Here is a 144,179-nt window from a genome sequence, read left to right as displayed (position 1 = left end):
ACAACAAGATTTTGTTTTTGAATTACTGAAGGCGTTTTTGAGGTTTATACTGATGAGTCTGTAAAGAGACATAAAGAGCTGTGATTGATGCATTTCAATGATATAACTGGAGTATAAAGAATTACGTCAGTCACAACCGTGTCCTTGAATAACCAGCATTGCTGGGATGTGCAGTAGCTTAGAGAATATTTTTATACGTTCCCTGGCTCATTCTTTTCCAAAATATTTTTCCTGATTCGCTTGGAGCGTTCTTTATGACTTCATGCTATAATGGCAGCCAGGAATACTGATTAAACAGTGGATAAACCTTCCAGACACAAGTGTCTTTATGCTTCAGTCACATGAGACACACTCAGTAAACTCAGATGATCTATTGTGAGACAACCTCTACCAATTAGCTGGTGTTGAAATATGTCAGTCACTTTAAAATCAGTGATGTTCAATATTTTGATAACGCTTTATTTGAAGGGCTGTGCATAATACTGATGTGACACTGTCATAAGCATGACATAACGCCTCTTATGAACATGAGGAAGTCTTTACGAATAGTTTTGACTGTGTGAAAGTGTCATTCGGTAAATTGTGACAGTTTTAAAATTAAACGTTGGACTAAAATTCTGTTCAAAGTGTCAACTTTGCATTCAAAGTGTCATTATTTACCAAATGACACTTCATGACAACAATCATAACCATTCATGAAGACTCCTTCATGTTTATGAGTTTTTATGTCATGTTTATGACTGTGTTATGTTGGACATCAAAGGGTTTTTTTTGTAAATGCTTTCTTAAAAAAAAAACAAAAAAACATTGTTTTTTCTTATCATGATTGATTCGTAAGAATAAAAGAGTAAAATGTTCAAAGATTGAATTTTTTTAATAGAAATTGCAATTACTTAGTTATGTTCTTTACATAAACTTTTTAAACATTTGTTATGTCAAGATGTTCACACAGAGAGTAACTATGTTGCAATTCAATATCATCCATAATCTCTGGAAATCCTGGAGGTGCATCATTTTTGTTTTACACTAAAAATTGATAAGAGAAAGAAAAAGACAATTTATACACTGAAACTTGGAGTAAGAAAGTATTATTTGTAGTAATGGATACTTTTTAAATTTTCCATTACATTTCAGGAACAGCAACAATGCTGGATAATTGATGTTATCGTCTGATCCTTGGATCCTTGGAGCACACTTGATAGACACTCGCCTCTCCAAAACTGGACAACTGCACAAGTGCTGCAGTTTTGGAGAAGTTTAAACCGTGTTATCTACCCATCAAAAATGTCATCTATCCATCAGTCTGAAAGGATGCAAATCCTTTCAGACTGCATATTTTTTTCTTTTAGCTTTTCACCAATCAACTGTGATCATCTGCTGCCTGATCTATCCTACTTGCTCTCAGGTATCTTGATGGAAACATAATCAGTGTTATTCACTTCACCTGGTAGTGATTATGTTATTCCTTACCAATGTCTGGCATTATTAGAATTTTATTTTTCTAAAGGCATTCAGGTGACAGAAATAGAAATATTTTTGGATAATCCCAGAAATTTCATTTTTTTTTCTCCTGCTCATTGTATCTTGTGTTTACTCGGAGAAGTAGTCCCCAGAGAGTGTGTGCCTGGCGTCAGCTGTAGCTCATTAGCAACCTCCATAAATACCTTTTTCCTGCCTCCACATGGCGCCAAATCATTGTGTTCGTCAAACCTACTTAGTCACGTTTAACCCACTTTAATTCTTCCTTTCTTTCCGTTCTCTTCTTTTTTTGATTGATGGGCACCTTGAAACCAAGATGCTAAAAAAAAAGCCCTTTAAGTTTTCAGAAAGTGTATTATGAATGCATTTATTGCTTTGTGTTTCAGACTGTCAAGATTTTTGCTCTTCTGTCTCTAAAATTTGATCACAAATCTAGTGTGTTACTCGTTGTCCTGCTGATGGCCTTTCACATCTCATCTCCTTGCCGACCTCGTTGCTGCATGTCGCAGCCCGGGAATGTTTCATCAGCCAAGGCTGAGACCCTACTCCAGTTAACAAAGTGACAAAACAGGTTGAACTTTGTCTCATTTTTTATTAAGACGCGCCTTCTCACCGAGCAGGAAACTTTGAAATTTGAATTGGTATTCTCAACTTTGTGCTTGATGAAAGACTACATTCAGCTGCTGTGCTCACAGGTTATCTACAATCGGAGGTCCTGGGTGGGTCGGTTAAGATACCGTATGTCATGCTCCGCACTCTGTAGAAAGGAGCAGCCCTTGCATTATTTATGGCACCGCAGATCTGAAAACCTGCTGGCACCTTAATCACACCACTGAATGACAATTTGTTTGGATAGTAATGACGACTGTAAAGAAACACTGTCAACCCACCATGAAGACATAAAGAGTATGCCTCTCAGTGCTTCTTACACATTTATATGTTGTGACTTTTTGGCCTTTGTAAACTAAGTCAGTTCAAATTTCTAAACCACTGCAACTCACTGCGCTATTTTGGTTTAAAAACTTTCATTCACAACGGTGAATGTTTCCGGTTTGGACAGCCGTATTGATTAGACGATATTTGCATTCAGTACATTTGCAATCGTAAAACTACAGCACAAGATTGATTTCCATTACATTAGCGATTCATTTTTTTATTTTTTATTTATTATTTTATTTCTTCCGTTTGGTCAGCTCTTTACATTGCCGTGCATTCTTGGAAACGTTTCATCTTCAAATACTGCTATTTCAGAATAAATGCACCTGTTTCGCACAGGACCGCTGACCATTTCTTCTTTGGTTGTTTTCATACCTTGCTTTTTCAGACTATTAAATCACCTTGTTGCGAACTGAAAATAATTGCCTGCCAGTTAAACAGACGTGCAATGTGTTTGACGGTGCAATCAAAATGAGCCACCTCATTTTCATATTTATCCGTTTTGAAAGCCATTTTCATCTCCGGTTAGTCAGAGCCCCGGAAAACCTGAGGTGTCTGTGCTTTTTGAAATGTTTCTGAGAATAAAGGCTTTTACCTCCATTCATCTATTCCCCGTGGCAAATTAAAGGTTTTCTGGCACGGAATAACTTTTTGAGTGTTAATACAAGAAGTTTGTTAAGCTTAAAGGATGTGCTGCTTACTGCGGATGTTGTGATGCATACTAACGAGGCACATCTCAGAAGAAAATACACATTTAAAACCCTGTCAGAAATATGCTAAAAGAGTCCTTGGTCCTCTGGAACGCTTTCAGTCTGAAACTGTTCATCGTGAGGGTGCAGCCTCTCGTTGTGCACGCCTTGTCATACTACTGCTCAGCTCATGCGCCAGATATACCGCTACAGGCAGAAAATGAGTCATTTACGCATGCACTCACCCAGGGCCCTCAACCAGGTCTCACTGAAGCAGTGGGAGTCCTGCAGGCTGCAAGCAATCTGCGGTCATAAATTCCATCAGAAACAGAAATTGTTTCTGCAGAAACAGAAACAATATAGATGCTGTAATCAATGTTGCAAAAGTGGTTTTACACCAAACATTCGGTTTATCTGTGATTCTTTCAATCGCAGCAATTTGTTGTCTCAGTAGTCTAAAAATTGTATCAAGGACTGAACACGAACTTTGACCTTTAGATAAAGAAGCATTCTTACTGTTCGTACATTGATTTTTGCAGAAAGCTGTCAAACAATTGGGATGACTGGATACAGTTATTACAGCCCTGTACACGTTAAATGTCACAGGGTGTTGAAGCTGATGTTAAATTATCTTTTCTCATAATGACGCCCATCCGATCTGTAATGTTTCAGCACAACATAATTTAAAATGTTGTTAAACATACACATGAAGTATAAGGACACCGTACACTCGTCAGACACTTCATTAGCTCCACTGATTGAACTACTTGTTAACACAAACAAATCACCCAATCACATGGTGACAATGCAATATATTTCTGCATCTAGTAGGGGTAAATATGGCTTGCTGGGGTTCAAACTGAACATCAGAAAGGGGAAGAAAGAGGATTTAAGCAATGTTGAGCTTGGCATGCTTTTTGATGAGAGACCGGCTGGTCTGAGTTTGTCAGAAAATCCTGTAATAAAACTGGGATTTTCTGACACAACCAATTTTATAGCTTTACAGAGAATTGTCTGAAAAAGGCAACCTAATATGACAAAAAAAGTCAACAGTAGCTCAAAATACCTGCCAATATAAGGTATGTGGCATACATAAATCATAATCCAAGTTCCAAAGCAGATGGTCTAGCAGTGGAAAACTACAAATATGGTTGCATTCACATCAGCCCTGTTTGGTCCACTTTAACTGAATTTTAGTTTGTTTGCATAGAGGCAATCTAACTCTGATGTTGACCAAAGAACCAAACGGTGGTCTGCCTTAAAGCCTAAGTCCTGGTTTGATTAAAGTGAGCTCAGTTCAAAAGCATTTATGGATGCAAGCAGACTGGAGACTGTTCCAAACGCAAGACACGGACCATGACGTAAGGCATTCTGGGCAAATACAACCAAAACAAACTCCATTTCTCTTGTGGGCGAAATGGCTCATGGTCTTTTACCAAAGACTGAAGAGAAATTCTCCAACCTCTAAAATTTCACACCACTCCAGATTTGTTTACGCATTGTGAAGAAGGAAGTTGTGTCAGCGTTTCCTCCAGAAGTTTTAGTGTTGTTTCCTTCAGTGGTTCTTTGTGCAGCTACACCACTGGTGAGACAGGTTTCTAATTGGTTTGGATCATTTGAAACAGTGCAGTGTGAAAACGTGCCACACCAGCTGAAACTGTAACAAATGATGCTATTTTGGGTCCACAGTCGAACCGAGTCGATCTGACTATTAGGTGAAAACACCATAAGAACTGGGAACAAGCTACGATTCACATTCTGACAAAAATGGGACAAAAACAACGGAAAATGTTACCTGGTCCGATTAGTCGGTGCAATGGTGTGAAGGACATTTTCTTCACATGCTTTTTATGTTAATTAAGCACAGTGTAAATGTTGCTGCATGTCTGAATTTTGCTGCTGATCACAGCTGTCATTTTATGACCACATCACACCCATCTTCTAATGGCTAGTTCTTTTGTGATGATGCACCATGTAACAAAGCTTAAAACTTTTAAAACTGGTTTCTTGTACATGGCAATAAATTCACTGACCTCCAGTCATCCTCACATCCACCAGTCCAATAGTCCACCTTTTGTAATTTGGTGGAACACAGAATTAAGGAATCATTGCAGACTAAAGGGAATCCAGTCTAGTAGTAGTGAAATGTACGTAATAAAGTAGCCAGTATACTAGTATTTGTTGTTTGTATTAATATGTCAACTCATTGTATATTTGTTCATGGGGAATACATTACAAGATAGCAGCGATTATATTTGCAAACATTATTCTTTCAAGCAGAATATTCTTATCTGAATTATGCCAAGGCTTCTCAGTGATGTACTGCATGCTGCTTCCAGCTCCTCTGTTGTCTGTGGAAGCATGCAAAAATAGGTCTGCATTGTCTGATGCAGTTGTGTTCATGCCACGTCTTCCACACAACAAACAAACAAACCACTGACAGCTGCACAGATTGCACTTAGCAAGCAGCCTCTCAGAGTAAGCGGACAGAATTTACAAGGAAATGAAGGGCACCCAAGGTAAGAGACAAAGTCCAAGACGTTTCCTCAACTAGATTGGTGAAGATTAGGGCAAACAAAGCTATTTCCCTTATGTCTACAAGCCTAGTTGTGACACTTGCATCCATTTATATAATTGTAAGTGGCAGCTACCATGTGCCAGCTGTACTTAGCAGTATGGAGAGTTTTTTTTTTTCAGCTTTAAATATTCAGATCATTGTTGGACAGAGTATTGCACCTCCCTCCCAGGCTTTTAAACAACATCTGATTTGATACATGGCACTCTCATCACTCTAGCTTAACACTTCAGGAGATATATTTTGAAAGTCAGAATGGCATGGAGCTCATAGCTTTCTGGGTAAGATGGTTATTAGGAGATGAAGTTGATGAAGCGCAAAATTTCAATAGTGCATTTTACATAATGAATATTTACATCACCATTAAAGTGATGATTGATGGGTGGATACATCCAGCTGTCCATCCATCCATCCATTTCTTTAAAATATATCTTTATGTGTACATAAGACCAGAACATTTGGAATTGGTGTCAAACACCAAACCTGAAAAGTCTTAAACGGCGCTTAATCTCAACATACGATTTAAGTAATTTATAATTCAATAACTTATCAATAACTCTATAAAAATGTAATACATGTAATAATTCAGGACCATAAACACAAATGTGTTGGTATGGAATGAGAGAAAGATGTGGTGAAAGCAGGAGTAAAAAGAGAAATAAAAACATTGGATAGCACTTTATTTCACTTGGCAGTTTCATATTTTAATAAGCCATGATGATAAATGATAACAAAACTGCTCCTTCCATCCACAAAATGTATTTTTTCTTTCATTATTTCTGAAGATATTAGACTATAAAGTTTCCAGAGATCTGTTTGGAGAAATCTTCTTTGAAAGATTAAATACTTGACATCTGATGAAACCAAATGAACTATGAGCAAGCTCTTGTCAGCAGACAATATTAGTCAAATAACCAGATTTCATTTCAGTTAATTAATACATTATGAAAAACTCCCTGTCAGTGAGGTAGAAATTGACCTGAAGGTGGAAATGATTTGATGTGTAGTTTGTGCAAAACAAAGCAAATTGTTTATTTTGATGCTCAAAGAAGTGGAATACAAAATTTCCAAATCAGATAGAAGACAAATTCATAATGGGGCAAAAAGCTAAACTTGTTTTTCTTGATTGGGATGTTTAGCCAAATGTTTTCCGATGTAATTATTTACAATCATTTTTTTTAGTCCCTTTGTGATTTAGATTTTGTATTGTATGCTTCAAGGCCTCCATGCTGTTTTGACTGACAGAAAGGTACGGGTAGGTCTCATAAGCCCTGCTTTCTAAAAGATTTTAGCTTTTGCCCGGTGTTCTGATTTTGTCCGCTGACTCTCATAATTTCAATCTCTCTGAAAATCCACTTGCCAGAGATGAGAGATCCATCTGAAAACATCATAAAGGCTTCTGTGATTGTCAGCACGATGACGCAGAGCACTTTCTTGCAATCCAGGTTGTATTATTAATTGCATTTGAATGGAGAGATGCCAAAATGACATTTTCTCCTCAATGCTTTAGCATACAATTCAAACAGACATACTCAAAATGAGAAGTGCATAATTTAGAATCATCACTGACAGCACAATCTTTTTTGTGGTTGTACAAAGGTTGTTTTAAAGGGACGAAGCTGATGGGGATAAAGTTGGAACAAAAGAACTAATTTGCAAGTTAATAGCGCTTAATCAGTTTGTCGCATTAGTGCCTGTTATAACAAAGGGATACGGGCAGAGGGATTTAAACAAAGAGGGTTTAGAGCTTCTAAAAAGGCCATAGCCCAAATGTGATAATGTTACAGTCAGTTTAACATTGTGCTGGTTGAAGGTGAACAAGTTTGGACTCGGAAGCCAATAATGTGAGTAATGGTGCTTGAATATGCACCAGTTCAACAATAAAATAACCAACTGGAGGCCAACTTACATGCAAATGCACATACTCACTCTTTACCTGAGCAAGCACGTTTAAAAAGCTAAATAAATTATAGCATCCCAAGCTACTTATCGGACAATTACCAGGTCTCAAAGGTTAACCAAGATTTCACTAACTCTGATGATACAAGTAGTATTTGATTTGACTAGGCTCTCCACGTTGTTTGTGCAACCCATGCAGCTTTTCATGAATTATGTTTGAGTTCCTGTCGTTCCACTGGAGCTGCAATCTTCCATGCAAACTAATGCACTCTCACAGACTAGATATGAATAAAAAACATACATAAATATATATTTAATGTGAGAGTGTTGTGGTGTTTGCTCAGATTATTGATATACAGAGAATGCATTAATTCAAATTCAATTCAAAAATACTTTATTGATCCCTAACGAGGGGAGATAAATGTTGTTGTAACTCATATTATCCAAAGTAAACAAACAGTAATATTGCCAAAATCATACCTGCCGTGCTCCCAATCGCACCGTGGGTTAAGCAGTTCTCTCATTGTGCTTTAATATAGCAAACATGCAGAGTGGCTAATTCAAAATTATATTCTTACCAGATATTTTCTTGACTCCTCATTTGTTGTTAACTAGTGGAAACTGAACAAATCCTGTTTCACTTTGGATGCATGTTCAACACACATTTCTTAATCGGATTGTGAGCTGAGAAGTGAACAGTGCAACATGTATAGATGCTTTGCAGGGAAATCTCATTAAATGTGTGATTATTGAAAAAGACAAAAATAATTCAAATAAAATAATTATTTTAATTATATAGCCAACCTATTTGGTTAGATATTTTATTGGAGCTCATGTTGATAATTTATGCTGGTAATGACAAAGTAACAACAAATTTATTAGGAATCAGGTTATTTTGCATTTAAATGATTACCTATATGTTAAATGATATAGGCCTATCTTTTACCATTAACCCTAAAAAAGGAAATAGCAGAAAGGCAGAATAGGAATTGGAAACTTGGAGGCCTCTAATATTTGTCTTGTTAAATTACAATAGCATTTTTCTCAGATGATAATATAATCTCTATTTGGCACTTTATCCAACAGTCTAACTCTTGTAAAATGAGGTGACTGAAGACCAAAACACACATAAGAATCAGTTATAAGCTTCTCTTTTACACCTATAAAATACAAAATGGTTACTATCGTGTTATGGTGTCATTTGAAGAATAAAGTTTTGCTTAATGTATCACCTCTATCACAGCGCTAATGGCAGCAGTCAGACTGTGTAATGGTTGTTCAAAGTAGAAGCATCACACAGATGGCATGCTGTAGAACTTGCAATGATTTCTCTTTATGACGTTCAGGAATCCATTTCCATCATCACCGCAACACAAACGAGAGTCGGTGGTGGTGTTATTGAGTGCTGACTTAAAAACAGGTGAGACTGCTTCAGATGATCAGGCCTTACTGTGGGTAGACTGACAAATATTTAGCCAATCAGTAAATTAGAGGTTGAGAAAAATCTAGTAAATGTTCAATTTCTTTTTGACCTGCTTGATTCCAACGTTAAATATCAAAGCCACTCATCCCTCCCGCCTTTTACACACACACATTTATGTCTCCTCTGGTAAAACAAAGCTGGCCTCTGGTGCCTTTCCGTTATTCTAAGAGCATGTATCATGGCTGCACATTTCAGCTGAGCTTATTAGGAATACAGAACGCAATGCCTTGCACTTTATCAAAGTCATACAAATGAATCCGGGATGATAAATATTCTATCAGGCACATCTGCATGTACTGCTGAGGATATGTAGTCAGCCGCTCATGAATTACAGTAGCAGGGACTTATATATTCAGACTGTGGGAGGACAACCTTCCAAGGGTTCAGGGATGTGGACTTGTGTAAACCCAAGATAACATTAAACATTGCACAAAGTAGCAGAATTGTGGTCAATGCGTTTTTATATACAATTCTGGAACACTGACACGATAATTGACATTACTAAAACATCTTCACCAACATTTGTAAGTCATGACGAAGCTCACCTCATTACAAGTTTCAGTTTTAAGATTTTCAATTTTCTGTCTGAGATAAATTGCCTCAAATTGCCTCGATAAATTTTGCCGAGTGACGATAAGATATTTTGATTGGCTATTAAGAAACATTGACTGTAACAAAGCACTCTAAGTAACATATTCTAACATATTCTTGTCTCTGATTTTTTTTAGTCGTTATTCATTGACTCATTAGTTTCGTTTTTACATTCACTTCCAGAAAATGCATTTCTGAGTACGTGGAGGCAATGACAGCCTTTCACTGAATGTTAAATTTCACAAGAGAGGAGCACAGCCCTGAGAACACCACACTTCTCAAACCACGCTATAATTTGCATCTGATTTCATTTTAAAGAGCATGTAAACAGAAAGATGTTCCCTTATATGATCTAGTATTTTTAGTTATCGTCTGTTTTCTTGCTGAAAATGAAGATGATTCTTCCCCCCACGGTCACCGCGACCACACATTTGAATGTTTGTCTAACATATTCTTATCTCTGACAGAGTTTGTTCGGTGCTCTTTCTGAACTCTCATGTTGTAAATTGGTCCTAGACCTACCAAATAACAGGCGTATCAAGAGATTTTTACACAACACTCTGACTCAGTGCGCATAGCATGCCATTCCAGGCACAGCATCACTTCAGATGTTTGAGTCTCCCGTTTGCCATGACAACAGTGCAGAGGATAGAACATGACACATCTTTGACAGACTGGGGAGGAAAATAGGCCTGTATGTGTTGTTTTCCTGTCACTCTCTGCCTTATGTAACAAACATCTATGAAAGCCATTGCGTTTTCGTCTTGCACAAACCAATCTGCTTCCCAGGGTTGATGTTTTTCTATATTGCACGTCTGCGAACATCCACAGGCCGTTAATGGGCGGTCCCAGACTGGGTGTAACATAATGTACCGAGGCAGCTGGTCAAGTTGCAAGCTCACAATTAAATCTTTAAGCATGTGAGAGGGAATAAATGCATTTCCCCTGTTCTACTCCGAAACAATTACATTGCTGGTGCGTCGCTGTGCCTATAACACACTCAGCTGGCCTAATTATGGGAGATAAACCCCGAGATCTCTGCTGTAAAACCCCGCAATTATTCATGAAAGACTCATCTAAAAATACTCTGGCTTAATTTAAATTACACTCTGAAATAATCATAAGGAGGCACTTCAGCAGCCTATTGTTCTGCTGTAATCATAAAAATATAATAAATATTACCTCTTATAACAACAAATATGTAAATTTGAACATTTAATAAATTGCTGAGCAAAAACTGGTCCATGTGCTATTTTTGATGTAGTAATAATTTTCTCTTTCACCACATAGTGGATGAATTTAGATTAAATAGCCGTCCACTGGTTGTAACCGACATGCAAATTTATGCAAACATGTGCTTCCCTCAAGTGACTGTGTGTCTCTGTGTGTATTATTAGACAGACACATAACACACATCATAAAATAGTGATCAAGATGCTACAGCAGCTGGAGAATAAAAGTCCTAGGAATATAAAGGCAGCGTTTCTGTTGTAAAGCAGGGCTTCCGGTCAAATGACCCGATGCCAGAGCGTGCAGCAGCAGTCGTGGCCGATGGCCATGCCTCAGGTTGGCCCTGGCTCACTATTTACACAGCTGTGGTGGGTCTGGTGTACATCAGTACAGGTCTGCCCATTCTTGCCTCATAGATCTCATCTCACCCTTGGTCCCAAACACAAGCCAGTTTCATCTGATGCAACTCTAGACTGTGCAGGCTCTTGTGACCTGGGCTATAAGCAATCACTCTTCTCATTTTTAAATGCCAAGTGTTTGTATAAACTGTTAACTTTTATTTACACATGGCATGTTTTGATTTTCTATCAGGATTATCATGCTGTGACAGTTTGGAAGCGGGACATGGCAATCCTGGAAGCTGCAATCCGTTATTGCTCACCAGGACGTCTTTTAAATTTGATTGTTGGCAGAGATAAGATTTTCAATTTGTTCCAGATACAAGTTTTGTGCAAAAGTGGTATTTTTAGATATACTCAAGTCAAATAAGTGCATGGTAAGTTGCAAATGTATTCACAAACGTCCTACTGCTTCAAATTTTGTGACAATACGATTGCAAAATTCAATGTATTTTAGTAAGGAAGATAGAGATGAAAGTTTTTGCCCATGCCTTACTGCAGAATACATCTACAACATCTACAAACAATTGCTTCAAGAAGTCCTGGGGGAAAAAAAATGGCATAGTATGAGTTACAACAACATTTAATTTTCCCCTGGGATTAAAAAATTATTTCAGAGTTTAATTTAAAATGAAACTGTCAAGCGATTAAATTTCTTAATCTGATTAATCACAGTGTTGTGAATTAATAATGATTAATTAGTTGTTAAAGCAATGAACAAAAGTAATGAGTTCTAACTGGTTTTATTAGGCGGTTGATTAAACTAGGATGTAATAGGCCAAATGTGGGATCATTTCTCATGTATTTGATGCTTTTGTATTTCTCATTGTTCTGTTTCTTTTTTTTTTTTTTTTTTTTTTTCTTTGTTGGTAGGGATGAGGGATATGCATGTGAAGTCGAATGATTATACTTTTGTCATAACAATAAAAGTAATAATAAGATCAATTCAATTTTAGGTTAACTGAAAAGCTGTGACTGCATGGCACAGCAAAAAATAAAAAATAAAAATAACAGTTTGTAATTTGCTTCTTTTGGACACCTGTAAGCTATTTAAGTTTTTCAGTAGACTGATAGTTTTTTATTTTTATTTTCCAGGATTGTCATATATTTACATCTACCCACCTTTCTGTTATTCCTGACCAGCTTTATTGTTCCTGCTGAAAACTATTCCACAACATTTTGCTGCCACCACCGATGTCCCCAGGCGGGACGTTGTGTTGAGGCTGAGGTGGCATCAGGTTTTAACGGTTGTAGGATTTCTCTCTTCTCTTCGGTGAAAGACCGTGAGCCATTTCTCTACAGAGTTTGATTTTTTCTTTAAAAGTCTATATCAGGATTCGATTTTGCATTCACACCCACCCAACAAGCTGAACTTTCTAGACAAACAAATTAAAGTTTGGTTAAACCAGAATAAACATACCTGGTGTGAATCCATCCTTAGAGGAATCTGAGTACGTGGGGATGAATGCAGATGGTCAGTAAGACCAGATTTTGATTATTGAAAATGTTTAAAACAGCATGTTTTAAACAAGAGGTATAGCTAGGCTTCAAAAACAGAGTTTCTGCTTTTATGCGCTGAACATAATTGTTTTCACTTGCTATTCTTTTTCCAAACGTGACTAATGATGAGTTTATTAGTACGTCTTTACATTCAAAACACAACTTGGATTTGGTGTCTACTGGCTTTAAATGTTGTTTTCTCCTGAATGCCATTCAGCCTCAAATTTTGAATCTAGTTAATAAAGTCCATGGAACAGCCATCCATGACTTTATGCGCACTTCTCATAAAGGTCAGGTTTATGAGGGAAACCGTGACGTCCCGTCCCCCTAAGACACTCTGCCGCTCCGCCTGGGGGATTCGGAGGTGTTGCTGGGCTACAAGAGATCCATTATCTCTCCAGTGAGTTCTGGGTCCACCTGCAGGTCTCCTCCCAGTAGACGGTACCTGATGAAAATCTCCAAAGGGAGAAGAGCAAGAGGCTTTCTAATCTGATGCTAAAAGCAACTGAGCTGACTGCTTGGACATGGAGTGTGTGTGGAGCGCCTCCCTAATGGCCGAGCCTCTCATCCCATCTGAGCTGAGCCCAGACACTCTGGAAAAAACTCCAGACAGCCATGATCCTAATCAGTAAATTCTCTTCTCCTTCTGACCACTGACTCTTTTTTTTGTTTGTTTGTTTTAAATAGAGTGTCTTGCATTAAAAAAATAGACATGGACAAGGCAACACAAACCCCAAGAGGATAAAAATGGTTATGTTATGTGGGTAATTACAGAAAATATCTCTTTGAATTGAAACATTTCAGAAAAAAATAAACTCCTTATTCCTTGATGCATCAATTTATGCAAAACCTGCAAAAGTGTATTTTTATCTTTTTATTCTCTCTCTATCTGTCACGTCTGGGTGTCCAGCCTCTCACCTTAGAGCCTTACCAGTGAAAGCTGAAAAGTGAGAGAATAGCATCCACCTGCTTTTCCATTTTATTGAAGATTGTTGTGCAACTGGAATGCAATGGCTCAAACAAAGTACAAAAAAAGAAGAAAATGGCTGCTTAAGATTTAAAAGGCATAAGGTTGGAAACCATAAATTTCTCTGATATTTATGAAAATACATTTTTTTAACTTCCCACTTTCACAATTTCTAAACAAGGAAAAAGCCAGCCTGAGAAAATAAAAATTGGCATGCTGCATGCTGAGTTAAGTTTAAGCCTCTTTTGTAAGTCAGGCAGACTGCGACTGTTTTTTTGTCTTTTATCTTTTTCTTTTATCTGTCTTTGTTGTAGTCTTGCAGAATCGTATACAGTATTTTAAACTTTTCTTTCTGTGGTTTTAATTCTAACTTTTTAATTTTCTCTCATGTTTAAGTTTGTGAACTTTGAGGATCACAACAAAGTTGCTGTCTTTGAGGTCAATACTTGATCTTCTGCTTTATTTTAAAATTTATCAGTGTATAAATTGCTTCATAAATCTGCCTCCAAAATGTTCCCAATGCACCAGAAGTCCACATAATCTATGATGAGGTGTTCTATTATTAAAACCAGCTCATTTTTCCCTCAATAAAAGTATCGATTCAGTGTGTTTGCATGGATTCTAATGGATGAATTTCACCTATTTGCTTACCATGTGTGATGAATTCAGACACTGATGCTATAAACAGACATCTGAAGTAGCGCCCAGCAGAAGCAGCAGTTGACCATTATTAGCTGTCAGCTCTGCAGCTTCATTATTAGCTGTCAGCTCTGCAGCTTCAAGAAATATTTCCTTTACCTGTACACTGCACTCACATCAAAATTTTTCTACCATCCTTGAGTCTGAAATCCTTCTGAAGTAGCTTTGAAGTCAAAAAAGATATTCAGGTTTGTGTTTCTAGCCGTTCCATGCGAAACTCTCATTGAAAGTTTTGTGGGCAGTCGGCACCTTAAATTGACCTCCATCAATCTTTTTTACTGCTGCTGTTTAATTCCCTCACTTGATGATGAAAGAGCTACTTGAAGACACTTCACTATCTTCTTCCAGCCTCCTTCTCCTCCTACGTAAGAATGCAATAATTTAATTTTCAATCTTCAGTAAGTTCAGTAATCTCCTTTCCAAAATGTAACTTCAACCCAGTCTGATGTTGATGATGATGATTTTTAGCACATGACAACTATTATGTTTTCGTCTTTATTGCTTTTTTTTTTTGAATCTGTATTTCCTAACATGCCAATTTCTAGTATCCAACTGAGTTTCCATAGAACTGGGTTAAACTGTAAAAACATACTGCTTTCGAAACCTTCAAAATAGGCATTTGGGTTCCTGTAGCACCCAAATTCCAGGCTATTCAGTATTTCTGTGCAGTAGTCACTGTGAAAAAGTCGTTCAGAGGAGAAAGAAACTGAAAACTGCCAGCTGACAATCAACTGCAAGGGAATTGCATTAATGGTATGTCAGTTTATTAGTATTTGAACTTTTTTCATAAAAAAAAACTAGTTAAAGTTTGATGTGTAGATTTTGTGCAAAAATTTTAGGTGATGAATTATAAACATGATCAAATAAATTTGAACTCAGATGAAATAAACATAGAAGTAGCTGCTGTTAAGGATGAACAGAGAAATAAAAACACTTTGAATGGGGCCTTCAGACCTTTACAAGTCATTCTTTTGTCATGCTTGTCCAGACATGCAACCAGTGTTGGACATGTCCTTTACTGCCCAAAGAGAGCCTCCCTAACCTAGACAATAGATCCCATAAATTTCCCCATCATTATCAGCTATTCATATGTTCTCCGCTTGATGTGCATACATTAAAGCCTAGAGGGGCCATCAAAGCCAAACATAAAATACAAATGAAATCTTTATGAAGCCGTATTCATTTATAGTCTGCTGGTGCGTTCTGTGTAATTTTGTCTGTCTCATCCTTTATCTCAATCATGCTCCACCAGTGTGATGAAAGTGTTACACCGAAGACGACGGAACAAACACAACGGCTTATCAGGTCACTAATCTGTGATTATGCATGCTATGCATGCGTACAATATGCATTCATTTCTCGCAACAACTAGATTCTTTAATTACCTCATTATAACGTTGACTCTGAGTCAGTCATAATTAATCTTTTGTTTACAGAAAACGATGGGAGGACAGACCTTTGGGTCCCAACAGCGACCCCTGGAAGGGGCCTCCAAGCAGGCAGCCTGAAAGCTGGATCAGGAGTTTTTTTGGCCGGTCACTGTTGCTATTTCTCCAGCCGTCTGATAAAGCTTCAGCTGCAGTCATAACTCTCACACCTCAAATCACCTGCCAAGAACAAGAGCCCAAGGACACATTAGGTTAACAGAGTGCTGTCCACCACCACAATGCACAAAGACTATTAGTCTGTGAAGGATTCAAAGTTAACTTTGACTGCCTTCACTTTCCGGAATTTTCAGGATTCAATGTTTTCTTGGTATGTTTTGCCACCAGGTTGTTTTTGTTGTTTGTTTTTTTTATCTTTTAGGATAGTGCTTCTATGGGGTTAAAAACAGGTAAATGTTCAAACTTTCCTTTTCTTTTATGGACTTTGAAAAAACGCGATTAATTGTGAATTCAGACAGCCATAATGACATGCTGCATCTGCTGTGATGAAATCAAAAATGTTAACTGCTTTCACTATGAACACACAACGTGCTTTTCTCCAGGAAATGTTTGTATTGAAACCGTTTTCTCTTCCCAACAGAGAGGAAAAATGTATTATTCTTGTTTCGTTGTCGCATTACCATGATACACACATGGCTAAGTAAACAGAGCTCAAAGCAAAAATACATAAAAACAAAGTCAATTCCCAGGGTGATAATTCCCCAAATGATGGAAAGATGGAATGATGTTTGACTTTTTTTCCTTTTAACATCTAATAATTGCTGCTGGTGGAGAGCAGAAAGGCGTTAGTGGGAACCAGTATTTCATTTCCAGAATACAAAGCAATGAAAATGTGTTATAATGAGAATGCGTAAAATGAAAAACATACAAGTAAAATGGACCTACATTTATTTGAAGAGACACCGTGTAGTGGGAATTTTTTAAAATGTTTTTTTTATCTCTTGCATCAAGTCATTGACCTGCATTAATTTGTGTTGCATGAAGACAGTGACTTTCTTGCGTCATTTTAGTGTCTTCATAAAAATGTATCAACGAGATGCACACACTGCATCTCGTTGTTTGCAGTGTGTGCAGATCTGAATCAAAGTGGTCTCGCTGGGTGAGCAACACACTGCTGGTGGGCAAATATGCCATGCAAGCTGGTTACACAATCATAACTTTCTATCCAAACAAATCTACTGTCAACATCTATGTTGACTGTGCCAGCCTTAGTGTGTTTGTGTGCTGTCAACACACGGGAAATTGTGTGCTTTAAAATGTAAACAAGCAACTTGTAGCCCTGCTGCAGAGAAGAGTTTAGTCTATCTTGTGTCTCGAAGGCACGCTGATGCTCTTAAATCCACTCTGACCTTGTTTGGTGTCAGAGGATGCGCACGGGTTTTGTCCGAAAACTGCGGGGGTTTATTGAGTGTGTGGCGGCCAAATATTGCAGGAAGAAACAATCTGGAGTGCTGGGAGGATGTTACAAGGTATGAAGGGGTTTAAAAAAAAAACAACAAAACTCTTCAGCAGAGACAGGACAAAAATTTGGAGTGAGAATTAGTCTGAAATTGACGTTATTCTCTAAGGTACTGTGTGGTGCACGGGATGTTGCAGGGTAAGGATGGAGGAGAGACACAATCGTAAGAAAAGCTGTTTATCTTTTATTTCCTTCAATCAGTAATCAGGCCTATTTTCGTCTGTTATTTTGCCTCGTCTGACAGGCTCGCAAGCCCATGAGATCTAACACAATACTGATCCTCATAAAGAAAGGCAAATCCAGACTTTATAGGATTACTGACTCCCTCATAAACTAGGAACTCAACAGCCTCCTGAGTGACTATTCTATTTATAGGATTTATTTCACAGAACCCAAAACGGAGTTCAGTGCTTTGCTGAACCTAAGAAGATCAAGTGGTGGAGCTCTCATGTCAACAGTGTGTTAAGCTTTTCTGGATGTATCCACCAGGCCAACTGTGAGAGGTGAATGTGTCTGTCATGAACATAGTCAGAGATAATTGAACACGGTGCAAAATGCATATGTTAGTAGATGAGTGAGCGACAACAGAGGCAGATGCTTACCTCATGGATGCTGTACAAATGTTAATGACTGAATCCAGAACAGGCAAGCCTCTGTCCCTGGACAATGTGAACTTTTAGATTTTTGGAAGAACATTTTTACTGGTATGAATGCTACAGGCATTCACACACTTGAGTTGCTCCTCTTTTTTCACCTCTATACTGCTTCTGCAGACTTTATGCTAGTTGAGCCATTCAACATTTCCTATACTCTGCTAAGTCAGGATGTCATGGCTTTGTCTTTTGCTATTGGCATCTTTTAGGATTTTTGAAATATTCAGCTTTTTGAGATCAGATTGGGCCCCTTTGTGATTAGTGGAACATCCCATAATTTCTGAAAAAACTTCCATGTACTTTCAGCCCGAAATGCCACTCGGTGCATGCTGTGGTGGCGCAGGGGTTAGGGCGCCCTACATTTCGACTCCCGGTCCCGGCGACCTTTGCCGCATGTCTTCCCCCCTCTCCTCGCCCTCCTTCCTGTCTGCCTACTGTCGAAAATACGAGCCACTAGCGCCGCAAAAACTCTTCAAAGAAAAAAATGACAAAAAAAGACATGCCACTCAAACTTTAACATGCAGCCATATCTTTCTGTTGTTTATTTTAGCTTTTGTTATATATTTTACAGATTCATATAATCCCTCTTCAAGTTTTTGCTTGCAATATGCTCAGTTGAAAAAAATCAAGTAAAAAAAAAGAAAAACTCTGACTCACTGCCTCTGAAGATTCCTAATTTAGCCATAACTCTAACCCTGCTTCTAAACCTAATTCCTATCTTTTACCATTGTAAATCTGGCTGCACACAAGTGTTTTTCTGAGACAGATTTTCTTGCACTTTCCTTTTCATATTAAAGGGAAATTTGAACCCAAATCACACAATTTCCTCTGGACTGAAGATCGAATTAACTATTTAGATTTAGGAAGCTGCGATGGACTGGCGACATGTCCAGGGTGAAATGTTTCGCTGGAGACAGACACCAGCACCACCAGGGTTGGTTGGTTGGTTGATTGGTTGGTTGGATGGATGGATGGATGGATGGATGGATGGATGGATGGATGGATGGATGGATGGATGGATGGATGGATGGATGGATGGATGGATGGATGGATGGATGGATGGATGGATGGATGGATGGATGGATGGATGGATGGATGGATGGATGGATTTAGGAAGCTGGCATAGAGATTCATTATCTCTTTTCAAAGATGTTGTAGAATCAAATGCAGTTGGTGGAAAAAAAACCCCGAAAAACAAAAACAATACCTGCAGTGAATTGGAATTGTACTCTTATCCCTGAAAACTTTTTGAATTTTGTCACCTTGCAACCATATACTTGGGATTTCGTGTCACTGAGTATCACAATGAACACCATGAGATAAATCAGATGGGTTCTAGATAAAGTTGTGGAGAAGTTCATGCACTTTAAAAAGTTATGTTGATTGTAATCACAAGCCAGGTGAGGGGCACAGCAAACTAATGTGAGAAAATGTTTTGGTGGAAGTAACGATCAAATTCAAATGTTTGGCAATGCAAGACACTGTGTGTGGTGGTAAAGTAATAGTGCAAATTACTCTGAGAACATAATACTTATTGGTGAAACAGACACAAATTTAAACATGGAGGTTGCACCATGTGTACTAGTTTTCTATCAGTGGAGTTCATTGAAGTGTGTGGTTGTAATGTGACAAATTGCAGAAAAAATGAAGGGGCTTGAATACATTTTGGTCCAATGTCTTATTCATTAATCCTTCCTGCAGATCAATAAAGTCCTTTTATTAGGTGTGAATGCAATGTGAAGTTATTTTCTACATTTCTGGTCTCAGAAAAAGATAAAAAGCAAAAAAAAAAAAAAAAAATGCTGGGTTACAACCTTTTGAGTCTAAACCTCACATGCACAATTTCTGCTTAATTTAACTGCTTTAATTTTGCTGAAAGAACTATACATTTTATTTTGCTGAAATGAAACACAAGATGTGATAAAGCAACGCTTTTCTGATTGAAATCCCTTCTGAGCCCAAAAATATTGACTTTTCTAAAATGTAATCTTTTAGAAGTTTAAATGACTACCAACTCAGAGCCATCCAATTTAATTGTACAGAAACAAAAGCAATGCATATCAGATCCATTCAAAGGCAAACTGGGTTGGACTGCATAAAAAGCTTAAGTGTGGAATGAAAGCCGAAGTCCTTGTCTCTACTAAATGTAATATAAAGAAGAAATTCCACCTAAAGAATCTTTATTTGAAAACATCAGTCTGACAACGCAGGAAGCTAAAATCAACAAAAACACAACTGGTTGAGAGTTTAAGGAAAAACCTAAATATTCCCCCATAAAGTGTGGAGTTTGCTGCATCTGTTATGTTCTTGAGGGCATTTTGCTGAAATCAATACAATCTAATGAAACAAATATTTCCTTTCTGATGATAATGATCTTTTCCAGGGTGATAATAACCTGTTCAATAGGGCATAGAAAGCCAGTGAATGGTTTTGCAACTATGCAAATTACGTGAATTTCATGCTATGGTCTTTGCAGTCATGTCCTGCAAAATGAAGTACTACTTGGGTTGGTAAGTGCTCGAAAGAACCTTCAACCACTATCATAAAATATGCATTTTTATTGTTTCTGATTAAAACAAAACATCAAATTGAGACATTTTCTGAAAAAAAAAGTTCTCAAGGTGAATTAATGCCATCTTTTATATTAAGACTTTTCAATTATATTCAGACACAAATATGTCCTGCTCTCTGGACTTTATTTCAAGGTTTCCATGATGAGACCCTGTGAAAGCCTTACATGTTTCTTTCCTCTCTACAAATGAATCTTTTAATTTTGAATTACATCACACGAGAAGTCCCACAGCAACAGAAAGACAGTGATAGGCTGTCTGAGCTCCTAATTATTTGAGTGCATGCTGTTGACATTCTATATTCTATCAATTTATAATATTAGACATTGCATAGAACATGATTGAGATTGCTCAGTCTAATGTGCAAACATTTTCCCTGAAGTAGATGTCGTTACCAGAACTGGGAGGGAACTGAGCTTTTTTATTATTTAATATATACATGTGTGGTTTTCGTCACAGCAGGAAATATGTACAATGAGTTGGAATAAAACACATTAGACTTCGGCTTCGATATGTGGAAGGTGCGCAAACGTAGGAGACTTCCAAGGTTATGAATAATTTTGTACTCAGAATGATGCCATCTAATTAAATGAGTCAGAGGGAAAATCAGCTCTTCTCATTTGTTGCGTTGCTTTTTTAATGTTTTGCCTCAGTCTAATATAATTCACTAGCAACCGTTTTCCTAAGTAATCGTGTTGTTTCAATCAATCAGCCTTAAAATTATAGCCACTTGCATATAATCAGTTCTATTTTTTAAGGTAAAATGCTTTCAGACATAACCATACCTTTGAAGTGTTTCCCATTTTGCCACATTTATCAGAACAATAAAAAATATATATTTTCCTGGGATTTTCTGACAAAACTACTCTGCAATGTGTGGCATGCGTTTTAGTCTAGCACCCCCAAATGAACCTAATGTGAAGACCTTAATGGTTTGTCAGATAATAAACAGCATGATGGAGAACAGGATCAGCACTGAGCTTGCTTCCCATTATCAAATTGATTGAGACTGGCAGTTTACAGACACTTAATGATTAGAGTTACTTACAGCAACGAATGCATTTGGGACTATGTATATTTTCGTCTTCACTCAATTTTTCTATTGTTTCTCATTACGTTTTGCAATATTTTTTCACAGCAAAAAGTAATCTCAATGCAACATCACATTTATTATGATGTCAACAAAAGGTAGAGTTAAACTCTGAAGTGGTAAGGACTAGTTATTGCTGTTAACTTTTACCATGCAATAAAAAGAAAGGATAGACAGCTAAATGTCAAACTTAGACTTCTGAAAAGTGGCTAAATAAAATCTTGGCTGATGACACAACACAACGCCTTCGACAGTCAGTTTCACCCAAAATGAAGATTTGTTTTAAAAAATTAAAAAAACATGAAAGAAAGTTTTTTTTTTTAAACTGCACTATCATTATCTCAGACACAGATAGAAAAGCTGTAGTTTTCAAACAGTAAAATATAGATGAGACATTTTTAACACCCTTGCCATCCTACTCACTGTGTGCCAGGTGGCAATTATAAATTAAGAATGTTTTCTACTCTTGTTTATCAAATGTTCCAGTTCTTTTAAACTTTTTAACCATTTTGATGACGGGGAAAGGTAGACGTTTAGGTGAGCAATTATTTCTAGCCATTTAATGACTTATGAAGATCAACAGACATTTACCCTGCTTTGAATAGCAGGATGAGAAACTGCTTATTGTATCACTGCATATTTCTTGCCAAGAGAAAAATGATGTCATTGATAACTGAATAAATCCTACAAGACACTGAAAAAATGCAAATTTCTAATAAATTTTAAGAAATTGCCGAAATAACTGTAGAGCAAGTGAATTAGTAAAAAACAAAGCAAAAGAACCAAATTAATATTTTTTTTTTCTGTGATATTATTGTGGTAGTATTGGCACATAAAAACTGTCAGTCAGTGTGGATAAAAAGGAAAGAAGGGATTGTTCAATTTCTGAAAAAACAACAAACAAAACTAATTGTGCAGCAGCCAAACCTCATCGTGCACTGCTGATGAGGTGAATGCATACTTTAAAAAATAAAAAGTCTACAATAAAGAGCACCCTTCAAAAATTCAAGCGTAGAAACTTCATACAAAACCCAGAGCAGAGGTAATCATTTTCTGCAGAGTTTCAAGATGGTTTGAAACAAAGACTGTTGAATGTAACTGATATTAACTCATACAATAATGATGGTAAGTGAAAAATTTCAGAAATGCCTCATGACCCAAAAGCTTCCACATCTCCTGTCAGACATGACTGAGGGAGAGTCAAAGCATGTGCACATACCATCTCCATCAGAGGAACTGGGTCATCGTTCTCTGTTGAAGACGTGACTGGCAGGACGGGTTCCGGAGTGCGTACAGCTCCATTTTATATTTAGTCATCCGCTGTGAAAGTAACAGAACGACGCTTCACGATGCAGATGGAAAACGTATCAAGGCTAAGAAATGAAAAGTTCTTAAATAGATGAGTCACTCACCCAATATAAGCCCAACTGAGCGATTGTGTCTTTTCAAACAGGAAACTGGCTCACAGTTTTCATAAGTTTCAGCTGAAGATTCTCACGGAGAACACGCTGCTGCTTATGATTCTAGAATTTAAGCAAATGTAATTTCAAAAGTAATAATATTGCTCTGTTGTTTTCTTTGTAGGACAGTCTGTCTAAGTAATGTAGACAGATTAACACAATGAAGAGGGTGATTGCGAAGTGAAAAAAAACTCTGTATAGTTTTCAAAGCTAAAAAGGGCATCATTTGTTCTCAGCTATCTGAGTAAATACTTTGTAGAACCAGCTTTTGTTTTTGTTGCATCTGCACCACTTTCTTTAGGCAACAGCGTCGACATTCTTTGATCAGATTCCTCCCCTGCCTCAAGTCTTTAATTTCCTCATACAGGTTTTCTTTAACAATTATACTATTTTAAGCTCCATCTATTTTCCCATCAACCTTGACCAGCTGCGCCATTCCTGCTGAATAATAGCAACTAGTTGCCATGTCTACTGTTTTGCATGTATGCTACCTGCAAGCATGATATCTCCTGGGTTCCTTTCAACAATTTGACCTTGCCACTATCCAAAGAAAGAAAGACAGAGTACATCATGATTAATAGCTTTCCTGTCAACAGACTCTAACACCTGAGCTCCTTTATAATGTCAGTAGCTACTTCTTCAAGATGCTGTTTCTTCATTGACATCCTCATAAAAACATTTAAGACCTTCACAGAACACTTGTATTTACATTGAGATTAAATTGCTGTTTGCTAATTGGGTGACTTAGAGTGACTTTTTGGAGATATCCTGTCATTTGTGTCATTTCACAACTATGCAATATTCTGTGTTTTGCTTACAAAAAAATCAAAATTAAATGCACTGAAAAATTGTTATTGTAATGTGATAAGATGCAAACAAGAGGCATCAGTACGTTTGCAGGCCAGAATGTCAAAGCGTGTATTGATACCAGCTGGTGGTTTCATTTAACAGGCAAACAAAAGCGTAGAGGAAAGAGCAATTTATTTCTTATCAGACGACATAGTTGTTGTGGAGCATCACTAAATGTTGAAGAAGGCAACAGCATCTTCTTCAGGAGTTATTCTTTTTTTTTTCTGAGTCAATAGCACTCTCACTGCATTGTGGAAAAATCAATGTGTACAAGCCATGATGGTATTGAGAATTAGACACGCTGATCTCCGATGCAGAAATGTCTCCTGATGAATAAGGTCGGTTGCTGCGTGAAAATTGCACATCATGGAGCCATCGAGAAGCGAGGAGGACAGAAAAGGGGAATGAGTCAAGGTGAAATCAAGCTTTTCTAACACCATCATGTGCGACAAAAATGTACCTCCTCTGCTCCTTGCTTAAGTTGCTCACACACCAAACATAAAAAAAAAATAATATTCTGTAGTTTCGCCACATTCGTGTCAATGTGAGGGCAAGTGAGTGCTCAATATTCTCCAGCACCCTCTGAAATGATGAGAGGGGAGTGATGTAAGAGTTACATCTGCTGCAGAGTGCCAGTGAAGGAGCTGGTGCCGACTCGAGGTGACAGAGGAGAGAAAGGAGGAATTGGGTACAAAGACAAATTGAGAGACAAAAAAAAGGAGGGAGAGGGGTATTTACTGGGAGCTATAAAGAAAAACACCAACTGTTGCACCGTCATTTGGTTCTTACACTCCCTCATCCACAGCCGAATCAATTATTTACACAATATTTCCCTTTCATGCTTAAGTCATGCTGAGTGGCAGAATGAAAAAAAATAATCCATCCATTAAATGCCGTTGGTCTAATTCGAGGTCTTCAGTTGACTGTGTGATGAATTCAGGCTTATGATCCACACACAACCCACACAGGCCATGTTGAGCAACAGATCATAATCCACAGTCAATGGCTCCTTTTGCAAAACTCCTCTGCACAGAGGGACCTCAGCCTGAAGATGCATGTTGTGTTGGATCGGTTGAGGTGACCGCTCTATAATGCGCCTCTCTTGACCAAACCTCATTAACAGAGCATGATGCATGATGTAGGAGGACATGCAGAGTCTAGTGAAAATGGTGAGTAGCATATTTGGACTGAAATGGAGTGCGTGAGCGGAAACAATGCAATATCCTTTTCTGTCTGACTTTCCAATTTTGTTTTGTTCAAATCCTTCAATTAGAACCTGGGTCACAATTGGATTTTTTTTGTGTGTGTAAAACAGAAGAGAACACACTGTGACATTAATTTAAAATGGATTATAAAATAACAGCTTTGACGCCTGTGGGGATCATCAGCCCTTGTATGTTGAGCCTGTTTTCTCGTTTGAGCTCTTTAAGTTGTCGGAGATATTTCAGAAATCACATCCCATGGGTTGTTTTCCTAAGCATAACAGTAATATTAAATTACAAGGAAAGTGAACGCCAGACAGTAAAGTCTCCTGAGGAAAAAAGAAACAGATAGAAAGAGAATAAATGAAAATGCCAACAATAAATGTTGAATGTTTGCTTGAAACTCAAAGAAGTGCAGCTTCCTGTCTTCCATGGGTCAGAATGCTACCTCTTCAGGGACCCATAAAGAGATTTGTCAAGTCTCTGAGTCTCAATGTCAAGTGGGCATTTAAACAGATCCTGTGCTCTCCCTGGCTTGGTCTTCCTGTCTTATCTGTCTGACTCAATAAATTTGAAACCTTCAGACTGAGCAAAGGAAGTTTCCCTGAGCTGAGAGCTTCTAGTTTTAACTCGCCAACTCACTGAGGAGAAACTGCCACCTCTGAACATTCAGCGACCCATCACTCTCACTTAGCTACTTATACACTTACTCTGTGTGTAGCTTCATCACAATTCTTATCAGGATTAGCCGAATGCAGAGATTAATTAAAAATTTTGACATTTCTGCAACGTGGCACAAAGATAAATGCTGCACTTTGTATTTGTTCAAATTGAGTCGCATAATGCGGCTGCACAAAGTATTTTCATCAGAATGGATAGAAATGACAAACATTTGTAGTACACATAATATGCAGGTGACAGAGGAGCTAATCAGACAAAAATCAGACAAATGATTTAAAAACCAAGACAGTACTAAGGCTGCTGCTTGTTCCTTTATTTTCATGTATGCTGGATTTTTGTTGCATATGTTTTATGGGTACAGATATGAGGAAATAAGGAATATTTTCTGCAACATCAACTCCTCTCCATCTTTGAAGTATGCTATTTCGCTTCCCAGGTATTTCCAATTTCGGATGTTTATTGATGCAAATGGTAAAGAGTACAATGACCAGATTTATCACTTTTCCATGATGTCACTGTCTCTGTTTAGGTTTTAAATTTCCAAGCATAAGCTGGCCATGTAATAATTATCTCAAAGTGGTCTGATAATTATTAGCTAAAATTATTTGCTAATAAATTATTAGCTAAAAATTAAACATCAAGTGAAGACTGCAGTTTCACTTTGGAATCCAGCATCTTGAGGTTAGTAGAGTATTTGGATGCAGTCTAGGGCCCTCATGGTATGTTCAGTGGTGTGTGTGAGATCAGAATCATGTGGCAAAATATTTCTGCATGTCCAAAATATCTTTGGCACTGTGGAAAAGGAATTGTTAGATTTGAAGAAAGGCAATATTTGAGCATTAATTCCTGCGGTCTTCCAGTGACACTGAAATTAAAATCACATGTCATCAAAACTCATGATGTGATACACTGAACACTCAAGCTGAAAACCAAAGTAAAAACAGATGAAAAAAAGCACAATAGCGACTTTCAGCAAAAACATCCTGAGGTGAAACCCTGGCCTGGCTCTGAACGCAGTTTGGATGTTCTCCCTGTGCCTGCATCTGTTCTCCCTGGGTGTCCCGGCTTCCTCCAACAGTAATGAATGTTATATTAATGAGTATGTCTAAATTTCTCACCTGATGCTGTCAGGTAAAGATGTGCATCAGCTTCTCAAGAAGTCTGCACAACCAAGATAATAGATAGACGGCAGTATTAACTCTATCAAACTGAGTTCTACGTCTCCTTTCCCACATTTCATTTCGTTTTGTGTTTTCAGCCCCAAATTTGTTGTAAATAAAATAAGCTGCATCATTCTATACATGCACACTATAATGTTCAAGGATTACATGCAGTATACACTGATGAACTCATGGTCTACTGCAAAAATAATTTTGTCACAGAGCCTCAATACACCACCAAATAAAAGTTATTATTACTTTGGATTATAATCAAAACAGTAATAGGAATATAAAAAGCAATAGTAAAGAGATTAATCTCCATACTTACCTTGTAATAGAAATACAAAAGAAAATGATTTGTTAGGGGGGTCAAAGGGAGGGAAGGATCCCATAGTTTTTTTGAGCAAATAAACAAACTAGAAATCCTCTAAGAGGCAAGGGTCAAAATGTAAAAAGTTTCAAAATTATGCTATGAACACTAGTATCAGAGCTGAACAGAAGGCCATGTTCTCTAGAGATATTACAGTAATAATAATAGTAAACAGAGAAAAGTCCAGGCAGATGAGCTGGTCTGATAGTGTGTGTATAATCCTGGACATATTAAACTGACTGTTGGATTTTTATGTTGATATTGTGTACCGTCATGTTGAAGGCAAATAGGTTGTGGATGCCCCTCTCGTTTAATGAGGTCATTTACTTTGCCAGCAGGAGAAAATCGTCCCTTACATAAGTCCAGCTCTGTGTGAAACATGCTTCTATCATGCATCACTCACATTCAATAGTTTGTTCCTTAGAACAATAGGAAAGATATTTTATCTTTATAATTTCTTCACAAAAAAAATAGAACAATTCAGTCCCATTATATTTTGAGGCAAACAGCAAACATGGAGCATTTTGAGTCTGCTTCTCAAATGACAAATGTTTATTTGATTATCATCAAACACTGCATGTTTCAGAGCAAAAGCTATACTTTTGGAGGATAATTTTTCCATTATGTTCCTTTACTCGTCCATAAGGACAGATGCCCAGAGCCACTTTGTGCGTCTTGGTTCACTGAGTCTTTTACTTCATCATAATCTTTGTCTCATCAAATCACATCATAATTATTTCCCCTATGATGTAGCAATTTGTCATTGGAGTTTCACTTGAATGGTTTATAAATGCCCCAAATCAGCCTTCTGTTTGGTTCGTTATTATGACACGACAAGTTTACAAGAGTAAATGGTCAAGCATGTTTTTTTTTTTTTTTAAATAATGCATCAGACAACTGCATGTGTCAAAATTAGAATAAAAAATACTTTGAAAATGTTTCACACTCAGACAGAAGTAGAAGTAATAATAATGAGTAACTGAAACAAGATCCTGTAGGAGAAGCTTTTCTTATGAATAAAAGCTTCCATGCATCCGCCCTCCTCAATTGATCCAAGCAGATCGAAGGATAAGGCAAAATTTTCCTCTGCTAAGTGACTCCTCTCCCCCTCCTGATGGGGCATTGAAAGACAATTATATGCCGAAGTGGACGTGTAATCCCTCCACCTTACTATGGGTCATAAGAAGAATCTGTTCAAAACACCTGCAAAGGAAGTGACCACAAGGAATCTTGAAGAGGAGCTACAACCACCCACATTGACTCTACACTAAGCAAACCAGAATCAACCAACAGAGGTCAAAAGAGTGAATGACTTCATCACAGGCAAGTCCTTTATCTGTCGGGTATATTGACTTCAAATCCTTGCGGTTTGAGATCCCATTTTTTTAGTGAACATGTGAGAGCATATTTGTTCTCATCCTTCTTAAATACACTCTATCCATCTCCAAAAGACATTTTGGACATCTATTTTTTTTTCACTTACATTGCTGCTTTAATGTTTAACTTGAGCTTCGTATGTGAAACATACTATAAAAATTTGATGTCTGTGTAAATTTGCAATCATAACAGACTCATTGGATGGAATATTTGAAGTGGTGGTATTATTTTAAGAACCATACATTAAAGCTGCATGTATGTTTATTTTTTTGTGTGTGTGTGAATATGGTTACCATGTTGTGACAGTATAGCATGAAACAGGTAAGCCATAAAACAACACAAAAAACAAACAGCTTCTCTGTGTTCTCCCTGAGGACCTATACGGTCATCTGCAGAAACACCCTGCTCCTGGTGAGGAACCAACAATACATGTGAAAACATGTTAGGGCTGTCAATCACACATGTGTACGAGTTGCAATTGCAAATGCTGGCTCTGACAACCCGTAATATTTTTTTTATTTTGTTTTTCCATAATTTTTAGTCACATCATTTTCTCTTCTTTCATGTCAGCCATTACAAGAAAAGTTATGTTGTCACAGTAAAGGTTTCATTTAACAGAACATGTGGGTGAAGTTATCGGCTCTCCTTCAAAAAAATTAGTCTCCACATTTGTTGCTAATCGTTGCATCATCAGGTGTCACCTTTTGTAAGAAGAGATTTAAGATGTGCCTGTAACTGTGCAGGCTTTCAGCAGTAACAGCTTGAAAATATATATTTAAAAAAGACAGAGAGGCAAAGACATTGTAGACGTGCCATTATAGGGATCTTTTTGTTTGTTTTTTTCTTCTGGTTTTTCAAAGCTTTCGCAGGCAGAGATGATCAAATGCTGGATATTTCTCAGGCATTTCATACACCTACACTTTGGGAGAATCAAACAGTCTGACATGCGATTCCACATATGTTCTCACAGCCAGACACAGAGCTACATAAGCTTGACAGTTTTACTTTAGTTGTTTGTTCCCATTTTTGCATGGAAGCTATATTTGGCACAGACATTAAGCAGCCAAGAGGAGCTGTTAAACTCAGAGAATGATGCATACAAGACACCAAATGAACACTGGCCATATGGAGAGACACAAGGCTTGATTGATTTATCACTGCACCGATCCATGATTTACAAGCGAAGGTACTCATGTATGTAGAAAACATGTAAAGGACTTTAGAAAACGATGCTGAATGACGACCTGACAGATGATTCTGAACATCTCCAAAGAAGACCTCCGTATAGTAGCTCTTCTGGTTGTGTTTTGCTTATTGAACTAAATAGTAAGGATCTTTCTAATTAGTTAATATTGATTTATCAAAACTGTCTCAGAAGCCAATGTTTGATGCACTGGGTGAGGTTTTATAATTTCATCAATTCTGATCATTTCTTTAGAAATCAACAACTTAACCATATTCTAACCCCCCTTCAATAACTATGCTGTGGTCATCACCTAACCAGATCTCCACCTAACAGGTACTGAGATCTTAAACCTGCTGAGTATTGCCCTGATCAGGATCCTTAGGCAATCTAATTTGCTAATTACTGGGGAACATCATGGCTGACTGAGTGTCCTAAACTCTCCTTCCATGAATTTGTTACACTGAGTAGTGTGAAGCCATTTGAGTCTTACAAATCACACTCATTAAGCAACCACTTTCCCTTATTACAACTGGCTTTCTACTTCTGCTCCAGGTATGTTTAAGTGAGTTGTGCAGAGTCCCACAAGAGTCCTTTAAATAACTCTGGACTAAGGCAAACAACTTTAGACCATAAATTTGCGAACCAGCATGGCCAGACCGAAGTCAAACTGTCGACACAGAGTCCCGCTGCAGTAAATGTTATGATGTTTTGTGGTTTTTAACAGTGCAGTAAACAGCAATTATGAAATTTAGCACTGACTGATACAAATACAAGTTCACAAGTTTGGAGGAGGAAGAAATAATGATTCATGATCTGGGAAATCTTCGTATATTTTCTGTTCTTCCACTGCATCAGACCAGAACCGATCAGAGAAAGTGTGATGATTTCAATATGTACTTCCTCACTGCCTCAGAACGATCCTTCCTGGCTGAAAAATCATCGCCTGGAAGTTGAGTAGTTGGGTCTGTTTTCCATATAAACACATCCACAAAAATCAGACTAATTACAAAAAAGTTTGCATGAAGAGGGGAGGAGTAGCTCAGACTTTTTCCTGATGATTTTGTTTCTCTATTTCTGTTCAAGCCACTGCTGGGGACCACAAACATGGGGTTCTGGGGATGAATCCCATACACAAGCCAAAGTATTTTAGGCCCACTGTGGTCCTTGTTGGTCTTGTCCTGCAGCTTAGAGGTTTTCTCAACCTTCTGCACTGATCGAGTCTCTTTGATGCCCCTCTGGAGCAGCTGAGATCAGCCCTGTGGCCATCCCATTGTCCACCAATGTTTGCTGATTGCTCAGTTTTTGCTGAGTTATTTTGGGATTTGTCGGCTTTTAGTGCTTTTGGCACTCCAGCCCTTAGAAGTGATAGCATCTTGGGTCAGAAAACTTTCTCTAGTGAGGGAAGCTGCAGGCTTTCTGCTACATTTGTTGATAAGATCCTTTCTGCCCTCCAGCACCTTTCCTCCAATCAGTCCCTGACCCCAGAGCTGACCTTCACAATTCTCATAATTAAAAGTAGACTTACATAACAGGCATTTTTAATCATCACAGATTTATTACAGAAACATGGGAGTCTTTGCACATTTAGTTTTCATCACAGTTTGGATTAATAAAAATATATGTAAAAGAAAGAAAGAATTATGATGATTTTCACTATTTGTAAACCACATCTTTTTCTGTAAGAGAAAACTTTTTAGGTCCCTCCCCAAAAAAATATCACATTGAGATTGAATTATCTTGAGAGGATCGTTGTCCTTCACTTATCGGGTGTAAATGTTCTTCTTTGCATCAGCCCTGATGTGTTCCAGATCTTTGTTTAATTTGCAGCTATTGCAAAACTGTTCAAAGATGTCATGGCTGCATATTCTCATATTACAAGTTTGCTGCACTATTGAGTAAGGCAGACAGGAAAATTCAAACTGAGAAAAAAGAAATTCTTTCAAGATGTTACTGTTTAATGCTTGTGAAAGAAAAAAAAATGACTGAAGTACTCAGAAAGTTTTTTTGTGTGTGAACAGAAAAAAGTGGAACCAAAACTTGGCACATTTATAAAGTTTTTTTTTTTTTTTATGTGGACTGAAAACTGCAATTGAAGGTTAAACAAATACTGTCATCAGCATCCACTTTCTAGATGGCTTCAGCACATGTCCAAGATCCCTTGAAAGCTGAAGAGCAGATGGATAGGCAAATTAAGACTGTAGCATTTCAGATAAGCCAGGAACAGACTTAATATGCAAGGCGGAAAATACACAGGCAGCGATTTAGAAGGGATGGTAGACACACTGTTATGGACGGGAGTGATTTTTGAAACCCATTCAGTTCGTCCCGTGTGTTGTAAATGGAAAAGACACAAATGAAGAATATCCAACATTTCAGTCACAATTAAAAAAATAAAATAAAGTAGAGAATTGTTTCTCGTTGTCAAGTCATAAGCTATTGTTTACCAGACAGAATAATAACAGTAGGTTTAAGTTGATATGGGACCTCAGCAATGTCTCTTTAGAATGAAGCACCTGTCTTTATGCCGAGTTCACTGCACAAAACTTTTGCGCCAATTTCTCCTTTTCAACAATCTTAAGGACTCAATAATAATTGGGATTTTAGAATATTTTAGAATTTATACCGACCTTGTGTGGTGTTTTAAGAGTGCTTGGAGGGAAGTTGGGACCTCTCCAAAGTAAAAATCAACATTTTTCAAAATCAACAATCAAAACTTTGGAAACTGTTGCACACTTTGGTGCTGTATGTCCTTTAGCATTCAAGGAAAACTGCATTGTGATTATAATGTCTATCTTGTGATTATAATATCATAATCACAAGATAGTTTGGGGGTGGCAGTAGCAGTCTAAAATCTTTTTAGTAAACATGCTTTGCTGTGTTTTTCTATTTTATCTGACAAAAAAATCAGGATGAAACTTAACATATTCAGCATTTAGAAGGCTATGTCAATACAACCAAAACTGTTTTCTGCGAGGGAAAAATCTGTATAATGAGCCGTCAAGTTTATTTAAAGCAATGCCCTGGAATCTGTGCAATCTCTAAATCTCACCTATTTTGGGCTTATTAGTTACTTATTCAGCACCTTTTTGTAAAATGTCATAGAATTTGGGTCAGACATTCAAATACTATTTTTCTTGGAACATGATGGATGACGAAAATGTTGCCATATAGAAGGCTCTGGCGAAGAGTCTTGTGTCAGGAAAGTGAGGTTAGTGTGCACACAGAGGTGGTAATAATATTTTTGCTTCCCTGCGGAAACTACAAAAGTGTACAATATATAGAATAATCTTAGTGAATATTTTGAGATTTTTAAGCAGCTAAAGATTTTCAAGCCATAAGGTAAGTGAATTATTTACCAGACAGACTAATAACAGTATGTTTAAGTTGACATGGCCTTGCTCGAGTTCAAAGCAAGGCCATTGGTGGAGTGCAGATATTTTGGTGGGTAGATGCCAAAGTGGATAAAAATTGAGATTTGCAAATCAAGGTCTCTAAGCCTGGATGAAATGTGGAGAGTCACAAAATCCATGTTCCTTAAAATCCAGTATGGCATTTTCAGTGTAAGTGATTATTTGGGTTGCCATGTCATCGGCTGCTGTTCGTCCACTGTGTTTCTGAAGTCCACTGTCTTCGCAGCCCATTAGCACGACATTTTAGAGCACTTCATGCTTCCTTCTGCTGACAAGATTTATAGAAATGCTGATTTCATTTTCCAGCATAACTTGGAATCTGCCCACACTGCCAAAGGTAATGTGGGCAAGGGCCAAGTCTTGATGCCAAGGATAGCCTCAAATCCTGGAGTCTGTTTCCTTGAGGATTACCACAGTGCATTTAGACTTTCCTTTGGTGTTGTTGTTCGGCAGATAATTGGAAGAAAGGTCTGGTTTGTCTTTCTGAAGATTTTTACAGGAACTTTCACAAAATTTTACATTAGAAAAATATAGGTAGGGATTCTAGGACAAAAGCAGCATGACATTTATAAGAGGTGATACAAGCAAAGGTTGATGCAATAGGTTTTGAAAAGGCCAAAAAAAACATAAAACTTCAGACTAGTGCTGAAGTTTCATATTCTAAGTAAACTCTGATTAGTTATATAGTATAAACTCTGATTGGAAGCTTTTAGGCCACTGATGCAGGCAGTGGCTCCTGATGAAACTGATGCATGTCAATGTCAACACCAGAAAACTCTGGCTGTTTCAGAGTGCCTTAAAAGACAGAGGAAATACAGATGAGCACTGCTGGTGAAGTTACTGCTGTCATTCACAGTTGGCCTATATTACAGCTAAAAGTGGGCACAATGAAGCTTGCAAAAACAGCTGAGCAGCTGCAAGGTTTACTGATCAAAGATGGATGGTCTGATGAGCAAGAAGCATAACACACAGATTGTCAAACAGATTCACAGTGCACGTGTTGGGGATTTTTTCCACCAGACTGCTTCTTTCTAATTCCACAGATCGTATAACAGGAATTACTGCATCTCGTATATTAAAGAAATCAAAGTCAAAGAGTGCAGATTACAGCTTACTACCTCATATATTAACCGAGTCACAGAAGACAATTGATATTTCTTGCATTATTGCTTAGCAAAATGTAACCATTTCTTCATAACCTGGTGATGATATTGTGGAAGAACAAAAAATATGAAGTGAAAACAGACAGTAATCACACACACAGTCCAGAAGTACAACATCTATGCTCCAGAGAAATCCTGAGCTGAGTCACAGCTTCCTAAAAATGTTTTCCATTTTAGAAGCTAAATGTTTTTAAAACATTTTTTCACAAATAGCTAACCAGTGATGCTGTAAGTAAATTAGGGAAAAAAATATCTGCCCAATCATTAACACATGAAAACACAGCCTTTGCAATGTCCCACTGCTGCTAAACATTGTTCTGCAAAAGGACTAATAATCACTGCAATTTCACACTGATAAACAGCTGCAACCAAAGTCAGAAACATGGCATGATATTTGACCATGTCATGTCTGTTCTTCATTTTTTTTTTTTTCTGATAAGGAAGAAACATAAACAAATTGAAAGATCCATTCAATCAAACTTAAGCCAGAGTAATTTGGTGGAACACAGGGATTACTTACAGAAAAGTAAATTTAAAACATTTAGTACTGTTTCACCTAAATAAAGTGAAGAGGTTGAAGAGCAAATTGGTTTTGTTCCCTAAGTACCAGCAGGATCTGGTAACCTCCTTCGTCAAGGTATTAGTAAATGGAAATGCCGAGTACAGTGGAACAGAGAGAACTCATTTTAAAGTCTGCACCATAATTAAGGTCTGCACACTTGTAATTTCACCCATGAATGTGACAATTAGATGCATTTCATTTGCACTATATATAATTAGAATTCTCCATCCAGTTTCACACTTTATACATTCAAAGGTGAAATGCTGCACAATGCTTAAGCTTTAACATCTTTCCATCACATGATGGGCCACAGTAAATAATGAATGATTGTCTATACATGAGAAAGCTTTTATCCAGTCAGGAAATAAAAGTGAGAAAAATCATGTTACTGAAGCCCATGTTCACCTTTCTGTTGTACTGATGTAAGAAGCCTTTGAACAAAAAGCAGACTGATATTTAGCTATGAATATACATTTTGGACTAAGGAGTAAGCCTAGTATTTTAGTACTACAACAAAATATTATTTTATTATTTTAAAAAATTTGACTATATTACATTTAACAGAGAAGTACATTATTTTTTGAGTATGTTTGATCATGAAATAGCATGAAACCAGCACATTTTTTGGTCCAATGTTTAAATCCATATCTCCATGGGAGTTCATAATAGAGTTAAAAAAAAGCCAACACTCAGTATTCAGAATAGGACTCTCTATCACATTGTTCTTCATCATCAGACACTTGACACTCCAAATTTGTTGGTAAGAAGACAAAATTTGAGGTCTGTCCAAACCACTTACACATACTTAAGAAGTCATCATTTTGGTCAATTTTAATCTCCTATGCCTCAACAGGACACTATCAAAACCTAAAACTGATGCCTAAACCTACATAGGAAGAGTTTGTCAATGTTCAACTGAGTAAATTGTCAAATATCTTTAAAAATTAACTTTTGACCTACCCTGGCCATTGCCTTCCTATATTTCTATCGATTCAAATCTTTCTTCAAAGCTCCATTTGGGATTTCTCCCATTGACTTTGATTTTCCAGAAGAATTTCAACAGGGCACAGTCAGAAGGAGAAACTATGACATTGATTTTTGGTGCTATTTTAGAATTGTAGTCCCCCTGTAGTTTTAGCAATTTCAGCGGCGAAAGTGAATACATGTTGGCCACGCTTCCAAATATTGAATCAACATTAGCAGCAGCTTTGTTCAGTTTGACACTTTCCTGTTCGCAGTGGATGATGGTTCTTTACACCACAGGCATTTTCCAGTCAGCTTCATAGTGTTAAACTATGAATTTCATACGCCTGGGGCAAATGTCAGCAACATTTAAAACCTCAACAGAGTCCAGGCTTCCAGGAAGCAATTGTTTTCCAATAAGAGCCTCCAACATCTGGACGAGGGAAAGCACAGAACAAGGGATTGTTTTTGACACCATCACAGCAAATCTTTTGTTGGTTTTAAGATGTACCTCAAAGAGACTTTTATTCTTTTCTTGGAGGGTTTTATATATGTGTGTTTCACCCGTTGGTCTGGCTGATAATTTAACAGGCACCACAGAGCGCAGCACATTTTAATTCCAGTGAAATGCTAAAATTCAACTAGGAGCTGGTTTTTATTTTATTTTATTTCTTTTTTTATTTTTTCACAAATGTTTTAATATATGTTTATATGTCTCTAAAAAGTAATGTTATTTCCTGGGAGAAATAACATTTGAATTCCAATAGACCTTTGCAGCGCTTTTGTGCCTAATTACTCACCACTTCCTCATAATGAGAAAAAACAAAGATTTTCATCAATACTGCCAGTAGAAACAAAACCAAACTTGTTTGCTTTAACTTTCAAATTATTCTTTATTTGGGCCGATGTATTTCCTGAAGACAAAAGGAGTTGCTGCTCACTTCAGTCACTTTCTCCATTTCTTCGATTTTATCGTCTTGGAGTTGCTGTCATGTTTCTCTTCTTCCCTGCCAGTCTGCCTCCACAAAAGCTAATTGTGGGAAATTATGCTGTCTTCTTCAAGTCATCGGTAGTCAATTGTAAGTAGTTTCTTTTACAATGAAATGACAACCTTTCACATTCGATTCTGTAAGAACTGTGTTTTGTGAGACAATTACATCTTACAGGTCACTGGTCTTCTGTTACATTGTTAAACAGGCTTCACTTTAATAATCTTGACTTTCTTTTCCCTGTAATAATGTAACAATCACTCTGAGCTTTTCCTTGTGTGTGTGCATGGTTTGATATGCTATTCAGTAAATTTGAAAGCAATGCATGCACATACTTTATCTCTGGGCTTTGTAGTCCTTTCAAGATAATTGATCCCAAAGTTAAACATTGCTCACAATGCAATGCTCACTAAGATACTAAAAGTGCAGTCTGTGGGAAACATGAGCAGAATAATATATCACAATGTCGAAAACAAATATAGGAAAGTGACTCTGGGAAGAAAGTAACTTTCTGTGCAGGGATGTGCAGAGACTTTTAAAGAGAGAAGCTTTAAAGAGAAGCAAAAAGTTTAAGAGGGACTCTGACTGTGCAAGCGTGGAGGTAATTGCATCATGCCACCACCTCTTATGTAAGGAGAAGATCTATTTGTTTAAGATACATTTAAAAATTATCGGTTGTAATCAGCCCATTTGGAGTTTAATTCAATAAATAAACATTTTATTAATTCCAAAGGGTAATATGTTGCCGTAACTCAAATTATCCAAGTTTCTTTTCAAAGATTTGTTGTAGATGCTCATGGATGTGAGCAGAGATGATTTCCTGAGTTTAAAAGTTTAAAGCTATCTTCAGTGTACCTTAAGATAACCTTAAATAGTGATGGATGTCCATAGAAACCAGAAGGGAACATTGAGTGAGAACAAACAAATTCCTCACATCAATTGCACTAGGTGGTTGAGTTTTTGCCAGCAAATCATTTTTATAATTTTCTTTGTTGAACAAGATACTGAGGTGGAGCAGATAGTAGCTGTGACATATGCTAAATTATTAGGTAATAGCAGCTGCAGCACAGACTCAGAAGAGATCCTGAAGTTATGGATTACGTTACCAGATGTGCTAATACTTTCAAAGATGAGAACTCTTGTCAGTGCACTGGAATTTTGTATGGAATCAAATTGCCATTAGTCACATTTAATCAGTTAAACACCCAACAATATGAAATGTGTTAAAATTGTACTAGAGCAGGGTGTAGCTTATTCACAAAATGTCCTTTCTTGTGAATGCTAAGTATAATTAAGAAGAGTGCAGCAGTTGTAAAAGGTATCTGCGGCATTTCATGAAACTCCAAAAAAACCATGTGAGCAATATATTTTACATTAACATTTGTAATGAGCAAAAACTTTCCAAATTATGAAAATTTTCCCTAAAAATAATCAATAAAGTGTGGGCTGCAATGCAGAACAGGGATTTATATCTTTGTTAAATGATATCTACAGTTGAAAATTGTCATCTTTATTTATTATATTTATTATATATTTTTCCAAAACTAAAAAGCTATTTTTACTGAACAGCATAATTTCTGTTTTCATCACTTAGGAATATTGTTCATATTTGCTATTTAATATTATTTTATTTAAAACTGTTTATCATTTTGCAGCAGAGTGATACTGTTGGTTCAATAGTTCTCATAATAACTTCAAAATTTCCCTCGTAAATCCAATCAGATGCCTCATTGAAGAAGAGAAAAATAGTTTATGTTCACACAATCTGAATATCTGATGCACCAGAAGTTCTGAAAAAAAAAAAAGAAGAAGATGAGTTGTGATGTGGGAAAATCTCAAGCGCGCATGTGACTAAGCATTTAAATAACATGCTAATCGAGAGGAAGCAGTGAATTACTCTCAGGAGTCTTTTGCCCTGCAGAGAGAGCCGCTAGCAACCAGCAAGTGAGCACACACAGCCTCTGAATGAGGTTGAAACCATTTGGCCTGCTGCCTCCAGTTCCAAACATGCAGACCCTTGGCTTGACTGCATTCCTGTAAGGGTGCTTAGCGTCCACTTTGAAATAATGAACTGGATTTGCCTTTGTATAATCAGAGTCTGTGAATGTTCCAGTTTGGCAAACATGCTTTGCATCGTCCTCTAAAGAAATAAAATCTAAATGCATGCTTCTTTTCATTCTTAATAATGAAAAAAAAAATAATATATATATATATATATATATATATATATATATATATATATATATATATATATATATATATATATATATATATATATATATATATATATATATATATATATATATATACACTTGTATATATATAACTTTAGTTATTTAAATAACAAAAGTTTAGTTTAAATAAAACTAAACTATAAATAAGTTTAGTTTTATTTAAATATAAATATATTTATTTATAAATAAAACCAAACTAAGTCTACAAAAAATATCCTTCTGACGATTAAATCATTCTAAATTTTTCTCATTTTAAGACTATTACGGTTACATACATAAATTATGTATTTGCACAATAACAAAAGTATATAATATAATACATGCCTAGCTGACTGAGGTGGCTAGTTAGCTTGGAACAGCTTTGCGATGTTTACCAATCCCTCCTGCAAACCACTTACAAAAAATTTTGAGATCATGCTTTCCATTTCTTTCTATCAAACTTTCTAATTTCAGGTTAATAAAACCACAGGATTTATACTTGCAAGGTTGAGTGAGATAAATCTTGCTTCTTTGAAACAAGAAATACGTGTAATGCAGAAAAACTAATAAAATAATAGAATTTCTTGAAGCAATTCAAACTAAGAGATTAATGAAAACCAGACTGATAAAACTCAAAATAGTTTAGCTCATAAAAATAAACCTTTGACATATTTAAACTCCATAGAGTACCTTTACTGTTTATCGCATTATTTATCAATCAACCTTTATTCAAACACCATCTGCTCTCTGTTTTAAGGCCAAATAAGAATCAACATACTTAGCATAAGAAGCATATCTGACATTCTCAGAGTCCGCTGTACTCATGTAGCAAGTATCAGTTTCATACAGCACTATTCATCCTTATTAACTCTGTTATAAGCTCTAACGTTAGTGGAGGTGAAGCGTTCACAAATTAAAACCAGGAAACTGTGTACTGTGGTGGATCTTGACATCAAGATTTCTTAATATTAAAGAAATACCATATTTATTGTAATTTTTTTTTTTACTGTGACATGTTGATAGAGGAGGTCCAAGCAAGTGCTTGAAAGAACTTGAAAGCCACTACATACAGATGTTGACATTTCTTATATTACTGTGCTACTTTAAGCTGTGCGTTCAACACTTTAACCACTAGCAACTGTAATCTGTGTGAGTCTATGCTATTTATTACAATGAAACTCCATCCATCAAGCTGAAAATATTGTGCTGCATGCAAAGAGTGAAATTATTGGATTCCAAACAGTTCTTTACGATACTAAAACTGCAAACACTGATATCGCTAAATACGCAAAACATATTGTACAACTCCGATGTTAATAATTCAAATCACTAAGTACAAGACTTACACAATTTTCTCATGACTTCAAGGAAAATTAACGTTTTTTTGCAGTATGTGGCAGTGAGAAGCCTTTCATTTGTCCTCCTGATATATTATTGAAATCCTCTAAAGAGCAACCCCACTAAGTATCCCGATGTTTAAGTAAAAAGGAGACTGATTTGATGACAAGGTGCAAGTGGCCTGTTCATACTTGTTTATTCAGTAAAATGGAAGCTCGTAACAAATCATAGGGAACACGCATTTCTTTTCAATGAGCTACTCACTGGGGCATGAAATCATTATAAATCTGCGGCATATGGGAGAGATGGCAGCCGGCTGCAGACGACTGCAGCCACTCAGTCCGCATCTGAATGAAACACTCTAAAGGCAAATCACAGCAATCAGACTGGAATCAATAGATAGCTGTAGTCTTTTATTTGGTGGTGATTGTGAACTATGGCTACAGAAACCAGTGTTCCCTCATCTCCAGCTGGTGAGAAAAGAAATATATTCCTAATTTGTAATGTAGTCAGTCAGTCGCTCTCCTGATTAATGGTTTTCATTGGAGTATTTGTAAAGTTAAGCATCGAGTTTAATCATTTTTTCTAATCATAAGGCACCTGTGTGCATCACCAATATTTTACTTTACTGCCAATGTGTTTGGAAGTTTGTTTGTTTTTTACTCTGGGAAATGTATATAATTAACATTTTCATAGAGGCTGTATAATAAAAAAGCTTCTATTTTAAGATCTTGTTCTGATTCACAAGTGGAGGTCAAAACAACTGTACCACAATTCAGACAGAAAAATATTCTTTGCTAATAAGGTCAAACACACAACATTTCAGATGTAATTGCTTATGCACATCTGCAAAGGTCACAATGCCGTAAAAGGCTTTTTTTGTGTTCAAAGACCATTTCATAACATTATATATTAAAAAAAGTGAAGAATGAAGCTACAAAAAAATATGCCTATCTAATAGTTCTTCAAAATGGCCCAGAATCACAAACTTTGTGAAAATGTGTCCGACCACCTACTGTTTTATTATTCAATTAATATATAAATGCAGCCCTGTAGCACTTAGCAAGTACCTTTTTGCTTCTTTGTTTTCAAGTTAATCATCTCTATTTTGCAAGACTTAATTAATTTTTCAGCTGGATACTAACATGTCCAAAATCAGTTTAAGTTCATGTAATTTGGGCTTATTCTATTACATTGGATTAAATTACAAAAGCAATATCCTTCAAGCCACCTCAAGTGAGACCATTAATTAGAATATTTTGTCTAATTAAAAGACAAAATATTCTTTTAAACATTGCAGATCATGACAATGTTTTCCATTGGCATAATCTGCATTATTTAAATATATTCACTGTAATTTGTAATGGGAATTGTTTTTCTCACCGTTTCCAGTTGATGTGTATTTGCTACCCAACTGTTACCAGTATTCTGTAGGGAACTTGCAAAGACAGTTTTTAAATTATGAAGAAACAAGAGAACATGAGTGTCCCAACCCCTGGAGAACGGTAAAGGTGAGAGAGCAAAGATAATAGAGCTGGAACAGTTTTAAAGAAACGAAAGAAAGCGATGCATTATTTAGGATGAGTCATAGCTGTATTAAACACAAGAGGTCCTTTGAAGATGGACAAAGTAATATTCCAGAGAGATAAAAGAGGCATTAAAGCAGCAGACTAGTTGACTCCAGCTTTTAAAAATAGGCATGAGATATCCACTCTTACATCCCTACAGCTATAAAGTATCAGTTCAAAGGTTCGCTGAAGTAGTAGCTGCTCATTTGACGCAGGTTTTGGAGCCATTGCACAACAAAAACAAAACAAAACAAAACAAAAAAAAAACAAAGGTCTAGTCTTCAAATATAAGCAAGCTCAAAAGTTATGATGCATTTCTGATCATCTCAATACTTCTTACCTGACATGGCCATGCCTATAACAACTGGGAGTGCCACTGAACAGATAATGCCAAAGCACATCTAATTTGTTTGCAAGCTATTTCCAGCTTACATTTTTTATTTTTTTTTTGTGGATGTTTGGACATTTTCACTTTATTTGTTAATAAGTGGAGATTTCTGGCTGCAGTCAAGCTCAGATGTCCAATTGAGAGTTGATATTTAGTCAGACTGTAAATAATGGTATATGCAATAAATGTCAATTGTTTGAATGCAAGACTTGGTCATCGAGAACTGTACAAAAAAGTATTTTATTCCCAGCACAAAATATTCAGGACTTTTGTGTTACTGAGTAGTTTTCTGCAACACTTAAAGCCCAGACATCAAAAACATGTCATGAGGATATATCAGCAAAATTGGTCAAATTTTCACATAAAAGTCCATCTCCATTTACTTCAGTAAAAAAAAAAATATAAAAATCTCTCCATCAACTGGAATAGCGAGAAATAGCTGACATGTGTCCTTTACTGGGTTTTCATTTGGTTTGTTTTCATGTGATTTTGTGTGGGTTTGTCTGTTTTGCTTCAAAGACTGCAGAAACATAAAGCAGAAGCCAACAGATGCTTTGAATACCAAACACAGGGGTGTTGCAACACATTAAAGGTATTATGCCAACTCAAAGCAACAGTTTTAGTTTGTCTACACAACAGTGTGATTTGAAATAATCACAGATAGAAGGGGTGCAAATAACATACAAATGAAATTGCCAGGATTTAAAATCAATTGTTACTGGATTGAAGAAAAGGAAAAAAGTCCCAGTGAATCCTGATGGTCAATCACTACATTCATTGTTGTGAATAATTTCAAGTTGTATGAATAAGGTGCAGGAAAAACATTTCGGACCTTTTGTGCCTTTCAGGAGGAAAAAATTAGTGTCTGGTGATTTCACGTGAATATTTTTTTTTAAAGCCTTCCTTTTGTTGCTTCAAACACTTTTTTAATATTATTACACACGTTTTCTTTAATGAGGCTGCTGTGTTTATGCAGATCTCTCTAAGCTGAATGCCTGTTTTCATTCATTTTAAATGAAGCGCCTGGAGATATTCTGCATCAATATTCATTTTCTCATCATTACAAGAAACCAGAAAAAATATATTGCTATCCAGGTGAAGCATGTTAAATATAAACATGTAGAAATTGATTCATAACATTCAGATGACACATAACTAGGTTCCTGTTCTGAAACCACATTGTGCGCGATCCTGATAAATACCACATGTGGGAATTAGCATTTAATGAAGCACTTGATTGATGTGGATTTTCATAGTAAATTTGGAAACATTTTAGTAGTTTCTCAGCATTAGAGGCTCTATCCTGTATTCAGAGCAACGAGGAACTACATACAGCCACCTCTGCTAATAAAAATGTTTCATAACTACGATGAGTTACTTTGCTTTCCTTACCTTGGAAAGCTCCAGAAGCTCAAACACCTGCAAGATGTAACAGAACAGGCTTGCACAAGCAAATATTTTCAACAAGGATTTCAGCTCTGTGCTTCTGAAGAATCACTTCTTTGCTGATGTGTGTGGATGGCTGATTCCCAAAGTAGCTGAGGTAGGTATTGATTTGCTGAAGATAAGAAGGATAAAGCGTGTATCTGAGTGGGACTGTGGGGAGCGAACGACTATTCCTTGAGATTCTAGAAAGAGTCTTAGCACAGCTCAACGTACACGAGTTCAGCCAGGAGCTAAAAAGAAAACAAAAATTTAAAAAACTGTTTGTATTTAAAACTTTTGTTTCTTTGGTGGGAGTATCTCAACACAACTTTTTTTCCCCCACATTATTGCAAGTGAAGTGCTCTATCATAATGACAAACTTTGGTCTATTTTTGAGGGCTATTATGAGACATATATATGTATATATATTTTTCTTTCACTGTTCTTGTTTTCACTGCCGCAGCGATTAAGCTGTGAGCTCTGTGTCTGGCTGCGGTTTAAAATATGATGACATCAGGTTAATGAAAGATCTGCCAAAGTGTCTTGTTAACCTGGTGAATCAGATTGTCTTTTGTTTGGCTCTAATTCTCACCTGGGTGTTTAATAGTTTGATAGATAAAGAAAAGCACAGATGAATAGCTTTTGTTTGCCAAATTAATACAACAACATCTCGACTGTTTTATTATGGGATGCCTTCTCCTCTGACAAAAGAACCTGGGAAAACAAACTTATTATTCATCAGGTGCTTCCAACAGAGCAAATGAAGTGGAAAAGGAATAAAAACAAAGAGTTTCATGTCATTTACATTTATTAAAATTAGCTGGGACATATTTATTTCACCTTCTTTCACACTCTTGACTGATTCCTTTTCATCATAATTTAGACTTTGTGCTTGAGGTGGAGCCAGATAAGGACACAGTTAATCAGCAGTGACCAAACTAAAACCCACACAAGAAAATCAGACATATCTCTCCTGTCCATATTGCGCCAAATGTTTTTTGGAGGCATTTCTTTTTAATCCCTTTTGTTTATTGTAAGTTGTTCCTAACTGTGTACAAAACAAATTCATAAAAAAAACTTTGTTTTTCTAAAATTAGTCACAGCCATCTGTTGGCTGATACTTTGTTATTCAGAAGGACAGCACGCACTTGAAAATGTAAGAACATGTCAAACCAAGTTAAACAGTGTAAAAAAAAATGAGCCACTTCTTTTTAGTATTTATTGTCCTGTGTTTAATGGTTCTTGTAAATTGCTGTTGTACTTGAACGGAAAACCTAATTAGGTTTAGGATTTAATTAAAAAAGGGGGGAAAATGTTTTTGTGTTTGTTGCTGCAGGTAAATCTGGACTGTAAATGATTTACCTTGAATTCAGAAGGATGCTGGTCACAGATTAAAAACCTAACCTTTATACATTTTAAGGCACGTGGATGACTAAACTGTGCGTTTGTTCATTTCCCTAAAATAACAATTTTCTGCTTTTGACATTCAGAGGAAACAGCAACATTTATTTACATGTAAATCAAACTTCAACTGAAAATAGCAATGGCACATTAGTATTTTAATAAATGACATTGTATCCTTTGTGTAAACCAATTAAGAGTACAATAGTTTTTCAAATGGATTTTGAAGAAGCAGCTGAAAACGTCACGTTTTGTTTAACGTTTTTGAAAAATATGTTCTGGTAATAATGTAGGGATATTTGTAAGGGTCAAACATCACCCACCATCACTTCTCTTCGCTTTTGAGAAAGTAACATCATATGCCAGGCAGCTAAGGCAGGCTAGTACAATTATTTTAACAAGGAGAAATGTTTTATGGCAGGAGAAAACCAAGTGTTTATCACCCACATCTGTCAAATTTTATTGCCATAATTTGATGATGACATTACCTAAACTTATGCTTCGATATGCTGAAGCTCTGTCTGTGCTGATGAAGGTTCACTCATCAACAGGAAGCTAAATGTTAGGAGCAGCTCCAAAAATGCATCGGTCTCAACTATTTGGTTCATTCAGCTAGTAATTATATCACCATTATCGGTGATATGTTCATAGGTCTGTGAACCTTTATCCCCAGACAGCTAAGCAATCATCAACACAACCGTTTCCACTAAATTAAACATTTCTATAATTTCTGTGGGAATTATGATTACACCCTTGCATTTCCGCTGCTTTTCCCAGGGTAGAAATTTGCAGGCGAAAATATCCCTGGCAGGCGAGAACTTTTTAATTTACCACAAACTTTTGAATAACTGGAACATACCAGATCACTCTGTAGCTCATGTTTTCTGTTACCTTCTGCAGACATTTATTTCAACTCACTGTTGAATTAAATCTTTAATTAAAATTCTAAAGTGTTTTTTTTTAAACATGATGTTCCTCCACTATTTTTGTTGTTCCTTTAGCCACATAACTCTGGCTTTATTTACGAAATAAATCAAACTTCCTCTGACTTCTAAAAGATTATTTTATAATGGTACAGTGTAAATATTGTGATATGGTCACATCTTTATAGATAAAATTGCGTCGCAATCCTGACTGCAGCTCTATTCCATTTCAGAAATCCAGACAGTCACATAGTCAAAAATCTGATACGTCACAAAGATATTAAACTCTGATGCCAGTTTTAACTGAGGCTGCTCTCTTCAACTTTCTGAAAGCTGACGCTGTCAATAGCGTAGAGTTTGTCGGATACAGAGGTGAGACTGGTGAGTTTCTCAAATACAAAAATGTAGTAGAGGTGATCAAACTTCCCTTTTATAGCTCAGATGCTTTGACGAGAAAAACCTGTTTGTTTCACCTGAAAGCGGAAGGAACAATTATAGAACAGGAACATTTTTATCTGAGCAGGTTTTTATTTATTCACAGACTGAATCCTTTGAGAAACAGACCATAAACTATAATTAACCGTCACCAACTCGCGAGTTTTTATCTGATAATTGGACTCCATACGGCCTATGATTGCCAAACGTTAAAGGTAAGAAAAAAATGGAATCTAATCCGCTGTCACAACTGCATAGAAGGAAGCAGAAACATTTTTGATGGGGTCAGACAAAGGTTACACTGGATGTCTGAAATTAGCTTTATCTATTTGAATTTTAGAGGAAAAAGAACCTGTCAAGTCTTCCGTCTCTTCTTTTCTTTTTTTTTACCATGTGCAGCACATCAAATGAAAAACTTTATAGTCATTTACCGGGGGTCGGAACTTTATGTGCCGCGAGTCATTCAGGAATAATTGCTAAATGTCTGGAAAAAATAGGGAGCACAGCTTAAATTGTATTGTCCGCAAATGATTTAACATCATTACCAGCATTGTCGTTGTTATACGTGTGTATTGACCAGAGTATTTGCTCATCCCTTTAGATAATTAAATTCAGTTTCCTGTAATTTCCATGGCCACAGAGGGAGAAAATGTAACACTAACGATTGCAAAGTGCTTCTATAAAAGTCTTTGGAAGGCTGGGTTGCTACCAGAATGGTTGAATTTGTTAGAAGTGAAAAGGCTGAGATAACATAATATTTAACCTTAAAGATTAAAAATCCTCTGTTTCTTGTTGAATTTGGATGATGCAGCTAACATGGGAGACTGTGTGAATTGTCATGTTTTCTGCCAGACTCAAATGATCATTATCAAAATCATTAGGCTTTTGACAGTCATGCTAAAACCCAGGCAACAAGGTGAACTTTCGATAATGGAAATCAGAAACATTCAGATCCTTAACGGGTTAATCGGGACATAGAGAACAGACAAAGCAATGTTCAGAAAAAAATAGTCCAACCGGGAACAATGAAAGCCAGCGAGCTTATTCACTGAGGAAAAGATGGAAAATGACACTGCATGCAAATGTATTAATCGGGGGATTAGGAACAGCTGTTGAAGATAGCAAACAGGCAGATTGAGGGAAGATGAATAATAACACAAGAGAAGCTGATTTTAGGCTCAAGGAAACTACAAGACAAGAGGGAAAAACTAACACTGATTAAAGAGGAATATATTGAAATGCACAAAGAACAGAAAGAAAAGGTTCAGCCATCCTTTCATTGAAAATATATTTAGTATTTTTTTATGAAACACTAAATACTTTGGAGTGCACAAAATTTTGTTTTTTGGATTTTATACTCTATTCTAGAGCAACACAATCTAGATCATTATTTGATACATTTTATGTTTTTTATTGCTTAAGGTTTGTATCAGTATTCTGCCATTTTTACTTTAATGCCTAAATAAAAAACTGGGCAATACATTCATTACTGCTTACATTTAATTTAACAGTACAAAATCCTGAATCACATTCCTTCCTAAATGCACTGAACAGGACTGGACACCACATCATCTGCAGAAGAACAGCAACTAAGCTGGGACGCCTCATACTTAGCTGGCCGTCACCGTTAATCTGCTGCTGTTCGATATACATTGCAAGATTCATCTCTTGACAAACTTTTGAATCTGTGGATGCTCTTTTTTTTTTTCCACGGTCACCTGTATCCTTGTGATTTAAAAATGTGGTAACCTGACAACAAACACTGAGCCAACCAAGCATCACTTCAAAGCCCTTCGCTGTCTGCCGTATGATGTCCGTCCTTCATTGCTCTAACTTCTCCTCATGTTGATGCTGCACAATATCACACCATCAGAGCTCAAACCTGGGCAAAGACTGACAATTAACTGAAAACTGTAAACATTTGCATTTTTAGGGGAAAAAAATATGTAGGAATGTGTCACTGTAACATTTTCATCTTTATGCTGGTTAAGGAAATTGCTTAACAACTGTTCCTGGTCAATTGTTGACCACTAGAAGAAGGTTCTCATAGTGATAACACATCACAGCACAATGTGCAGCACTTTATTTTGAAAAACATCCTCATACACACGCACAGTCACAGCCTCGCCTCAACCTTTCATTTGTGTTAAACATGTTAGCTCAAAACTAAATCAAAATATTACATGGGCTCACCTGCATTCACCTTGCCGTGGATGACTGTGGTAGCCTTGCATTTACTGTGCTAATTAAAACAAGAGCTCGCCAAAAAATTATAAATTACATTCAGTGTCTAAAATATGTAAAACATCATCCATTCCAAAACGACCTGCAACCCTGGATTTTTATTTAACTGTGCCTTGATGACTTATAGCCAATTTGAGGTATCATTATTATAAAATAGGATATTAAAAATGCTGCAAAACATGATTCAAAACTAACTGCTTATCAGTATGTAAAGCTATGGATGACGCTTTTGAACAGTTGTGGTGTCTTTACTACTAGATTAGAGGAGGAATTTGCAACTTTTGAAAAAGCCACTAAAGTTTAAAGTATGAAGAAATGCCTTATTAGTCCTGCAAGATGCATTTTTGCAGAGTCTTAGTTGAACATGAACAACGCCATTCATGAAATATTGATCGTTCTTCAAATAAGTGTTTATTTTCACATTTTATTTTTTATTTTTGGATGTCTTCAAAATATCATATTGATATTGATATATTATTTTTAACAACAATTAATTATACTCTGTAAATTTGGTGAGCATTAAAACTGAAAATACTTTTCTATTTGTTTTAAGGTTTAAGGCTTATGACCTCACCAATCTGGAAGAGTAGATAAGTCAAACTGGCAAAAAGTAAAAAATAAAATAAAATAATACACCTTCCTCCAAGACAATGGACTTGCTTTTTTTTTAACCACCTGAAGTATGTAAAATACAGTAAGGGATGTCACATAAAATCTTAATGTGCCTTAATAAAACCACACAGCTTTTCTGTCTGACCTGGCCTCACACTGGGGTTCAGCACAAAAATAGCCTCGGCTCGCTACACTCAACACGCCTACAGTTCTCTGTGGGTTTCAGACTGAATGTGGTCCAAAGGAAAACTTTAAAGACAAAAACGTTGGTATTTCAGATTTTTTAGTCATTGCAGAAAACTTCTGCAAGTCTAGATTTTGCTATTTCGAGTCCTTCAATACTTTTAACTGAACTCACATGAATCTAAAACAAAGTAACTCACAAGCACTTACAAATTGCCGTTTTCTGGCCGATCCCTGGTTACCGATCTTTAAAAAGTCTGGCCTGCTGATTTTGATTTGGGTTGGTATGAATTTCTTTTGTCTGAAATGTTGCTAAATATAGCAAGAAAGTCACTGAGTTGGAAATATTGGGGTGAATTTTGTTAATTGTAAATGTGCAGACCTGACCAGAAATCAACTGGTCGATAAATCAGATGGCCAATAAATGCATCCTATATTATACATGTATAAAATGTAAACAGCACTGCCAGAGATGCAATAAGCTTATAGCAGGTGTGTGAGTGATCTAAGGATCTGACTGCTGATTGCAGTCAGTCCACATTGTTAGCAGAACTAGAGGGCCCCAAAACCAAATTTCACCGGCTCAAACAAGAGTTTTTTTACTCTGTGTGTAGTCAGGGCTTTGCACTGACCAGTTGCACATTTCCAAGATTTATTAATTTATTTTTTTGCGTGTAGTTTTGAAAATTGATAGTGTGACGAGACAACCTGTCTCCAGCCTTCTCTCTTGCTCAGCTAAAACTGTAAGTGAAGCTGAAGACGAGTGAAATGGATGATGAAGATTAAACACCTGATAAAACATAAGAAGATGCATTTCATCATAAAATAGTAGTTTGGTGAGTAAAAAAATACAAAGCAGTATTTTAAGTAGCAGAAGACTTAAAAATAAGTGACTATTCAAAAGTGATAATGAATTTGACACTGATGAATATAAAAAGAAATCGAAGTTGAGAAATGTATTCTAGAACTGACCCCACTCTACGTATGTCTCCACTGAGAAGTTATTTTTCCATTGGTAAGTTGTATTCCTGCTCTGAATAATCCAAAGCGATCTCTTTCGACCTGCAGTCACCTTCAGAGCAATGTTTGCCTTGTATTGCTGTGATGTGCACTGACATAAAGCAGTATGCCTAGTGAAAGCGTCACACGGTGTTTATGGCTTGTTAACGTGAGCACAGAGAAAGCAGCACACCTTTAATGAACTCCTCTGTTCACTTACCAACAGGGTGCCGATGCTGACGCCGATTTTGTAAATGCTTCAGTGCAGCTCAAGCAGTGCAGCTGATTGGCTGGCCAGTTCAAACATCTGTTCTCCACGGATGTGGCAGCACATAACGAGCATCGAACATTGCAATCCATGTCATGTTTTTTTATGTAAACCAATGAACGTATGCTTCAGTCTGATGAGAATACACATAGTGAAATCGTCATAAAATATTTACAGCGATGGCTGTTTTCTTACAGAATGCATTTTACTTGAGAGAGGGGGAAAGTAACTAAAACAACAATCCAAACCTAATGGTTTGGATTCTTTTCATTAGAATTTTTTTTTAACAAAACTGTTGCATATATGATTCTTCTGTGTGATTTACAAAAGCTGGAACCTCTTATTAATCTCAACTCTGTTGAAGGAGTGACATGTCTGTCATTTATTAACGACTGTTATTATTGAATAGGTTTTATCTTAAATTACATATCTTGCCTTCCTATGCAATTCCACTCAATTCTCAGCTCCCATTTGTGCTTTGTCTGGGATTTCTCCCATTGAGCTGGATTTCAAAAACATGTTATTATAAATGTCACATACTGCACCTTTAAAGGCCTGTCCAGCTCAGCACTTTTCTCTTCACAGTGGAAGACGGTTGTTTACAGCTCAGGCAATTTCTGGTAAACTTCTCAACATCAAACTGGCACATTACACATGTGACAGCTAAACATTAGTGACAGGGAAACATTTAAAACGTCAACAAACTCCACACATCTCACAAGCAATTGTTTGTCGTAAGTCGGGAGTCCAGATCCCATGTAGGAATCAAAGCATAGAACCGGGGATGGTTTTTACCAGGCTATGCAGATCCACAAATGGATATAAAGTTTATGATCAAACCATATATTTACATTATTGGTTTTGAATAGGCTTAACAGCCTGTTTGCAGCATCACAACTTTCAGGTATCGTGGATGCCAGTGGGGTTTGTCAACACTGAAAAGCATGTAATAGAGTTTGATTAAAAAAGAAAGCTCACTGTGGGTGAAAATGAAAGAAGAATAGGTTAAATGTGAAACTGCTAATTGTATTTTCAAAGTACCTTGATTCTTTCAGAGGTTTTAGTCTATACATCATGAACTCCTGCCACATAGCTGTTTAGCATAATCCAAAACTTTATGTCTGAGTTTTTCTTGCCTATAATGAGGAGAGCATAGCAAAGGCCATGCTGGTATTTTAAAAGTAATTTCTATGCACCATTTATATGGACAGAAAGCAACAGCTGCTTGCACTGTTGCTTTTCGAGATGAAACAGTATGCCTGAGACTTAGATCAATTTCACAGGACCACTGAAACTGCTTCATGAATTTGAATGTTTATCCAGGTGTTTTTCTCACATCATGAATCCTATATTTGCTGCTTGCTGTACATAATATAGAGCAGCTGTCTAATGAAACACAGCCTATGGAATATTTATTGAAACAAGGGAAAACAAAAGTAATGCCTTGCACTACTTTTGATTGATAATGCAATGAAAAAGAGTCTTATTTGTGTCTTTGTTTTGACCTTTTAGAAAAACCGACATTAATACCTAACTACATTACAATGTTTAACATTTTACATATTTTTATTTTCCAATAAAAAGATTTGGACAGTCAGCCAACCAATTTCTCTATAGAAAGACATTCGAGCATTTTATTTTTCTTCAATGACAATCTGAGGCGCTTTCTTGTCGGTGCATGTGAAATTATGCCTTGACCCACTTTAACAAGCAGTAATTTAGACCTTAGTGGAAATTTTGGTCCTTGTCTTACATCGACAGTTTATAGCTTTGGCTCTTAACATTTGGCTGATGTCTCTAGATGTTACTTTGATATTTTTTTTACATAGCATTCATTCTGTAGAAATCTGCACATTCTGGACCACATCAAACTGCACAGCTGCACAATTACAGGGAGTAATCATTCTAAACGTGCAATTTTGCTGTCATTAATATATAAATCTCTGTCATATCCTCTCTATTATTTTTATTCATCATTCATCATTATTTTGTCATTTAGCAAATATAAATTATTTTAGTGATTATAACTAACATAAAACAAGGGAACGTTGATCTGATTCAACTTCAGAGAGTGAGAAAAAATTAAAAATGTATGTGTCTTTATATATATATATATATATATATATATATATATATATATATATATATATATATATATATATATATATATATATATATATACATGTATGACAATAAATGTATGACAATAAATAGTTTCAACTGTGTGCATATATTATGAACTATCCTCAGAATGATAGTCTCAAAATCTTCATCTTTAAGAGAGTGTCATTTTTTTGTGACTTACTGCATCAACATTTCTGATTTACTTTCTGTTCATTATTCAAATGTGTGAGGACTCAATGACATAGAGACATGTCTGCATGCGTGTCAGAATCAGGCCTATGTGCGAGCTGCAGAGAGGTTGAGCATGCTTCATTGAATTGTTGTTGTGGTACCTCTCAGCGGCACTGATAGCGAGATTGCTCGCCTATTTACTTTCAAAATGTGCTTTGAGGCTCAGGTGTCTCGGCAGATGAAGCAAAGTCTGGATCAGGAAAACGGATTTTAGAGACCCGACTTGGAAAAACAAACAAAAATAAATCCTCTGCATTCTCTTTAAACGCTAATTCAAGTTATTTTGCATGCAGCAGTACTCATCAATTACACACACTGTGAGCGCATGTTGTCTCAATCATTGGTTACTGAAACACAGTAATTGTTTTCCTTGGAAGTAAAAGGAATGAGTAACACATAGCTCAATAGCACTTCCCATCTAATGTGCTTCGCTTTACTGATTATCCCCCCTTGATGACACAATTACTCTTCTTCTGTGGTAAAACTGATAAACAATAAATTGACTGCATACACCAAACTTCAACGTGACAGTACGCCAAAGCAAACTCAGCTGTTTTCATCCCGTGGTTCAAGACATCTAGGGGTTGACGCATAAATGAGGCAAGAAAGTTTGTCGTTCACAGCAAGCCATCTCTAGCACCCAACTCTACACTTTAAGTCAAATCATTCAGCTTAAAGCATTTGGGGCAGCAGGAAGAAGAGCCTAATGCACTTTTCAGCTCAAACTCTGCACTCTGCATTTAAACGCTCAGAAGTCTAAAGGCACTGCTGCATGATTCACTCAAAGCGCTGTTTGTAACAGCAGGCAGCATTGAGAGGGCCCTTTGAGATAGCTAAAGGAGAAAAATATCTGAAAGTATATCCTGTTCTGCTCAGCAATTGGTCAATCTTGCCTAGATGTGACAATGGCAAGCATTTCATGTCTTAAAAAATATGGCAGTAGAGCTATGTTTTTTTTTGTTTTTGTTTTTTTTTCTGAGCTGTAGCTGAAGCTTGCCAGAGAACAGCGAGTTTAATTCTTGTAAAAATGACAAGCACTTAGTGATTGTTACTCCTTTCAAGAAAAAAGATTACTCTGCTTAGAAATATGGATGAAATGGTGCCATTCCTTAAAATATTGACAATAGGTTTCCGCAAAAAACGCACAGAAACTACAGAACCACCCTAACGTTTTACCCAATTCACAATTTCTAGTATCAAAATGTCAGAAACCAAATCAAAAATAATAGTTGAGACTGAAATTATACAGTGGCTTGCAAAAGCATTGACATCCCTTGAACTTTTCCATATTGTCTTACATTAGAACCACAAAGATTGATATACTTCATTGGAATTTCATGTAAAAGACCAATGCAAAGAGGTACACAACTCTGAAGTAGAAAGATAATTATACATGATTCAAAATACTTTTTTTACAAATAGAAAACTGAAAACTGTGGTGTGAAAATGTTTCCAGTCCCCCTGAGTCGATACTTTGTGGAACCACGTTTTGCTGAAACTAGATCTACAAGTCTTTTACAGTTTGTTCTCTACCAGCTTTGCGCATCGAGTGACAGATTTTTTTGCTCAAGCACATCCTCAGTCAGATTAAATGAAGAACATTTGTAAACAGCAGTTTTCAGATTTTGTCACAGATTCACGATTAGGTTTTGGTCTGGACTTTGACTGGTCCATTTTGACATGTAGTGTTGGCATTTGTCGGTAGTTTCTCAAAGACTCAAACAATTGCTCCTAAAAACTCTCCATTCTGCCCTCTGCCTGAAAAACCAGCTTCTGGATGATGAGGAGTTGGTGCTGCTGTCTGCTTAGACAAACACAGCCACAAAATTCAGAGCAATTACACAAAAAACAAAGGTCAAAATTTTGTCAGAAATTGATGGTTTTTATGTTTTTTCTCCATTTGTTCTCTAGCGACTTATTCCTGTTTTTGTCGTGGGACGTAAGATACTTAAATACAAAATCAAGGTTGGTGGCAGGGAACCACCAATAATCTTACCGTATGAAAAAAAGTCCTGAAAACATGCATCTGGCTAAACGTTAATCCCAAACAGTTTGCATGACCGTTCTCATTTGACCTCAGTTCCTCTCACACTAACCTTTGCATCCTGGATCAGCGAAGATGGATTTATGCTGTATGAATGTGCCATTAGAGATATTTGAAAATCCAGAGGTAAAAATCCGGAGCTATTCTTTTAAGACAAGTGTGTTCTAACAAATCAACATCTAAAGTACTCCATGTATTGAGGCACGGATGGCCCACTTTTCTAAGAACACTTGTAAATTATTCTAAAGATTTGAAATGCACTGAATCAATAAAACAACACAGTGAAATATATGAAATCTATGCAATGAATTTATTTGTTGTTTTTCTCTGGGCCTCCATTATAAGCGTTTCCTGATAGATGGTTTTTTTCTGCATTTTTTGGGGGGGGAGTTTTATGCAGCACAATCCCAACACTCAAAATGCTTTGCTACTGCTATGAGCTACATCAGTGTACTTGAAATAATATCAGGTTACTGACCGTTACTCCCATTCTACAGAAACTTTGAAAGCCAATAACAGGTACTTTAAAATTAATGAGATTATGGGAACAAAGAAAAGAGGTGCTATTAAATTCAGCATACCTTGCTTTGAAAAGAGGTGAATTTAATATATATATATATATATATATATATATATATATATATATATATAATATATATATATATATATATATATATATATATATATATATATATATATATATATAATATATATATATATATATATATATATATATTAGCTTATGCTTCATAAATACCTTGCTTTTGAAAAGAGGTGAGTTTAATATATATATATATATATATATATATATATATATATATATATATATATATATATATATATATATATATATATATATATATCTATATATATATATATATAATATATATATATATATATATATATATATATATATATATATATATATATATATATATATATATATATATATATATATATATATATATATATAATATATATATATATATATATATATATATATATATATATATATATATATATATATATATATATATATATATATATATATATATATATATATATATAATATATATATATATATATTATATATTTATTTATTATTTTATATATATTTTGCTGCTATTTTTTTGCTTTGTTGAGCTCATGTGTGAGCAAACATTTTTTTAGACATTTTGTCAGAAAACAGGTCTAATCTGGATTATTTTCAAAAATTTTGACCACAAAATGACTTATGGTAAATGTTTTTGTGATTTTTGTCTTTTTTTTTTTTTTTTTTAATATTCCGCTCAAAAAAGGACTGCATTTCAGATATTGACTCAAAACAACACACTCGTGTTGTTTTGAGTGGAGTGGAGCACCAATTCTGGTCTGAATGCAGTTATTTTCCAGCAGAGGCCTTCTCTTATGTGTTAACAATGGGTAATGCAAGAGCTTTTACGAACTGTGTCAGTATACAAAATACGACCAGCCCTTTGCATAAAATTTTACAATGTCTCTCTCTACTGCCTGCATTGGATTTTATGTCTGTTATTAGACACATGAGAAAGATAAAGCATTGCAGACTTTGGTTTTATGCAGCATTACAAATGCCACAACATGAACAAATGCAGACAGTCTGATATATTTTCATCTTCTCTCAAAATGTTGATGCAGGAATATGTATTATATCCTACAGCTTTTGAGATGCACTCAAGCAAACCACTGACTATAATTTTTATAAACTCCAGCATTTTGTGACTAGTCTAGAAAGGTTGCAGCCTGTGTTCATAGGACTGAAAATAGTGACTGATAAATATCCAAATTTCTGCATCAGTAACCAATGCAAGCTGTGTGTCGACTCATGTGTTTGGTAGCCATCCTGCTCTTTGAAGCTCTCCGAGTACAGCTTGCACCAAAAGTTTGTTCCTTTCTTTCTTTATTGGGGTGGTCATCACCTTCCTTTTTGGGCTTGGAGACTTTCCAGATCACTTCTTTTTTTTTATTTCTCTGAATGGCTGAAGGCAGTCAAGCCAGTCCTGTCGAGCAGCTTCCACCATGCAGCACTGCACCTACACCAACTTAAATAGGGTCATGACTGGAGGGTATCCGCATGCTGTTGGACTGACTCTCCTCTGCAGGGATGTTGTGTGTTGTGTGATCTGGGCAGCTGTCAGATGCCAAAATAACAAGAGCCCATTCCACAGGATATCATAAAAAAGCAGCATGAATAACCTGCAGTCACATTAATTGGGTTGTTTAACATCAAATGTTTTCTTTTTTTTTTTTTTTTGGATGGACATAAGCATGCATTTGCTGCTGACTTAATATAAAGACAGTTGTGGGTGATTTTATTTATTTGTGTTAACCCAATTTAAAAAACCACCTTTAAATTTAAAACCACCACATACACAAAACTCTTTTTTAATGGAAAAAAGTTGAAACTCAATCAAATTCCATGGAGAAAAATATTGTAAAAATGATTTAGATCTGGACTTTGAGTAGGCCAAAGTAAAGCCTATCGAACCTTTCCTTTGTTAAGTGTTCCTGTAAATTCCAGGTCGTTGTCCATCTGGTGGTCCAGTCCAATATCAAGCCTGGTGAAGTCTTTCATGCTTTCCCTGAATTGTATTGATATCCATCCTCCTATCAGTTTAGTCAAGTTTTGTTGCCCCTGCTAAAGAAAACCATTCCCACAGCATGATCCTACCTCCACAGTGTTTCTTTTGTTCATTTATTCATTTTTCCAGAAATGTTTGTAATATCCCAAGTCTTTAACATCCATATGAACACAGTTCAATCCATCAGCAACAATTAGAAAGACACAACAGGAGAACTAACAATACATTTTGTCTTCAATCTAACCTGATCAAGCAGCAGCAGTAGATCCACAGATAATCTGTCACCTTTTTGTCAGTAGTTAGTGAAATGAGGCCATAGCAAAAACATTTCCCCTTTGTGTAAATGACAGCTCAGTGGTCTTCTTCCCCTCATACTGACCGACCAGTTTTTTTGTGTTTTGTTATTTTTCTTTTCACTAACAAGTGTAAAATTGAACATTAAAACCTAATATATCTGTATCAACAGGGTTGGGCTGTGTGTTGTTTTTTTTCCCACAGTCAAACCATAAATTTCCAAGGAAAATTGGCAATGAATTGTACAAACCAAATCCATAAATTTCTAGCAATCTATCAGCTGAGCATACTGGAAAGTGTGATCTGTCACAATGGAGATTATTAATATTTATTACAAGAAAAAAAATTCAGTGTCTGATGGATGTGTTGCAGCACTTTTTTTTTTTTTAGCATTTTCTTAGCTATGTTTTAGCACCATAAAATTGTTTATGTGGCTTATTTTAAGTAAAACCCTTAAAAACAATTTAAGTTCTTAGAATAGACAAGTTTTCTGCCCCAGCTCAATGACTATAAGGTTTCTTTTTCACCTTAAATCACTGATATATGTAAATATGTGAGCAGGTTTGTTTATGTTGGCCCTGTGGTGCACTGACAACCTTTTCCCGGTGTGACCCAATTCGCTTTCCAAATGATTGCTGAGATGTAAATTAACATGAAGTTGAACTACACTGTAAACCTGAGCCATTGTTTTTGTTTTGTTTTTTTAGGAAGATTTTTCCAGTGCTACAGCCTAAAGGAGGGAGGCAGGAGAAACTGTGGTTAGATTTTGCAAAATGAACTGAGTCAAAGTGCATTTTAAAGTGTCATAACAGAGTAGCCACATCTCACCGACAGTGATTTACCGCAAACATCTTTATACAATATCACACTATTCAGGTGAGAGGAGAGAAATATCCACAAGTCTTTAATAATTTATATTTATGCCTCTGCTTGCTGCTCAGACTTATGCTTCATCCCGGAGCTTCAAACGGCGCGGAGTATTCTTCAGTGGTGGTGAATGAACACGTCTGTGTGTGTGAGCCTCTCAAAGTACGAGGGTGTTAGGTCTCTGTCACTTCAAAACATTCTCACTACTCATTTTCACAGCTTGTTGAGTAACTAAGCCACAATGGAAGAAATGCAAATTATTAAGTCAATTAAAATCCCTTTTTTCTCAATCAGAAATATAATCATAATCTAAACTACTTTTGAGCAGCTTTATTTTTCTTTATTTGAATTGCGGCACCTTCTGTAAATAAATGTATTTCTAATGAGATGACAGCTTTACTGTCATTTCTTTAAATTGCACACAAAAAATTACGACAAAAACATGAGTATGTGTTGATAAATTTTGAATTTTAAAGCGCATTGACATTTTGAAGATTTAAAGGTTCTGCCTTCAGGGACCAAGGCTCAACTCGAGCCCAGAGGAGGAGATATGCATACACACTTCCTGATAAAAACTGACATATGAACATCATGGACTTGAATGCCTTTCTAATCTTAGACTTCTGATTATGCATGTGAATCGATCAGGTTGGGCTGATTATAAAATTATGCAGCTTTAATCAATTTTTGAAAGACTATTCTGGAAACTTAAAGTCAGTGATCTTAGCTATTACAAAACACTTCATTATGACACATCAGTCTTGTTAAAACACCCAATTAGATTCAGACATATAACCAATCAGAAAAATGGAAATGAGTTCACCATAGTGCAGCCTTATGACAAACTAGAAGCTGCTGGATCACCAGTGCCACTGTTTACTGTGAGTATTGTGGACTGAGACAAAAGCTTTGTCCCCAGTTCAATATTATCAAGCTTGACTAAAATGAGCATCGTCCCACATGAATGAGCCAACTGTGCTCTCAATTTAATTAAATATATCTTAAGATCAGAGCAACATTAAATGGTGCATCAATCACCTACTGTGGTTTGTTTCAAACAACCGGTCCTGAATGTGATAACAAGAAGGGGAAATACCTCCAAATTCTCCAACTTCACCTTCACCTCCAACACCTGTTACTTGGACAAAATTTGCTGAACTTGCTCTGTTTTATGCTGCATATTTCTTGGTGACATTCCTAACAAGTCCCCTGTGTTATCACACCTCTAACTGTTGAAATACAGAATAACTAGTAGTGAGGAAATTTCCTCTTAAACCCTGTGTTTATTACAGTAAATGCTGAAGCAGTACCTCAAAAGTTAAAAATATATCCACATAATTGTTTTTTTTTTTATTTTTATGATTTGTATCTTGTTGGATTATCAGTACACCTTGAAAAAAAAAAAAAACGCTTCTAATGAATCATTAATGCCTAAATGTAATGCCATTCGTGTCAGTGTGTCAGTGATGAGTGTACATAAACTCCTGATTAGAAAAAGTACATCTACCTCTCTTGGCAGCATGACACTTTCAGCTGGCAATGCTAGTGAGCCGTAAGAAGACAAATGAGCAAGTATCAAACAACTTGTGAAAAATGGGCTACCATCTAAAAATTGGTTAATGTTATTTAAAAACTTTTAAGTATCTTCAACACTAGATCACACGCATTCATCTTGTGCTGCGCGTTCAATAAATGTTAATTTTTTAATTTTCATTTTTTTGTGCACAAAGAGAGGTTGCACAGTCAAACCATTAACCTTTTGACAATAAAATCACCACTCACGTCGCAACCACCGTGGAGCTCCACTCAGAGTTGTGTCACCAAAGTTGAATGCTGGGATGGGTGGGAATCCTGACAGAGTGCTAAAAAGCCCCATCTCACCTCATGCTTTTAGAGACATTACTTTCCTTCAGGCTTTCGTATTTGTGAACAAGAAAAGTTCTTTTACGCATCCTTACCTCTACAGAAGCTTGACCTAAAAATACATTAATGATTTATAGAGTTGCTTCAAGATCCAGACAACCTTCAGGTGCCCTCACATCACAGTCACTTGGATTACTGACAGCGTAAGAAGTTCTTTGGAACTGTGATGAGGCAGAACAGGTTATCTGATTTTGCCTAAGCATAGTTTCGATGACGCTGCAACGTCGTCTGTGTCTACTTCTTTCCATTTCGACTGCCAAAGCAATGTTTTTTTTTTTTTTTTTTGTTCAGGTATAAATGCTGCTTGGATAACACCAGCTAAGATTCACAGGGGAAACACACAGCTAAGACAGCTCATTTCCGCACTCCTACTCGTGTTAACAGAATGTTGAATCTGCTTCGTTTTTGTCTTCTATAACAATATTCAGACAGCGGGCCACTGTTGTCCCATTCTTATACCATTTGGTTTTGCAAGCTGCTCAAACAAGTCTGCTCCAAGCTGCTCTGTGTGCATAGCTGACACTTCTTGTGCGTCTGATGCAATAATGTGGTAAGGAAAATCCACCTATTTGACAATAGACACTTCTTTTTTTTATTTTACGGGATTATTTTGGCAGTCGTTTCTGTTGGGGAGAAACCTGTTTTATCGTTGTCCCATGTGGGCTTTTCTTTACAACATACAGTCGTTTTGCTGTTGAATCGCTCTTTTCCAACAAGTTCTGAATGTCCACAACTTCACAATAGCAGCTGAGTACACCACCCACAGACGCGGAGCAGCCTACATTCCTCTTTTTTTTTTTCTTCCTCCCACGCAAGGAACCTTTATGCTATTGCACAGAACTCTCCAGATTATGTTGCATCTGTAACCTTCACCACAGAAAAGTGAATGAGGTGGGGAAGAAAGGCTGCAGCCTGTGAGGCTGTTTCATTCTCCCTGGGAGATGTGTGCACACCAACCATTTTCTGAACTGGCAGGAGGAAATGGTGCAGACTTAGATGCATTTTACAAGGCTGGCAAAAAAAAAAAAAAAAAAAAAAAAACTGTACGGCATGGCAACGAGTGGCAAGGTCAAAAGAAGATTTCATCTGCAATGAAATTGCAGATTCAATGTCACTGATTAGTCATCATGCTCTACAGTTTCTAGATGAACCTCAAAGTGTCCCGTTTAAATCACAGGAGTATTTCTAAGAAGCAAAAAAATCTGTGTTTTGCCTATATGTAGGTCAGCTTGCTGTATGAGAATCAGAAAAACACATTCATTAGTGGCGTCTTTCTGCTGTACATCTTCTTTTGTTGCAAGAACTAGCATCAGAGAATTGGAGCAAAACCCATCTCTACTTAGCCCTGCTGCTTTGTGGGCTTCAACACGGGTCTGAAGGTTAATTACTAACAGATGTTCATCTTCACTAGTTTGTTAATCAAGTGAAAGTTTCCTGTAAAGGCTTTTAATGCCTGTATTTTCAGTCTCACAGATCAGAACTTATGCTGTGGTTGAATCCACTTCCAGTTTGTTTTTTGTCAATGGAGTTCAGTGTTTTTTTTTTTTTTTCAAACTGAGCTTTATTAAGAATCTGAAAATAGACCATTGAAAAAATACTATTTGTATTTAATTTGAAGCATCGTCATAAATAGTTTAAAAAAGTGACACTGACAGATTTATTATTAATAGAGTAATAAATATCCACCACTTGTTTTTGTTATTTTTGCTGAACACAGCTAAAAACTGAAGAAAACCACAATCTTCAGTTTCTAAAAAAATTAGAATTTTTTTTCAGCTAACTTGAAACTTTTGAATAGGATTGATAAAATCTTCCCATGGCTGCAGAGACTTTCTATATTGTCTTTTCCTTCCACTCAACTTTTGACTTTTGTAATATCATCACTTTGTGAACAGCCAGAGCCCTCCGGTATGATATTTCTGTCTTAAGTGATTTTATAATTTACCAACACATTTAATTTGGTTTTCATGAGCAACAGCTCATCATCAAATTTCATTTTCTGGATTTACTGGACATGATATATTCTGGTGCACTTGTATAGATATTTTTTTATTTCCTACTCTTATCTAAATTAAAATAAATTGTCTTTGGCTGTGGGTAAAATAAGAAATTGCTGGGAATCCGGTACTGAAAACAAAAATGCACGTACCAAACAAGAAAAAAGTATCAACATCAGAACTCAGGCTAAAACAAATTTTGCCTTTGAGTCTATGGTCTATGTGTGTCCGTGTATGTGTGGGTGGTAATGTGGGACTGTGCCGGGGGAGGGAGAGCTGGTGGGTCCTTGGCAGTCAGAATAGTTTACACCAGCCAGCCTCTATCACTTTCTTTAGAAAGTGTGCCACCGGTGCCATAAATCTCAATGGCAGCGCTGATTGATAATGTTAAACGCTCATTCTAATTTATGTCTTCATGAAATAACAAAGCTGTGCAGTTTTAATTTGAAACTGGGAGACTACCTAATTTACTGCATTCCTTCGCAGACTAAGCGCAATAATAAACTTCTTGAAAAGTGGAGGATCTGCCCCCTAGGTATGTTGTGCTTCGGATCATTCAAAGTTTGATAAACCGCCGTATATTTCTTGATTTATTTGATGCAGAAGAGAAATTCATATGGCAGGAAAATCACAAACATTGGAAGAAAAGGGGAATCATTTATCAGGGGACATCTGCTTTTAGACAATGTGTCAGATCAGGGACAGACTAGAAAAAAAAAAAAATAGAAAAAACATCACCGTTCTTTGTTCCAAGGCCCATCTCATACAGCCCGTATCCACACACCCTCTCTTAGTGATATTATAGCAGTTACAGAGCCATGTTCAAACAGGAAGTAACCACTCACACTGAACCATTACCATTAGACATTACCTTCAGCAGAATCTCCTGTGAAATATAACAGAAGACTATGAGAGATTCCACAGATCATTCAAACACAGGGTTGTCAATTACCGTTTACTAAATTTATAAACATTGGTGTATTTTTCTTATTAAATAAATATACCTGAATGAAACTTAGGGTTTTCTAATATTTGTAGTGTGAGATTTTACAACAGCAATAAGCGTTAACGTGCAGAAACAGTGCAAAACTGCCCAAAAACATACTTAAGTCTGCTGTTTAAAGTTTGTAACTAATTACAGTGACTTTGCTGATAGAAATATTGACTAAATCAAAGATTCATGTCCCTGTTTTTCCACAGCTATAAGGTATATTGCTTGCTCTGCATTTATTTGTTCAATGAAAATCAGCTTACACTGAACCTAAATGTCACTAACATGAAGAAAAGTAGGTGCAAACCCAGCAGCTTGTAGTAACTCTGCCAGGCCAAATACCATGGGAGCCTTTGTAGCAGCAAACCAGCAAATCTTAAGCAACATTAATGATTTCAAGCGGCATTACAGTTGCATAATTATTTTAATGGATTATTTGAATATATATGATTATAGAAACAATGTTAACATGAATCCATTGAGTATTTTTTTACAACAAAAATATGAACTTTTGGAGTGAATGCTTTGCAATCTTTGTATCTTGGTTAAAATGTCAATTATTAGCCATCCTCAATTGTGAAGATGGAGAAATTAGTATGTTTTATTGTGCAGTATGTTTACTATCAATTCATTCAATCTGCTCCATTTAAATCTCAGCTTTTGTTGAAAATTCTAAGTTTCATATTTTCATTCGGGATTAACATATATATATATATATATATATATATATATATATATTCATACCATCTGTATTGCCAGCACATCTCTGAGAGATTTGCTAAATCCTGTGGGAGACAGCATGATTCCCGGTAACTTCGACCTCCAGAAGTCTACGCCACTGATGAACTGATTTTGTTCCCATTTCTAAAAGTTCAGCCAGAAGTTCATCTCTCTGGCAGTATGATTAATTCTCTTTCCATGCATACAAAGGCAGGCTCAGATTATTTGGACTGCAGGATTAACAAGGTCTCCATTAAAATCAATTTTATTTTTTTTAGGACACGATGAATATAACAGAGACCGGGATTGTTTTGGTTTATTTACCTTTTTATCAAATCTAAAATTGAGAAGCACAGACTTAAGTTTTAGTGTCATGCATAAACTGCAATGCTTAGGTTCAACACCTGACAAAGGTAGCCAGTGGCTCTTTGGCAGGAGAAATGACTGTGTGCTCTGAACAGGGATTTGGGGATTAATTCTCCTTTATGTGGGAAGATAAAAGACGGCCTGGATTAAAAGAGAAATGATTAATGTTGAGTTGAGCATAGACAAAGAGCAATAAATATTCAATTATAATCCCCCAGTCTATAATCAAGATAACAAATGCCAAAACCGAACTTGAATTGAGCACAAGAGGGGGAGTAAAAAACATATAAATCAGATTGAAACATCTGTAAACTGCAGCTTTATGTGTTTATGTGGGTTCTTGTGTGATTAATGTTGTAGTAGAGTATTAGACTAACAGAGCGAGTGAAATTAGAAGAGAAAAACACAATATTTGTGTCTCATTTCTCAGACAAGAAACTCTACGTTCAAAAAGCCACTGTTAAAACAAAGTGACCACAAGACTGTGATTACAATCATCTGTAAAACATAAGAACGACATTAAACTAAAAAAACGTACAAATATTTGTGTGCCCTGAGGACAGCTAATTATTTCCACTGCAACTTCGGAAGGATGTTGTTCTCTGGCTATTTATGGATTCAGATGATCAAGATGAGTTTAAAATATCTTTATTTATAGCAAACACTAGTTGATCAAAAGTAAGCTAAATGCTTTAATGGCATGAACATTACCATAAATCTGTGACTGTTTCCAGTTTTTCATAATTATTGTTTCTCTGTTACTGATTTTAGCTCTAAATTTTTTAGCTCAAGAGCAACAATAAAAGGAAGAGGACTGAAAATATAATTTGCTAGTTTTAATTTAGCAGACATGTCAGGAAGCTGCCAACTTACCAAATAAAAAATATTTAATGAGAAATAAAGATTGGATTCTTAATTGTAAATAACTAAGCAACTTCAATCGATTTTGTTCAGTTCTTGTGCCTTTACTCTCCCTCTGACTGAGTCACATTCATGTCTCACCATGTCCTAGAAAATGGATTTATTCTAAATAGCCTCTCACTGCTAAATGTTTCATCTGTCTTCTTCTTAAACACTCACTGATACTGACAACAGCAGAGTTGGAGCCCTCACCCCTCAGCAACAGTTTTCATTTTGCAGAGCTCAGTTGCAACTACATTCTGGTGACACTCAGTATGCTGCAGCTTTTTGAGTTTCTGACCTGCTGGCCATCGATTAAAGCCAATCAAGCAGAAAAATGATTAGAATCTGAACTCTTTCTGCTTCACCATAGCCATCCACAATGTGAATCATTGTTTAAGGATCATCAGAATTAACTGGCTCAAGCAGGTTAGGTTGAAGCAATGAGAGCTAAAACTTCACATTCATTGGAGCGAAGTTCCTCAGTGGAATATAAGATAAACTAAATGAAAACCCATACTGGATGTTACTCTTCTAAAGTTGTATTTAAAAGCTCATATTACCGTGATCCTTCAAGTTTACTCTCAATTCACACTGTTACCCTTTACAAGTCTGACACAGGCTTACTGGGTAATAAAAATCTCTGGCATGATAATTCATTTTCTGTGTTTTTATGGTCGTATAGTTGCTAAATGGAAATTCCCTTCCAGCTAAGAGTTAAAAAAAAAAAAAAACATAATCATGGAAATGCATACAATTGCTCTATTTTCTATCACTGGATGCAATTATTGAAAGAGAAAACCTTTCAGCCATTAAATTTAGCTAAAGTTGAAAAACATTCAACATAATTTACAAAGCAAACTGGTTCATCCTTCCCACCATGTTCTAGTAATGAGAACATGGAAAGATGAAACCAGGCCAGAATTAACGCTCTTATGACATTTATTTGAAGCTTCGTCATATAGCATGCAGTCTGACTAATGAGAATGAGGAGCCGAGAAATCTTCTGCATACCAACAAGGCCGAGTTGATATGTTGGTAAATTAAATTGTAAAGTCTTGTGATACTCATTAGAGGACATTTGTGCGAGGCAGCAAATTGAAACCGGCTCTAATGAATAAACGGGACGGTTCAGTTCAGAAATGACAGCCCTGGTGATTCAAGAAGTTAATAATGCAGGTGCAGGGACAAAACTGGGATATTATTTCTTTTTTTTTTAAACATTGCTCTACTGTTTTAAACATGTTCCTTCAAAGAAAGTTGAAGGAACATGCAGAGGAGTTCTGCATTGCTGTCAAGTAACGGTGGCACAGATGAAGAGAGATTTTGCTTTTACTATCAGAGAGGGCCCAGACAAATTAAGACAGGTTTGCCCTCTGAATACCAAAGAAAAGGATAAAATGAGGATAGATAACCAATTAGCAAGATGAAAAGAGAGAGAGGGGAAAGCTGAAGTCTCCAAAGACAGTTTACAGGATGCCCAGGGTTCCTGCTGCCTTCAATTTACAAGTAATGTGGAAGAGACGGTCCCAGACATGCTCATAGATGCAGCTGCAATGGACCCCTGTTGGCACAAAGAAGTCCCTTGCTGAGGAAGATTAGGCGTCATTGGAGAATTGAATTTCAGCCTGGCTTCTCATTTGCTTTTTTTTTTCTTTTACTTAATTCTCCTCCCTCTCTCTTTGTCATTGTGATTCACAAGTTTGACTCAAATGACTAAATAAGAGTGTCTGGGGCAAAAAAAAGCATTTTGGTTGCATTGAAATTGGAACAACATTTGCAACAATAACAAAGAATCTTTGTGGAGCTGCTGTAATGAGGTTGAATCATGCTATTTGATTTTTATTTATTTATTTCTTTTTTTGTGTTTTTATGGTCCTCTCACTAAATAAATCTTGAGGTAAATGAAGGTAGAAATGCATACATTTGTTTGCTTCCTGGCATGTTTGCTCGCTCGTGAAATCTTGCCCATGTACTGTGAATTTAGCAGCTGTGGGCTATGATCACCCTCAGTCAAAAAAGAAAGTAAGAAAAAAAGAAACACCGACCACATTTTAAAGAAAAACAACAATAAAAAGCCTTCAGTGCTGCTCCAACTTTTCTGCCTCAAAGCCAGTGACCTAAATCCCATACGGCCACTGATGACACATTGACGCCCAGCTGTAAGACCTCATTTAGCCTAATTCACTGAAGATTTTCCTTTTCACCCCGTGCATGCTCCACCATCACTGCTATTTGTGTCTGGATTGATATTGGCGAAAAGAGGCAGCGATAATAAAACACCCTAAACTGCTCCTGAGTGACCTTTTGTGATGTGAACTAGTTTGACATTTTCCTGCGATGAACCAGAAATTGCTGTCAAATACTAGCATTGACATGGCAAACACAAATGACATGTGAAGACAGTCATGAACTGTAAGTGACGTGCATGGATATGATCTCCCTTCTTTCCAAAGGACAGAGGTACCCCGAGGGGAGGCATTTCGAAAAGAAAAAAGAAAGTTGAAGGAACATGCAGAGGAGGATGGGACAAAACATCCGTGTCTGTCACTGATATAGGTGGCGGAGGGTGTTAGACTGGCGGCATTTTAGCATCGCTCTGGCGTCAGGCCGTGCACCTCTAATGTCAGAGGTGCTTGTGCACTAATTGAAGTAATCCAGTGCAGCCACTAACAAGAGTTAAAGAGTTCACCTTCTTATCACTGTGGATTGGACATCATGGCTTAGTGAACATGGCACCTGTGAATCAATCTGAACAGCTAAAAAAAAAAACGTGAAAAAAAAAAAGATGAGAAGATAAAGTGGAGCAATGCCGCTTTCAAGGGCATTAAGCTCTAAGTCGATTTTGGTCTGTCACAGAAGGCAGTGGTATTCTGTGACAGAGTTAAAATGTAAATAAGAACGTTGATTGTTGAGTGAAGATGAAAATAAGGTGCTTACAATGTTTATGTCTTAAAGACTGCAACTTGCTTCATAACAAGGAGCTAAAGAAGTGGCGAGTGGACTTGTAAGAAAAGTTGACTGTTGTCCATAATTTTGTTCAGTGGGAACCAGAGTGAGCAGACAACTCCGACAAGTGAAATAAAATATTGTCTGTCTTTTGTTACACTGATGAGGCGCTTTGTCGGGAAATAGAGGTTTGCTGATCATCCTGACTTCTTCCCTCAGAGTAACCCCAATTCACAATGTTGTTATAGCGAAGGTCAGAGAAAGAACAAACACAATGTGGGAAGAGTGCATGTGGCAAACAGCCAGACAGAGAGTAGCTATTTGACAGAACCTCCTGTTCAGTTCAGGTTTATATATATATATATAAAAATAAAAAATAAAACAATACATCAATATTTAGTAACAACGAAACTAATCTCCGACAGCTTACAACATTGATGTAACTCACCACGTTGGGCAACACTCATAAACGTCGATTAAATATCCGTTTGTAGTCAATAATACCGTTAGCTGCAGCTAACGGCGATCTCTGTGCCGTTACTTTTCTGCTGTAAGTTTCTTCTCTCCCTTAACTACAGCGCCCTCTAACGGAACGGAGAAGGAGTGAATCCAACTATATATATATATATCTATATATATATATAATTATATATATATATATATATATATATATATACTACCTACTTCCTGCCTGCTCCCAATTCTTGATGTGCTTTACTCCATCTCCTCTGTTTCTGCAGTTGCCAATAGCAACCAGCTGAACTGGAAGAAATTTCTGACACATTAATATGAAAAACATTTTTTCGCCCTTCCACTGCATCCTTCTTCTGTAGATCATTGTGGATGACGATGTACATTTGTTCTCTGAAGCCTGGTGACTTTCTCAGAGAGGGAGAAAAATAAATAATAAAATCAGTGGATGGAGGGGGGAGGGGGAGCAGACTGTCGCACATGTCTGTTGCCATGGGGATTGTGGCGCAGTGACTATGCAGTAATGTGGCTGCAGGAATGGAGGATTTGTTTTCACAAGGGAGGTTCCTGCAAAAAAAGAAGAAAAACAAAAAAGTAAAAAAAATGGAGTGAGCATGAGCTGAAGCTTCAGTCCCCAATTATGTGAAGGGGGCATTTATTTAAAAAAAGAGAGCTAGTAGGGCTTTACTTAGAGCAAGGTGCTGCCTCAGAGACCTTTGATGTTTTCATACTACCTCACCGTCCAGATTAAATTAAGGCCACCACCATGAGTGGATAGGAGAAAAATCCATTTCAATAAGGAGAACAATGGAGAGCTAATGGAGGCTTCATAATTGCATGTTCCCAAGATAAACGTGTTAATCAAATACAAAGCTTGCATAGAAAACAGTAATTTACTTTTCCAGGAGAGAATAGCGCTTGGAATATTGAAGATATAATCACTGGACCAGTTGAATTAATTCTAATTAATAGTAAATAAACTGTGTCATTAATGTGGAAGTTAGAAAAGTTAATGGTCAGGCCTTTGTGCAGTTGAAACCGGCTGCTATACGTTGACTGAATCTAATGCTTCGCTGCTCAGATTTAATTCTGCGGTGGGCAAGAGATTAGAGAAAATCAATAGCGTATTATATTTTACAGTATATGAATAAGTGAAAGATTGAATCTAGTGTAAAGCACTTTGGTATATTTATTAATGTATTGTTTCTTTTAATAACAAAAAGCATAATTTTAGAGTCATTCAAGTTTAAGCAAATGTAATGTTTGTCCATGGCAAATTAAGGTTTAGTATTAGCAAGATAAGTACTAATTTTGAGAATGTATGCTGTTAATACACATAAAAAAACCCAGAACAGAGCAGTCTAAGCAGATTGAAATAAATGTCTCTGTTGTAATCTGTTATACCTGCAGAGATGAAAATGAAATAAACAAAAAGGTTTTTAATAACACACATATGAGATGCTGTCTCTTCTAGGGGCGTCTATAACTCTTCAGGATTCTTTCCTCAGAGAAATCAGATCCAGAGGTACTTAAATGTCTGGCTGTAGTATATTTTGGAGCAAAGATTTCTTTGAGGACGTCTTTACTCGTCCACTGACATCCAGACGTAGGAACATGTCCCTCCGGCTCCGGTGCAGGGAGTGAGAAAAGAGAGAGACATTGTGTTGTGAGGGTTCATGTAGATTTATGATGTCACTGATATTCCAGCTGTGACTAGTCCATCATGGGAGCTGCGCATGAAAACAATTTAACGCTGTGCATCCTGGGATTCAGAGTTTTTGTCAGTCTCCTTTTTGTCTTAATCAAAAATGTACAAATTTAAAGGGTAGAAATATATTTTTGAACTATCTGAGCTCCTCTATATCTTTCAAATGAACATGTACCAGAAATCTTCCCAGAAGGTGAAGACAAAATATCTTGAAGAAAAAAAAAAAAAAACAGAGCATTTGTGTGTGTGTTGTAATTGGCTTTTACCAAAGAGTATGTTTCAAATCTGCATAATTTGAGACTGACTATTGTCATAGAGAAACGTCCTCTATTGTCATAGAGGACAGAGCCGAGATAGAGAAAATATTTTCTTACTTTTTTCACAGATAATTTAAGCAGTTTAATAATCAGAAAAGTATCTGATCGTCTCTAGGGAGAATTTATTTCTGTGCTGCTTAGAGATGTCATCCACTTTAAAATCAACATTTCTGCTCTATTTAACAGCTACATCTAGACATGTGGTTACTCTAATGGTTTTAACACATACTACATGACCACAGCCTTTTTTTTCCAACTATTGACCTTTGCTGCATGTCATTCCATCTCACTCTCTACTCCTTTCAACATTTACAGCTTTTTGAGATTTTACAAAGTTTTATGACTTCAGAAAAATGAAAAAAAACAAAAAACAGGTTGAATAGTAAGAGCTAATATGTATAATTTGTTAATAGTTTCAGACATCTGTTGATCATAAACGAGCAAAAGCTCATATATCCATTGTTTCCCACACAATAAAAAGTGTGACTGAAGAATGGACTGAACCTGGGAGGAAAAGAAGCAAATTGTTCATGTCTTTATGTTCCACAGTTAGTGAAAGTTAGTTTATTCAGAGTACTCCACCCCTGATGCCAGGCATTTAACTGGATCACTAATGAGAAACTTTCCTTCCACAGCTTCCACTGCTTGGGATCATAACAGATTCAGTTTCAGACCCACGGTGACTCACGTTTCTGCAGCTCCCACCAGTTCTTTATCTCTCAGTCATCTCCAAACCTTTCATTACCCTTTAATTCTTCTAAATTTATATATACTGAATGGTTCAAGTCCATGTTAGTCAACATTGTTCCGCTAAGCTTAGCATTGATGCACACTTTGGCAGGTCCCGGTTAAATTTCTACTTCATTCAGTGCTCCCTTGACCAACTTCTTCACCTTTCTCCAAACAACTGTTTACAACATAGATAGTGGAGAAACAAAGGAAAAACCCAGACTTGAGACAAGAGTGCTCCATTAGTGTGACATGTACAGTAAATGTTCATGAATATTTATGAAGTTACTAAAATTGTGCTAGGTTTTGTGGTGTTTGATGTCTATGTTATCCAAAGCCCTTTGACATACAAATGTCATAAGAAACAAATGACGCTGCTCTCTTTGTTGTCCCATATTTCTATCCTTGGTGAACACTGAAGACGTTTTGAAGATGATTAAACTGACACTGTTATAGTAATTATGTCATACAGTTGAATAAATGTTGTCACTGTGAACTTATAACTTTATGATTATTGCGAGTGGTAGATTTTATAAAAGCCACATAATGCTAAAATCTAAAATGGTATATGTGTAAAAAAACTTGAAAAAGGTAAATTTAGTGTAAAATTAACTCGATAAAATAACAGCATAAGTCTGAAGAGTTTAAACAAACAATAGTGTTAAATAATTTGACTCAATGACTTGTTGATTTTGACACTAAAATCTGTAAAATTAACTCTGAAAATTTGACACTGGCTATAGAGTACATTTTACACTATTTTTGAGTTAAATGTTATCTGAAACAGAGTTAAATTAAACGCTATAAGTGTTATTTTTCACTGTGCACTTATCCAGTCATGGGGATTCCAGTTCCAGAAGGAACGGTAACACTCTCCAGCTCATTCTGGGATCTGGAGGGGCTAAATATTGTTCCTCCTGGATGTTTGTGTCTTCACCTGCGGTATCCTTTCAATGTGACACGCCAGGAAGCATCACCAAACTACCTCTACCGATTCATTTTTGATGAGCAGTGGCTGATCCATTCCACGCACCTTGAAGGCCTTGGCTTGAAAATATCAACAAGAACACATCATTCACAAAGTTATAAGACTCCACAATTCCCAAATCAGACTCTCCACTCTCTGACTGCAGCTTAAAATGCTGTGCATGAGCACCATAACAAGCTTTGGTTATAATATTCAGCTCTGACTTTTTTTCATCATAACAAGCAAGTGAGTAAACTTGTAAGTATTAAATGTAAAGTTGATAAAACAACTTCATGAATTCTTCATTACTCTCCAAAATGTTTGGAAAACTTATTTGATCTGTAGAAATGTGGACACTCTAAAACATGGAGGGCTGTTCTTATGTGCCTTGTTGAATTTCTACAAAGAAAGTAGACATAAGAAAAAAAGATCAGAAAAAAAAAACTTTCAAATGACAAATTCAATGGAAAAGAAATTGCCTTATAGCTCATCCAGACTAAAAAGTGATGTATATTTGCACAGCACACTGAATTAATATGCATAGGCCTTTATGTATCATTTATGAATATGATGTTAATCCCAACAAAAACAAAAAAATGCTTTGCTTCATCATGGTCAAACATGTTACCTTTAATCTGTGTGTCAAACTGAAAAAGCTACAAGATTTTGGGTTTACAATTTTCCAATTTGACAGATGCCAATAAAGAAGGATTTAGTCCTCACGCTACCGTCAGGTACCCTTGCAAATCACATAAAACAAGATCCCCAAACACTTTGACTGGTGTGTGCCAAGTTGGCAGGGCATTACTGTCTCTGTAAGCAAATAGGAACGTAGGGAGTGAGGAAGACTTTAACAGTTTAATAACCAGGCTGTTCTAGCGTTATCAAAGGAATTAGAGAGGAAGCCAACAGGATCAATACGTGGGTCTTTATCCATTTTACAAGTTCAGCGCTTCGATTGAAGAAAGAACTCAGGGGACACACAGCGTGTCCATAATGGAGCCAATTAAAACTTTTCATCAAAGTCTTTGATTCAGTAACAGCTGAGTTAAACTGTTTTTTGACTGGGAGATTAAATTGCACGGCATATGTCTCTGACCCGTTAAAGAGCCAATGAGTAATTATTTTACTGTCAGCTGAACAAGGGGAACACAACAAACAATAACCATATGTTATCCCTATGGAGGTTATCCTTTGGGAGAGTGGAGCTAATCACCTTTGCAGTTCTACCTCACAGAAACAGATGCAATAGACCTGGGAATTTCAGATTTTGTCCCTGAGATTAGAAAGGTTTGCCGTTAGAGTGCTGAGTCAGAGCCATCATTTTAAATTCATCTTCAATTTTCCAAGAGGAGAGCTAGAGCACACAAGCTTCTTTAAATGTCAGAATGCAGTATTGTCACTGTGTTTTGGTTTTAAACTTTGTTATATTTTGTTATTTTGTAAAATTAATTGTAGCTTTGACTGTTTTTATGAGTATATGCTCAGTGAACTATAATATAGATGACAAGATGCCTCTGTACTCATAAAGGTACCATTTGTGGAATTCAAACTTGTACAGAAGTACTGAATAATTTCAGACCTGCAAAACATCTTAAAGATGACTTTTATAAAAAGTATGGTTTTCAAATATTTCTTTAAACTTCCACTATGTTGTAACAGTATAACATGAGACTGAAAATCTCTATAAAACACTGTGCCCCTCTACCTCCTCTCTGTGGTCCTACTGCCATCTGCAGAAATCCACCACTCCTAGTCAGAAACAACCAATCAGATGTAGGAGGAAGGTCTCAGTCCCATCTGCTGGGGAGATTTTGTACAGTAATTGTGAATTATTATTTGTAAATAAGAAGCACTTTTTAACTTTTTCCATACATGCAGACACATACTTGGACTTTTGGATTTGCCTTGTTGTTCAATGAAGCACATTAGTTTTCCATATCTCTGCTGTTAAGGGACACAGCACCCTTTAACTTGACACTAAGCCAGTTTGTAAAGCCGTATGACTGTGTGATCAGAATATCTACATTGTTTATCATTGTACGTAAGTTGAAATTAAGAACATTAAATATTTCCAGTGTTTGTTTTGTTTCCTTAGTTTTATATAGCTAGCTGCTAATTAATCCCATAAAGAGAAGAATCATGTATGATGTTATCCATGTATATAATGCTAGTAATTAAAGGTGGGACCTGTTTTTCTTCCAAACCTCCCTCCCCTCAAGTAAAGTCGTAGAGAGAAGAGGTCGGTGAATCCTCACCATAAGCAACATGTGTGCAGTTTTTGTTATTACTGAAATGCTATTTTTCCTGACTTTGCATTCAGCTGCCATTGTTTCCTTGCTTCACAACACTGAAAGCAATCCTATTACTGGGACCGAACGTGTGGGTTGCACCTAAAATGAAGAAACACTCAAATTAAAGGGATTCAGTTATTAAAGTTATTCAGCTACAGATTTCCAAGTGGAGTTTATTTTCTGCAAAAAGATCAATGAATGTAAATGATACTCTTTTATTTTTTTTTTATTTTGATGTAGACCAGTGTGGGTGGAACATAAGGTTAATTTAGCTCTCTTTTGTTATTCATTTTCCACACTCCTCATATATTACCAGTGTTCCAAACATCTGTAATCCTTTATACAAAGAGACATGAGCTATAATCCTGGTAGAGTTACGGTGGAATTGCTTGACTCTAATGATCAAGACACAATTAGAGCGGTATCAGTATGTGATGCCAAAAGTACTCACAGACAAAAACAGCTAAGCACCACAATAAGAGCTCAGAGGGAATTGTTCAATTTGGACATAATTTGAGACATGTCCTAACCAGGTAATATAATGAATCAATTAAAAAGTAGCAGGAAGAGCTCATCCACAGGCACACGAGGACAGAGTGGGTCATGCTAACACATGACTATGCTTTGATCTATAGTATTTCATACTTGTTCTGGTTTTATATTTGGAGTCATTGTCCTGCGAGAAGATGAATATTCACCTCGATCTTATGTCTTAGGCGTGAAACATGCTTTCTTGCAGGATTGGCATGTATCTATCTCCAACCATTACCAGATCAGCATTCCTATCAATACTGAAGAAAAACAAATCCCACTGCATGCTACTGCCATCGCCATGCTTTAACATGTGCTTACAGTGATACAATTTTTCCACTTCATTGAATTTTGCATGTGCACACAGTGCATCTGCAAATTACAATGTGTGTATGTGTTTTTTCTTTTATGTTTTCATCAAGGGCGAGGATTAGCATCTCCTTCTTGAAAACAAATGAAATTGTTCAATCATAAATCTCATATGTAAATGTGGTAAACGATGTATGCTGCAATGCTTCAATGCTGCAGATACAAATATTTATAAAAATAGCTCAGGTGCTTTATTTCAATAGACGTTCACTTGGTGTAAAGGGTTAATAACAATTCTTATGTTTACCTTTGCTCTAGACAATTCACAATTTTGTTTTCAAAGTGTAAAAATCCCAATAAAATGCGGTACTACAGTCATTTTTCAAAGACACTTTGCAGCAAAACATCATCTTCTGCCCCCTCATTAGACAAAAATTGTACAATGTTTAACTAAGAACATATTTCTTATTTCATTGCACATTGACATATATTCTGCTAATTATTCTCTTCACACTGTAAATAACCCAATTAAATTTTTGGAAGCAAATTGCAATTATTTTTAAGGATCGTCAGCAGCGAGAGCATCTTTTCTTTGTTCGTTGTCTTGGGGATCCAGAAAGATGTTGCTGTTAGAGAGGATTCTGCATGAGTTGCGAAATGAAACTTCATTGATTACAACTAATGACTAAATCTGATGAAGGTTGATGATGTTGCTGCATTGTGAGTAGGACACAGGCAACCGTTGCAGCTCATTATTTATAATTACCCCTTCCCTTTAGCATCACCTTTAGCTCAGAAACACAAAAACTGTGATGTCAAACTTTTTTCAATTAGTTTATTTCAACTTCTGCGCTAAGTCTTATAGATTAGTTCTTTACAAGTCACCACATTGACATAGCGTAGTCAGGTTTTAGGAAGGCTTCATAAGATTGCTGGAATTAATGAAGTAGTAAGGCACATTAAATCAGAAACTAGCTTATGAAGTCAATTACAATCATAACGAGAGTTAATGTTAAATTCATAGCCACAGGTGAGAACCCAGGGTTCTTCCTGAATACTATTACAAGCAAGTGATTTATAATTTTCCTTTCTGTCCAGGAAATTTATGGAAATTTAAGCTGGTAATTCCAATAAGTCTGGTCATTAGGTGAGAATATTAAACTAACAAACCAATTAAAATAAGCAAAGATTATGTATTTGAAAAGCATTCAATAAGCTACATTTTCTGGATAATCTCCCTCATTATGGAGGATTTTATCAAGATGGTCTCATTGTTCTACTTATATCCTCAGAGTGAATGTTAAACACCACCAGGAAGCTGGTGGTGTTTAACACATACTTTAATTAATTGAACTAGGCAGTTCTCAATATTAAGTAATATTATATATAACATTATATGATCATGACAAACAGGCATAATTACATCCGAAATAAAGTTAATGTATTGAAATCGGGAAATTAGCTGCTGTCACACAGAATTTACCTCCTCATTTATATCATTGTTCAGTTTTAATTCTGGTTCTTCTGACCGTGCCTAAAGGGCACTACTTACTGAGATTTATCCACAGCACACTCAATTTGAAGCGATTCATGTAAAATCACACAACCACACAGCAATACTAAGTAAAACTGAGATGGCTTGTGGGGAATGAAAGGCTCAGAGGATTTAAAGAACTTGCACCTCCCAGTGAACCAGGAATACTCCCACTTCACCAGATGGCCAATCCTCCTCTGGCTCCCAATCTGGATTCTTCCTCTCCTCTCCACCATTCTTGCTGAGGCAATGTAAAAAAAATACAGTAAAATATCTTCTCTATAAAGTCCCAGATGCTCAAGTTATATTTTGATTTGGGGTGCAAAAAGATGCATTCACTTAGACTCAAGAGTTAAGGCTGAGTCATAAAGCAGGAAGGACAATAAATCCACTTCTGTTGTACTCCAAACAATGACTGTAAAAGTTAAATTTAACAATTAAAATGTTCCCTCTGAGGAGGACGTAAAGCATAAATTCAAATGTGCAGCTATTCCCCTCTCTTTTTCCTGCTTAATTTGTATCACCTGCAGTAAATAAACATGGCACCACATTTAAAAACAGATTAAGAAGATGAGTACATCAAAGGTGATTTTCTTGTACTTGTTTTTAATACTACATCCATAAATGTTTCTGTTGCATAAAACAACATGGACAAATATGAAGCCAGGAACAGTAGCTTCTAAACAAACAATCCAAAACTTTGCAAAAATGCAAATCTCTTCTTTTCTTTGGCATAAAGATGGAGATTATGTTAATGCAACTCATAGGCTAAGGTAGAAATGTACACGATCTACAAATACATTTTAAAACAACTTTAAGGTAGCAATTGTAGTCACAGGATGATTAAGCTTCTTGGAAATCATCGTATGGGTTTAACTTTAACGTGCTTGTCTATAATTTTCATTCTAATCTAATCGGGAAACAGAACAGTAACTATTTTTCACCCTTTAAATTGTCAAATTGAGTGATTCCAAGCTGGAAGTCATCAATTATTAGGCTTTTAGAGGCCACCCGTTCGATTAAAATGTTCCTATGTTCAAATTATTTTGCATGTCAGTTTATTTTTTTTTATAGTAATTCAACCGCAATTTAAAAGCAATGTCCAATTTTCATTCATTCTCAGTACATTTTTCTTCTTTTTTGTAATTTTAATGTTATTTCTGTGATAATTGTGAGTTTTTTGGTCATAATAGAAGATTATCCACATGCGTATTTGAGGACTTGTTCTTTCATTGTTGGTCGCTGCTGATTTGTTTGACAGATTAAAAGTTTGTTTTTTTTGTTTTTTTGCAGATTTTTTTAAAATCTCACACCCTTTATTTGACAGTAAATTGACAGGAAAGTGGATAATGAGAAGTGGATAAAGTTCAACAGTCCAGGACTCAGGTTAATAAAATAAAATAAAGACACTTATATATACATATTGCATTGCAATTCTTTGAATATGACTGTATACAGTTATGTGGAACCCAGCATGTATGTTTGATTAAACTTGATAATCAGCATCTAAAAATGTGCTTGTTTGTGCTTGAAGTGATGATTTAATGGCCTTACTTTCTGAGGAGTTAACATAATTTTGTACCCCTTCTGGTATTGGCAGACAATTTACAAGATTTCTGCAAGTCATTTGCACTGCAGAATATCAAGGGCACGGTAGAGGACGGCTTCTTGGCAATAGTATTGATCTGCTTGTAAACAGAAGCAACAGAAAATTAATCTAGTGAGGCAGTAATCTATGTGGCAATGACTATGTCCTGAGCAGTGGAGGAAATTTGTTATCCAATATTACCCATCGAGGGTATAAAACCAAGGGTATAAAAATCAAACCATCCAACGAACCAATAGTCCATCCATCCAATATTTTTCCAGAAATTCTAACATTCAAGATGATTAAATTTCATTTTTATACATTTTCCATGGATAAAGCACATGTTTTAGTGTTTTATTGTTTTTATGTGTTTATATCCATCCGTGATGTTTTCTTATTATAAATATGGCTGACATATTTTCTCTCTTCTAAGTCTTTTGTGACAACATATTTATCCAAGCATTATCTTTTATTACTTATTTTCCCATTTTTGATGTGGTTGTTAATTATTTATACATGTTTCTATTTTAACCCTATGTAAAGTGCTTTGTGTTAGATTTGAATGCATGAAAAGGCTTTACAAATAAAACTGATTGATTGACTGATACGAGTTAACAGTCTAATTTTAACATCCAGTAATTTGTTTGTAGAATTGAATATCTCATAAGTCATTTATTTATTTACACATTTACCTTTGAAATGTGTTATGATCGAAATCTATTGTTAGAGTTTCCTTTGTAATCAGCGGCTCTGCAGTTTTATGCCAACAAAGGCTTGATGTGAAGAAATGAACAGAGCTTCAACCATATAGTCAGCAAACATAGTTCACAGTTGTTGTCATTATGCAGATATTTTTTTTCCAGGCTCAGTAAAATAACCACGAGTTCATCATATTTAATGTTATCAGGTATCAGAACTCATTCAAGCTGCACACTGTGATGCTGCTGCTAATGCCACCGGCTATCTGCAAGTGTCTCTTCATGGAGACGTGTGGAGGTGATGATAATGGAAGTGCTTTCATTAATGTGTTTGTGCAACAGTGGTATTATTCTCTAAAATAATAACATCCACCTATCATTTTTCACTGTGTTGTTTCAGTCCTAAAAAAAATCGATAAATATTTTTTAAGATTATTCCAACCGAGCAAACATTCTGAGCATAAAAAACACATTCAAGCAAAAAAAAAAAAAAAAAACCGAACAATCCTTTTTGTTAAAGTAACTATATTGAAATTACAACTGCAGAACAAACAGCTCCACATCACTGTTGATACAAAACCCCTCTTTCTCCTTCAAAGCTTCGTATTTTGCTTTCTCCATCCAGCGAGCTCCCTTTCATCTAAGTATTTCACAAGATCTATTATGTGTATTTGCATGATGTGAAAAAAATGACCCGGCAGCTTGCATTTCAAAGTGCAGTAAAAGAGATAGATGGAATTGCAGTTCTGTTTTATTCTTTGAGCAATAATGAGGACAAGTTTAATATGCTACGTAGTTTGTTGTGCGGGCTTTTACTGCCGCCACCAAGGAGGCTACAAGGGGAAGAAAACATTTGCCCCGACCTTTTCGGAAGGGAGGCTTGTTGATGGAATAGGACGCTGGTGTCGTTTCCTGGATTACAGAGCACAAGGACAGGCCACGCTTTGTATGTGTTGTGATCCATGGACCAGACAGACAGCACAATGGTACCCAGGCGCCCCAGGGGAACATGCTGTTACCTACAACACCAGTCATGAACGTGTAGATTTTCACACTACTTTTCTTATACAAAATAATAAGAAAGTAGGAAAGTTGGTGTTTGTGCTGCTGTCCCCTCTTTGAGCATAACTCAATAAATATGTTTGACTCAAAATATCCACCATATTTTTTTTTCTGCATAGTTTAGCTTGGTTTGCTATTTTACCTTCTTTTCACAGTAGCAACAGCAGATGTTGCGACTTTGAATTTTACTTACCAACATCTAACAAAAGACAATTTGACAGTTTAAAGGGCTTCACGCGACAAAAGGCTTTGGCTCATTTCATCGCTTTGGGGGCAGCATTTCATTAAATTTACAATGTTTACATTTACATTTCAAATAAAAATTTGCGTCTAATATACTTATGGCGGCAGCTAAAAAATAATTGCTCTCAGCAGCTACTCTGCTCCAGTCAAACCTTTAGCTTGCTGTTTTTATTCCTACCTTCCTTCTCTGAGGCTTCAGATTTACTCTGGCTTGTGTTCTCGGATCAAAAGATGCTTCAGTTATTTCAGCGTGTCAGCATCTTGTGGAAGACTTGTCTTGGAGGTGTGACAAGAACCTGCTGCATCCTACTGACTCTAATTATAAGCAAGCAGTTGCTGACACCTGTCAGTCATGTGGAGGAGAGAAGCCAGCCAGCAGAAGGATAGATGCATGACCTGAACTGGTCTGACAATGACGGGGAGCAACAGGACAGCACTGCAGTCTTTGTATGATCTATTATTAAGGCAACAGAGAGGATTGTGCTTCTATCACCGTGAAATAAAACCCAATGTAACGAACAAACAAAGAGTGAGCACAAGTTCATTGGCCTCTTGACTTCCTCCTCTAAAACTGTGGACATGGCACCAGTTTACCCATTTTTACACTTTAAAAAGAAACATGTTGCTTCAACGTTTGAAAAATCTGTTGTTCTTCTCAAAGGATTTTCATTAAAGAGACAATATTATGTAAAATCCACTTTTTTGAGCTTTAAATCATATTGTAATGGTATTTGGCTTTTTGGTCATCAACAGAAAAGCCAACAATTCAGTACACTGAAACAATTTAAATCTGTTTTAAAGTGCACATCTCGCAAGGCCTTGTTGTAGCTCCACAGCAGCAATATTGAACTTTTTGCTCCTTTTGTGCTTTCATTCTTGCTTTGCACACTCTGTCTTTGCAACGTGTGTGTCTCTGTACATGCACTGTAAGACAGAATCACAGTACAGAAATTATGTATTAACCAAAGCAATGTGTGCAAGTGCTTGTAGGAAGCCATCTGACTTGCATTCTGGGTTAATTTGAGACTTCCCCCAGAGCAAAACAAATGCATTAGTTCATTTCAGCATATGTCCAAAATAACATATGTTGTGTGCAAGTTGCAAAACCCTCCAGCACTTATAGTGTAGACATTAAGACTGCACGAGTCTCTCTATCTATCTATCTTGTCGTCTTCTGATGAGTTTTATCTATTTATTCATTTATTTATTTGACAACATAAGCAGATTCGTTCAAAATATATAGTTTGATAAACTGCCTGATCTCCATCATTTTTGTGGTCATGGATGTCTTTATGCAGCTGCTTGGCATTCTAAAGTCAACATAATAAAACCCACAAAGCAGGAAAAGGCCATAAGAAGATGAATAATGAGTAGTTTTCAGTAAGCTGTATCATTTGTTCTTCAGATAATTAAGAAATGACATTTTAACGAACAGCAGAGGTCAGTTTAGATGCCTTTGATTAAATAACCACTATAAAGAACTACTTTAAAGAAATACTTTATTTGCTTTTTTGGCAGAAAAGTTAATAAAAACTTCTGTTTGACAACAAAAGAATCTCAAGATTCATAAAGACCACAAGGCAATAATTCACTGAGACATAAACTACTTTTCTAAAACTTTCAAGATTTTTCAAGATTGTTGCATCAATGCTGCAAAAATCTGAACACTGAACATAGAAAAGATGTCAACTATATTGTTATTATACTGAAGTGGCAAGGATTTTCTTAAAGGACTTCAAAGCCTTAAAATCATTTGGCAATTTTATTTTTACATACATGTAAAGAATGATGATGTCTTAAAGCCAGAAAACAAAACAACCTCAAAGTGTAAAAGTGAAAATGGAATTTAAAAAAAATGCTATTTTAAAGAACAAAAGTAACATTATGAGTGACATACGATAAAAACAGAAAGGCAGGGCAAATATAGTTGTTTCACGTTCAGGTAAAAAAAGCAAGAGTGCAAAATCACTTTTTTGGCTTGCTAATAAGTATTTCAGTATTCTTCTGAGAAATTGAAGTGCCAACACACATGGATATCTGCAGCAATGCTGGCCAAACCTGGAAATTATGACAACCTGAATGCTGCTGGATATTTTAAATTTTGTGTTTTGTCACATGTGGTTTTCCCCACTGTCACGACTTACAGGCAGACCGAGATTACTACAGAGTCGTTCTAAATCCCTCCCCTGATTGCTTTCACAAAGGAAGCAGTGGACGCTGCATTTGTGCAGCCAGTAACTCAGAAAACAAACAAATGAACAAACAAATACTTACTTCTCCTGAGGGCTCTTTAACAAAAAATAGAAATTCATGGAGTATCATAAATGTTTCATTACAAAAAAGTACTAATTAGTCTCAAATAAATTAAAATAGCTTAAAACACCAGGGACCATATTTGTGAATCATAGAGGAGAAACTAGTTCTGACTTGGTGTTGTCCAGACCAGAACTAATTTGTTCTGAGATGCGGTGCACAAAGCCTTTAGCCAGAGTCTCTCTGGTAAACCCACTGATATCAAAGTTGCATGAAAACAATTTGAAAAATGAAAGACAGGTGTTTCACTAGAAATAGGGCAGAAAGGGAAGGGAGTAATATTTTTGCATTTTAAAAGTTTAATATACCAGACATGGAAATAAATATAACTTTTTTTGTCATAAAAGTGAAAATAAAAACCCTGAAAAGCACAAATTGGAAAATCAAAAGCCATTGTGTAGCAATGAGTAAATTAGATTTTTTTTAATACCAACTTTTAAAAATGTCTCATTGTCATCAAAAATGTTTTTTTTTGTTTTGTTCTTTAAATCAGGAGTTTTATTATTTGCCTCAATATAAAATCTTGTAGTTTGAAAAGCAAAACAACACAAAAACCTTTTATTTGTAAATTTTTGGCAGTTCTTTACTTGTAATATTTTACTAATCTCTAACAGGTTTTAATAATCAATATAATTGTTAGTCCTGATGGCAATAGTTGCATATTATAAGTTATGAATGTTATTATGTATCAGGTTCAGTTTCTGAAACTGTGATCTTGGGATCTATAGGCATCATTCGGACACATTAATGGGCGTCCAAACCTTAAAAATCTGGGTAAACTTTGTAATTGGATGAACAGAACTCTATTCACTCCTGAAACTCTCACATCACTTACCATAAATATTGAAAAAAGAGAAAAAGCAAATACTCCAGCCTGAAATAAATGTTGCAATATTGCATAAGCATAAAAGAGTTATGTCATGGTGAACATAACAAAGATGAAGGAATTCCAAAATAGATTTTGTTTGACAGTTTTTCTTTTGCTTTTGTAATATATTTTCAGAGAAGTGTTTAAAAAAAATAACAGTGAGATGTTTAATTCTAAGTGACATCTCTTCCCACAGGTTAGGTGTGAGAAAATACATTTACAGTCAAAGTCTGCTGCAGGCGCGGAGCCCCGGTGTTGACTGTGAGGTGTCTGAGGAGCTTTTGTCAGAGTGCAATCTTGAGAAAGGCTCAAGGAACATTTCAATTTCCCTTTGTTTCTTGTAGATGCTCTCATCACCTGTTTTGTCTGCTGAGATCAGTTGACTGGTCAATACTGTTATTTAGAAGCAGCCGTCCTTGGCGCTGGGCCTAAAGGCTTGGGAATACATAACAAGCCACAGTGAAAGAAGACATTTTTTTGGTTTCAAGGTTTTATGTACTTGTATGTACTGTTTCAAGATAGAATAAAAAATAAAAAAACAACATAAACCTGAACAGGCAGCAAGAGTTTGTGAGTAAATAGTGCAGGAACCAAACAATTGTAACAATGTAATAATATTCAAATGCAATTTTGATACCCAGTAATTTCATATTTGCTACTTTTTAAAAAGTTTCTTTAAATACTTTGGTTTTCAAAACAGAACAGTCTTTTCATAAAAATGTTTATTTACAATAATTTTGACATCCTCTTGTCACATGGAAACATCTAAGTTTGTTGCCACATGAAAATTTTTGTTTTTGATAGTTTTGCAAACGCTTTAATGTAATTGGAATATTCATCATTAGCCTTTAGTTGAATAGCGTTGCACTGCTCACCATCTTAACATTTTATTGCCTAACCTCTTGTTGAATGAAGTGACATGAAAAGTGAAGTACTGATAAAATAATTTAAGAAAATATACATTTTGTTTTGGTAAATGAGTTGAGAATACTGGGAATTCCTTCACCACCTTAAATTACCCCGAGGTTGAACTCAATAAGGAGAATGTATGAGGTGCAAAATCAAGCAGCTTCAGGTGGTAATGTAGAGTGGAGTCAGAGCAAGGCCTAAAAAAAAACTAAAGAACATTGAGCAAACTAACAGAACCAGCAGCCTAGAGCAAGACCTGTGAGGTTCACAATACTTTCTTCATGGTGTTGTATTAATAATTGAGCTCCAGAGTTTTCGAAGAACATTACGATTTAAAGTCAACTTTTCATTTTTCCAACGTGTTGCTTGTGGCTTGAAGTTACAGATTTTGGAATGGTTTCATGTCAGATCTGATATGAAATCTGTGGAGGGATCTAAGGACTGGGTAACTGGGAAAATGCTGATCAACTATTATAAGATGGGGTTGACTGCTGTATATATACCATCATAGATCTTCTTTCACAGATAATTGTGCAGAGTAGACTTTAAATATTTTTTGCCACCACATTTTCTTCTAAGATGTAAATCAAAACAGACATATTCTCTTTTTACATTGTTTATTGTGATGAAATTTTTCAGGTACATTAAAACTTTGGGGCTTAACTGTAAATAGTGTAAAATGACATAAGATAGAGGGATTTAACATACAGGCCACAGTTTTGGATGTTTTGACTCTCAAATAATCAAATTTTAATTTTATTAGTAAATGCTTAATTGTCAGAATTAATAAACAGTGTCAGCATAGATCTATTATCAAATGACTTGATACATTTGAAAATATATTCCTCTTTGCACTGAGAAACCTGTAACTTAATCTTCCATAGGTTTTTTGGTGACCAGCTGCAAATATTTAGCTAATTAGGATATTTAGCTTTTCTTGTCGAAAGCTAAATATTGGGTATATCAAAGCTTTTCAATGGATCGAACAAAAAAAAAGATTTTCAAAGTGTCTCTTGAAACTGGATTTTATCCCAGACTGTTCATCAAAAATGACAGTGGTTCAGATCATTGCGATGACAAACATGAGAAGATGTCCAGCAACCAGAGGGGCCACCTACTGAAAAACCTTCATATAAAAAAATGTAGGTATCAAAAATACATTCCAGCATGTTTTATATTTAGAAGAAATGAATGAAACATTATCCCTCAGTGTTGAAATCCTGAATTTACTGCCTTAGCTGAAGGAAAGGGGAACAAATGCCTTTAATATATCTAATATATTTAATACATCAATAAAAAAGGTGGCAGTTCTTAGCTCTCAGAAAGACTGAGTTAATCCCCCACATATGAGATTTCTGGGACTTTTTTTGTTACCCTTTTTGCTCCTTTCTTTATCACACCCACGTCCTGTCTCCAGTCCTTTTTATTGCATAGCTATTAGACTGAAGGAGGGAGCGAGGTTTAAAGGTCAGGTGTTGGTTGCAGGGGCATGAGCACCGTCCTCTGCAGAGGAAGGTTGTAGCTGTGATGTTTTCCTTGAGTATGTGTGCTTTGTTTCTCAAATAATTAAATCACATGACTCAAGGAGTCCCCAAACGCCATCCCCTTTAAATTACAAGTGTGCTTCTAAAAAAATAAACACCCTAAACAAATCTCTCCATTTGTTAGCATTTGTATAATCAGACTGAAGTGTCCACCAATGATCATAAGTCTGATTATATAAAGTGTTTCTTACAGCGCCACATGGTGACATCTCCATATAATTGATCAGGGCTCTCAAAAGATTCCTGCGAATTACCATTGAATTCATTGGAGTTGTTGATTTTTAATGAAGGGTCTGGAACATGCAAGCGTTAACAACAAGTTGTGACAAAACATTTTGCTCAAGTCATCTGTGGGGCAGCACACACCAACAGTTTCTGGGTTGTTTTTGAGTTGCTTCTGGTCTTATATGTGTTTCATCTTAGTTATTCTTTGTGTTGTTTAGCTCAGCCTTGTTTCTGTTTTACTATAGTTCAGTCAGTTCTTAGTTATTTTATGTTTGTTATTTATTTATTGGGTATAGTGATTCTTAATTGTGGTTAGATTTATGTTTCCCAGCTTTCTGTTAGTGCTTTCTCGTCCTAACTCCCCTGGGTCATTTTTCTCTCCCTCACCTTGCATTTTATTCTTCCCTCACAGTTGCATTAAGTTTATAATTAGTCTCTGTCCGTTGTTTCACCAATCACACTCACCTGTATTTAACCACCTGTCTTACAGTCGCTCTTCACTGGTTGGTTAGAAATACTGGTGAGAGAAACAGAAGGGAATAAATAACAATGAGATTAAGAGTAGGTCATACCCATTTAAATTATGTTTTAAGTCTAACTGCGAAGAAAAAATAATGATAAATATGAAAGATGTGGCAGAGAAAGAAAATGTATAACATGTTTTGATGAATTGTAAAATATATGAGCCTGAAAATGAGAGATGGAGAAAAATAGTGAGAAGGATACGACAGCAATGGATTCTTAAAGAAATATTGGAAACTGAAGGAAATTTCAAGGGCATTTGTAGAATAAGGAAAGCAATATTTCTTTATCTTTGTAATACAAAATTTAAAAATTGAATTGAATGGGTGTAAGTTAATATTACTAACTTACTGTACTTTTGTACAGTAGGTGGCGGTATGCACCTTAACGCTGCTTGTGATTCGCCATAATAAAAGAAAAAGAAGAAGGAGAAGAAGATGACTCCTCATTGGTTCCTTCCATTTACCTCCCTGTTTCCTGGTCCCTGGATACTTCCTGGCTCCATTTATGTTCCTCATTGTTCCTTTTAAGTTGTTTTTTATATTTGTTTATCAAAACTTATTTCATCAGTTAACTTGCATTTCAGCCCAACTTTTTATCTTTATCTCTATTCAACTGTTCTAAGTTTTTGGATTATATTTCTTAGACAATTTTTCGTTTTTTTTATATCTTGACAACATATTCAAAAATTGCCTATGACCCCCAGGGTAGGTTGTGACACAGACTTTGACTAACACGCGTCTGTACACTGTGCCAGGTCACTGCAAAGAAACAAAGGTCATCTATCTGGAGGAGAGAGCAACACCCTTGGATCTATCCCTCTGCCCACATTCCAACAATAATTAATTAGTCTCCCAGGGCTGTGAAATAACACAGCCCACATTTTGAAAAGGGAACTGTAAATCTAACCAGTAGCTGTCATGCGCTGACTTCACGTTTGAAGCTTTCAGTAAAATAAAGATCTGCAAATATGACATGTCTCCACAGTCACTGTTAGCGTTCCCTGTCAACGGCATTCTGAGCAGATGACACAGTTTGATGACAGAATAGTTTTATAATCATATGTCAACTGATACACTCTGACATCTAAAACCTTGTGAAACATCACATGTTTGACAGGAGAAAACTTTGGTTTGCTTTCACGAGGAGCTGGAGTCGTGACGGCTTAATTTCTTTTCATTTGCAAGCTTATGCATTTTCCACAGCTGCCCCTGCAACCTAAATCACAAAGAAGCTGTGCTTTGTTTATAGTGTCATAAACACGAGTGAAGACAAAGTCAGAGGTTTGTAAGTACAAAGTTTTGAGAGGTTTCTTAATCCATCACTTTGGCTCAGATATAAAATTTGCGACAGGTTTCTGGAACCTGTTGGGTTATAAACAACATAATTTGGGATATTTTATGACTCAAATGCACACCAAACTTGAGTAAGGTTTTTGTTTTCCTTTTTTCACCATTATTTATAGATTTTGAATCTAAACATACATGCCTCACAAAGACATAAGAAACTATTGAATAACCCATCATAAAAGGAAAAATGGTCAAAAAATGCAAAAACTAAAAAGTACAGCAAAGCTGTAGTTTGGTAACAGATATTTTAATGCAATTCTCACTCCAGAGTTGTTTGTAAATCATGACTACTTAAAAACATGTATCATGATGAAAGTTATAGAAGTACACCAAACAACAAAAAGCTAAAAGAAAATACCACTTGCAGTCAGCGAGACCTGGAACCATGGAAGAAGCCAAGGTGCTAAAGTTGATGGCTGGTATTACCCTATAACTTGATGACAGTAGCTGCCTGCTAAGACCTCGTCTTCTAGCCCTGTTTCTCAACCAATATGATGTGCACTTTAGTAATACTCGCATCCCACCCACGCACAAATGTGGAGTGTGCCATCGGCCTCTTAAAATGGTGTGTGTAAACATTATGTTATGTCACTGTGGCAAACAAAAGTTTTCAACTTTACATTTTGATTTCTGCCTCATAGACATTGCAAGGTTTCTTTCTCTTCTTGGGGTTGCCATTGTTAATCCAGAAATAAAATTGATCAACTGGTATATTTAAAAGCTCACTGACATTCATGAGGTGCTTTTCATTGACCATTTATGGCTGAATGTGGGCATGTGGAAGGCCGAACAGCGCAAACTTTGAGGTACAGCTAATACTCATCTCTAAACCACTTTTAATAAATGTTTGTTCTACATGACATTATACTTTATGGGATTTTTCTTGTCAGGTTAAGGCCTCTTCTGAATGAATTCCAGTTTGATTTTTGTTTGAAAGTTAATCCTGAAGCCTCTCCCCAGGTCAAAAGGACTTGCAAAGCTGTCCAATTGTGACGGTCTAAAAGGCAAGAGGTAGTATATTCATGTTCCTGTTCCCAATACGCATTTCTGTATATATTAGCTTTGCCTCAAAGGACTTAGAACAGAATTTTTATGAGTCAACTGTGTAAGCAGCAAGACATGATGAAACCTGAACAGCCTAAGTTTAAACTTAAGTGGCTCTTGAGGACAGTCTGGGTCACAGAAATCGATACGTTATTCCCCCAATGGGAACTTGAGTGTGCACAAGACGCTTGATGCCATCTGTTAGTTTCTGATATTTTCAGGTCACACAAACAGATTATCAGATGAAACCACTGGCATCATTATAACTAGTGCTTCGTGTCTCCCTTTCTACAGTAGATTTTCTTTTTTAATTGTTATTATCTCCACTTTGCAGAGTTAAGCAACACTTAGTCCAGAGGTGAGGCTTTTATCTGTCTTTTGTGGGGTTGAAAGAAGCAGCAAAGTGTCTTAGAGTAAGTGATCAGTGGAGGGCAAGTTGACTTTGGAGTCTTTATCTCAAGAAGGAGCAGAGTGAAGTACAAAAGTGAGCCATTTCAGCTTAACAAGGTTTTTCTTTCCAGATGTGGCCTAACTCATACTAAATGACAAGACTATACTTTTCAAAAGTGGAGTGGAGCTGAGACCCATTTGGTGATTTGATTTCTGATCCATGACACAATCAACATCTGAAGAAAATGGACAGATAACAGTCAAAATATATAGGATTCAGTCATGAGAGAGGAGGAAAAAAAATCACTTGAGAGACAACCTGATGCAGTAAAAAACTGTGATATTTACTGTATTCCCATGCAGGTACTTATTTGCATGATCTAACAATTCCCAGTACATAAGGTGACCAGGATGTTGATCTTCACAGCTGAACTTTTTCTTTTATTACCCAATGAGGCGTTCCTTAGGTTGTTGAAGTTAGAAGCACTTTTGAAGAAGGCCACTATCCCAGGGGGCATCACTAAATCTGCAGACGGTGGCACAAAGCATTTACTTCTGCCTTTCTTACACAATATAAAACTTCAAAGGTAAAGAATATTCAATTCACAGTCCCAGAACATTATAAATGTCTCTTTAATCTTCAAAGGTGTCTGCTCTCCTTTCTGTTTGGATTATGGCTGACTTGTAGATGAATATTTCTCTGAACGTCCGACTATTCGACAATCACCCTATATTACACTTTTAGGTGTAAAAACTATGTAGAGACATTTGAACCAGTTCTCCAAAAATCTGAGTAAAGATCAAAGGACTTGAAGGTTTTTGATAAGAGTAGTTCTGGTCAAACAGAGATCCCAACTGGATATGATCTCTGTAAGAATGGTTACTAAAGTAACATATGCATTCAGCTTCAACGCCTGACCCCTACAGTGAGTGGATTTGATGGCTCCATTATGCTTTTGGCAGCACAGCACCAGCACAGGTTCACTTGTTCCCCTTAAGAGAGAGGAGTCTCTGCAAATCAGTACAAGCTGTTCTGAGGGATTGCCTTTACAATGCATTGAAACATTTCTGTCCTGATGTTGCATGATCAGAGTGTTTGTATTCACAGTGTCTTTGAGTCTCAGGAGTATTTTCCAGGCATATAATGTCATTTTACACCTCAATCAAGTAACTATGTTACCTTCAGTTCTTATTAAAACATTATCTGTGTAAAAACAACCTAAAAGAAATTTGACTTTGCGTCATTGTCAACTAGTTAACCCATCGTAACCATCATAACCTTTGCTATTCCCCATATTGTTGCTCTAGGCCATGTCAGTTGTTAGCAAAGTTTCATGAAAACGCACCAGAACAGTTTTATGATGTATTATTTCTTTGCTGTGTCATTTCAGGTTGAATCACATTACACTTGGTTTACCTTCAGTAAATAGAACTGCATTGTATGACATTGAATAATTTTAATGTGTCAAACTGTTTTCTTTCAATGTATGTGTCTGCAGGTAATCAGGTGGTGGTCAGTTTGTCAAGATATGAATCATATTATTGATATGCATGCGAGTCATGATGGGCCCAATCCTAACCCTGATTGTTCTGTTGTTGTGTTGCCCTGTAAGCAATAAACTAAGATGCAATGTTTTTTGAACAACTATTTGATTTGTGTTTCAATTTACAGTTTGAGCTACAGTAGTTCAGGTGTTTGCTCTCACCACAAGGGTTAGATTTCACCCCGAAAGTGCCATAATGACTTTGTAGAAGCAGGAACACCCATCACAATTTGGCTCGTGTCAGACTTGCTCAAATACTTACAGTTGCTCATTTTCACTGCATCCAGCACATCAACTTTGAGAACAAAATGTTGTCTTGCTGCTACTATTGGATGCAGTAATGGAGAGACAAACTGTGTTCTTCACCTCGCCTGTCAGAAACCATATCAGTTTGTCTGGTGTGTTTTAAGGGTTGTTAAATAGACCGAACACAATTCTGCTTTTTGCGACACATCTTTTTAATACATCTTATTTTTTGGTGTCAGAAAAAAAGATATTTAATCTTCCAAAGAGTTTCACCAAGGTCCAGTTAGAGGTCCAGCTAAAGATCCAGGAGATTATGGCTGAACAAATACAATTGTGCCTCTTCGACAGCATTCAGCTGAAGTCTTTATCAGGTGTGTTTTTTGTTTGTTTGGTTTTTTTTTTTTGATAAAGTTTTTTGTGGTGCAAATTTATTTCTATATTGTTGTTGTGGCCCTCCAGGTGTGAACTGGGACCTCTGCATACAGCACCACACAAAACCAGGGGAAAATACAGGGAGAGGTACCAAGGGATGCATAGACCTCATCATGAAAGGTGTTAGCACAGAAATCATGCAGAAATCATGTCCATGAACATGTGGAAGCATCCTCCGTTGCATCTGCCGGTTGCACTTGTGCCCTTCAAATTTAACAGGCAATGCAATCACAAGTGGTGCTGTGTAATTATTTCCAGCCGAGCAAATTAACAACACATTAGCAGCTGTAACTTCAATCACTGACACAAGGACACACACAGACATTCAATTTTCCTGTGTGCTTTGAAGTGGGCGGATCATTTGGGGGATGTTAACATAAGATAGTTTTCACCACGACAAAAGGCAAATGCATTTAGCAAGCAACATCAAGTATAGTACCTACATGTGGTATTTTGGGGGGTTAGAAAAGGACATTCTTAAAATGGGTCTGTGTAAAACAAAGGATCCTCCTTTCACAATTCACTGTCTGTATTTATGGATATGTTTGCATTTCCTTTCAAGTACAGTACAAACATGTATCATTTTCTGCAGCACTTTGCGTTGCTCTGAAATATAAAATCCCAGACCCAGTAAAGGGCATTACTGTTTATGGCAGTAAGCCGATAAGAAGTTGCAAGATATGCAATTGTCTTGCAAAGCTACACGGTTTGTGATAAGGGTTTGTTAAGGATTTCTAAGCCTTGTAATTCTCCATCATTTGCGAAATCCACCAAAAATAAAAAAGAGAAATATTCGTCATAAGTCATACAAATCAGCTAAAGTGTAGTTACAAAGCAAAAATGTCAAATTTAACCGTTCATTTGAACATTTTCAGAGTATCCTTTCATACCTTTGCTGCTACTAAGATTCTTTAAGCTGTACCAAAAATAAAGTGAGCCACATGAGGTCAAGTAGGAATCAGACTCACTATCAAATGCAAAAAATATTTAATTCATACGGCAGGAAAAGGAAAACAATTAAAGATATAAGCAAATCCCAAAAGAAGCTTTTGAAGAGAGTCTGCTACATGCTGGGAATGCGGTGCTGCGTGCAATATAATATCAATAATGCAATATTAGTAAACATTGTCCTTGTCTTCACTATCAAAAGCTAAAAATCCTGTTCTGTAATTAGAGCCACAGGTGTTTTGCCTCTGGTAGAAAAAATCAATTTCTGCCTCCAGCGACATAGCTGTGCTACTCCCATTCTCTCTGCTACTGATCCCCTACATTGTCACAATGAATGGGAATATGTTCTTAGTGAACTCAGCCAGTAAATTAAGGTTAAAAAAGCCTATTGTGGTTGTTATGTTTGAGTTTATTGTGCACAACAGATGCGTGGGTACCCTTAAATGTCTTGACAATCCCACTGTTTTCTCGCCCTCATCCCTCCACAAGAAGGGAGATCTTTTTGCTTCGGTGACATCCAGTCACTGTCGCAGCGTCAAAGGAGACCCGGCTTTTTGTGAGTCAGCGCTCTCTCTTTTCACCTGTGCTTTGTCATGCCACACCATGACTCAAGACAGACGGTGCATACAAATCCAGCAACACTTTTAGCAAACATAGGAGCCAGAAGTGGCAGCCTGCCTCTTGCCATCACGGAGTGGCAAAGGTATGGCTTGCTGGAGTTTGAGCGGTTATGTCGGGCCTCTAGTGGTCTATACATCGGGGCGATGGGCTCTTACTCTGCATTTACTTTATAGCTGTGAGTTTATGTCTGCTTCTTAAGGAACTGCAATGAGGGCACATGGGAGGGATGTCTAATTTATCACTAGTGGGCCCTTGTGAGGACACTACATCTTTGTGACACATATATGAAGTGTTTAAAATAGCTTTCCTGTTTTATGTCGCATTTCGCTGCATCAACAGAATGCTCTGACATGAAAGCTACGCCATTATTATGCTTTCAGGGTAGAAAAGTTCACATCCATCAGGGTGAAATGTGCTTCTCTCTAAAGTAACTTCGATGGCTGGGGTTCTGGTGTCTCGCAAGACTTCGCAGATAAATATTTACGCCCTGCAAATGTTTAAGAGCCCAACAACCCACCGAGCCAGTTATTTTAATCATATTGCACCTATAGTTTTTATTTTTTTACTTATTTTTTCTGGGGCATTCTTGCCGAGATTCATTCCCAGCAGGGTGAAAAAATGCATTTCATTTTTTTCTCGCTATTAATCTTTGGGCCCATGAGATGATTAATTATGCTCCAATAAAGCCCCTTCACAGTTTGAAGAGTGTCTTTATTTACAAAAGCCTGTGTTTACATTTGAATGCTTTTATTGGTGAGATTGTCTTATCTGCCAGTCCACTGCAGGGTGCCAAATAGGGTTCAAGAGCAGAGACAGCATGTGCCGTGGCCTGTTCTTCAACAGATGTCAAACAAAACCCGGGAAAAGCCAGATGGTCGTTTAAAATCATGGCACAGATCTCTTGCAATCAGAGGTCTTCAGTGTTTGGAGAGAGCGAAAGACAAATTTGTACCAAGCTGGCATAGACGAATGGCCTATTGAAACAAGAGTTCAAAAGGTGATGAAACCATTTTTGTCACTTTTCTCATTGTGAAAATTTTATGTTTGGAGCACGAGACGAGACGAGAGGCCGCGGTGGTTTTAACAGGTCTGAACACACCTCGCATGCTGAAGGATGTTTTGCTCGAGTGGAATTAAATAATTTAAGACCCCCTCTTACTTATTCATTTGCATTTATGTTATTCGAACGGCTCCACTCAGTTAAATTAAGCTGTCACTTCAAATAAGTAGATCTATCCTCTATATATATATTTTTTTTTCTTTTCTTTCCATATTTTTTCAGAAGAGCAACTTGAGATTTCTTTATTTATTTGACCTTCAGATGGATCTGAAGGGAATCTCATTCAGCCATGTAAAGAGAAATGACTTGTGCTAATGCAGAGCTCTGTGGCTTGAATATTGAGAAGACTCAAAAATATGCCTGGTTTGTAGCTTCTCTGCCACTAATGAAGCCCTGTCTGTCAGCACTTCAGCGGGAGATAAATGGATGCTGTTTGTTCATATGTCCAGAGCTCTTTCATTCCTTGTTGCACTCTCTTTTTCTGTTTTTATTTTTTTTTACCATTCTCTCCTCACTAAGGCCCCCTCCTCTCCTTTTATTGAGCATATTTTCCTGTTTTTCCTTTTCCTTTTGCTCCCTTCATTATCAAACAAACATTCTTAGAAATGGAGAGAATGGGAGGCGGTGGCGGTGGTGCTGAGGGTGGTGGATGGTGGGTGGAGAAGGTTAGACAAAAATGAAATGCATGAGTAAAGTTTTAATAAGGGAGTGAGGTAATTTGAAAAGTCTTTTGAGGTGTTTGGAAATTTATCAATAACAACCAGCTGGGATTTCATGCATGGGAGCATTTAGTGTAATTGCCTGCACATCCCTGATAGAGGCTCCTCTTCAATAACAAAAAAAAATGTGCTTCTTAATACAAAAAAAAAGAACTGACGCCACTTACCCACTTGTTTTTTTTTGTGTGTGTGTGTTTTTTTTTTTTTTTTCAGCTTGGACTTGATGAAATAAGATAGCATTTGTCGTCTTTGACCATTATCGAAACAGGACTTTAAGTCATTTGCTCATGCGGCTTAAATTTTTTTGGGGCAACTTTTACAGCTCTGCAGTTTTGTACATGCAAAGAGGAGAGCTGAGTTTCTTAATTTTCTAAAATCGCCTCACTTCAAAGGCCTTCATTTGCATTCAGCTGCAGAAACTTAAAGCTTCTGTTTGAAACAAAAACATCCTCTCTGACGCCCATTCCTCACTAGAGGCTCAGCCAACTACAGAAGAACAGTTGGTAAAGGTATCATTGGTAATTAGTTATTAGGTTCTTATTAGTTGTGCTCATTTAAATTATGAAATGTCATTTTCCCTTGCTACTGCAAATGTCTTGGACATGTAAAAAAAGAAATAATCTGGACCATGTAAAAAGTTACATTGAAGTAAAAACATGGCGTTTTGATTGCATTTTTTTTTATTTTATTTTTTTTCATTTCGAGCTACATGGTGGCACAGTTGGTAGCATTGTTTCCTTCCTGCAGCTTCTGGCTGGAGCATAGAGTTTGCATGTTTTCTAAATGCAATCGTGAATTCTCTATAAATATTCCAGTTTCCATCTAGTCCAAATATTGGCTGTTTTGCTAACTGCTCTCTCTGTTCTTACGTTTATATATATATATATATATATATATATATATATATATATATATATATATATATATATATATATATATATATATATATATATATATATATATATATATATATATATATATATATATATTTGAATATATATGATTGTGCTTTTCTGTGTGGCATTGTGCTAGACTGAAAACCTGTAAACCTGTTCAAGGTCTACCCACTACTGTTATAATTCTGTTTTTAAAAATAAACTCTTCCTGTGCTGTGTCAGAAAGAATGAGATAAATATGATGGGTCTGCTGGTTGTAATAATGTCACTACTGGATGTTATTCATATTTTGATCAAAGACATTCTCGCTTAAACATTATCTGAAAACAATTGTAGTAGTTTTTTTTTCTTTGACATTGTATACCATTTTCTAACTTCTTCAGTATACATTTGATGTTTAATGGAAAGTGAGACAGCTGTGAAGTAACCCATAAAAATTACACCATGTTTCTTGCAATTGTTAGAACAGAAAGCAATAGTGAGCATGTGCAAAGTGTTTCTAATACCTTGGTTTCTGTCACTGATGTTAGTAACGACAAGATCTGAGTTGCTTTACAAAAACTTGTCTATATTTGTGCGATATAGACAAGTGGTTCTCAGATGTCCCAGCAATGGCACTATAACTTATCAATGTTATGCTAACTCTATGCAGATGTTCTGTCTGCAGTGATGAAGATTTCATCAACTTGGAATCTCAACTGCTTTGTATTTACACAGTAGCCTAATCTAATTTAAAAGGCATGTAAAACCTAGGCCTTTCATCCCCAATGTTATAAGTATGAAAAAAAAAAAAGAAACATGACTTCAAAAGTAGTGGCCGAAATCAGACTTGTGTACAGAGCAGTATACAAGACTTTGTACTTATAGACTTTGTAGGAGCAGCAGGTGTGCTGCTCCTACCTCTTGATTTTCTTGCCTGTCTCTTTTGACAGGTGTATGATGTATCCACGTTACCTACTACAATACGACTGGTATTTCAACCAAATGCCACAGAGATGATGAGGTCATGGTCAAAAGCAGCATAATCATCCAAAGTGGAGATTGGATGCCTTTTTGTCTGCCTGTGAGAAGAAAATCAAGCAGAGGGGAGGAAAGTGCTCTTTACTGTGCAGGGAACAAGCTTACGGCTTTAAAGTGTATTACAGGGGGAATAAGCCACACTGCTAGCCTTGCTATCAAAATTGCTTGGGAGAGGATTGCTGCGGGAGGTTGTCCGTCTCTCTGTACCGATTCTATATTTCGTTCTCTGCCCAAGGTACTTCACTGATCTCAAGCCAAAAGCCGTGTGAAAAATTCAGCCAACTCATAGAAGTTGATAGCTAGAGGAGGGGAAAATTTAACAATCCACCACGGCACTGGTGAAAAGGAAAGTGAAGAAGAAAAAGAGAGAGGGAGCGGGTGGCAGGGGGAAATGAAAAATGAACTGGAAAATGAGGACAGAACTCTGGTCCCTTATCTCCCTCTTGTTGGGATGTTTCTCTGTGATAAGTGCCGGGTAACTATGTTGTCAGGTCCACTGGAATGCATTACTGACAGCACCACAAGTTCTGCAGTGCTGCTCCGGCATGGTTGCTTGGCTGAAGTTTCGATGCCAAGCACTTTTGGTTGCTTGTTCGTTAGCTCGATATTCCCTGGTCAATGACTGGGGGTATTGTGGCAGTGGTCCATGTGGCTTTAGAGATGTCGATCTTAAACCTGAAAGGTCATGCAGTGCAGTTTGCCACCACTCAATTATACATCCATTAGCAGGCAAACCGGGTTTATGTAACTAAATGCGCTCAATGTCACCATCATAAACGTAGACTTTCTCAAGAAATCTACATGAGCAAGTGAAACATGACTGACTTAAAACAAACATTTCTTTTGACTTTTGATTTTGATGTGACCTTGTTTTCCTGTGAGATGTCCTCATTGTGACTGGTGTAGACGTCTAGAAAACAGCTGCACAGGAAGAAGGAGCCAAAAGCTTCTTGTAATACGTCCAGTGAGACTTGTGCACTTGAGCTCTGAATTACCGAGTACAACACAGAATGATTTGAAGGTGCATGTTATCTTTGACAGCCTAAGATGTAAGCACAATGTTTCATTTCCTGCAGTGTGGTACGTCTCAGGCAGCTATTTTGTCTAAAGTCTGAAGAGATTAAAAGCTGTTTACTTCAATCCAATGACCCGTACACAGGGCCTGGCTTTGCAATATGCCCGTATGCCAAATTTGACATCAATGTCTCTTGTTGCTTTCTTATTACTAATGTTTGTCTTTCAAAGTGAAGTGAGGCTTACCTAAGCAAAAGTCAATATAGATTATAGTTTCAGCTATTCTGTGCCGAAAGGTCTGACTCACATGTGACCAACACAAATACAGAGGAAGCTAAAGAACAAAAAAGAGTGAAAACAAATAATCTTCTTTTCTTGTAAATCTGCTTACATTATAAAGCAGATATAATAAACACAATTATTAGAAGTATATTTGCGTTTGGTGGGAAATCGAAAAACTCAGTCAAAAAATAATCCCTCAATGGCGACTTCTTCCACCTGATGGATGAAGCTGGTGCTCAACTCTGGAGCTCCTTAATTGACTGCTGCATCCTGGATGCACAAAGGAGTGTTACTGTATTCTCACAACAAGCAGAAATGCCTGTTGTTATTTTTTCCGTTTTTATATTTCCTGTGATGATTATAGAACAGGTTCTAGGGTTACCTTAGCAGGGAGAAGCTGAGATTCAGCACTCATTTTTTGGAGCTTTTTGCTCATTCATTTTGACTTGTGTCGTGTTTTTGAAGAAGATGGTTATTGTTTATGATTTATATGCTTAAATAAATGACACATTTACCCCCATCGGTTAAATAAAAGAAATCTAGATAAACATCAAATATTTTAGTAAATAAATTATTTCTTAAATTCAGTAAAACATTTCACTCTTAATTTCCCTCAAACCACACAAAGAACATCTTCAGTCATCCTCTGGCACTGGACGGAGGCAACCAAAGCCAAAGGCAAAGAGCCAGATCTAAACTGGGAACACATGGACCTTTGTTATTTTTAGACAAGTTCCATGATACATATGGAAAGGCATCCTTTAATAAAATATAAGTATGTAAATGTCTTCCCAGATCTGGATGACTCTTTTCCTTGGTGCTCGATAGCCTTATGTCAGTCCCTCCATTATTCTAAATCATCGGTGAGTTTGTCTCATTTCCATGTCCAGCAACACTTCCACCTTTACTTTAACTCAGTGAACCTTCATTTATGTTGTTGCTATTCTCTGAAGAGGTCTATCATAGTCTTCTGTGGAGAACAGAGACTTCTTTCACTGCTTTAGCGTGTAGGTCAGAAGATAATGTTGAAATCAAACAGTATTTAATTTGAAGTAAGTCAGTGGATATACAAAACCACAGATGAATTCAAGCTAAAGCTGGGTATATAACATAACCGTTCAAAGGACAAAAAAAAACATCACTATAAAATATTGTCTGTGAAGAGGGTGCAGCTTGTCTTGGTCTCTCATCTCAGTGTTAATGTAAAACAGGTAAGACATTAAAAGGGAACATGCTTTGTGAAATGTTCATTCAGTCAAATGCTTTGAAGGAATAGATGAAGGTCATAGAAATCGGGCATCTCCATCATCTATTGTAAGAAGGTCCAAATGAATTATTTCCAACAGAAAATGTTGCAGTGGCTCACAAATTGCACGAATGTTTTTATTTATTTTATTTTTATTTTTTTTACTTGTACTTGTTGAGAAATAACCCAGCCCGCTGCAGTCCAAAAATAAATAAATATTGATGGCACCTCCAAGTGTCTTGAGCAAAAACTGTTATTTGAGAGGAGAACTTTCAATATGAAATTGTTCTGAAGTTACATCTGAGAACATGAAGGATTTAGGGAACGAAGATGTGTAACCTTGAGGAGCCTCTGTTGCCAGGTAACAGATGACAGAAGTATGATGTTAAATCACAAAAACTGCAGACAGAATAGGAAGAGTACTGACAGTAAATATCACATTTCATCCTTTTTATGTCACCCATGTAGGCAGACAATCTGCTTTCAATTATGTTTATGCTCTGTTATATTCTGCTATAGTACGACTCTGTGTGGTGCTTTTGTGAGTGCTACTCTAACTATTTACATTTGGCTTACTTGCAAGTTGCCTGTTTTGCTGTGAAAATAATTTTGTTTCTAAAAACTATAAAGCAATCAAATTGAGTTGGTTTCTTTTCCAATCCCTCCTAAAAAAATCTGGTTGAAACTGTTAAAGAATTACCTATGTGCAAAGTATACAAAAAATGTATTTTTATATGGTCTGCCTGCTCGGGCCAAATATCGCCAATCATCTGTACTTCATAGTGTTTCACTGAGACTTGATCAATCAACATAAGGCACATTTATACTCTGCTTATTCACACTGCTAAGAAAGAATAATAATTGAGCTTATTTAAAAAAAAAAACATCACGACCTTATGCAGTAGAAATTTTGAGTTTTCACAATTTCCCATCTGATTGTAATAAGTATAATTTCATCATCCTGCCCATTACATTTTCATTGTTTAATTTGCTCAACTTTTAATTCTTAATTGTCCCAAATTCAATTTTATTACTGACTGAATGGAGCCATTCACAAAACCACAGAAAGCTAATGAAGCCAATATTAAAATTTTAACCATGATCACTGGATCCATCAAATAAGAATGACAACATGAGAACATGCAAACCCATAAATCCACACTGCAAATACTGCCACGGTACAAACAGATCTCTGAATTTCTGTTGACATCTGTGGATTGCCATGGTGGAATGCATAAGTTTGTTCTTGAGAGATCACACACGCTGAGTGTGAGAGTTGGAACTAATTCCCATGAAAATGTTTTGTAGTGCGTTGAGAGTGCACTTCACTTTAAGAAACATTAATAGCATAGAGGAGGCCAATAAGGCCAATAATGCTCTACACTAAAGTCACTGCTGCAGCACAGTCCTCGAGAACAAACAGTATGCCCACAGCCACAACTTTAGTAGCCTCTTTTTCTGGATCAGTGTGCCGTAAGCAAAGATGAGTGTTAAAAGTTGATTCACAAACTAGTTTAATGTTGGGGATTTTTGGGGCCTCGAGAGCCACGGTTCTTTATGTTTTAGTTGTTTCTACCTCAACACAGGTGGCAGCTTTGTGCAGACTTTAATGACAAGATGATGTTCCATGAATTTGAATCAGGTGTGTTAAAGGAAACAAACATCTCAAAAATGCAGGACAGTATTCCAGGAAGACCAACTTTTGACCTTACCCTTTAGCATCTCACTGAAGAAGACATTTTAAACCTACTCACTTGCGTTTCTGTCAGGCTGCCGTATCTTGCACTGACTGCAATTATCTTGACCAATTACACATTTTCAGATTCTGTGACTTGATTGATTTAATGTCTGTTTTTTTTTCACAACTATATTCAATATGTTTTTTAACTCTAGGCTAAAAAATGTTTTGGCATGTTCCATATAATTAGGTTTGTAATTAATATTGTTTTTAAATTAATAAAAGGCAATATTTGTTTATATTGTCATTTCGTTTTATATATAATTTTTAATTATAAGATATGAGTATGGTAAAAAAATCTGCCAGACACTTTTTTATCTTTAATCCTGTTGGGCCTGTGTTACAGTTCATGTTAATTTACACAGATATGAACGAAATGGAAATGAGGTCTGGTATGGCCAGATACGCAGTCAGTTAATTACAGTCAGTGGTTGGTTAATTGCTGCATATCTGATATGGTATATTCTTAAATGTACATTTATCTTTATTAAAGAGTAAGTGGACTCATCAATGTATTGATCAGTAAAAAGCACAGACTTGCATCCAGGACTCTTGTGGTGAACTGGCTTTAAAAAGATGTGCTCCTTTGCATGAATATAGATAAGAAGCCTAATTTCTTTAGTAGGAGGGAGACATTATTCTGTGTTCCAGTTTTGCCATTTGCTAATCATGGATCTGAATCTTTGTGATGTTCTTTTTATTTTGATCCATTCTGCCTCAGGATAAATTGTGTTAAAGCCCATGTTAAAACAAGACGTGCACAGGATAATTATATAAATATTTTCACATTACCCACAGTGCTGTTACTTTGGTCAGGAACAATATGCTGAAAGGAACAGCCATTGCTGATTAATGACTTTTAAAGGTTCTAGTCTAGTTCAAAGCAATACAGCAAAGAAGACATTAAAAAATAAATTCACCTGGACAAACCATTACATTTTGTAAACTATCTTGCAGTTTAGTCAGCTGTTACATTGGATTAAACAGTAATGACTACAAGTAGACCGATACATCCAGCTCACATTTTGGTACGGTACATGACATTGGGGCCATGAGAAACAAGACTAACCAAAATGACAGACAGTCTCACTCTTCAAACAGGCAAACAGTGCATTGGCTTAGGGCAAACAAAAAGTGCTTTCAGTGGTGGTTTAAAGGAGCCAAGATAAAACTAAATACTGCATCCCCTTGTTTTGTTCTGTTCCTGCAAACAGCAACTCTGACATGGTACAAACCTGACAAGCAACTCAGAAATGTATCTGCAGCTATTCTTTGCCAGGTCAGTGATTTAAGAACTGGTGTGATTTGATGGATTTTCCTGGAGTTGGTTAGAACTCTGGCAGCACCACCCAGATGCTTCACTTTTGTTTTGTTTTGCTGTTTTTACAAAGACCTATTCAGACAGTGCTGCAGAAATCTAACCCACTAAAAGCAAAGGCAGGCACTAATAGTTTTTTGTAATTATTATTCCACTAATTCTTGTTCTGGACACACTGGCTCAATGAGCATCATTTATATTTCAGTGCCATAAAGTGTTGTGTTGTCAGTATACATATGGTAGGAGATGTAATATTCTGTTAAATGTTTTGTGATATCTAAACTTCTTTTGAGCATTTGAGTTGCTTTGGGGTTTTAAATCATTCACAATAAAGTCGGCTGGTGGTTTCATTATTCAGTTGTATGAACAACAAGGGGCGCCTACAAGGGGGAAAAGTTATCACAATTCTAAAGGCCTCTGACCAACAGGGGGCCCTCCACAGTTAATTTATTTATTTTTGTTCATAGAAATAAATAAAAAAAATTCATGAGCAGTAAATATTGTGCTAGTCATCAGTATTGGACCAAAGAAAGAAAGGCAGCTGCAAGCCTTTAAAATTGTGACGCTTTTGATGAGTCAGAAAGACTCAAAAAATTGTAACAACAGCTCCACGGGGAGATCCGATTAAATTTTTTGTCAGGGGGCCCAAGATTTCTGAACAATTACACAAAAAAAAATAATATATATATATATATATATATATATATATATATATATATATATATATATATACATTTCAGCAAAATGGCACAAAAAGCCTAAAAAACCCTCTGAAATGCAAAAAATAAAAAAATAAGAATAAATACATTTTGGTAAATAATTCCACATAGGCTTTCAGGCGATCAAAAAAAAAAAAAAAACATGCCTCAACATGTGTTCACATTTAAATAATCCATTGTGGAAGAACGTCCCCATGAAAACATTTCATACTTGCATGTTCCTTGGAGAAGAAGCAGAGAAGGCATTTGAATTACAGCAAAGACAGGGTGATACATCAGTTCCCGATCAAAGAATTCTCCCAGAGTCAGCACTATCGAGCAGCATTTCCCTGTGATGATGGAGAAGGAGAGTGAAACCTTTTGAAAACAAATTCGTCACAGGGGGATTATTTTTATCTTTATGATGACCTTGCAGTAAAAGAAACAAGCAGCAAAGCAGCATATTAGCAAACGTTTCAACTACTTTCCTCAGCTTGTGTTTTTGCCATGAAGAGGATGATATATTCAAAATCACTATACTCCACTCGCTCGTGATAGTCACAAAGAAATAAGTCAAAGGAACCAAAATTAAAGAAGAGGGTGATATTTAATGCAGCTTCCTAGCCATAAAATTCATTGCTCAGCACATTTAATTCCAGATTTCTTGACCTATTTTAATCTTAGCCATCAGTTAACCATTTGGGTTTATCTACATTTAAAAAAAAAAAGGTTTCCTGTGCTGTTAGATATATTTTTAAGCTATTCTGCTGAATACTGATATGACAAATTATTTTGCAAAATGAGATCTATTCCCTCTTCTCCTGTACTGCTCCCTGTTGAACTGCCGTCTGACAGATTTGACTCTGGCAAACAGTCTTCAGTGTGATTTATGATCAAACAGCACCTGAATCTGGGATTTATTATCCATTACCACTGTCCGTCAGGCAACATTACATAGCACCCAACACTTCATCTCAGTGTGCACAACACCAATGCTTCAGCCGAAGGGAATCTGCTGGTAAATACATTTTAACGCACGCAAAACACTCTGCCGAATTACAGCCTCTTCGGTTTGTTTTATTATCTATTATTTATTATTGTTTTGAGTGCTGAGTAGTTGAAGTTACTAATATACTGCTGTCACTCCATTCTGAGCATCTCCTAATGGATTTCTCCAATGTTAAGACTTAATCTTTTTTTCTGACATTTATACCTTCAAAGTAATTTCCACTGGTCATTAAAGTTAAGGTTGATCATGAGAAATTTATGGAACTTTTAAATATTTAAATATTATTTTTAGCCACTGTCAGTAAAATTTGGGCAATAATTTGCTTGCATTTTATTCGGGTACATTTTATTTAATATGTCTCAGTCAAAATTGTGCAATTAAGGGGATTAAGTTTTGATCTACCAACTCATTTAAATCAGAAATATACAAGCCAATTATTAGGATCAAAAACTAACAATAATAATATCTGATTTGCACATAAGGAGTTAGCTAACAAGTGATAACTTGACAATTCTTGGTTTCAGTTTATGATTTTTTTTTTTTACATTGAAATTTGCATTAATAGTAAAGCCAATATCAACGTGTCGCCCGTCCATACCACCTTTCAGTTACAATTTAGTCAAAAATATTTAGGTAGCATAAGCTACAAAAATAAAGAAGCCTGTGTTGTTGCCTTTAATAATTACAGAACATTTACAAACTAGCATGCTCAAATGAAACACATATTTTAATATGTAATGAGTAAAACCATTCAAAACTATTTTTATAGTGTAGAAAAAAATTATATACTACATGGAAACAGACACGAATAGCCAAAATCTCCCTGAAGTATCTTTGAGAAAGTTTTTTTTTAATAGATATGGGTTAAAATTATCCTGTGTTGTCATTATAGAGACAGTTTTGTCTGTGTATTTGCTAAGTTGGTGGAAAGATTTGACCCAAATACAGGAGTTAACACCATTCATAAATCAACAGAAGCTCTAACAAATGCAGATATAAGCTAATAAATAAAGATGTACAAATGTGGTCAATCTTTCTAAGCATGAAAAAAATCCCAAACTTGTTTTAGCCAATAAGAGATTAATTGCAGCGATATCTAAAGGAACTGCAACCTGCAACTCTGGAGCTAAATGTGGCTCTTAGGCACTCCAGTGTGGCTCCTAAATGTAACTTTGACAAAAAGTAACAACTAAGGAAAATTTAAATAAGCATAGTAGGAAATACCAAATTCAAACAAAGTTTGGATTTGCCTTGTAGAGCTAAAATTGTGGTCACATTTTATTAACATAAGTTATAATCTGTTTTCAAATAGGTTTTGTAGTAAGTGACATATTTAACTTACCAGAATCAAATGCATCAGTGCCTCTTTGGACTAAAATCATTGCAGACCCTGGCCCTGGATTGTAATAGATTACCCACTATGTTTGTTACACTGTTTTTTTTTCTAGATATTTCTCTTCTAATTCCAAGCTCACACTAGAAACAGATGAAACCCTTATTTATCTCTCTGTGAGGTTGATGCGTATCTTGAACGTTGACTTGAGAATGTGTGGAGGGATTTGTTAGAGCTTATTTCAAAATGCCAGAGTTCACTGTTAATACTCAAATTAAAATGAACTACATACCAAATAAGGTCAAATAAGTTATATTTGGTGATAAAATCCATCCATAATACTTTTACTTTCTACTTTTAGTTTCATGTCTGAAAATATCTTTCAGACTATTTTATTGCCAATGTCTCAGACTCGTACCTCACTAATTCCAGTCTTGTATTGTGGTTAATGAAAACAGACCTAGACAGAGCACATCCTATGCTCTGGTCTCACTGTTTCTCTTTCAGCATTTAATTTAGATTGTTTCTAGGCTGCGTCTAATATGTTTCATCAGCCTGACGTCAGACAAATCAGACAGTCAATAAGTCAGACAGACAGTCTAGAAAACCAATTTACATTTGATGGGTTTTGCAAATAAACATTCTGTCTTCAATTTGAAAATGTGTGAAAATGAAGAGGAAAATTATGGTATTCAAAGACATCATATGTTTTCTTGAGTAAAGCAATTGTTCCTAAGGAATGCTGCATTCAGGAGTTTAATTCTCAACTGTGATCTCCTTTTCATTACTTAGTGAGTACGCTGATCTACTTCTCAGCTGTGAAGCCCACATGCAGGTCTCAGTGTGAACACGCAAGTTGGCCTGAAAGCAGAATGATGTTGCATGAGTGAGTCTGCCTCCTCATCCTCTCTCAATTACTCCAGGGTTCATGGACGGCAAGCACCCGATTGCCTCACTGGGTAATCTTGGGACCTTGTTTTTTTTTTTTTAAGTAGCCAAGATTTGTGCAACATTTTCAAATTTTGGAGATTTGAAGTTCTAGAAATGAAGAGATTAGCAATTGAATTTAGCATCCCATCTAACAAGTTGTGAACACTGACATGTATGAATTCTAGGAAGGCTTTAGCAAGGCACATTTATTGTTGTGTCAAGTTGAAGCTGCAACCTCTAAAGTCTTTGCATTAAAATAATCAAGGAGATCATATTTGCTCATTCAATAGAAATAGAAATCAGTGTGATTCACTTAAAATGTGGTTACAATTTTTTTCAGTTGTAATTTTATTCGGCACATCAGCCTGTTTGTGAGCAATAAAGTCTGTCCAACAATACTGTGCAGTAATATATTCGTGCCAATAGAGGGCAGTGATTCCGGTACTGGAATGATTTTAGTAGAATATCTTTTCTGTGGAGAAAAGATCCCACTTTATTTAGCCAACAGTGTAACAACATTGTCATCCTTCAGTCATTTCTCCTGTTAAACGTTCAATGTAAAAAATTTAAAAAAAAGCAAATAATGAAAATTTTTATGAACATGATTGGGAGATGTTTTGGGTGTTTTTTTTTTCTTGAGGTGTTTGTAAAATGTGACGGTGGTGAATGGTTTCGGCATAACTCATATGAGTGTTAGCTCTTGCAAACTGGCTTGGAAATGTTTTTGGTTCCTCGCTGTTTTTCTTAAATTGGCCTGGAGAGCTTGTATTCAGGTGTTGTTCTTACTTATGTGTTGGCACATTTTCCTGCTGTTTGCTCATTTCTCTTGTTAAAACAGGTTGTTGAAAACTGTCTGCCTGTCCCTTTACCTAGGATCTGCAATGTCTGCATTCTTTTAAATGATTCAATGAACAATTATAGAACACACTCAAGTGAAAAAATATGTTATATAATTACTAGGGCAAGGTGTTCACATAAAAACACTCTAAAAGCTTGTAATTAGCCACCGTCAGAATGAAAGAAAATATACTCCCGGTCCTGCTCCCCATTCTTAGGAGATGGTATTTTTCCAAATAATTTAAATAATGCAAATAACTCTGATCTTTGGAGTATTTAAGAGTGCCGATATATATATGTATGAGTCTGCTTAACAATGTGAGCACGATGTACAACCTGTGCAATGAAACAGATCTATTTACTTTGGAAATCTGACTTTGCCAAAGAGGCTCAAATCCAAGACAAAGACACAGTGAGAATCAGACCCCACAGACATGAAGATGGTACATCTTCATGCATGAAGAGGATTTTGCTGCTGCAGGTTTGGCTCTTCTTGTTGAACCATGAAAGAAAGTGATCAGTCAGAAAGTCCATATTCTTTGCTGAGGTCATTTTCACACCTTCATGGACTCTGAAGGGGCCAACCAGCTCTCTCTCTCTCTCCCCATGATTTCAGCCCAAAGCATGACTCCACCACCTCCTTGCTGACATCACAGCCGTGTTGGGATGTAGTGGCCATCTACTACCACCAATCCACTACTGAGTCCATCTGGACCATCCAGGGTTGTACTGCGGTCATCAGTGATCAAGTCTGTCTGAAAATTAATCTTCATGTACAGCTCGGCCCACTGCGACCGTTTCTGCTTGTAAGCTGGTTAGAGGTCCAATAGGAGGTTCAGGCACCACAAGCCTCTGGAGGATCCTCCACCTTGAGGTTCCAGAGGCTCCAGCAGCTTCAAGTAACTGTTTGCTGCTTTGTAGGAACATTTTAACAACTTCTCTCTTAACCTGATGAATTTGTCTAACAGAAACCTTCCTCATTTTGCCTTTATCTACACAAACCCATCTTTGTTCTGAATCAGCCACAAATTGCTTCACAGTATGATAACACTTCAGTTTTCATTAAATATCAAATGTTTTCATATCTTATCATACAGCACTACACTATCTGATGATTTTTGTCAGCAGAGATCTTTTCTCTTTCCCATATTTCTTGAAACCTGTGGCCTGCTTAATAATGTGGAACATCCTTCTTAAGTAGATTTACTTTAATTGAGCTCATCAGACAAACTAATCAACCAGCTCTCTGAAATTAACTATAGTGATTCAAAGAGTCCTGACACACAATACAATCTATAAATTTAATAGCACAACAAAAAAATGATCTTTATAACACTTAAATCCAATTTTTATAATAATTTGGAACATGGTGTATGTTAGTGGCTCCCTTGCATAAGCACCTATGTCACCATTTATAGCACATTGAAAAGGAAGCAGAAAAACAAATGATCTCAGACTTTTCCAATTCATGTGTTGAAAAAGCATATAACGATAGAGGGTTGCTTGAGGAATTGTGGATCATTAATACTGACTTCATTATCACACATCATCTTTAAACGGCTCGTCAAGTTCAGTTGTGCAACATGAATCCAGCTTTCAGGAAACTAATTAAACCACACAACTTGGTTCAAGACTGGTTAGGAACCCCTCAGGAAGAGGCGGCTGGAGACCAGGTTCTCACCACACCATCTCTGCTCTTCCATTTGGTACCATTAACCTTAAATACACTGCGGGAGAAAATATTGCGGCACATGTTACATGTTGCAGCTTTGAGATTTCTCAAGCAGAAACTTTCAATGAAATAATTGAAATGTGATGTTAGAGAGTCCCATGAAGCAAAGTGGTAAGCCACAAAATTAAAAAAAAGGAAAGAAAATCTTAATTGGGAAAAAAAAGTTATCCAACATCTTCAGAAAAAAGTGTGGACTGTTTCAGTTGCTCAATTTTCTTTATAAATCTTCAATGAAAACTGTCCTAACATGTCTCACCATGTGTACGTGGAAAGCTTTAACACCCAAAACACAAGTGTGGATTGTTGACAGTTAAGTTTGTGTTTTGTGAAGTTACCAAACTTGTCCTTGCACTCTGTTTTACTTTTAGCGAGACAGGTTTATTAATTGAATGCTGTTGTGGAGCACACTCCGCGACGATGATGGCATGATAATAGGCTTTGGACAGATCTGTCCAGAGCACTGACATCCAGGCAGGGGCTCGTCCCAAGATGTTACTAAATGTTTGCTTCTGTCATTGAATTTTTCCGCCCTCATTACCAGGATGACACATTTTTCAGCGTGTGCTCTTAAAGTAAATAGTAGAAAGGATGGGTAGGAAAAAACAAAACACTAAAGCAGGAAGAGATTCGCTGAGTGGTATCTCAGGGGAACCCTCACGCAAAGGGAGCAGATGTTGAGGAGTGTCCCTGCCTGTTCTCGGCCTGTTTCCGGAGGTGTGTTTGGCTTTTGACAAATATTCCTTGAGCACACAGGAGTGGTGTGAGATCAACATTTTCATAAAGCAGTAGAGCATTTCACCTCTTGCAAATAATTTTTAAAAAAAATGTACGGGCCTCATCTGCCAAGATTGTGAGACTTCTGAGTTTCTGCCCATGCCTGTGATCAAACATGCATGACAGCTTGCCTTCAAAGCCAAGACAATATATGCCTGAGAAGTGCTGGCAGAGGCGTGTCAATCACTCCATCCAGAGAAAACACACACCCTGCCACAATAATGATAAATAAATATACGTCAGAATCTTTTTTTGTGAAATAATTAATTGTCAAAACACTATGTGATTGCTACAACCACCCATGTATTTTTCATTGCTATGTTTTATGGCGAGCATGTGCTGGGAATTTGCCTTCAGTCTGAAAGAGTCACATTTCACTGCACGTCTGTTCACGTCTCGTCTTGAAGGGAGATGCATAAACAATTGACACCAAATTGCTCACAGGAAAACATTACAAAAGGCTCGTTTTACCGCAGTCATTCAGGATCGGCGTCTGATTACTCAAACATGCATACGCATCAGGGCAGCGCGTCGCCAGCTTTAATTAACTCCAATCGTGTTCAGGCCCTTTTAGCAAATATTTTCAAAGGAGAGGGAGTGCAGCAGCTGCATCAGTGATGGAGCTGTAAACAAGGTAGAGCAGATTTAAATCTCACACCGTAGACAGGCGCAGTTACTTTCCCTGAAGGCAACTTTTCTTCCAGGCGCTTGTTCCCTAAGGTGAACAGATTAAGTAACAAACATTTGAACTGGGATCTGGTGGCCAACAATGAAATCATTGCTTTCTAATCATTTTGGCAAAAAGGACTCTACAGGTTAGAAAAGGTTTGTACCACGAAAGTTAGAAATAATTCCTATCTGCAGACATCACAGCAAAATAGAAAACAATCAAGCATCATGTTTTAATATTGAATTTTGAAGAACACTAGTTATAGCTGTTCTTTCTGGTGTTTAACTAGATGATAATCACTCTGGTAAAAACTGGTGCTTGTTCTACGCATCTCCAATAAAACAATGAAAGCTGCAAGCTTTGTCTGAAAAGTCACCAAATACAGACACAATGTTGCTTTGTTTGCAAAAGTGCTCCCAATTCAAGCTACTGCTCTGTTCTGCTCCACAACACCGCAGTACAAGCACGACTTTGTACTGAAAGAGAAAGGTTGAACACCTGGGAACAGTCCACAAACGCACAGGTAGAACTTGCAAACTCCACACAGAACGGCCCCAAGCTGCCTGTTTTTACAGCACAGGCAACTTCAGGTACGCTTCTTGGCGTCAAACAGGTGCATTACGTACCTCATGGGCAAACGTTAGCAATTGGGTAAGATTTAAAACCTCAACACAGATCACATCTCCAGGAAGCAATAGTTTAACAGGCAAGAGCCGAGACCCTCTCAATGAAGCCAGTGGCATCAGTCAAATGTTTTTATCAGGCTAACATTCAAGATTTTCAGCTTTCCTCTGTACAATACAGTTTTGGGTTAATTTCTTATTGAGTTGATTTCATTATAGGTATTTTTGCACCAAAAATGAAAGGCGGAGGCCAGATCTTTTTTTCTGGTTTAGTCTTTGCAGAGAACATATGGTTTTGGATCCTATTAGCCAGACTGGACTTCTTATCCATTGAAATCCACTCTGATAATGGAAGAAGAAGAATTAAAGGACCCTCAAGAGGACTGATAGAAGATCCAATAGTTTTACAAGCCTTGTTCTCCATCCACCCAAAAGGAGAAGCTGCCATAGAATAATTAGCTCATGAGGCTGTATAGCAAGTGTTGTTATATAATGTGCCTCTGGCGCATGCTTTCAGAAGTGTCATGAACACTGTACTCTTTAGAAAAGTTAGCAGAGAAGCTGAATGTTGTTCAACTAGTATTATTTTGTGAAAGAAAACTTTGCAAATACATGCATCCTATAACAAACTGACTGTACCAGCTGGACTTGTGACTGAAATGTCTAGCCCATCAATTTCACTTCAACACTTTTTTTCTGACAACAAGATTGTTAATCATCCATCCATACATACATACAAGTTTGGGATTATTTTCCAGTTAACAACCCAGATTTGACAAAAATCGGTGGCTGTTTTACAAGCACAAATTATTACCCCTCTATGCAACCAAAGTTTGCACTCCATTTGGTTTTCTTTGTTTGTACTTTTGGTCAAACCACTTCTTTTTTTCTTTTTATATTTGTATATTTATATTCAACGTGTTAAGTGGGCCTTGCAAAGTTTGAGGTGAAGCTAAAATAATTTTGCACTTTTGCCCAGTGTCATGTTATGCTCAAAAACAATGTCATTGATGATTATATAAATAACAGAATTTGGCCAAGAATAATCATTATCCAATGCTGCATATATTAACAAGACTTAAAAAAGTGATTAACAAATGTACCTAATAACAGAGCTGTTAGTCAGGGCACAGCGCTGCTTTATACTACTAAAGTGGCTCCATGTCAACTTGTCTCTTTGTCCTTTTCCACTTAATGTTCATCCCAGGATAGCAGGATGAGTCATTATGCATGCAAGTGTGCTGGCAGCGTGTTTGTCTGCTTAACTTGGGTTTGTGCTGCATCTCTGTGATCAAATTGGAATCGACACGGAAAGAGGTGGTGTGCTGCTTCAATTTAAAAAGTTACTGATTGAGACACACTATGCCTTAATAATTTAAAAAATAAAAAATCTCAGCAACCAAAATGTGTATTTTGGCATATTTCCACCAAAACCAATAAGCAAGCACTGAAATAAAACCCAAAACTTCAGCTGAACCAGCTTTTGTCATCTATGTTACAGTTGTGCTGTAAGGAATAGCTAGAGTCATTGCTGATGTCTGTTCTCCCAGAACCTTCCAAAAGTTTTACTTTTATATTGTGGTCACAGAGGTGTGTTTAATTTTAATTATCAGAAAATTCCAGCTCTACTTACAGCATTTCGATTTTTTTCTTCCTTTTGGTTTAACAATTAATGACAGCATGAAGTTTGTGGCATACACTTTACACACTGGAGGTAGATTTAAATAATTCTAGATCAAGGTAAAGGATTAAAGTCTTACCATGATTTTAATTATATACTAAATTTCTAGAACAAGATGTACTTTCATTTGCACGACTGTATGTAAGCATGACTCCGCCAGCTTAAAACTAGGAAATGCTGTATTAATATGACATAAAACTGCATTTGACTTAGCTGTTATATTTGTGTAGGAGTGCAGTACACGATGCTCTGTCAGGATTCATTTTCTATTTGGGAGATCTATAGATGCCTTAAAATTATAAAAAGACGAGTTTTCCAAATACAGCACTTCAAAAATAACATTGCTGGCCATCAACTGTGAACCAGGAAACAATAATAAAGCACTGATATAAAGTCCCAGGTGTCTGTCGGTCTTTATGAGTCACTGTTTTACAGAGCAGACAGTCAAGGTGTGAATCAGAATCGATCTTCTCAGCATGCAACTATCACAGTAAACTTAATGATCACAAAGCAATTGATTTTTTTGAAGTTTAACAGCGACACTAAAATAACATCCTTCTAAATAGAACAATGGGTCACTGTATACTCCATTAGACAAATAATTGATTTGATTCTAAATCTATTAACCCGTCTCTCACCCGTCGACCCCTGGAGCTAAGCACCAGCACCTCTTGCAATCCCACAAGGGATAAGCATTTTGGATAATGGATGGATGGATAACAATGTCACTCAGCAGTACTGCACAAATTGGACTTTTATTATAGTAGATCCATGAGAAAAATGGGACACATTTTATTTACATAACTCAAAGACTTGCTGAATTGACTGGTTGCTGTGTTAATATATTTAACTTTACTGACTCATCTGAAGATAGCGATGTGAACATACTGGATAAGGGAGACAGGTGGTTTGATGGTGGAGTAAAAGAAGCCATCTGTGTGAAATGTGAACAACCAACATTAAAGAGAGGAGGTGGCCTGAGATTTCATCTTTCTACTCCGCTGTCTTGAGTTGTTTCGCTGGGTGGTTTTATAGCAATTTACACCTTGGAACATGCAATCCAAAACACTCACATTGCATCATTAGGGACATGTTTGGATCATCGAGCAAGAGCAAGACAAATATTATGCTGAAGGGTAGGGCAAGTGGCATGTGTCCTAATTGCCCCAACACTGACCTATTGGTGAAATTGCTCTGATTATAGTTTGTAAATCTCCAAACACATTTAAATGTAAAGAAGTACAAACATACTCCATTATTTTTACATTCATTTGTCCTCACCGTCTTTTTACCAGTCATGTGTTCACATCATACCGCCAGTTTTTTTCTTTTAGCTTTTTGGATTAACGGATAGGTAAGTTTTTTTCTCATGAATTTGACTCTCTGACATTTGCTAAAGGCCACAAAATCATTCCTAGGATGATGTAGGATTTTTGTTTTTTAATCATTTGTCCTCCTTCAGGGTGAGGTGCAAACAAGACCACACGCAAGAAAGGCCGTAATCAAATTGGTGCTAAGGAAACAGAGCAGCAGTCACTTTCCAAGGCAACCATTTTTCTCTAGAAAGTGTGGATTTACAAGTTTGGCTTCAATAATCTAAAATCCTCTCTAAGCCACTGACTACACTATTCAGTCCAAAGTTGCTACGTGAATGAATTCTCATGAGAATCATTTAAAGGTGCTGATGTGTCTCATCAGCTGCTGTGATTGGTCTGATGCCCAACAGCTGGACCAATAGGCTTTTCCACAGAAAGAAGGGAGGGCGGGCCAAAGGCTCCAAATAGCAAATCGTCTGTGTTGCAGCGCTCAAATCTGCATGAGGAAACGTCTTCCAAGACCAGGGCTATAACAGGAACCAACAGTTTCTGCACATTTAATGTTTTTAGTAAGTTTGTTCCAGAGCTGAGGAACAGACCAAATGCTCCATCCGCATGTTTAGCTCTGATTCTGGGAACATGAAGCAGGTCCCTGATGATGTGAGGGGTGTAGCATTGCTGACAAGCAAATCAGAAATGCACTTCTGTCCAGGATTTTACAGTGTCTCATAAATCCATGATGGAAATTTTGAAAATAAATAATTTTAAAAACATGGAGCTCGTGCAGTGACTAACTAAACCATCTATTTTTACTGCTGACTGTATCCAGACACATAAAAACGATGCTGATCTCTTCACATGTGTAGCAGTGGATCAAGTGTATGGTATCTCTGCAATTTTGCAAAAAGCACAGCAAAACGAGCCTATCAGGTTTGGCTGGAGAGTGGATTTTTGACAAGAGTTAAAATTATTCAATAGTCTCGAGGTGTGTCTACCTGTAAGATATTTCACCTCCAGCTTTGTTGACATATGGCGTTTGGCATTTGTGCTCCCAACGTTAAACCACTGGAAGGTAAAATGAACAGCACAAACAGGAAAATTCTCCCACATTTACTAATGTGGGAGAATTTTTTTCTTTCTAAAATAACACTAATGAGTGTCGGCAGCCGAGTATCTGCTGGCAATGTGTTGCTCAGTAAAAAAAGAGCAGCTCAGTCATTTTGGGAAACATCAAACTCAGTCTGCAGTCCAGCAGGAGAAAAGCAAATTGCTGTTAATACCAACAACAGATATGTTCATCAGGTGTCGGTAATTTACAGAAGACACAGGTGCTTCTTTCCTCGACAAACACAGTAAGCTATTTGGCTTTCAACTTTTGTCATAAGACTTTAATGGTCATCCCTATGGTAAACAAATTGATCGTAGTTTCTCACATTTCACAACCATGATAAGTGCACAGCAGGAAGGTGATGATTAAGTCATTATGTCTAATGAGCTGTGATATTAAGGACAAAAAATAGCCATTTGCAACATACAGCAAATAGCCAGCATTTAGCATAAATTACGCATTTTCTGTTTCTATTTCTGCTGGTGAGACCAGCAGAAATCACTACTTTTAAAAAATTGCCCACATAATAAAGTCTTCAGATATGTTGCAGGAAGTTTTAAAAGATCTAGAAATTTGAGACCCTTGTTCTTTTGAAAAAGGTTGGTTTAAAATCTTTTTCATGACAAATAAAGAATCAATGGGGAAAAACTAAAATGTTGACAATTAGCACCAACTTACTCATAATTTCAAACTTTTATGTTTACCAGAACAATAAATTTCTGGAACGATTAGATTTTTTCAACAATGGCAGCAAAATCAAGCCCTGATTTACAAATTTGAAAAAGAATGTATTGTTTGTTTGGGAGGATCGGTGAGCAAACTGCATTGTGAAAATCAGAGCTTACAGTAAGCAGGTCAGGGAAGAAGTTCTTAAGACATTTGAAGCAGACACCGTCTTACAATTCTGAAACACCACTGTTCAATCTATCATTTTGAAATAGAAAGACATAGCTCTACTGCTAAACTACTAAGACAGAAATAGTTTCACCACTGAGTCAAATATATAATAAGTTGTGTTGCAATAGATTCTGTAGAGCAAAAGGCAATACATTTTGCCAAGTCTTCAACCAGCAGCCACAGCAGGAGCCAAAACAGACCAAACATTGACGTCCCCCTGTCAGCTGACTGAATTGGTCTTCCCTCAAGCAGTGACAGCCAATCACAGAAAGGTTTATTGATCATGCGACATTTCCTAGTTTCTTTTCAATGTCTCTAAGTAAAATGAGAGTTGCACCAATATTTACGAAAAGTTAAGTATATGCTACATCAACTCAGTTATATATCACTTTTCTTGTTATTTTGACTACTCAAACAAGCTTGCACTAAATCCATATTAACCTCTGCACTGTCAAACCAATGGGCTTATATTAAGATCAATGGGTAACTTCACGTCAAGTGCCTTGCCTAGGGGCACATTACCATGTGACAGGAGAAGGTGGAAATTGAACTCACAGATTTCAGATTGCAAGAGAACTGCTCTTTTCATTGAGCCATAGTTCTCACCAGCCCTGGGTCACCTCACAAGTGTTAGACATGTGATCTACTGTCAGAATAGCACTGTAGTAAAATGATGTGAATTATTTACATTGCAGGAATCTCTAATATGTAAAATAACTTAATATCATTGTCAGATAATACTAAGAATTTATGCTTTGGACATTCAAAATGTATGTTTAATCCCATTTTTTATGATGGCATGTTGTAATTTTGTGACAAGACTTCTAGAAAACACTGTGTCATTGAACACTGCAAAATGTCTAAATAAGACTTAGGATAACACACATTTCCCGCTGCACACAAATGTGCTGGAGTACAACAATGCCACAAGCCACCTTTCACTGCAATTACAGCCAGGCCACTCCATGGTTCTCATGCACCCTGTGGTTTTGTTTAGCCAATGGACTCCATGTGTCGCCGTTACATGCTATATGACTCCCGTTGTGTTATTTTTCTCTTTTTTTTTCTTGTATTTGTCACAATGACAGTAAAGAAGCTGACTGTGATGGAAATAGAGTCCTTTACTTTCAGAGCTACCAAAGAAGCCCACTTTTCCCCACTGTGAGAAAAAGTGCAAAACTCCCAGTACAACATAACACAAACAAAGCTGTTGTGTATTGTACCCATGACTGTATGCTGTAACAATGTTGTGACATATGTTTGTGATATTAAGAAGCACAGGCAGATAGATGCAAATGGTCTACAAACCATTTTTTTTTTTTATTCTAAGCCTTGTGTTTGTGACATGAATGTTTCTCTTGATTCTAGAGTCAGTGATATGAGGGCTGCTGCTGCTGTCAAAATTTGTGGGGGGTGTGAAGAGGTACAGTACTTTTTTTCTTGTTACAATAGCTTATTTACCAAGCTAAACATTACAAATAAGGCAATGTGGTGTAAAGTTGGGCTTAATTGGAAAAATATTTGTACATGCAAAGTTTTCAGATTGCCAATTCAGAAGCAATCTATAGATATGTATGCAGCAGCTCCACTTTAGTCTTTGTCTTTTTTTTGTTTTTTTGTTTTTTAGTTAGGGCTTCTACAGCAGGGCATCATGTAAAATTTATCTTTTGAGTTTTATATCAAGTTAAAATGTCATTCCCTCAACAAATAAATAGCTGGAGTGTTGCTTTGATACTTTAATGACAAATGATTGTTGTAACAAGGTGCCTCATATTTACATACTGTCTTCCACCTCACAGATCACTGTGCCTTCCCCACTCAGCTCTTCTGGACTAGAGGCAGCAGTTAATTAACAAGCTGTAATTAACAAACTGTATGTTTTGAGTTTACTACTTCTCAGTCCTAAGAACACTGGCAAAAAAAAAAAAAAAAAAAAAAAAAAGCACAATGGAGGAGCATTTCTGTAATGATGCAATAAATGGGGATTACTAGAACATGCAGGAGTTTCTTGAAGACATGAGTTAATTTCAAGCCATCAAATTGCAAAGTCAAATTTCTTTTATGTCATGTTTGATATACAGAAAGCATTTTTATATCGACTGAAGGTACCATAGTTTCCTGATTGTGCTATAAAACTGCATTATGTGTCTGAAAAATACACAATACACCTACACTGCCCTTTAAGCTCAACCTTTCAGTGATCAATATTCATCCATCAATCTCTTTTTCCATTTTCCTGCCTGCTTGGTCTTTGCTTGCGCATGCCTCCAGAAGTCATCATTACGAGTCGGTATACACTCTGAACAAATCAGCCCGTCAGGCCAACAGAAAGAAACAAAAGACTAAGCACACAGCAAGATCAGCAGGCAATTCAAAATCTCCAGTCAGCCTAACTCATATTTGTGAACTGTGGAAGAAACCCAGAGTACCTGGAGAAGAAAAAAAAAAACATTTTTTCTCCAGGAAAGGAGCAGACAAACTTTTAACAATCTTTTTACAACAGTTTCTTTGCCTTTAGGGCTCCACATTTCATACAACTGCATCTGTTTAATGAACCCCAAGCATACATGTTTTTAATACATATATGTTTGTTTCAGACCAAAAAATGTTCTACCCAATTATGCCTCTACTATTTGAAGTTCTCTTGCTAAAAAGTCCTAATATTTATGTAATGTTAATTTTTTGACAAAAAAAAAATCAAGGAAGTTGTTTCCTGTACTATGTGCAAAAAGAGCATTTATAACATTACAATGTTATTTCCCTTTGTATGATACAGTATTTAGCAATAAATTGTTTTATGAACCACATAAGGTTCACCGCTGGAAAAGATTATTTTATATCTTTTCCAGAAAGATTTAGTTTGACCAAGAACTATGTAAGTCTTAACTTGATAAATAAAACAGTAAAGTAGAAGTTATCTGAAATGATCAATTCTGTAACTCGCATGTGCATAAGAAAGAATAAATGCGTTCATTCAACTACTTTTAATACTGAGCCCATCCAGATCACTGTCTCTTAGTGACACATCGCCAGCAAATGAGTTCTAATATTAATACAAATTGTATTGTTTTATAAGTTAAAAGAAGATATTAGCTTTAACCTAAAGTCTCTTCAACTCATCAGCGGCAGCTACTTTGTCACTGTATGAGAAAAAGCTTTCCAGCCAGAGTGTAATATATAGTAATTATGATGACAAAATATTAGATACCATCAGATTTACATTGGTTTTATAACACATTAGACAGAAAACATACTTTCCGTACATCAATAATGACACATTGCAATTCTAAAGTAACATTTCCATAAACCTCAGACTTTGATTGATCTGGCACCATTTAGTGATTTCATTAAAATGTTCCTTCTTAAAAAGATAAAGCCTTCCTTACAGTTTGCAGATTACAAAGTGCCATTATTATCAGTTTAATTATTCTCAGTGAAGAGTGGCTTTAATGAATAAAATGCCTACATAGTGTATAAGTGGTGATTCACTCCTATTTAATGATAGTAAAATTAGGCTCTCAGAAAAACAACTTCACAAGCACTGGTGCAGACACTTAAAATCTATTAAAAAGAGGGCATTAACATTAAATGCATCACCTTCCTTTTGCTGCAGATGTGGCAGACAGTAATAAGATTGACAAAAAAAACTGAATGAAACTGAAATAGAACCAGAAATGTAAGTCTGCGGCATATATTAGCAAACATCATTGTAACATTGTGGAAATTCATCCATAAATTTAGCGAAAACAATTTCTGAACAGAATTGTTTCTCCCAAACTTTTCTTCTTCAGCACAACTTTTGCACTCTTGGCCCACTTTACTCTTACACCTGATTGCATGATGCTGCAGCAAAACAACATGAGCTGCTAATATGACTACTTCCTTATTTTAATCCAAAGGTTTAAAACATCAACAAAGACAGCACTTAAAATCCTGAAGGCTACAATATGCAACTTTTCACCTTGAGGCAAGAGTATATTGAGAATGTGTTTTTGTTTGTTTTTTTTGTTTTTTTGTCCCCTCAGGTCTGTGACTTAGGCCAACACTTGTCACTCAATTTGATGTACCGCAGAGGTGACATTTGAGCCTGAGGCTACAGTAACACAGCACTACCTCGGACACTAAAGACCCGGACAAATGAAGTTTGTTGGGAAAATAAAGTAATATGCCAAAAGCATTTATGATATGACAGCAAAGGTTAAAGTGTTATCTATGACTTGTGATAACTCCAGTATCTCCTAATTACTGGCTTTTTCTTTTTCTGAAACACAAGTTGTATTTAGTTGGTATATCCAGAACAACACTCAGTGATTAACCCTTTTCTCCTTTCATATTTTTTAGTCTTTTAAATAAAGTTGGAAATAACGTACTGCGTAGATTTTGCAACGTTTATCTGGAGCACTTTTTCTCTAGTCACACTAATGAGCCTGGTATGAAGAAAGCAGTTGAATATGTTGTGTGTGGAGAGCTCAGGATCAAACTGCAAACCTGGAGAAAAATCAATTGGTGTAACAATGCACAGATACCATGATTGCAGCAATCTTTGGAAAACAGGTGTCATCCAATTAACAATCATGGGTCAAAATGCATTTTGTTGTAATATTTAAACTTGGCATAGCAAAAGTGTATAGCATTAGCTTGGAATTTTGTTAAAGCTGTGGAGAACTCTTGATGTGTTAAAGCCAAAGTAACACATTCATAAAAGGAATGCTGTCTGGGGAAAGATGCACATCTCGTAATGGACACTGTGCCTACACTGTAATTACCAGAGAGCCTTTTAGTTCTCGCTGCAATGTGGAAACGCTCGTCTGAAATTGAAAACAACTATTTGTGTTTAACAAAGCAATGATCAATATGGTCAACAGGAAAGCATCTCAAACTACCATGGTGGCTGTTTTTTGGTCTAAACTGCAGGTTCTTTCCTTATAATTGCTTTTTTCCCCTTGGTCATATTTGACTTGTGCTTGTATTTATTCCCATTAGCAGCTCGCCCATAGATTTGCTTTGAGGTTGGAGAGGTGTAGAGATGTAAAAGCTGGCTGCCCAATTGGTAAATTACAGCTAATTTATTTGAGCCACCATTCACTCTAATTCAGTTTTTTTTTTTAATTACATCCATGACTGGGTAGGTCTTTAAACTTTTAAGATAATGCATGTCCTGATTAGCCTATAAAGTGTATTTGAGCTACTGCATGTTACACCCAACAGTCAGTGCAGCCACACCAGTGTTCATCCTGCAGACATGCTTTAACCAAACCACGGAGGTTTATGAAACTGGGACCAGATCTATAATTCTTAGGTAAGATTGAGATTTATGAAATTTTTTCTTCCATTTGTGAAAATACAAATGGAAATAACATAATCTCAAGCAAATATATGATTAGCCACACATCAATTTAGATCTAATTGCACACCTTTTTGGTCGACACGTTTTTCATTATAGGATCAATGACAACACTGAACAGGAGGAGGGCAGGACACATCTCTGTGTGACACACTTCTCTTTCAGGTATATTTTCTGGGTAGGTCATGTCAAACCCTAAAAAGAACAGATTAATTTCCAATGAAAAAATAAATCAATTTGGAAATGTGCACTGTTTATGACATTTTCTACAAGAGGATCAAGTCAAGACAGTCAATGATTTTCTGTAAGATTATCAGACCATGTTTTCTCCTATATTCTCTTATCCCATTAAAGACACCAGGGCTGACGTTGTGAATGCAGGCTGAAGTTCGATCACAGAAAGAACACTGAGTGGTAAAAAAAAAAAAATCAATTGTGGCTGATAATGACTTCACTTAAAAAGCTCGTCTTTTGTGAGAAAGCTCAAACACACACATAAAATTCACACTGTCCCAAGCAGAATATGAAATGACCAATTTAATATTGACTTAATAGTCCGAGAACTGACCCATGTTCATTAAAAAAAAAATTATCACCTTTTTTTCTTCTCTGAAAAAAAAAACAACATCTTGTTACTGTTCGGTGTTATACTGTCCGTATTTCAACATAGATGCAGATTCACAGCTTCTTGTCACTCCAGCTGAATACACAGTAGCACCTGGTGTGGACTGAATGTACAGAAAAATGTAAGCCTCATAAAAAGAGGCACAGTCTTCAGTCAGGCTCTACCTTATCTCTTCTGTAATGAACTAAGTGACATCAATGGAAATCAGTATCACAGTAGTCACTTGTTCCTCTGTAATGATTGGTAAAATATAAGTTTATTAATAGATGGTTTCTTTTTTGCCATTTCTGACTGTAATGTTTATGTCCTATGCACTGATAACATTTTAGGGCTTATTTAATAGGTTAGTAAATTGAGAGTACTGTGCAACTGTGAGGAGATTAATTAAACAGGTTTTGCAATGGCACTATCACTTAGTATAAGAAACAACATGTTTCAGCCTACAAGCTGTGTTTGGGAAGGACAGGGGAGCTTCCTCTTGAGCTCCTGGGTGTTCTTGTAGCAAACTTCAGGGTTATTATCTGTTTCTAAGGTAAACAGGGTTTGGGAGCTCTGCTTCATTCTAAAGGAGCTATTGCATTTAGTCTATGACAAACTGTAGCCCACAACAGCCTTTTATTGCTACTTTCACAGCTTGCTGCTAAACTATCACACCTGCCTCTCTCAAGGGACAGACTCTTCCTCCTTCATAGGTGCCCCCAAGTGTGTGCAGCGTTACAATTTTACTTTCTACCTGCATGAGCCTCTATCAAGTAAAATGACGTCTTGTATCTGAGACTTCCTTTGTGCTGAGGCTTAGTATGTTCAGAACAAGATACACTGCATTTCTTTCCTACGACCATTTGTGACTGTTTCCTCTCTGTCGTTCCCTGTCATAATTTCAGGAATTTTCCTGAACCACATGCGGGATTCAAAAGATTAATTTCCAGGTGAAATATCCAGAGAAATGGCAGATTAAGTTTCTGGATATTTCAGGAACATCTGGAGAGGAAAAGAGGTGACATTAGAAGACAACCAGGATGATAAAAAGGAGAGTGCAGAATACCTGATGGTTTGATTTTACAGTTTGATGGAGAGGTTTTGGTGTGGAGGGAAAATCAGGTTTCTGTGCAGGTTGAACTGTGTGCGATCTGTTTCTTACCTGAGTGGGTTCAGTTGGGAAGCGGAAGATGGCGGAAGGTGGAGGAAGTCGACTAAGGAACACAGGGAAACCAGAGGAGAACCAACATAGGGTCAGTGTTTGAGGATTAATATGCAAGATGCAAAGATTAAGAGGTAAGTCGAGGAGCTATTAAAACACAAAAAAGAAAGATAACATCACTACTTGGCTTGACTTCAGCAATAGTGTGCTGAAATGCAGTCTTAATTATTTGCACATTTCCACCAACTAACTCTTGTTCAACAGTAGTTTTCCCCTGTTGGACTCCTGTCATTTCTCCTCTGGGGAGACATTTACTAGAGTCCCAGAAGTGGAGCTAAATAGCCTGTGTTGTGTGGCTGCAAAGGAAAAATTATAAACATTTCACCAACTGCCATTGCTGAATTTAACGTCTATAGGGGTGCAGAAAATTTTTCCCCAGTTACAGAAAAATTGGGATCGTTCTGGATCGCTTTAGTGATACAGTTAATGGCTGCGACTACAACAGAGGAAGTGAAGTTTGGAACAATTCTCTATCAGGTTGTAACATTTGTTGGTTTTTACAACAAATGTTTTCTTTTTATGTTCATCAGTCGCTGTCATTTGTTCTTTGTTGCTAATCGTCCTTGTGGTGAACGTCAGTGATCGGCTGCTGGAAAAGTTTTTAGTTCTTCCCTTGATTGTTTGGGTGTTCACTTTCTGAAAATCATCATCATCATCATCAAGTTACAAGACATTAGAACTTTACATGTGTCAACTTTTCATTCCCAAAATTTATCTGCATCCTTTAACAATGTTTAGGACTCAGTCAAGTCAAAGCTCAAAAAATTGCTTGATGACGTAATAAAAGGAAATTAGTCATCTTCACAATGTATATAATTTTATTTCATTCATGAAATTGATTGTTTTTAATTGTAAACAGGCTAGTTCCAGACACAGGCAGTGAGTTTTTAAATAGAATGGAGGCCAAAGCATATGGAGCCATTTGCTTAAAGATTCTCTGGTTAAAATAGTGGAAATAGCAATATTATATTGCTTATAAAAAATAAAAAAAATGGGATCAGGCATATTTAAAGAGACATTTGTAAATGCTTTACTGTCAAATTCACTCGATTAAAATGAAATTACATTTTTATAAGTACCTTTGTGTAGCAACTGTTTGCATTTTCATATTTTTGTTCATGTGGAGGCAGACATGAGCAACATTCAGCCAAAATTTAAAATAGCTGCTTTCAAACACACTTTATAACTGGGAAGAAGACTAATTGAAATCTAGTTAGAAAGCTATTTATCCCCCGTCTTCCTACCGCTTTTGTGGGAACACTGTTTCTGTCCATCTCATGTTCTCCCACTGAAAAATGTTCTATGTCGGCTCATGTTCAGGAACAGAAGATGGATTAGGCAGGATTAGTAAATCAATAGACAGCTGCTGCTGTTCTTTTTTAGCTCTAAGCACATTCATCGGCACTAAAGTGAGAGGGCTCCTCTCTTTAGCTGTCACCTAGCAGGTGGACAAACCTTTCTCGGCCATATCCAGGGAAGGTCACCAGCCCTCAAACATTATTTATCAAGGTCTCGTGATAATCGGAGCTGAACGCTTCTGAAGTCATTAGCAGTATGAGAAAAATAGCTTACGTGTCATCCATGAACACCAAAGAGAAAGAGACGGAACAGCGACGCAGGGGCAAAGAGTGGCCAAACGTAGGGAGGCCTCAAACATCCTGGCTTCATGACCTTTCTTGCATGTCGTCCCTCTTTATCATAACCCACTTTCCTGTCTGACAACTGGTAATTAAAAGCCATTAGAACAGGTAAAATCTAAAAAAAAACAACAACAAAAAAAGAATGGCCTTAAAATGGTTTTTGCCAGTGTAAAAAAAATCTTGGTTTTAGAAGTAAAAATAGACAGACAAAATGAAAGCATTTATTCAATTTTAGAACAAATATATTTTTAATTTCTCTGTCTTCCAGCCATCAATGTTGTAATAAGTATGAAAGGGAATCTGGCATGTGGCTAACAGGTTGTCCAAACAAAGGATAAAACTTTTTGTAATTTGTCGTCTTTTTCAGTGTTTTATTTACTGTTGCAAACTTTAGAGTCATTTTGAGAAATAATAATGTGTGTAAATAAATTGTTCATGCTATCATTTATAACATCACCAACCCCATCTTTCTGTTCTTCTTGCTCAAGTAGTTCATAAAATATAGACAGAAATAGATAGCTTGCAGGTGCTCCACATCTGTGGTTAGAGCCACATTATGCTGGGTTTGCAGCACCAAACGTATCAGAAACTCTTGCACAAAGAAACATAAAAATGTTACTCTGCATGATTACACCCTGCAATATCCAATCTCAAAAGATCAAAACGAATTCATTAGCTTTTCAAATATTCTTTCCATAGCCTAATTGTAGCAAAACACTATGAGGGCTATTTGCAATTCACAGTCAGAAGCTCATGCATATCATATGTAGGTATTAAGACCCAGGCACGTGAATATTTAATCAAACGGCAAAGTTGATGCTAATTCCGAAACAAATTGATGCCAGATTCTCAAATGAAATAAGAAGAGCAATTGCCATGTAGATGGTTTTTGTGTTTTCTTTTTATTAACATCCTCCTATACAGATTGTGTCATGAAACCAGCGTGAGATGCAAACACTATTCCATGTTCAGCACTCATTTTAGTAAAGGTGGGTTACCATGTATTCATGCCTCACTGCGATTCTTTCAAGAGCTTAAGACAACACATCTTTTGAAGGACTGACACGGGGGTAGAGTACTGCAGCATGATGAACAGAGCCATCAGCCAGCCAGATGCAAACTGACATTTGAGGGAGGTGCAAAGCAGATAGGGAGCAGATAGTTTGATCTGAGGGGCATAACCATAAAGCAAAGACCTGATGTACAACCCTTGAACCCCACATGATTGATGGCTTCTATCAGCAAGCAGCTCGTGATGCTTTATTAAAGTGAGCTCAAGATGTGCAATGTTCCTGCAAGTACAAGCTGCAAGAGAAATTGAGGACATTTTCCAGAGCACACAACGCTTGAAAGCTGACAGAATGGGCATGAGAAGCATCCACAGAAACAGGCAAATGCAGAAATTGCAGCATTATTTTTGTAGCAATATTTCTGCAAAAAACTTTTTAAAGATATCTCTCTCTCTCTCTCTCTCTCTTTTTTCTCTCTCTCTTTCTGTCTCTCTCCTTCACTTAAGGCTTTGGGCATTGTTGACCCCCTCTGTGGCAGAGTTCAAGGACAAAAACCCATAGCTAGGTTTTACATTCAGGACCAAACAAAAACTTCAGTTTGTTCAATCACCCATTTAGTCACTCAGTGACACTGTCAGTCTCTTATGGGCATATGTGAAGTGTTCCTACCCAGCGGCTAATCGCTGGTTCCCTGTGCTAGATTTGCTTGAATGCACTGTAATGACATTTATATCATTTTGTGAGTTGCCTACTCATATCCCTTGGAATTCCACCCACTCACAAATGTGCATAGCATTATGCTGTATATGTATGGAGGAAACATTGTGATTACAGAATAAATTGTAAATTCGAGTGAATCTCTCATAAATTGCCCATCATTGCTCTTCTGCATGGTGTTTTGCTGCTTGGCTGGTTATCATTAATTTTCATGTGCCTATGCTTTAAATATGAATTCTTCCACAAAGTGTTTAATCAACAGTGCATGTGCTTCGAGTGCTTCTGCAGGCCCAGAAGGTGTTAAATGAATCATGGACTGCAGCTGGTCCTCTGGTACAGGGGCTCACAAGGTCAAATCTAGCTGAAAGGGTAGAGGGATAATAAACTACTTTCTCAAATTACTCTGCCCAACCGTAGGAGCAATGTCCACATTTTATCAATGAATGACATTTCTTAATGGTAACAGAAGCTGGTGTCTCATTCCTCCATTAATTAAGATTCATTGTGTTGCTGTTGAAACTTTGGATGCAGACAGCTAACAGCTGTCTTTTGACTTTGAGACCTGAAGAGAGCTCAGAACCTGATGGAGTGACTGACAGTGTCCTTACCTGACAGACGATTTACACGGTGTTATTAGCCATGCTTCTCTGTAGACAGTCATTTTCTGAAGGACACTGAGTGATAATAAAGCTGTTTTTTGTACACATATAGCATGTGCAAAGAAGAGTGTTGATACCTGTCTGATCTTCAAACTAAACACAAAGGAACATATTCCCCTTAAACTGTGTCAAGACAGTATCACCATATTTCAAACAAGTTACGTCCATCTATGGCTAAATCTGCCTGCATTTAGGTAAATCACAGCAAATCACATCACGTTATCCAGTAACTAATTTCTGCTAAAAGATGTTGGTAATTTGGAAAAAAGCAAAACACAAATTGAAAAAATTACTCAGTTAGATTACAACTGAGATTAGTTGTTACAACTATTTTGCTTATTAGCAAATATATATCTGATAAAGATATATATATTTTTAAATCTTGTTATTCTGTTTAAACATGAAAACCAAACTTTATAGCTTTGGACAATTCAGCAGTCAAACAAATTGAGTTCTTATCACCGATATGCCCATCATAATAAGTACTGAGAAGTCTTTGCCTGGCTTGGTTGTTGTTGCCTGCAACATGCCTGGAGTGGAAGTACATATTAAGAATAAATAAATAAATAAATAAATTTTTAAAAAAGAAGATGCATTTTTCTGAATGACAATGGCACATTTGGGTTTGTCAAAAAAGATCCAATGGGGATCAGGTTTGCACTGAAAGCCTCACTGGGTCTGAACAATTGCAACTGTAATTTTGTACTTTTAAAAAAATATCTGAATATGAAGAGGTTCATAGAGGGGGTTATTGGCTCCCAGCAAGGGGGATTTTCGTTGATTGATCACTGTGGGGGATAAAAGATGCTAAAAGTAAAATGAATGAAAATAGAAAACTTCAGTATCTGTCAGTGCTCTGCTAGCCTTGCTTTGTTGGCATAAGCAGCCATCAGTCGGTTGCTTCTTCATTTCCATATCAGACCAACCCCTTGATAATCATGAGATGAAGTTTACATCTCACTGTGACTGAGGCTCATTGTCGATGCTTGTTATTGTTCTCCAATTCAGGGTTTTTTCAGGGTTTTTGCTCCCCCCTCACTGTCTACAGCAAGTTACTCTCCAGTTTGAAAATTGGTTGATTCCACTGAATTGCTTTGTGTTTACATGTTTTATCTATGTTGGGCCTTTAGTGGTCGAGTGGCCTGTTCTCCTTAAGCCCACTTTTTACCTTGTCAGAGCTGAAACAGCATCCACCTGTGAAATTATAGTGTTTATCAAAAGTTAATGGAAAAAAATACAAAAACATTTTTTATGACACGTCAATATGAAATTGGACATGACAGAAAAATATTGTCTGGTGTTGCCTAGTGTCCAGAAATGACACTTTATTTTTCTAGATGGAGATTTTTTCAGGAAAAAGGCCTAAAAGCTTCAGATCGAAAGTTGTTTTTCAAAATGAACTGAAAAATATAAAACATCACTATTATTATTGTTGCTTTGGAGCTCAAAGTAAAAATGTCATAGTTCCAAAGAGTGCCAAGGTAAGACTAAAGCTGGTCTCTAGGACAACAAGGAAACAGAGAGGTAAGCTGCTTAAATATAAAACACATAGAGGGCAAGAAAGAGCGTAGATCGGTCTCTTTCATCATACAGTGGCGAATGGGCTTTATTCCAAGCCTTGTAAGTAAATGGGTTGATTATCTTTTGTTTCTCAGGTATAGAGCAGAGAAACCACCACAATACAGCCCAGGAATACCTTCAAGCTAAGGAGAACTAAAAACCTAAAAGCAAACCACAAATAACCCCAGAACAGTGACTGGATGGGGCTACATTATATGCATTCCACACTTTTAAGATTTTTGTGTATACATTTTTTCCACCTCATAATCAAGGACTGAAAATACCTCAACAGTTTTATCTGTGATGTAGCAAGAAGTAAAAAAAGAACAGGTTCAATGCTTGTGAATAGTTTAGGAAGGCAAAGTGATGCAAAATGTAAATGAAATGTCTCAGAAATCCATTTTTTTGTTTTCACAAATATGAAAAAGACACTTGAAAATCAGTAACTGATAACAAATTTGTGAAAACACAGATATAGAATATTATTCAGAACATAAGTGGAGGTTTCTTTTGTTATTTCCTCTTATAAATTACACCACAGGTGATCATTTCTTTGTACAATGCCGCTCTGAAGATGCAAGTGCAAGGCAGAAAATTGATGCAGTGACTATAAATCACGATCACGACGTCTGAAGCAGCACACAAAGATAACTTTGTGTGCACTGCACTGTCTGAACTATTTTGGAAGCCTTAAAAAAATCACAACAAAAATTGTTCTCGCTCTTTGGATAAAAACCGCAATATAAAACTTTCCAAAAAACATGAAAAAAGGACGAATGAAGTAAAAGTGTCCTCTGGTTCTAATTATGATACTCAGATAGAGTCTGGTGTGTTGAACAAAAGAAAAACTTACTGTCTAATTCACTAAATTATTATAACTAAACAAAGTTTAGATCACTATCTTCCAGAAGATAATGATTGTAAGCCTTTCTGACATCGTTTTTTTATATATCTTTGGATTGTTATTATTCTATTTACATGAATCTGACTAAAGCTCTCTAAAATGTTAATCATGTTACATAAGTTGTCAGAAAGACAAATGTCTTTAATAGCACAAATTGTCACCCCATTTTCAGAAATTGCACATCTTCAATTAGAATGATCTGTTTACATCTATTAGGTTAGGTGCGCCATTAGCCAAGACAACCACTGTGGATGCATAGTACTGACAGCACGAATGTGGGTGTGTGATTGTATGGCACCGCATGGGTGCAAAATATGTTGAGGAGATGATATTCATAGATGGCACCATTAATGTCAGCATGAGACTTTGCAAATACATTGACTGAAAACTTGAAGTTTGTAAAAACTTGGTGGAAAAATATCAAAAGATAACAATTAGAAACAACTTACTGTAAATAGATGTCTGTGGGGTTTTTTAGTATGGAAAATCTGAACACTAAAATGTAAGGAAACATCTCAAATGTGTATTGGAAGTTTTTCTCTCTTATGCTGGGTAAAAGGACTGAATGTATTTTATGTTTTCAAGTTGTACTGACCGCACCAATCTTGTTTGACACATGATTTTCCTCAACCTTTTATTTCAATCTTTTGTCTGTGGCATAAAATACAGGTGATTTTTTGTATCTTTAACGCACTGATAAAGTTAAAATCAAAAATGCTGGGAAAAATACATGTTTACATGTATACATTTACATGTATACATGAGGCACAAGCATATTTTGAAGAACCAACGATCAGAGTCCACTTTATAGAGATTCGGGTGGTGAAAAAATTGTGTTATTTCATACTTGCGGGACTTATAAAGAAAGGTTAACCTTGGCACACAAACAATCAAAAAACATACCCATTCTCTGGGAGCAGGTGATGAGATCCTGCTCACTGAGTAAGCACCCAAGTGGCACCTTTCATTAAAACCGTGTCTGGCCCTGCCAGCAAAGCGTTGTCAGATGCTTCATAAACAGGAAAAGTTAACGTCCCCTAAAGACACAGCGGAGCAGCTTCAAAAGCCCACTGCAAAGCCCTTTTGCTCAAATCTGAACACTGAATGCACACGCACTGGATTCTGATTTACACGACTTTTATCTCTCGTCAAGTCCAGCAGCTGAGTTACAAGGTGAACTGGTGAAACAAAATGGTCGGTCGCAGAGGATACGCCATGCAGTCTCTGTTCACTTCAAAAGGCCCATTGAAGCTGAACAACCATGGACAGTTCCTCAAAAATCCCTTGAGCAAAAATGCTTTCTCCACTGTACGTACAATGAGGTCAGCTGCTGGAATAAATATGAACCCATATTTAAAGCATACGAAAAAAAAAAAAGAAAAAGCGGCAGCCGCTCACACACCCGCTGGAGGGACCAGCTATTGTATTTTTAATGGAAATAGAAGAAAATGTCTTTACTAGTCAGGCTAAAAGCAGTGTGTGTTCTGTTATAATCACCTCATCAGCAGGAATTTTACAAACATTGTGATACAAAATAACTGAAGCCCGAGGCGTTCCACTGTTTTCAGATCTATGCATCTCCCCTTTTTGGCTTTGCTCCACAGGGAGTGGAAGTGTGACAGCATTCTATTTGCCAGCCCCCTACCACCAGCAGCTCCACCTCACCGCCCATACAGACTTCCTATGTTTCTCCTGGGAGGTTCTGCGGGCTGCTATAACTTTTACCAGACTTTATTTTAGTTTAATTGTCCTGTCCCAGAGCACAGAAAAATGTTTCCCCTCTTCCCTCAGATGCACTTAAAGTTGGTTTTATGGTTTCTTTCATTATGTAGGCTACAGTGGCTCCCACTGCACTGGAGGATTAAAAGAAAAATAAATAAATAAAAAAACAACACTGTAGGTTCAAACTACTTCTGAAACAGCATTCTTTCACAGCAGCAAACAGCTTGACATTTAATCTGTTTCACCATATTAATGCAGCACTGTGTGGAAGGCCGGAGGGCTGCAGTATGTTTAGGTGCAACATAAATATGTTGTCTCGTCAAAGTGGTATCAGCTTTTATCACAAAAAAACGATGGAGGTGGCTCTGTTTGCAGGTTCTCACGGGAATTCCCGCAGTGGAATCGTGGAGATTTTAGCATAAACTTTGATGCTTATAATAAATAAAATATCTTGTCATTTAGCCGTACACTCCCTGTCTCCCGTATATGCAGACTACGTGAATGGGGCATATAAAATGCCAATTGCCACTCTCAGCTTTTCATGCTCAGCACCTAGTTAAGGGTTTGGCCATCTGTTTCCACCAAATGACCTTTCTCTTAACAGCCTAAATGAGAGGAGAATGAGAAAGCCCGGCTGGATGCTCACTCATGTCCAATTCTAATATTGAAGAAACAAATGTTATTTACAGTGACAAATAGCACTGGGGAGCTATGGCTGTGTCAGCTGCTTTGCACCTGGCCGTGTTGAACACCTGCCCAGAGCCAGTTTGGTTCAGTGCAGATGGATAAGGTGAGCTTTCTATCCTCTGCAACCTTTGCGATACAGACAGCAGGGGACACCATACTGGTGATCCACAATAATTCATCTTCCACAGTATTAACGTCCAAGGATATTATGAGTCAAAGACAAAGATGACAGATTTAGCATTGATCACGAATAGAAGATTAATCTGCTATGTTTGCTTACAAAGTCAGAGTTTACCTCATTAAAATGTTGGCAAATATTGCATATTGTGTTTATTCTCTCATGTCCCATGATAAAACAAATGGCCTTAAACCAGTTTGTGCTGTTCTTCTGTGCACTGTTTCCACATAAATAGTATTCGCTGTGCGCACGGCTAATCAGACCATTTTGTGTGAAACGTTAGACTATTATCCAGCTATCAATGCAACTTTTGTGGTTCAAAAAGTATTAAGGATAACGCTCTCAGGGGGGGAACTCATTCGCTGTCATTCACTCCCCTAATTAAAGCTTTTGTCAGGGTGGCATGAATACAAAAATACAGATTGGCAGCTATTTATTATAAACTATTCATTTCATAAGCTTGTTACAGTACACAGGAGATTACATCGCAGGGATGATTTTGTATTAACTAGGAATTTGTTTTCCACTAAATCTCGACACAACTCACCCCACTTGCTGAATGCAGTAATTACATATCCTGGGAATAAATTGCCTTACAAAATGCTAAATGTTCAGTCTGAAAAAAAAAAAACAAACAAAAAAAAAAAAAAACTGATTTGTTCTCTCTGATTGATTTGTTGACATTTTGAAGGGATAAAGCCATCATCACTCCAAAATATTTTAGTTAATTCTTGTGTTTTTAGAAATATAATGTACAAAGACCTTTATGACCAGTGAACTTTTTAGATTTTGTCACATTTTTAGAGATTATCTAAGCAGAGCATAATTGTGAAAAAGAGGGAGAGAAATATATAATTTTTAAAGGGTTTTAAAATTTTTAAATTGTGATACGCAGTTTAGTTCTGGTTAGTTAATAGACTGTTAAACCACTTGTTTTTCTGTTGTTTTTTTTTACATAGCAAGCTGGAAACCATTCAAATTTGTTTTCTGCCATTTTTGCACATTTAGACACTGAAACTTGTTTCCATTTTTCTTTGGAAATGAAGTTGAGCTTAATCAAATTTGATGGGTCATTTACATCTTTCGACATATTTCGAGTCACACCTGTGACCACTTTCATTGTATACTAAATGTGTTATATTTGTTTACATTTCTGATGATCACGGAAGTGAGATGTCATTCAGTTTTGGCTCGAACAGAAAGAGCAGGTTTGCAAAAAATAAATAATGCAACATCTTAGATATATCAGTGTAAGAGTGGCTGAATACAAATGTATTCTACAGATTTTTTTTTTAATCTAATGATGAAATACTTGTGATTTCTTTCCCACTGCCTATTTATAGGCTACTAGTCTCGATCTCTGACAAAATATGAGCGACTTCAGGGCATTGGTCAACAATTTGTCAAGTATCAGAGTAAATGAAGTGCTATAAATGATCCATATTCCTAACCACAGACTTTTATCCTGCAATTTTTACACTCATTTTTGCTTCAAACCCTGATGTTTTTCCTCTTTTTCTGCAGAGAAGGGAGGAATCTGGGGAAACGCCAGAAGCCATTGTTCATTTGATAACCAGACGAGCTCAAAGCTATGATCCACACAGAAACAGAGCAGAACATCTCCTCTTTGTCTTTGTGTTGTTCCCTTTTCAGCTGGAACAAGCTGGAGGAGAAACTTTTGACATGCTGCCACAGAGATCCATGAAAAATTGAGGCTTGTTAAATAATACTGGCACCTTCTAGTAAGTTTTGTGAAACTCTAGCTTTATTGGAGGAAAACATAAAAAAAAACGCCAAAATCCCGGTGTTACTGTATGTTGCCTACAGACTGTATTGGTCTCAGAGGGTGTTACAATGTTGTTGTCAGTGTGGTCAGTGACTTCGCCGGTGGGGGGGTTAGAGGTTTTGGGGTCACACACATGCCTTTAGGAATGTGTGTAATGAACCTTCAGATGCAGCTGGTGCTTCCAGGGGCAGCCCTGGAGTTACAACCACAAACAAAAGGTCATTTTACACTAAAAACTGGTCTAGATTTAATGAGAGTGTGGATTCTTTCTCTCTCTCTTTTTTTTTTTTTTGGTTTAATGATAAGTAGGTCACGCTGTGGATTAACCTTACCTTGCAGGATAACCCCACAGACCAGGAGCAGATGACAAATGACTTTGAAAGAGTGCTTTTGACCACCAACCTCCTTTGTCAATGTACTCCTGCACAGCAGCATTGAGAAATGCAGGCGAAAGCACGGCAAAGCAGATCTCATCAAGTAATGTATAGCGCCAATACAATGAACAACGAAGGGTAGCCCTGGGGTAATCAATAATTTGAGCCACCAATCTGTTCCAGGTGCTTTATGATGTGACTGAGGTGATTATCACCAGATCAATAAAAGAGTTTGTTGTACAGATGAATGGGAGTGGGAGGGGTAATTGGTTTCTCTCACTGCACCACTTTCATGTATGTATTTTACTAAGCTGAAGACAGAAAAGACTCCGATGTCATTGTATTTTTTCTTCACCTTGGCTGAGCTCCAGCATTACCTATGTGCATGCATAATTTCATACTTGCAAAAAGGTGGTGGGCAAAGAGCAAAGAATGGATTACTCAGGTCAATGAAACTTTGTGGTGAGTCCTGCAAAAGTATTCATACTACTTTAAGTTTCTGGCAATTTTCCAAATGCAAACATCTGTGTATTTTATGTGTACTTTATGAGACAATATATAGTCGGGTGGTGAATTTTGGTTGAGTAATTGTACTGTTTACGAGTGTTGGTTTCCTTTTACCTTACAGCACCAACACTACTGAATGATTTTTGTTCGATTATGTAATTTTATTTCCTATCTGTATGTTTTGCACATTTTAAAACATACAGATAGGAAATCTCTGCCTCAAAAGCTTGTTCTATAAAGTATTAACTCAGTATTAACTCAGGGAGGCTGAGTACAAAACCATGTTTCTTTTCGTTCCCACTTTGTGACTGTATACTACTCTGTGTTTGTCTTTTGCATAATATCTCAATAGAGTTCCACGGAAAATTACAATTGTAATAAAAAGAAAAGAAAACAAAAAATGCACATTTAAATATGTGCAAAACATACAGCTGGTCTCGGGTGCTGCACATTTTGACCACTAGAGAGCAGTGTTTCAGAGTCATTACTGTCACCCAAGACGGGGCGGGAAATGCATTTTTGTTTTGTTTTTTTTCCAGTGATTTTACGCTACGTACTGAATTTGGATGTGAACTGTAGTTTATCAACGGGAGATAGTTTACCACATTTCACCAGTAGTTACCTAATATTTGGTACACAATTGTTGAATAAAAGCAAGAGACAAGACAGCTTTGTTTGAGCTGTCTCAACTCTGAATAAAATATACAATATATTTTATTTATATTAGCAACCCCAGTTATTCTGTCCTGTGAGGCTAAATATTTCCCAGGCTACAAAACCGAAACAAAACATCAGGGTGGTGCCACTACTGGAGACACTTTTATTTAGCAGATTCATATTGGAGGCTGCATCACATCAGGAAACTATGTAGCAACACATGCTGAATGTTGAAAACCGTTATATTGTTGATCTGGATTGTGATTAACCTGCTCTTCCTTGGGTCTTTTGTTCATTTTCTTCCATCACAATGTCCCCACCAATCCCCACGCCTCATCTAAGGCGGGCATTGAGGACAGCGAAGCTCCATCGACCAGGACAGACATATTGTTGGCATGCCAAAATTGGCCGGCAAGACACTTCAACTAAAATATCCTCCTGAAAATTGCATCCAAGCAACCAGTTACCAAATGAATATTGTGATGACAATTATGATTTGACATACTGTGAAGCTCTATTTTAAATCAAAGCAAGTATGTGTTGGAATGGTCCAGTTAAAACCCTAACCTTTTACCCCATGGGAATCTGTGGCGAGAGCTGGAAATGTGTCAGCAGTTGACCAAAACTGGTAGAGAAATGCAAAAATACCTGCTGCCTCTCTGCCTCAAAAGCTTGTTCTATAAAGTATTAACTCAGGGAGGCTGAGTACAAAACCATGTTTCTTTTTGTTCCCACTTTGTGACTGTATACTACTCTGTGTTTGTCTTTTGCATAATATCTCAATAGAGTTCCATGGAAAATTACAATTGTAATAAAAAGAAAAGAAAACAAAAAATGTTCTAATGTCTACATAAGGCACTCTATGTAAATGAAGAATTACTTGAATATTTTCCACAAAGAGACAAACATAAAACTACTCGCAACACAGGATACACCATTGAGCTCCGCTTCCGCTCAGACCTCTGCATGCTGTTTTGATGCAGCTCAATGGAGAAGAGCAATAGATAAAAGAAGTATTTCTAGATGGGTTGTCTTCCGATGAAAAAAATGCATCGGCCCCGTAGTGGCTGTCCTGTTTTTTTTTTTCTTTGTGAGTCGAGGTAGTTTGGTGGTTAGTCATCCAGCGACTAGCAGGCTGTGCAGATAGAGAGCAGTCATTTGGTAGAGAGCTTTGTTGTTTGTTTTCTCTTTGTTTGTGGCTGGAAATTAGGTTGATGAGACCAGCGTGTGCATTTTTCAACATACTTGAGGCAATTAAAGGAGTTTTAGCACCGCTGGAGGTGCTTAAAAGGTTTGAAAAATTATGAAGAAAAAGAAATGCAACTCATGGATCCAAATAATTTAGGAAGAAAAGGTTTCATTTTGTCGTAATCATTGTTGTCCTTTTGTCAGTGGCATAGTGCCACAGCAGAATATCCACGTTTCCTAAGAATACAAGCAAAATGTTCCTTTGCAACTTTATACATTTTGAATTTTAGTCTGGATAGTTAGTCAAAAATTTTTTTTATTTTTTTTATTTTACAGTAGTCCACTCATCACATTTGAATCTTTTAGACCATATTTTAATGTTGGTTCAGTTATGAAATATTTGGTGTTTTACTTTGTTTTATTTAAAAGGAAAAAATATCTAATTCACATTATCTCACAATAGAAATATGTGCACTGGAAGAGGCTCGGCTCAGTTCAGTGGTGTTACTGCAGGTGCACATAAAACCTAAAACCCTAAATAAGCTTTAATCTGCATGAAAGTCAAAGAGATAGAAATCTATACATGACAGGTGGTCGTTACTAGTACTGAAATATACGACAAGCACAAAGTGCTGTTAAAATAATATTTAGTTACAAAGCAATAAAGCATTAGTTGGCAAGACGTTATGAGACCCAATCAAATTTCATTTTGAGGATTTAGGAATCCTGCAGGTATGGATTAAAGAAGCATTCAATTCTGCTGCATTTAGCTGGAAGCCCAACATGACTGGCAGTTGTGGAAGTCCTGAAATCAGGACTGCAGCTGGAGAGAACAGGACTGAGGACGGGAGGGGAGGGGCTGCGATGAGCTAAGATAAGTGTGAATTAGAGGTGGAGGATGTTGGTAATAGAGGTCCCAGTAGGTTGGCCAGTGACCTGGAGAGGGTGAAATTGTTTGCGGTTTTTATGTCATACCCCCTCTAGAATAGGTTTTCCATCAGGTGTACATTTATATAAGTCGACATTTCTACCTCAGAGTGGCCTTTTGCGCCTTTAGCTGATAATCTTCCTGACACTAGCCTTCCCCTGACTCACACTGCTCGGTTCCACATGATTTTTTCTTCTTCTTTTTTTTTTTCTTTTTGCAGACTCCATTTTCTTCGTTTTATTGTGCAGCTTCTTGTGGGTGGACATACCACGCTGCCTGTCCAAGGCAGTTTTTTTTTTCTTTTTTTGAATTGCTGCTTATTGTTTGTGAGGATTTCAAAGTCTGTCTGTGTTTGCTGCCATTTCACTTAATTAGCCAAGACCAGTTGCTGTTTTGATTTGCAAACAAAGTGTTTGAGTCACTTCACACATGATAAATTGGTGCAAAATCTCAACTTAAAGAAGACAATATGTTACTTACAAGCTCTTTCCAGTTTTAGTGGCTGTAAATTCATATAACTCCTGATGAATAAATTTCTGGTTCTATGTTTGCTGTTTGTTAATACAAAGACAAGCAAATACAATTTAGAAAATCCTGGTGTTGATTAAAAAAATACTTCTGTATTGTAGATTTGACAATTTTTTGTTAAGGATTACTTACTGTCCCATAGAGCACTTTGTTTGTGTCTATGACAAAACAGAGTGCCATATAAACTCTTTCTATGCAGAACCCTTCAGGGTTTTTGTATTTCACAACTCTCTTTTCCAGTAAATTTTGGCCAAAGCTTCAAATATAGAGCTGTTTTGCTCAGCTTTTGGCAATCTCAATTTTCTGAGATGTGTGGTCCCTGCGAGTTTGCAAACCTCTATTTCCAGGTTATTACAGTCACAATCAATGTCAGCATCTGGCAAATTATATTTTGTGTAGCCAAAGCATTAGCTGAAAATATTAATTCTCATTTCCTTTTCTGTTTTGCAACATTTTAAAGGGCCACTACAATGTAATACCAACCTTTTAGCGCTTTATCTCATGTTATAGCGTCATTCCCTTGTCAAAAACATAGATTTAGAGTTGCTTTGATTTTTTTTAATGTATGTTTGAGAAATCCTTGAATCTCCCATGGCAGCCTTTTGGCTATTTTGTATTTTTCTCCTCAAACTTAATATTTATGCAGAACCACCTTTTGTTGCAGTTACAGCTGCAAGTCTTCTGGAGTACTGTATGTTTCTACCAGCTTTGAACACCTGAGGACTAAGATTTTCTTTCCCACTCATCTTTGCAAAATAGCTCAACTCAGTTAGACAGATTTTCAGGTGGATTTAAGTCCGTACCCTGACACATGAATATACTTTGATCTATTGTAGCTGTGGTTGTATGGCGAGGGCCTCTGGTTCGCTGAAAGCTGAACCTCCATTCCAGGCTCTGGTAAATTTGTTATTTGTACAAGACCACCAAGGTCTACTTGCACAGGTGTTCATGTGTACCTCTGAGGTCTGTGACCACGCTACGTATATAATGATTAATAATATCAACCACAGTAAAAGGGTGACACCAAACACAGAGCAGGTACAAAGTTAGCGACCCAAACCACAAAAAGCACAAAACGGTCCCTGTTCTCAGAAACCACGATAAGGAGAGAGTGTAGGATGTTTATACTTGATCTTTCTCATAAAATCTCAAATAAAAACTTAGTAATTTGTGCTATATATATATATATATATATATATATATATATATATATATATATATATATATATATATATATATATATATATATATATATATATATATATATATTATATTATATATATATATATATATATATATATATATATATATATATATATATATATATTATATTATATATAGGGAACGGAGGTTGAGGTGCCAGAGATACCATCATGGGAGGACAAGCCCCTACATGGGATGTACCACCAGCAAATAACCCAAGTGGCTGATATCAGTAAATCCTACCAATGGCTGGAAAAAGCTGGACTCAAGGACAGCACAGAGGCCCTCATCCTGGCCGCCCAGGAACAGGCCCTAAACACCAGAGCAATAGAGGCCCAGATCTACCACACCAGACAAGACCCAAGGTGTAGGTTGTGCAAGGAGGCCCCTGAGAGCCAGTCCAGCAGGGTGCAAGATACTGGCAGGGAAAGCGTACATGGAGCGACATAACCAAGTGGCAGGCATAGTGTACAGAAACATCTGTGCAGAATATGGACTGGAAACCCGAGATCAAAGTGGGAAACACCCCAAAGGTGGTGGAGAACACCAGAGCTAAGATCCTGTGGGACTTCCAGATCCAGACAGACAAAATGGTAATGGCAAACCAACCAGACATTGTCGTAGTGGATAAAAACAGAGGAAAGCCGTTGTGGTAGATGTAGCAATACCAAGTGATTGCAACATCAGGAAAAAGGAGCACGAGAAACTGGAGAAATACCAGGGCCTCAGGAAGAACTGGAGAGGGCCTGGAAGGTGAAGACCACAGTGGTGCCTGTGGTCATCGGGGCCCTCGGGGCAGTAACCCCCAAACTGGAGCAGTGGCTACAACAGATCCCAGGAACAACATCAGACATCTCAGTCCAGAAATGTGCAGTCCTTGGCACAGCCAAGATACTGCGCAGAACCCTCAAGCTCCCAGGCCTCTGGTAGAGGACCCGAGCTCAGAGGATAAGAACCACCCGCGGTGGGTGAGAAGGGAATTTTTATATATTATATATATATATATATATATATATATATATATATAAATGGTAAAAATACTTTATCTAGACACATTACTGATACCTCTGCAAAAGATGATTTTTGAAGTGTAGATTTTGTTCAATCCGACAAGATTTCCGTATTTGCACTTTGCTTTCCAGCTCCTCCATTATGTGGAATAGTTCTTGTGCTAGCCAATAAGCCTGAGGCTGTTCCTAGTTGCTGTCTAAGGATTTGAACATCCACTGGCATGTGTGTGTGTGTGTGTGTGTGCGTGTGTGTGTGTGTGTGTGTGTGTTGTGTGTGTGTGTGTGTGTGTGCGTGTGTGTGTGTGTGTGTGTGTGTGTGTGTGTGTGTGTGTGTGAAAGAGAGAGAGAGAGGGAGAAAGAGAAAATCAGATAAAACAACTAAAGAAAAACAGATCATTTGTCTAGAACTGCTAAGGTAATTATAGCTCTTTTCACATGTAAGATTCACTATAGTCCCATTTCTCTTTACCTGAATAGAGCTGAATTTAATTGTGTCAAAGATGCAGCTATAAAAGCTGCTTTAATTGAAGAGCCCACTGTTATTTCTGTTTTGAAACCTGAAATAGAGAAAGCCATTTCATAAATACAGTGTGTACATTCAGTGCTGAGTCAAATGTTATAGCATGGAGCATGGTCAAAGCCCCGTCCCCACTGTGCTGTCATTTAAAGTCTCAGGCTCTCTCTGAGTGTGTAAATCTTACCAAAACATAAGGATGCAAACTTGAGGGGATTGTATACGATGTTTCAGGAGGACAAAATCCCCCAGAATCCTCCCGTTTTACTTGGGATGCGACGTTTTCACTTTTAAGGCCACAGTGACTCACACATCTGTGTAAAGGGACCAAAACAAAAGGAAAGGCATTAAAAAATTATGAGATTTGAAAAAAAGAAGCATGCTCTGAACTACTTGAATTATTTTTAATGTGAATGTAGAAGATATAGCCTAACTTAATTTGATATAAATGAATAAGATAAGAAAAACATTGTCAAATAAACTCAATACAACTAATCTCAAGAGAAAACACTGCACTGTTAAGATGACTTGTTTTCTATAACACAACAAAACTAAGATCGTTCACTTCAAAACAGTTTCCACTTTTAATGTAAGATCTATTCTGTACAATTTAGCATAAATCATGTAAATCTGTTTGGAAGAAAATAAAAATTTGTACTCGCATGCATATGTTGCCATAAGTTAGGTTTTCGCTCAAGTCAATTGTGCTTTGAACTCCAATTTCCTATATTGTAGTTGTTTATTTGGTTTTGGTTTATTTTCATTATCTTGAGTTTTGCATTTTCTGTAACTTTTGTGCATTCATGTCGTCATGCTTCTTTTACATTAAATATAATTTCGAAGTGTCTGATGGGAAATCAAAATCTCCTTTGATGGATACAACATTTTCATAACAAGTGAAAATATCTTGATTGTGCTGTCAAATAGCACTATGTGCCTGGAAAATACATAATACAGCCCCTTTAAATAATGCAGCATTTCTTCAATTCATGTGTATTCCAAACCAACAGGGCTGTTCCAGAAATGTTGGATTTGTCATTTTTAGTGTGGATATTTAATTCAAAACAAACACACACAGAAAAATCATGGCCATATTAAAAGAATTGAGAGTCACTGTTTGAGGTTTACCTTTCTTCAGATGGTCAGGGTTGTTGTTGTCAAGGGATGATAAACAATAAATCAATTAATCGCACGATAAATTAATTATAATTAATTATCGGCTTTATCGTTTCTTCCGGCCCTTTTCTCTTTCTGTTGATGACACTGATTGCTCCACAGATCTCTCCCATCCTCATTTGCTTAGTGCAATGCCCAGTGCACACAACACAATCTTACAGCTGACAGTTGATTGTCGGCCCATTTGCAAAACCTGAGACCACACATTATGGGCACATAAAAAAGGCTACAAGTCCAGTTAACTCACTTTAAAACCAAGCATTAATCAATGCTTTACTGCAATCTACCTGCGATGCATGTGGTTTACTAATATCTGTTGTGACCTTCAAGCTTTAAAAAGCAAATGACAGTCAAGTTCAGACAGTGGACTGCACCCATAAATGGCTTTGAACTGCAAGAGAAAATGTATTTTGGGTGACATTTTAATTCAGTCACAAATTATTTTTAAAGTCTGTCTAAAGTTGTTTGCCACAGTCTATCTTTGTGCTTACTATTAGATATAAATTACCATTGAAACAGATTTAGTAGATATAATTAAACTTTTGAACCTTGTTGAAACTTCCTTCCCTTGTACCCAAAGTTAAGTTATGAACATTATGATCACTTTAGTGGTTATTTTAGCATGTGCATTGTTAGTTTTTTGTGCAAAATAAATCCCTGCGGTTACATCTGAAAAAGTACTTAGTGGATAGCACCATGTTTCCTAGAGTCATGTA

The sequence above is a fragment of the Poeciliopsis prolifica genome, unplaced genomic scaffold (assembly GCF_027474105.1).
Source record: "Poeciliopsis prolifica strain line A6 unplaced genomic scaffold, Auburn_PproV2 SCAFFOLD009, whole genome shotgun sequence".
NCBI lineage: Eukaryota > Metazoa > Chordata > Actinopteri > Cyprinodontiformes > Poeciliidae > Poeciliopsis > Poeciliopsis prolifica.
This window is presented reverse-complemented; position numbering follows the sequence as displayed.